Here is a 144179-nt window from a genome sequence, read left to right on the forward strand (position 1 = left end):
TTCATTGCAGCCTTATTTATAATAGCCAGAAGCTGGAAAGAACCCAGATGCCCTTCAACAGAGGAATGGATACAGAAAATGTGGTACATCTACACAATGGAATATTACTCAGCTATCAAAAACAACGACTTTATGAAATTCGTAGGCAAATGGTTGGAACTGGAAAACATCATCCTGAGTGAGCTAACCCAATCACAGAAAGACATACATGGTATGCACTCATTGATAAGTGGCTATTAGCCCAAATGCTTGAATTACCCTAGATGCCTAGAGCAAATGAAACTCAAGACGGATGATCAAAATGTGAATGTTTCACTCCTTCTTTAAAAGGGGAACAAGAATACCCTTGGCAGGGAAGAGAGAGGAAAGATTAAAACAGAGACTGAAGGAACACCCATTCAGAGTCTGCCCCACATGTGGCCCATACATATATAGCCACCCAATTAGACAAGATGGATGAAGCAAAGAAGTGCAGACCGACAGGAACCGGATGTAGATCGCTCCTAAGAGACACAGCCAGAATACAGCAAATACAGAGGCGAATGCCAGCAGCAAACCACTGAACTGAGAATAGGACCCCCGTTGAAGGAATCAGAGAAAGAACTGGAAGAGCTTGAAGGGGCTCGAGACTCCATATGTACAACAATGCCAAGCAACCAGAGCTTCCAGGGACTAAGCCCCTACCCAAAGACTATACATGGACTGACCCTGGACTCTGACCTCATAGGTAGCAATGCATATCCTAGTAAGAGCACCAGTGGAAGGAGAAGCCCTGGGTCCTGCTAAGACTGAACCCCCAGTGAACTAGACTGGTGGGGGGAGGGCGGCAATGAGGGGAGGGTTGGGAGGGGAACACCCATAAGGAAGGGGAGGGGGGAGGGGGATGTTTGCCCGGATACCGGGAAAGGGAATAACACTTGAAATGTATATAAGAAATACTCAAGTTAATAAAAAAAAATTAAAAAAAAATCAAAGGAAAGCTATTGCTAAGGAGTACTGATCAAAAAGACTGCATATTTTTATTTTTTCATTTTAATTTGCTTTCAAACAGTGTGTGTGTGTGTGTGTGTGTGTGTGTGTGTGTGTTTGTGTGTGTCTGTTCCTACATTTTAAACTGATGTGAACAATGAGAAACTGTCCAGAGGGATAAAAAGAAACGATAGAAGAGGTGAGGAAAGGAAGGACAATGGTATTGAGAGGCAGAGATATGCACAATATATGACGTATACATATATGAAAATTAGACACACACACACACACACACACACACACACACACACACACACACACACGTGCAATAGCAGCAAGGTACTCAGCAGTAAAAGGACTTGCTGCCCTAGTATGATTATCTGAGTTCAATACCTGGGACTCCTAGAAGAAACATGAACTGAAAATTGTGGCACATATGTGCCCAGACACACGCACATATCCACAGGCAAAGAAAACTTTGAAAATTCATAAGCATTTGACTTCAGAGGCACAAGGATCAGGAATTGGGAATGAGGTCACCCCAACATTCACTCACCTCAGAAAACCCAAGAACCGAGATTGAGCAAAGCTAATGAGTCCGATTAAAGTGTGGCAAATGCAAGAAAAAAGAATTTTAATGTGCAAGTATGCATGGCATAAACCACAACAAATATTAGGTTAGAAATATCAAATTGCTGGTCCTTTATATTAGTTGAAAGAAAGAAAGAAACAAAGAAGCAAAAACAGAGAGAAAAGAAACTAAATGACAAACTTATGAAGGGAAGTAGAAGCCATCAAAATGAAGGCAGGGAATGAAAGAAAATGGGCTGGAGTGCCATGCTTGAAGGAGGAAAAGACTTTAGACTCTCTGCTCTGATGAAGCTGACTAAGGTGGTGCCTGCAAGTCCTTCACAGGCGCTTTTGCGCTGCCTGCTCAGCTTGGGCACAGTTGTTTGTCCTCTTGTATCCTGTGCGGATTCCAGGTCAGGCGGGCAGTGGGAGAGCCCGGTCTCCAGCTAACTGGCTAAGCTGCTGTGCTTCAGAGCACAGGGTGCCTTGTTGCAGCTTGAGCAGGAGCTCCTGTGTCTGCACAGCCGCTGCCACAATGTTTCCGCCACACTCCTGCTTTCCTCCCCTGTGAAATCCCCTCCGGAGTCAGGTTTGCTGCTTGCTGTTGTCCTGAACCGCTGCCAAAGGAAAACAAGCTCGTTCCTGAAGAACTATTGCTGAACAGGTCCTCTTCCCCCATATCCTAATATTTTTTCTCTTCCATTAACTATGATGTGGGCTACTTATTAAAAGTAGTTTGCAAAAAACTTTGCCTCCATCCTGCTGTAGTAGAAATAAGGAAAAAGCAAGCTGGTGCTTTTGTACAAAATACTTTATCAGAGGTCTTAAGCTCCTCAGGCTTCCTCAAAGAAACTCTGAAGGCAATTTTAGGAAGTATCTAATAATATCGCATGTGATAAAAGAAGAGAGGCACTTGGGTCAACTAAAATCCAACTTTATTAGTCTGGTCTCTTAGTCTTCAGTGCATCTATCCAGGCTCTTCTGGCTTTTAGAGTCTGTAGCGAGAAGTAATGTGTGATTCTCATGGGAGGACTGACTGTGTATGTTACCAGTACTTTTACCCTTGCAGCTTTTATTACACTTATTTGTTCTCCACGTTTACTGTCTTAGGTAATATATGCCCAGGGGAATTTCTTTTCCACTCCAGTCTATTTCATACTGTGTGCTCCTTTTACTTTGATAAGTCTCTTGCTTAAGTTAAGGACATTTTCTTCTATGATTTTGGTTGAGAATGTTTTTTTTTCTTGTTTTTGGTTTTTATTTTTGTTTTTTTTTGTTTTATTTGCCTTTGACCCAAGTTTATTTTCATCCTTCCTATATACTTTATTGTCTTTATCATTTTATTATTATATTTGTTATTTAGCAGAAAAATCCTACTTCTTGGATGTTTTCTCCCAGGATTGACTTCCTTTCTTCCTTCCCTCCTTCCCTCCCTCCTTCCTTCCTTCCTTTCTTCCTTTGCTTTTCCTTTATTCCTTTCCCCCTCCACTCTTTTCCTCCCTTTGGATTTAAGATTTCCTCTATCTACGTATCCATTCCTTCTATCATCTCTTCAATGCCTGAGGTTCTCTATTCCATCTGTTGGAGTCTGTTATTAAGGTCTGCCTCTGAGAGACTATTTGAGTTCCTACATTTTACTCGTCCACATCTCTCTGTTTAGGATTTCTTTATTCATTTCCTTCCACAGTTAGTGTTTTCACACATTTCTTTACTTTCTCTTTAAAGGCCTCTCCCATATGTGCAAATGCTGTTTTACAGTCTTTTTTATTCTTGTCCTTCAGTCATGTTGACATATTCAGGGCCTTCTGTCATAGTGTTGATGGGCTCTAATAGAGATTTGAATGCCCTGGCTGTTACTGGTTGTGTTTCTATGCTGGTCTGTAGTTATCTGGGGTTGGGAAGATTGTAATTCTAGGTGCTGAATCTGGTTTTGTGTGTAGAAAATATTTGATCCCAACCATGGATTTCTGCCCATCCTTTGCCCAGTTAGTTTCTGGATAAAAGATTCACACTAGCTTTATATCTATGATAATCCTTAATTAGCACAAGAGCTGGGCGGGTAGCTATCCTCTATACTATTATGCCTATTTTTCCAATAATTCCGTTATATAATTTGCCATGGTTTTGTCTGGGATGCTTTAAACTCCAATTAGCCCACTCACACGGCCATTATTTAAAGATTTTTACCTCCTGGTGGCTTCTCCTCTATTTATGTTCTTCTTTCTACCCCTGTCTGTCATGGTCTCCTCCCACCCCCAATTGGAACCACCAGGGAACACCTGTCTTAATTCTGCACAGCTTTTGACTATAGGCGTTTTAATTTACAATTCAGAAATAAGTTGGTGGTAAGGTCACATAAGAGTATGCATTGGTGTTTTCTTTCTTTCGTTTGCTGTTGTTATTGTTGCTGCTGCTCCTGTTTTTATTTTGTCTTTTTTTTTTTCAGAGCTGAGAATCATATCCAGGGCCTTACGCTTGTTAGGCAAGTGCTCTACCACTGAGCTAAATCCCCAACCCCATTGCTGCTGTTTTTAATTTGTCTTTGTTGGTTTGGTTGGTTGGTTGGTTTTTGAGACAGTGTTCTCTACTGTATTAGCATTTTCAAAAGCCAGTTGCTTGATTAAGATATCTGGGGTCAGAGAAAGGCCTGAGTGTTAGTATTCTGCTAGCAGCCTTCTGATGGAGATGTAGAACTCACAACTCCTGCTGTGCCATACCTGCTTAGAGGGTGACACGCCCCCACTTTAATGAAAATGGACTAAACATCTGAACCTATAAGCCAGCCCCAATTAAATGTTGTCCTTCATAAGACTCACTTTGGTTTGCTATATGTTCTCAGCAGTAAAACCCTAACTTCATGGTCCTGTGAAGGATAATTTCCCCAATGTAGGGGACTGCCAGCGTGTTGAGGGCACATAATTTAGGGCAAACATAGTCATGAGCCTATTGGGTAGCGCTGACCTTAAATATTAAATTATCATTTTTCAGTTCTGTAATCGCTGCCAACTGTAGGCTGGATACAATGGGGGCTAGAATGCCATATACATCTAATGCAGGGCAAAGGGAAGGAGGGTCATCCAGGCCCACCAGTCTCTAAGGCTAATTTAGTTAAGGTCTAATTTAGAGTGCTATGTATCCTTTCTACCTGCCCTTAACTCTGGGGGATGATATGCATAATGAAGCTTCCAATTAGTCCCCAAGATCTTAGTTAGTCCCTGACATTTCTGAAATATGAAGGCAGGCCCTTATCTGGTCCTATTACCTTAGGTGCTCCAAACCTGGGAAAATCTCTTCTAGTATCTCTATCCGTCTATCCAGGAGGAAATGTCCACAAAAACCAGCAGGTATTTTGAGCCATGTCTTTCTTCCTTAATCTCTATAAAGTCAATTTCCCCAATAGAGGCCTCCAAGCTCTTACCTCTCAGTCAGGAGTTTGGATATTTGGGGTGACTGGGAGTGTTGCTCAGCTGATAAGCTTTAAAGTTTGTCATTCGTTTTACCCCCAAGTGAGTGACTCTGTGGATCTTTCTGAGAAGAGTTCTTGTTAAAGAGATGGATAATATTAGCTTACATTCAGTCGATCATCACCATCCCATTTAATTTCTTTTTCTGCATGTATCAGTTGATCTAGGTGGTTCAGGTAGAACAGTATCCAATCTAGAGATGCTGTTTTCTTTAAGACTATGTCTTTAGCGGCCTTGTTAGCCCATCTGTTATCTCTAGCCATTGGTTTCTTTTCCCATGATGAGGGCCTGTGTTAATGTTATTAGCTTGGCCCTTTGAATTGAAGTGTCTGGAGGAAGAGGCTGAGTCCAGACTACCTCCATTTCCAGTGTCACCACTGCCCCTGCTCTCCTCTGACCCTCATGGGTAAAGCTGCTTTTGTTAATAAACCAGATCTGTTCTGTCTCTGACAGAGGAGAACCACTTTGATGGAGTGGACAGTCCAAGTCAGGGTCAGGCAGCAGAATTGCACGGTTCGGGGAAACAGGTGGCTGGAAAATATGTAAGCCAAGATAGATTAATAAAGTCTGATAATGAAGCCTGTAGGCATTACTGAACAGCAATCAGGATTGTGTGTGTGTGTGTGTGTGTGTGTGTGTGTGTGTGTGTGTGATGAGTCCCAAAGTTAACTTATCCGCATCTTTATCCAACATCCAACAGTGCTGTGGCAACAATAATAAGCAGGCAATCGTGCTGTCGCTTAGTCCAGTTTCTATGATAAATAAGACATTGGCCATTTCTATGGTAGTCTTTTCTCCTGGATCCAGGGCTTTGTTGGCTAGAGGGGCTCTAATTCATTCTTCTTGTCTAATTTGTACTCTTCTATACTCTCTGCAACTTTTATTAGCTTGTATCTGTAACTTTATCTAATATTTGGCACTAACTAATTGAAGAAAGCCCTGTACTAGAGTTCTCTGTTTTCTCTTATTTCATATCATATCTAAACACTGGCCAATTATTGTTTAAACCTGCTTACAGAGCCTGGTGGCAAATCTGGAGGAGATCCCTAACCCTTACACCCATTAAATAACCAATCTGGGTGGGTTCCCTGTGGGCCCAAGGGCCAGTTTCTTGGCCTATGTCTGTGGTGAAGAGAACCTCTAAGAACTTTTCGGGGGAGTTGGTGTCATGTCCTGAATACAGTTTATTCTACATTATGCCATCCGGTGGCTGGTCCCTCAGGGGAAGAGATGCCTCAACATGAGCCTACCAGAGGCATCCCCTTTCTTTATATAAAATAAATCTTTTTCATCTTAAAAACTCAGAGACCACATTTACTCGGACAGGGAGCATGCATTTCTCTTGGCAAGAAGGATATTCATTTACTGAACAAAAGATGTGAGCAGGAGTCAGTTGCAAACTCTGTTAATGGATACATATGACCACTTGGGGCCTCTCCTGTCATGGACCCTGGATGCCAGACTGCACTGTGTCTGCCCTAGGCAGAAGGAGAGGGGAAGAGGGGATAAACCGGTGAGAAATGTAAAACCTGGAGCTGGTCCTGAGGGAAAAAGAAACTCAACAAATGACTGCTGAGAATTGAACTCAGGACATCTGGAAGAGCAGTCAGTGTTCTTAACCACCGAGCCATCTCTCCAGCCCCAAAGCTAACACTGTCAACAAGGATGGAGCTAACTGCTAGGCTGGACTCAGATTTTGTTCCCGTTGACAAAGAAGTGTTAGCAGGGAGGAGGAGGGAAAACTTCTGAAACACTATATCCTCTACTGCTGACACCTTGGGGGGGGGTGTCCTGTGGCCATTTAACATCAAAAGCAGGCCACTCTAAGTTACATTAAGTGGTCATTAGTCCTAACAACCTGTCCCATGTCAAAAAATTTCGTCAGTCCAAGTCCAAGAACACAGAAAAAAGAACAACTAACACAAAGTGCCCTCTTTCACAGCTGAAGTACACAGACCAGCCTGTCCATGCCACGGACAGGATAACTCAGGCTATCTGCTCCAGCCACTGGCCAGATCAAAGTCCTATTACTGAGGCTGTCCGAGCCCTCCTTAAGCTTGCACATATGAATCTAACCAAAAGCAGAACACAAAGAAGCTAGATAGAGGCAACATAGACAACTGTGGGACATTGCTCAAGCTGTCACTTCCCCGATTCACCACTCTCCTGTGGGTCTCCTCCAAGAGGTGAGTTTACTGGCCAATACACAAAATACGAGGTACAAATTGAACCACTACCTGAACTTCCTGAAATGTCACTCACAGAGGAGGAAATCTATGTAAAGGCAAGAGTTTAGTCATTCCAAATATCAGGGTCATCCCATTTCAGAGAGAGAAGTCCCTGAGCAGAGTCTACCAGGGTGTTATATACTTGCAATTAAGGTAGAATTCAAACAATTGGGGCAGAATTTGTACAAAGGTAACTAGATAGGGTACAATCAGGGGGGAGAGGCAACCTCCAAATAGACTGGCAGTCAGTGGGCTGTTCTGGGACTTTCTGAGGGAGTCGGATGGGGAGTCACAGGAGGCTTTTTCAACAGTCTGGTTTGCAGCTGTTGCAGGAACTACACTAGCTCTACTCCTCCTGGAAGGGAGGGGTCCTTCTGTGCTCAGAGGTTGGTGGTGGAATTTTCCCACTGGCCTCAGCTTGGCCCCAACTCTGACTCTTTCATGGGGACTTTGGATCTGGAAAGCTGTGGGAATGCTTTAAATAGGGCTTAATGGGCTATCCTAGAACAAATATGGAAGACTTTGTTACTGAAAGTGGTTTAAATTGTGTGAATCTGTCCCAAGCCTTCTGTGAAGAATTTCAATATTTGCCTAGAGACTCTTTGGGGAGGTTTTATGGTAAAGAATGTGGCTACCTTTTGCACTTGTCTGAAGAATCTGCCTGAGACCAAGGTTATGAGAATCAGATAAATTGAATTGAAAAAGGAAGTCTCAGAAACACCACTATGTGGCCCCCATAGTCTCATAGGTTTGAAGAAGCCTCTGGAAGCCTCAGAGTGGAATGTGCAGGTTTGTATATGCTTGGCCCAGGGAGCGGTACTATTATACGGTACGGCTCCTTTGGAGTAGGTATTTCCTTGTTGGGTCAGGTGTTTCGCTGTGGGTCTGGGCTTTAAGACCCTCATCCTAGCTGCCTGAAACTGAGTATTCTGCTAGCAAACATCAGATGAAGATGTAGAACTCTCAGCTCCTACAGCACCATATCTGCTTAGATGCTGCCAGGCTCCCACCTTGATGATAAGGAACTGAAGATCTGAATCTTTAAGCCAGCTCCAATTAAATGCTGTCCTTTATAACATTTGTCTTAGTCATGGTATCTGTTCTCGGCAGTGAAACCCTAACTTAAAAACTTCACATAGATGCCTGGAAGTTTAGATAATTAGCATGCAGACCCCATAAATGTATCCCTACATATCTCAAGAAACACTTTGTTCAGGTATGATCCATTGCCACAAATAAGGAACACGATGAAGGACAAACGTCCATGGTAGGGGCTGGAGAGATGGCTCATCATTTGAGAATTTGTTTCTCAAAAGACCTGCAGGGCACCTAACAATCCTCTGTCACTTAAGTTCCAGGTGAAACACAGTGACCTCTTCTGGCCTTTGGGGAACAGCACGCACAGACCTACAGAAGTCAAAACACTCATAAATGTAAAATAAATCAACCACAGCAACAAACAAAAACAAAAGCACCCAAAGGAGGGAAAACCAAAGGAGAAAACTCATATGGCACCTTTGCCTGGATATTTTGTCCAAATTTTAAAGAAATCTAGAAACTGAATTATAAACTATGTGGTCTGCTTGAGTTGAAATCCCAAATGGAACATAGTACATTGTCAAGAACAAAAGTCATCATCCTAATCAAGAAGAACAAGAAAACAACCAACCATAAAAACCCTATCCCCTGAAAGGTCTTGCAATTTATTATCTCCTCAGTGCAGTTACAATTGATATCATGTTTGAAGGAAACCAAAGCAAGCAATTCTGTTTCATGACTGCTTCTATACTCCCTATAATAATATTGTTTTATTTCCTGGGAGATACTAGAGAAAGCCTGATGAATATTCCATTAATATGTTCAACACTCTCATCCACAAAAGAGTATATTTTAGTGGTCACTAAATATTTGATAAGGATACAGCATTGATAATTTTTTCATCATGAAGTTGGTATTCAGAGTTGGACACACAATCTACACTGAAAGTACAATTGTCTTTGTATCTCAGTCTGACTGGGAAGTAATTATGATGCCCAATCCCTGTGAGAATGCAGAGATCCATCTCTGCCTGAGAGCTGTGGGATTTCAGATGGTTACATCACACTTCAATAAAGAAGGTTCTTAAGAGTGACGAGTTCGAGATCACTGTTTGATTCACAAGGATACATTCGATTTACTCAAAAGTAACAGGACACAAGGATTCAATATCTGCGGTGTAGATGGTCTTGCTGGCCTCCTCACACAACCTCTTTCCCTCCTCACAGGATGCTTGCAGTTCAGTCTGCTCCACCAGCAGTTTTCTGTTCTCATTCATCAAAATCCTTACATTCTTCTTCAATTCATTGCATTCATTCAGGAGGTGGAAGTTTCTGATGCTGAATCAAAAACAAATAATGGTAAATCCCAGGCAGTTTCTATTTGCCTGCCACTCCTGCAAGTACAATCATCCCTTCAAGGGCCCCATCCCCAGGCATCTCCAGAATAGAGCCACGGTTTGCATGTTAGCACCAATTAGAGGCAGGTCAAATCCCGAGTCCGAACTCCATGGGAATCAAAGTACTTCAGAAAATCTTGACACTAGAGGGTATATATACATCAAAGCAGAGGACATGGTGCATATGGGTGCTTATGTGTTCATGGTATTCTAAAACCATTGGCAGGTGGAGGGCCAATCCCCTCTGAGGGATGATAGAAGACCCAGCAGCTATACAAACTTTCCATGTGTTTCTCATGGACCACAGATCTTTTTTCAAAGTCATAGCTGGACAGAAGTATTTCCCGCCTAGTGCTGGGGTCTCCTTTCTGTCAGTGACTCACCGGTAGGAATTGTTCTCTTGTGTGAGCTCCTTGTACTTCTCCATGGCATCATCCCTTTCTCAAATATAGCCAGACAATTAAATTGGTCATCAGTGAGTAAAGGTCAACCTGGACTGCGTGTTCCTACATTGTAGCCCGACAGCCATCACTTCTCCAATATCTGTCTTCCTTAATTTCCAAGTCCAGGCATGAGGATATTGGGGGTTGCCCCTTGATACTTTACTCCTAGCAAACATAAGAATCAGCAGGATGGGCAGGGAGTCGAAGGGCCTGAGGTCAGGTTAAACCTCAATTTTAGTGGGTCCATAAGTTCAGGGGAAAGTCCATTTGGCATTGTCATCTGTGGCTTCTGTGTTCTTCTCCTAGGTTAGCTCAATCTGTGCTATGACGCCTCCTAAGCTCACAGACGTAAGAGTCAAAAACACGTCTGTCTTCTCTGGGAAGGGCTTTGCCTCTGACTCCCACCTGGAGTTGGACAACATCGCTATACAAAGCTCAAAACAGAGGAGTGGAGATGATGGATGCTTCAGAAGTTTAGGGTCATTTCTTCCAAATAAGGCACATATTTTTCCAATGTAATTTTTCCTTTGTTCTTTCACTCTTGGTGGCTGGCTTCTTTCCTGGCCTGAAGTATACTGGAGTCCAATCTTTTGGATGACTGAAGCATCTTTTTTTGAGATGACAGGTCCACCAAGGGGCCTGCTGCATACAGGCTCCTATCACCAAGGAAGTTGTTGCTACAGAATCATAGCATGGTGGTAGCAGCACATGATCTCTCACAGTCTTCTCTGCTGCACTTGCTAAAAGAATAATCGGGTTTTTTTGTTTTTTAATATTTTATTGGAAATACCTACAATGCTGGTCAGAGTTGATACATGCCTTTAATCCCAGCACCCATAAAGTTTTTTTTCTTTTTTCTCTTCTTTTTTTTGCAATTGTTGTTAGAATTCCTGTTGTTTTCTTTGGTAATTCCCTCTATTTGCTCTGTACCTAGAATGTTAAGTCCACACTCTTCATGGCCCTATTCTTCATGGTAAAGATTTTGCTCATACCACCCACACCACACATGATCACATTATTTACTTTCAAAGAAGGAAAACAGGCATGAAGAAGAGAGTTAACGTGTATGGTCTCAGGTAATCAACACATCATGAGTGCAGGATGGCATCCTAGGGTTTTGGATTACCCAAGCTTCTGGTTTTGAGATTGACAGGCCTCTGCAGAAGTCTCCAGTTGAGTAGCAGAGAGTCTGGAAAGGCTGAAATAATGGCTTCCCACGCATGGAAAAGGCTGCCCTTCAGTGCCTCTGCAGCCTGAGCAGAGGTCTACCAAGAGCACAAGGGCACTTGACCAGAGCTGGTAAGGGACTGCCTTTTGGATGATCTGTGAGACCTGGATGAACAGAGGCCTCCAGAGTCCTGATAAAGGGAAGGAGAGTCACATAGATGTGCTGGAAACAATCGATCTTTGGGCTGCAAGTCGTGCATTTATCTTTGCTGTGTAAATAGTATTTGTAAGTGACAGAGGCATCCTACTTTATCATGTCTAGTCACTCTAGTTGTTAAAGTGTTAGCTAGTGTAAACATAGTAGAGTTACTACAACATTACACTGTGTCCCATTTTGTTAAAGAACTTTATTTTATTTTTTATTTATACATATTTTACTTATTCACATTGCAAGCTGCTCACTGCCCCCTGACACCCGGTTACTCTCTCCCACAATCCTTCCCCAACTCTCCTAGTATATTCTTCTCTGGGTGTATGAGGGCCAGCTATCACAGTAGATCCCTTCTTCCACCAAAGCCAATTTACCCTGTCCTGGGGCAGGTGCTGAGGATGCTGGTAATGGATGCCTTGGGCTTTCTTCATGCTCCAATTTGCTGGCTTTGGGAAGTTCATGCAGATCTGTCTGTGAACTTGGTACTTCATATAGACAGCACACAAGAAGCACTGATTTGGATAATGTTCTTGAGAGTATATTTCAATCAAACTTACTCCCACTAATACCCTAAGAATGACAAAGGTAATGGGACACTATACATCTATTCCAGGAGTTTCCATTTCTGAGAGCAGCAGAATAGAAGCCCACAAATTGGCAAAGTTAAGTGAGGTCACACAGGGGACCTAAGAGCACACTGCTGCTTTCCTAGAGTGTATCCTAGAGGCTTATGGTATCTATACACCCACAGATCCATATGCACTGAACACCAGGCTATTCATTGCTTTTGTCACTCAGTTTGCCACAAATATTAGAAATCCCAAAAGTCAGAGAATTTTGGAGGTATGAATAAGTCCCAGGGGCTGGAGTAAGCTCAAAAAGTCTGTGACAACAAAGAACTGAATGAGAATCAGAGAGACAAGATGCTCACCAAGACCATAGTCGTATCCCATTAAGAAAATATGAATAATAAGCCACCAGGTGAAAATATAAAGTAGGAGGTCAGAGCCCTAGAAGGTCGATCCTTTGCCCTCAGGGAAGCAGCCATTATCTCAGCCATTCCAGGCCCTCGGCCACACAATCAGAGACTTCCCCCAACAACTCACTGACCTTTCTCAAAGACCTATCTGGGCTTCTCCCTGTAGAATAGGACATGCAGAGTCCTTGAGGACCCCGCCAAGAGGTCTCCTCCACACAGGCTCCTTGTGGGCAAAGGAAAATGTTCCTGCGGAATCTGCCATGGCAGCAGGAGTTTCAACCAGGCTGCTCTTAGTTCCAGCTCACTGGATGCAGGCCTGAGGCCATGGGGTGTCTTGGAAAGGAAGAAGCACACACTACCTCACAGCTCCCTCTGCTGGCGACTGCTAGAACTGTGATAGGACGTGTGTGTTTATTAGAAGCATCCACAAAGCTGATCAAAGTCAGCACACGCATTAATCCCAGGATTCAAAATTTATGTTAATCGTTGATGTTCTTGTTTTTTGTTTGGTTTTTGTTTTTAATCCCCCCTCCACAGCTAATTGCTCTATACCTAGAATATTAAGCATATGCTCTGGAGGGACCTATTCATGTTAGGCAATGCTTTTTTTCTTACTAACCACTCCACAGATGATCCCATTATTTACTTTCAAATAAGAAGACAGTCATAGAGAAGTGACAACCAGTATGTTCTCACAGAAGAAACACATCACGACTATGGAATGGCACCCCAATCTTTTGCATTTGTTATGCCTTTTAATTTTTTTCATTCTTTATTTGTTTTTAGTTACATTCAAATGTTATAGCCTTTCTCTGTTTCACACCCATATCCCCCTACCCCATCCCCCTCACCCTGTTTCTCTGAGGGTGTTCTCCCCCCCACCCAACACTTCCTGCCACCCTGCCCTGACATTCTCCTACACTGGGGCATAGAGCCTCGCAGGACCAAGGGCTTCTTCTCTCATTGATGCCCAACAAGCCAATCCTATTCTACACATGCTGCCGGAGCCCTGGATCTGTCCATGTGTACCATTTGAATGGTGGTTTAGTCTCTTGGAGCTGTAGTTGGTTGGTATTATTGTTGTTATGGGGTTGCAAACCCCTTCAGCTCCTTCAATCCTTTCTCTGCCTCCTCCATTGTTCTCAGTTCAATAGTTAACTCCAAACATCCGCCTCTGTATTTGTCATGCTCTGGCAGTGCCTTTCAGAAGACAGCTATATCAGGCTCCTGTCAGCTTGCACTTCTTGGTATCACCAATATTGTCTGAGGTTGGTGGATGTATATAGGCTGGATCCCCAGTTAGGGCAGTCCCTGGGACGGGTAGCCTTTCCTCCAGTCTCTGCTCCAGACTTCATCTCCACACTTCCTCCTGTGAATATTTTTGTTTCCCCTTCTGAGAGGGACTGAAGCTTCCACACTTTGGTCATCCTTCTTGAGCTTCATGTGGTCTGTGGATTGCATCTTGGGTAATCTGAGATTTGTGGCTAATGTCCACTTATCAGTGAGTGCATACGATGTGGGTTTTCTTGTCATTAGGTTACCTCATTCAGGATCATATTTTCTAGTTCCTTCCATTGCTGTAAGATTTCCATGAAGTCATTGTTCCTAATAGCTGAGTACTACTCCACTGTGTAGATGTACCCCATTTTCTGTATCCATTCCTCTGTTGAAGGGCATCTGGGTTTTTCCCAGCTTCTGGCTGTTATGAATACGGCTGCTATGAACATAGTGGAGCATGTGTTTTTGCTGTATGTTGGAGCATCTTTTGGGTATTGCCCAGGAGAGGTATAGCTGGGTGCTCAGGCAGTGCAATGTTCAATTTTTGAAGAAACTCCAGACTGATTTCCAGAGAGGTTGTCCAGTTTGCAATCCTACCAACAGTGGAGGAGTGTTCCTCTTTCTCCGCATTCTCACCAGCATCTGCTAACACCTGAGTTTTTGGTCTCAGCCATTCTGACTGGTGTGAGGTGGAATCTCAGGGTTGTTTTGATTTGCATTTCCCTGATGACTGAGGACTTTGAACATAACAGAAAGCATTTTAAGAAATGATGCTACCCTAACTGGTGGTCTGCATGTAGTTGAGTGCCAATTGATCCATTTCTATCTCTTTCTACAAAGTTCAAATCCAAGTGAATCAAAGAAATCCACATAAAACCAAACATGCAGAAGCTAATAGAAGGGAAAGTGTCACAAAGTTCCTAGAACACATTTGCACAGGAGAAAGTTGTCAGAACAGAATACCAAAGGGTCAGGCTCTAAGATCAACAGTAAATGTATGAAATCTCAACAATCTGAAAACTTTCTTTAAAGCAAAGGACACTGCCAATAGGACAAATCAGCAAGCTACAGATTCGGAGAAGAGTTTTACCAACCCTACATGTGAGAGTGTGCCAAAATTAAAAATAAACAAAATACTCAAAAAGGTAAACTCCCAGACAACCAAATAACCCGACTTTTAAACTGGGATAGAGAGCTAAACCAAGAATTCTCAACTGAGGTATCTCAATGCCTGAGAAACTCATCAAGAAATGTTCAACATCCTTAGTTATCAGAAAAAGGAAAATCAAAACGAACCTGAGATCCTTCATTACACCAATCAGAATGGCTAAGATAGAAAACTGAGGCAGCAGCAGAGTGGGCTGGGATGTAGAGAAAGTGGAACACTCCTCCATTGTTGGTGTGATTACTAGCTGTATAGCCACTCTGGATATCAATGTGGAGGATAATGGGAACAATGCAAATAGCTTTACCTGAAGACCCAGCTTTACCACCCACTTCAGCGCATATACTCAAACCTGATCCACATATGACAAGGACGTGTGGATGAATATGTTCATAGCAGCCTTACTCATATTAGTCAAATGCTGGAAACAACCACGATAGACCTCAACTCAACTGAGGAATGAATATAGAAAGTGCGCTCTATTCAAATAGAGGAACAGTACTCGGGTATCAAAGATGAATACACCAAGAACTTTGTAGGCAAAGGGATGGAACTGGAAAATAGTGAAGTAACAGAGATCGAAAAAGACATAACATGGGATGTATTTAGTGACAAATGGATGTTAGCCCAAAAGTTCAGAAGACCCACTATACAATTCATTGATCACACGAAGTGTAACATGTCAGAAGGCCAAATTGTGGATGCTTGAACCCACTTAGAAGGGGAAGAACATAATCATGGGAGGCAGAAGGATGGAAGGACCTAGGTAGAGGCAGGGAAGGATGGACAAAGGGTGGGGGGAGTAGCAACAATGAAAAGAGACAAGAGAGAAACCCAGAGGAAAAGTGGAATAAATAACAATAAGCATCAGTGGTGGGTGGCGAACTTGGGTAACCCAAATGAAAATGAAGAAGTCAAAATCTTTTCATTTGCAGATGACGTGATACTATTTTTAAAACTAAAAAATGTATCACCATCTCTCTTTTTTTTTTCCTTTTCTTTTTTTTCGGAGCTGGGGACCGAACCCAGGGCCTTGGGCTCGCTAGGCAAGCGCTCTACCGCGGAGCTAAATCCCCAACCCCAATATCACCATCTCTTAAGACTGATAAATACATTCATAAAAGCACAATACAATGGGAACACACAAAATTTCTTAGCCTTCCTTTATGCCAATCCAAATCATACCATGAGAAAATCTGGGAAAAATTCCCCTCATAATCATCTGAAAATATAAAATGAAATAATGTGGATTGAAATACTTAAAATGCAAAGACAAATATGAATTAGTTAGAGGTGATCCTAAATAGAGACAACTTGTCTCTAAAAAATTAAGTTTCTTAAAGCTGAAAATACATTCATTAAAGTAGTAGAATGCAAAATAACACACAAAACTCATTATCTTTCCTGTATACCAAAAACCAACTATGGGAAAGAAATCAGGGAAATATTCTACTCAAAATAGTCTTAAAATATATAACAAAACACCCTGGATAAGCACACTTATAAAGCATACTATTAGTAAGAAGACATATAAAGTACCTTGTCCATATGAAGCCAGACAAGAATTTGTGGATCTAGAAGACAAGGTATGAAGGACTGCGTGTAAATCCCAGTGACTGAGAAAGCAGCCTGGAGCCAGTTGTGTTACTGAGACTTCAGACAGCTTGGCCTTTACACATGTGACACAGCAGACTTCCATGAGCAAATCCTTAGCCTAGAAGATGTAGTTATGGTAGCCAAGAAAAACAAACACAGAACTGTCCCCTTTGCCTGCCTCTTACTACTCTGATGTCCCACATCACAGGAGGGTGAATGGTCTTCCGCATACCCTGAGACACAGCTCACAAGGGACAGCACCTGTCTTCAACAGAGCTTCATCTGAGCCTGCCCTTGGCCTGTGGTGGATGTGCAGGAAGTGAGCTGACAGGTGAAACGTAGCCTGGCTGGGTCTCAAAGTGCAGCTTGAGACTCACCCACTGTGATTGTCAACACTTCCATGTCTCCATTGGGAGGGCAGTGTCACAAGGTCCTCCTACTGTCTTCTCACTCCATTCACATGCTTCGTGTGACACAAGCTCATTCACAGTTCACAGGAGGCAGCATAGCTTCAGAGCCCTCATGTCTGGCCACAGAAGCCAAGAGAAGAATGTTACAGTTCACAGTGACAATGTAAATATGCCAGTGCATTTCCTCCAAGTTTTACTTTCAAGTGTATCCTTTTATTGCAGTTTACGCTACTCTGTCTAGAAGGCCAGGTTGGGGGAGAGCATTTGGATGACGTCACTGGGAACTGCCAGGGCCTCCTGCTAACCAGCTTTCCTTATGGTGACCAGATTCTGAGGTGCCATCTCCAGGAGGCTCTCCAGTGACACAATGGAACCCTTTCCATATCTCCTCCCTCTAAAGCTAGAGATTTCTCTTTGCTCCATTAGTAGTTACATGCTCTGAAAGGGCAGATTGCGTCAGGGGCTTGGCATGGGGAGAAAGATCACGGGACATGGGATGGAAGACATTCTTCTGCATAATAATTTTATTCCCAGATCCATTCCTGTGAAATACATTCCCATTTCCTAGGTTTTCCTGTTTCCCAAAAGTCAGTATTTCCCTCCAGACCTTTAATTTATTGGATATTGGATTTCATTTTCTTATTGTGCATTCCTTCCAAGGTGTCTTTCTTTACATATATTCATGGATGTGTACTCACAAAGTCTCTGTTTTGCATCCCTCTGTTGCAATGATCTTGGTAACATAGTTAATCCAGTTACACAGTGAATATACAACTTTAAATGTTGTGCACCTACTTCAGATGATAAACTTCCAAATCCTTTCTCCAAAAAATAACCAGATATCAGTGAGCAAAGGACAACGTGGACGGAGATTGGTCCTCTGCAGTTCCATTAGACGTCACTTCTCTAGTGTCCACCTTCCTGAGTTCCCAGGGCCAGGCCTGAGGGTGTTAGAGTTTGGACCATGATCCTGTATTCATGCCAAATGTAAGATCCAGGAGGTTGGGCAGGGAGTGGAAGGGCTTGAGGTCAGGTGAAAGCTCAACTTTAATAGGTCCAGAAGTTCTGGAGGGAGTCTATTTGGCCTTGTCATCTGTGGCTTCTACGTTCTTGACCTAGTTGTGAGGAATCCATGTTAAAATTCCACCTAACCTCATAGCTGTAAGAGTGTAAAACATCGCCACGTAAGTTCATTGCAAATTGCTTTCATTGTCCTTTCGTTGCCCACTACCACCAGGTCCAATATAGGGGATATTGTAGATAGATTTAGAGGTTCACTGGGTCTCTCTGATAGTCAAAGTAATAGACTTTACAGAGAACTGGACAGACAGGATTTCAAGAATAAAATAGTTGAAGAATTCTGCCAACCTCTGATCTCTAAGACTTAGAAGCAATGGGGCGTGTATTCTAAACATAATATTATAGGGTTCAATCCCTCCTTGTATGGAGTACAGCAGTCCCAAAATAAGAAAAGAGCCTTTCCACCTTTCCTGGACTCTAATGAGAGTTTTCTTAGTGTCTCCTTTAATGTCTTGTTCATTATTTCCACCTACCCAGAATTCTGCACAACAAAGACTCCAAACTATTCATACATCTTTGACTGTTATTCATAGGCTTTGGCCATGAGAGCTGGGCTATTATAGGACAGCATTCCTAGTCAGTGGCAAAATTAGGAGGAAAGTTCCTAGCAGAGCTTTCTAGTTGCTCTATGATCAGTTTCAGTCCGATGTAGTGAGCTTCTACTCACCCAGAAAGGGTATCAATAAAAACAAGCAGGTACTTTTATCTGACTCTAGGAGGCCATGTGTCAGTTAATTCAGGTTCCCATAATTTATCCTAGCGTTGGCTACCTGTATGCAATCCTTTCTGGGTAAATGATCTCTGTTTTTTATTTACATAGGTGTAAATGTGACATCTGGCTTTGACATCTCCTTCTACACTGTCCAGTGTATGTAGGCGTAACATACCTTGGTGTTGGCAACTCAGAGAGTTCTGTGGACCCAAGACAAGTAGTTTGGTAAAGCTGAGTTACCAGAAACCTGCCAATTCTTTCTGGAAGAATGATCTTTCCCTCTGGTGTTCACCACTAACCTCTGGCCTCAAGCTATCCATTTGATTCTTTTGCATCCTCGCCTCTTAGTTATACTCAAAATACACAAGATCTAAGGCACAAACCACATGAAACTCAAGAAGGATGACGAAAATGTGGATGCTTCACTCCTTCTTTAAGGGGGGAACAAAAATATTCACAGGAGGGGATAGGGAGGAAAATTTTAGGGCAGAGAATGAAGGAACGGCCATTCAGAGCCTGCCCCACATGTGGTCCATATAGATAGATAGATGGATAGATAGATAGATAGATGATAGATAGATAGATATAGATATAGATATAGATATATAGATATATAGATATATAGATATATAGATATATAGATATATAGATATATAGATATATAGATATATAGATATATAGATATATAGATATAGATATAGATATAGATATAGATATGGATATATATCCACCAAAACTAGATAAGATGGATGAAGCTAAGAAGTGCATGCTGACATGAACCGGATATAGCTCTCTCCTGAAAGACACAGCCAGAACATGTCAAATACAGAGTCAAATGCCTGAAGCGAACCACTGAACTGAGAACGGGACACCCATTGGAGGAACTAGGGAAAGGACTGAAGGAGCTGAAGGGGCTTGCAACCCCATAAGAACCAACCAGAGCTTCCAGGGACCAAACCACTGCCCAAAGACTACACATGGACTGACCCTGCGTAGGTAGCAGTAAATAACATTGTTGGGGCAACACTGGAAGGAGAAGCCCTTGGTACTACCAAGGTTGAACCCCCAGCGTAGGGAATGTTGGAGAGGGCAGTAATGGGGGTTGGACAGGGAGGGGACACCCATTTAGAACGGGAAGGGGAGGGGTTAGGGGGCTGATGGACAGGAAACCAGGAAAAGGAATAACATTTGAAATGTAAATAAGAAATGCCCAATTTAATAAAAATGGGAGAAAAAGAATAACAACAAACAAACCAACAGAACAATAAAGAAAATGTTCCAGGGGCAGTGCAGGGGAATAGTGGTGAACAATAAGGGGGATGTATAGGGGATACACATATGGGGAAGGGAGAGGGAAGGGAATGGGGGCTTAAGGATGGAAATAAGGAAGGGGAATAACGTTTGAAATGTAAGTAAAGAAATATACCTAATAAAAAATTTAAAAATATCGTTCCTCCAAAATTGCTGGAATTCAATAAATGTGCAGTTATAACCGATGCTTTATTATAAGGAATGCAGAGGCATACAGCTCTGTGTGTCCTGGTCGCTTTTTATATTCCTATACTGAATGTTTTTATTTCCTCTAATGTATTAGAGAAATACTTGTGTTTCTCCTTTGTTTGTCACTATAAAGGAAGCTAAATTTGTGAGCACAGGGATAAAGCAAGGATAATTTTCATCATGTATGTGGGATCCACAGAGCACGATACACTGTCTACATCAAGAGCACAGTTTCCTGTGCAGCTCTGGCTGCTGTGAACTGATGGTGAAGCCTAAGCTGCATGAGACTTGCAGAAAACCACTGTTGCCTTACACTTGTGCTGTTACAGGAGGAAGAACCACACACGACTCAGGACGGTCTTGTGAGTGAAGGGTTAAAGGTCACATTTTTATTTATTGGCAAAAATTAATTTATTCGAGAACATTTTAAAGTGGGGAGTCAATGAGTTCAATGTATATAGCCTTAAGAATATAGCATATTAATTAAAAAACTAAAGTTAACAAATAAATAACAAAACTTCAAACGTAAACAAATAAAACCAAATGCATAAAACCAAACTTCAAACTAAAAACAAATATAACAAGTAAATTAGTCAGCATTCAATTCCTGCTGATTCTTCAACATATAACTCCAGCCTGTTGCTGGCCTTGCAAACACAGCAGAACGGCAGGTAAGATGGTAAAAATCTCCTCAAGATGAATGTAGACCTGCCTCACTCGGAGTGGTTGGTTGTTGATGGACAAGTCGTCAAAAGGTTAAACGTGAGGCGTGTTCCAGGCCACATCTCAAGGTCTTTCAAATTTAGCCCAAGATTGGTATGGTTACAAGGACTGAGATGCGGGAGGTGGTGTTAATCTTTGCACCCTCAGTGCTCCTGGTGGACAGTTCTGTCTCTGAGAGTTGTAATCCTGCTCTGTGCCCTGGGAAAGCTTCTGCTACAGTGTTCAGACCTAGGGGTGGAAAAGGCCTGGTGAGAACCTGCCATGTCACTTATCCCATACACAGCAGCACAATTCAGCAGGATAATCCAGGATGATCTTTCATCTGAGGTCATTCTCTCATGCCCAAGAGAGAAGGGTAAGAGATCCCACAGGCCTGCATATTTTCCCAGCTTTCAAAACTGCTAAAAATTAAACAGTGAACAGCAGATAATTCCAATCATACGTATACATTATATTTTAATATCATGTAGCAATGTCTCAATGTCAGGTGAGGAGAGATATGAACAAACTAGAAAACAATAGGAAGGCCTTGGAAGTCTGGCCATCACTGAAATGAAGACTATTATTATTCCTCCAGTGCAGGAATATGCCTGGGGTCCACATGACAACCTCAATATCTGCAAAGACCCAGAGAAACAATATCTCAAGAAGTACATGCACACTGAAGTGATATTATACTTGGCAAGAATATGCTGCATGGAAATCTTGCCGAGGGTAGGCATTGAAGTCCAAAGGAGATACTCATGCAGAAAATAAACTATACCACTCCTTTGTTTATGTGTATCATAAAACTATTTGTGGGGAGACCTAAAGGCACTGGGCTCAGATAATACAAGAGAGCACAGACTGGAGGGATCAGTACACACTAGCCAGAATCTCTATGGATCACATACACTTCATGGACGGAATTTCTTTTAAAATGGACAAGAAAAATATTCTGAGCTGCTCCGAGGTGACAGGTGCTGAGAACTATGGAGAAAGTCACACACCCAATAAGACAGTTTATAAGTACAGGGAATCTACTTGGGTCCTCTCATCCTGTGCTTTCAAATCCTCTCAGTGACACCGAAATGATGCTGCATCTTCTCAGACAAGGCCTTTTGCTCAGTGACCAGTTTTTGCTGATTCAGGGGGTCCTGCAGACTTTCCTCCATTCTCTCCTCATCCTGGTCATTAGAAGATTATATTGTCCATGGAGACATACATATATACAGACACAGACAGACAGACACCCAGACATACACACTTTTGAACTCACCCAAATATATTTGTTCACATATACAAGCAGAGTATTTTGCAGAATGTGGTTAGTTTCCCAGTTAATGGTAATAGAAGGGATCACCCAGTCTACTATTGTGGCATAAGAAAAAAAAAAAAAACCTGGAGTGGAGTAAGTACACAGTGAGCATAGCCTAAAGACAGCTCAGCCAATAAAGTGTATTCCCCTGAAAATCAGAAATTAGAAATGTGACATCTAGGCCTGTTAGCCAAGCCTGCTTAGCAAGGTCACAAGGCTGTGCACAGGAGGCTGATTTCAGGAAACAGAGCACTGGGGGGGGGGGGGAGGTGAGCCTCTTCAGTCCTCTGCTCACTGTTTCCCAGTGCATGCAAAGTGAGCTGCATTTTTCAATATGAGGTCCCTTTACCATACAATACCTGACAGGGGAAACAAACTACCAGCACAAACAGCTAGGATTTCTCCATAACCACAATCCAAGGTAAAACTTGTACTGGGATGCTATCAGATATAATTCGAGTAAGAGAAGGCTAATTCAAAGCCAAATGCTGGCAGGTATAATCAAACTCAGCCGCAGTCATTGGAAGGGCTGTACAACATTGTACGTTTTCACTTTCTGACTGATGGATATCTGGGTAATTTTGCTTCATGGCTGCTCTGAGGTGAACCACTACAACACTAATGTGCCACAGTTTCTCTGCTCACACCTACTTCTTGTTCTGGAATCGCTGTGTCAAAAGGTTGAACTTTCACAAGAGTTGTACACAGCTTCTCACAGGGCTACCCATTTGACACCTCCAGCAATGTCTGAGGGTCATCACTGTTCTAAACCCTCCTTACAGATGATTTTCACTCAGATCAAATGATTTTGAATAACAATGGTTAAGATTGCCACAACACAACACAGGGTGAGTGCTTTGGACGATTTTGAGCCTAAGTTTCTGTCTGAGGCAAAGATGTGATTCCACCTCAGCATAACTCCTGGACATCTTCTGCTTGCAGATTCAACTCTAAGCAAATTAATCTTTCAATTAACAAATTCCAGGCCAAACTCCAAAGCCAAGGTATATTCAACCAAGTTTAGGCCAATCTGGAAAGAAAGTGGTGGCAGGTAACGATTAACATAACCAGGATGCTGAGAAGACACAACAAGCCACATGACCTTCCAGTGTTACTATACACTGAGAGCAAAGAAGGCAGAAGAGCTCTGAGTCATCAGTTTCTATACTGAGGTATATAGATTTCACACAGCAGCCTCTCCTCACATCCCTGTACCCTATTCAAGTTTTCTCCAAGTAATATCAATGTTTATGAATAGTTTTCCCAGTGTAAATAGTTTGAATAGTGATCAAGACCCCATTAAGAACAGTTTAAAATGTAATTGGAAAGATTATGTTTTCTCTTCTTCTTTCTCTCTCAGAGTGTTTGTGGTGTGTGTGTGTGTGTGTGTGTGTGTGTGTGTGTGTGTGTGTGTGTATACTTTTACATGTTTCTAAATATGCACATATAGACTTATACAATATATATAAATATATATGTGTCTGTGTTCAGAAACTTGATGACTTCACACACACATGTGAAAAAGCACACATATACACACACTTATATATATAAGACCCCCATATCACAAACAATTAAAACAAACAACTTCCAAAGTACAATATGCACCATAGTCATAAACATGATCACACATATATGTGCCCACAGACAAAAAACACACAAAAAAACACGCCCACAAACACACACACAGAGTCAGAGAGAGATGGAGAGGGGAAGGGAGAGGGAGAGGGAGAGGGAGAGGGAGAGAACAGAAATCATAACTGAGAAGCAGAAAAGAATGGGGAGGCCATCATGCTAGAACAACAGTTGTTGAATACAGATTAGGCAAAGGAAATGTGTCAAGTGAGAGCTTAGACACTGCTCTCCATCCCTTATAGAGTAAACCTGTGTAGGGAATGCACTTCTTGGGCACACTAGGTTGAGAGAGCTGGACAAAAATATCCCTCTAATCCTCACATATCTCACACAAACCCTCACCCTGAGAGAAGTCTTTCCTACATCCCTGTTCATCCAGTCAGCTCCAGGACATAAGCCACAGGAAAGAACACTAAAACACTGACATAGAACAGGACGGACAAACTGCTTCTCAAGCACTGTCACTAGAAACCACGATTTGGACAGGCGGGAGGGACCATTTTCAATGTACGGGGAAAAGGAGAGAAAGTCCACAAGCCCCATTATAATTGACAATGAGAGCCATTCTTTTGGCAATTGAACTGAACTCTAATCAGTTCTGTGCACTACAAAGACGGCTACCTCATGGCATCCCTCTAGCATAATGGCATGTAAGTGTGCAGTGTGTGATCAACAGATCCCCCTTAAGGAAATGCATTTTCTAGTTGAGCAGGAGGATTTGGTTGTCAATCCTCCAGTTTCTTGCATGAAGCTAACATCACAGAAAGTTTTGTAAATGTTCAAAGAGATGAACAACTGGATGAGACCTAGGAGAGTGTCTGGATAAGGTGGAGAAAGGTTAAACTGGTTTGACTTGGTTTATGCTTAGATATCAGGAAAACCTGCCCTTGATGCTTCATTCATCCTACCTGAGGATGCTTGTTACACGGATTTTCATACTGGCTTCCCCACAGAACCTTGTTGTTTCCTTAATAGACTCTTCCAGTGCAATCTGTTCCCATAGAAGCTCCCTGTTCTCATGCCCTGCTCTCTGGGCATTGTTCTTCAGCTCAAACAACTCAGTTAGGAGGGGGCAGAAGCTGTGGCTGAGACACAAAATAAAAATGGTGACTCCCAGCCAGTCTCCAACTTCCTCCCACGTCTCCAAGTCCATTACTCCTTCTAGGGTCCTGATCTGAAGAGAGTCCCAGATTATAGTCCAAGTCCACAGTAGCCGTGGAGCATGACCTAGAGACAGGTCAAATGGAGAAAAGAGCCACATTCCAGAAGACTCAGGGCACTTCTCAAAAACTGACACCATTGATTCAAGTTTTTCCCGGAAGAGGACTTAATCCCCATGTGTGCTTATTTGTCCATTTTATTAGAATGTCGCTTGGAGGCCAATCTTTCTGTGTCCTGTGTGTCCTAGAGCCTTCCTTAGACACAGGCTTCCTGGTCTGCTTCAAACACTAAAAAGCCTGATCCTCACTTTACTTCGAAGATAAGAATGGGCTGACACATGCTGTGCCCTGTGCTGGGGTCACAACCTTGTAAGTTACTCACCAGTACCAGTCATTTTCCAGTGTGAGGTGTGTACATTTGACCAAAGCTCTATTGACCTGCTCGCTCATTTTCTTCATGTCGGTCATCACTTACTGGTGCTGCATCGTGAGCATCTCAGACTCAAAGTTGTTCCTGTGGTAAGGCATGGTCCAAGGATGAAATAACATTATGAATGAAGGATTCAAGAATTACATGAATTCAGACTGAATCCTGAACTACCCCAGCCTAGGACATGCCACGCCCTTGCTTCTTGGTACTGGGTCATTTGATATTTATTAAGTTTATTATTGTGAACACGGAGACAGCAGTGCCAGGAAACAGAAGGAGGGAGCTGATTTGCTTGAGCTCCCTGAGGGGGTTTGAAGGAATAGACTAGCTTGCCAAGAACATTCGAGGACCCTGTGTCACAATCCAGGCTCCAACTTAAGCCCATGAAGACTATTCTCCTGTTCTTAGGTAACAATTCTCAATCATAGAATCTATTGCTACATGAAAACCCAAAGGAACATGAACAGTATTTACAGGGAAAAGAATTTATAACACGCACCAGGAGATTCCCATGTGCGTCCACCTGAGCAGATGTGAAATGTTCTACTGCTCACAGTGAGGCTCTCACCCTCATCATTATCATGCCATGGAAATTGACACAGGATAATTCTCAGGCCAAATCAGTACATAGAATACCCAGATCTTAAGTGATACACACAAACACAATCACACATGCATACACACACACAAACTCACACAAAACACTCTCTCTCTCTCTCTCTCTCTCTCTCTCTCTCTCAAATACAATTAGAATGCCAATTAAATATAAGGATGTGGCATTATCTCCAAATACAATGAATAAAATCAGAGAAAACCAGTGATCCCCTGTTGTCAGTCCAGTCACACACTGTGAGGCAGCAAGTGGGATTGGGTCCCTCCAGCTCTTCACAGGACCTATTGAACCCAAAGCACCTCCACGTCAATTACAACAATGATTGGTCATAATCAGAGCACCTAGAAATTCCCACAAGCCAACACCTGTCCAGTCTCCTTAAACCACACAATGAGAGCTCACACACTACTACCCTCACTCCCAGACTGTGATTCAATCAGGCCACAGGCTATGATTTACGTTTGTAGGAATTAAAATAGCCTGTGCCACCATCCCATTCCCATCTGAACTTCACATTCTGATGCAATCAGGAAAGTGATTTTGACCATGAGGACACCCTGGAGTTGTAGCCTACTGTGATGTGAGGAAATGTGGATTTAACAGAACTTGCATTGTGACTACCTGTCATTTAAATTCTTTCCCGGGTAATCGGCCAGGATACTCCTGAGTTCATCTCTCTCCTTCTGCATCTTCTGGAGAGCAATTTTGAGGTTCTCCAAACGCTTCATTCTCTCCTCTTCAACAGGTGTCGTCGAGGGTTGGGACGATGCCTTCTGATCAAACTCTGTAGGTAGATAAACACCAGTAAACAGGCATATATGTGGACACAGTGTCAAGGAAAACTATGCTTACTCTAAACAGAAGTCTGAGGATGAACAGTTCTACAGATACAGTGAATCCCTGACAGAGCAAGAAAGCTATCTTTAAGCTGAACTCAGCTAGTTCCCTGTTCCCACCATCATAGCCATATGATGACATATGCCATCATAGATATAGACCACACCTCCTAAAGCCATTCCTCTGTCACTGAAATTCTAAAGCTGGCCTAAACAAGAAGAATTGGAGGACCTTCTCAGCTAATGTCTGATGTGAGGCAGGTAAGTCCTTGAGTTCAAACTGCTTAACATCTTGAATCCCTAATCATGTGTGTTCAAGGACAAAGTAACTGAGACCTTGATATATGACCAGGAGAGTATCCCTCTTGGCATCAATTACCCAAGTAATCTACAGGACACTGCTGAGAATGAAGTGTTTCAACAGCCGATCCTGGAAGAGACACTTTGTTATTCTTATAAAGGCTCATCCTGGTATTCTTTGACACTGCCCAGGACACTAAAGAGATCCAAGGAAAGCCCCTTGACATATAACAGTTCTTGGTTTTCTGTCAAACTAATGATCAGAAATTATTGTGTCTGGGTCAGCCATTAGGAAGACTGAGGCTCTAAATCATATGTCCTACTCCTGGAAGGACCAACACAAGCCAACCTGCTCCAGGGAGCTCCCCTTGCCCTGCCCAGTACTCACTTGACCTCCTCAAGGACCTTTCCATTCGTCTTCTTCTCCAACATGATAGAAGGCTGGCCTCCCTCTGCCTTGGTCTGGTGCCTGCATGGATATGATTGTCCCTCCGAAAGAGACTGAGGATCCTGGAGAACATGCCTCCTCGGGAACCCATTAGGAAATGAAGGGAAATCGCTCAGGCAGTTGGTGTCACCACAACACTGCTGACATCACAGAACATTCTAGTGTCTCCTGGATACAAGAGAATTTCCAGGGAAGACACTACCGGTGATGTCAGTGGGAAATGCCATAGCTTACTTGCTAACTACCTCCACCCAGACTGACCAGTTTCTGCAGTGGCTTTTCCAGAGACTCACTTTTGAGCCAGGAACACCCATTCGCTCACTCTCCTTCCAGAGCTTCAGAGTTCTCACTCCTTCATTACAACTCAGTTGCTGAGGAGAGGGAGAGTTGTATCAGACCTTGAAATGGATAGAACATCTTTGTTAACAGCCAAAGGTCTAAAGACCGTGGATGAGGGATATTCTTCTTCCTGAAATGTATAAACCCAGTGTCCATGCATGTGACATATAGTCCAATTTCTACAGTTGTTACTGTTCCCCAGAGGCCAATATTTTTTTCCTTCACCTTTAAATGTATGCAAGTTGGAGTATGTTGTTTCTTGGAGTGTGCCTTGAGAGGGGTCATGGTTTCAATATATTCACCCATGTTTTTTCCTGAAATCTCTGTCTTACCATCCCATTTTGTGCAATGGAAACTCCCTTTTCCTGGCAAAAAAGCTTCTCAGGTATAGAACAAACATCAAATTGTAAACTTTCTGTCCATTCTTAAAGTTAAAATCCCCAAAAGTGAGGGAGGAACTGAGACCCAAGCGAGAGCCATGGAGGGGCAGAATGCAGAGGTGCTGCTGGCCAAGGAAGAGCAGGAGGAAGCAGAGAAGCTGTAGCACATCATGGTGCACTGGGAGCTAGAATTGGAGTTTGACCTGGGCAACCTGCTGGCTTCACTCTGAGGACCTACAGGGTGCTTAACCATCATTTATAACTCAGTATCTGGTGTCTCTCTGGCCACCGTTGGAACTGCATTCAGAGGAACCACAGACAAAAGTCATCCAAAGAACAATTCACCAAAATAAATAAAAATTAGTACATTTTTCTTTCAAAAAGGCATACAAATGTATGGTCAAGTCAAACAAAACCCAAGGAAACACAAGAAATGAAATATTTCACAACAACCCAAGAGTGCAAGAAACAGTATAAAAACAATCTCTTAGGGGTTGGGAATTTAGCTCAGTGGTAGAGCAAGGCCCTGGGTCGGTCCCCAGCACCAAAAAAAAAAAAAAAAAAGAAAAGAAAAGAAAAGGAAAGAAAAAAAAGACCAATCTTTTAAATCTATAATAATTCTATATGTATTTCTTGAAATAGCAGTTGGAGGAAGCAGGCTGTCATGCTCTTATAAGTTCCATAGCCTCATCAACCCTTGTGACAATCTCCACCTGTTTGATTTTTTCTTAAGCACAGATATGTGTGAGTTAGAATCCCGAGTCTGTCTGGGATCAGACTGTAAACTGTAGTCAATGTAACACTGGCAATCATTAGCCACAATTTTTTTTTTTTTTATTAACTTGAGTATTTCTTATATACATTTCGAGTGTTATTCCCTTTCCCGGTTTCCGGGCAAACATCCCCCTCCCCCCTCCCCTTCCTTATGGGTGTTCCCCTCCCAACCCTCCCCCCATTGCCGCCCTCCCCCATAGACTAGTTCACTGTGGGTTCAGTCTTAGCAGGACCCAGGGCTTCCCCTTCCACTGGTGCTCTTACTAGGATATTCATTGCTACCTATGGGGTCAGAGTCCAGGGTCAGTCCATGTATAGTCTTTAGGTAGTGGCTTAGTCCCTGGAAGCTCTGGTTGCTTGGCATTGTTGTACTTTTGGGGTCTCGAGCCCCTTCAAGCTCTTCCAGTTCTTTCTCTGATTCCTTCAATAGGGGACCTATTCTCAGTTCAGTGGTTTGCTGCTGGCATTCGCCTCTATATTTGCTGTATTCTGGCTGTGTCTCTCAGGAGCGATCTACATCCGGCTCCTGTCGGTCTGCACTTCTTTGCTTCATCCATCTTGTCTAATTGGGTGGCTGTATATGTATGGGCCACATGTGGGGCAGGCTCTGAATGGGTGTTCCTTCAGTCTCTGTTTTAATCTTTGCCTCTCCCTTCCCTGCCAAGGGTATTCTTTTTCCTCATTTAAAGAAGGAGTGAAGCATTCACATTTTGATCATCCGTCTTGAGTTTCGTTTGTTCTAGGGATCTAGGGTAATTCAAGCATTTGGGCTAATAGCCACTTATCAATGAGTGCATACCATGTATGTCTTTCTGTGATTGGGTTAGCTCACTCAGGATGATATTTTCCAGTTCCAACCATTTGCCTACGAATTTCATAAACTCGTTGTTTTTGATAGCTGAGTAATATTCCATTGTGTAGATGTACCACATTTTCTGTATCCATTCCTCTGTTGAAGGGCATCTGGGTTCTTTCCAGCTTCTGGCTATTATAAATAAGGCTGCGATGAACATAGTGGAGCACGTGTCTCTTTTATATGTTGAGGCATCTTTTGGGTATATGCCCAAGAGAGGTATAGCTGGATCCTCAGGCAGTTCAATGTCCAATTTTCTGAGGAACCTCCAGACTGATTTCCAGAATGGTTTTACCAGTCTGCAATCCCACCAACAATGGAGGAGTGTTCCTCTTTCTCCACATCCTCGCCAGCATCTGCTGTCACCTGAGTTTTTGATCTTAGCCAATCGCACTGGTGTGAGGTGAAATCTCAGGGTTGTTTTGATTTGCATTTCCCTTATGACTAAAGATGTTGAACATTTCTTTAGGTGTTTCTCAGCCATTCGGCATTCCTCAGCTGTGAATTCTTTGTTTAGCTCTGAACCCCATTTTTTAATAGGGTTATTTGTTTCCCTGCGGTCTAACTTCTTGAGTTCTTTGTATATTTTGGAAATAAGGCCTCTATCTGTTGTAGGATTGGTAAAGATCTTTTCCCAATCTGTTGGTTGCCGTTTTGTCCTAACCACAGTGTCCTTTGCCTTACAGAAGCTTTGCAGTTTTATGAGATCCCATTTGTCGATTCTTGATCTTAGAGCATAAGCCATTGGTGTTTTGTTCAGGAAATTTTTTACAGTGCCCATGTGTTCCAGATGCTTCCCTAGTTTTTCTTCTATTAGTTTGAGTGTGTCTGGTTTGATGTGGAGGTCCTTGATCCACTTGGACTTAAGCTTTGTACAGGGTGATAAGGATGGATCGATCTGCATTCTTCTACATGTTGCCCTCCAGTTGAACCAGCACCATTTGCTGAAAATACTATCTTTTTTCCATTGGATGGTTTTGGCTCCTTTGTCAAAAATCAAGTGACCATAGGTGTGTGGGTTCATTTCTGGGTCTTCAATTCTATTCCATTGGTCTATCTGTCTGTCTCTGTACCAATACCATGCAGTTTTTATCACTATTGCTCTGTAATACTGCTTGAGTTCAGGGATAGTGATTCCCCCTGAAGTCCTTTTATTGTTGAGGATAGCTTTAGCTATCCTGGGTTTTTTGTTATTCCAGATGAATTTGCAAATTGTTCTGTCTAACTCTTTGAAGAATTGGATTGGTATTTTGATGGGGATTGCATTGAATCTGTAGATTGCTTTTGGTAAAATGGCCATTTTTACCATATTAATCCTGCCAATCCATGAGCATGGGAGATCTTTCCATCTTCTGAGGTCTTCTTCAATTTCTTTCCTCAGTGTCTTGAAGTTCTTATTGTACAGATCTTTTACTTGCTTGGTTAAAGTCACACCGAGGTATTTTATATTATTTGGGTCTATTATGAAGGGTGTCGTTTCCCTAATTTCTTTCTCGGCTTGTTTCTCTTTTGTATAGAGGAAGGCAACTGATTTATTTGAGTTAATTTTATACCCAGCCACTTTGCTGAAGTTGTTTATCAGCTTTAGTAGTTCTCTGGTGGAACTTTTGGGATCACTTAAATATACTATCATGTCATCTGCAAATAGTGATATTTTGACCTCTTCTTTTCCGATCTGTATCCCTTTGATCTCCTTTTGTTGTCTATTGCTCTGGCTAGAACTTCAAGAACTATATTGAATAAGTAGGGAGAGAGTGGGCAGCCTTGTCTAGTCCCTGATTTTAGTGGGATTGCTTCAAGTTTCTCTCCATTTAGTTTAATGTTAGCAACTGGTTTGCTGTATATGGCTTTTACTATGTTTAGGTATGGGCCTTGAATTCCTATTCTTTCCAGGACTTTTATCATGAAGGGGTGTTGAATTTTGTCAAATGCTTTCTCAGCATCTAATGAAATGATCATGTGGTTCTGTTCTTTCAGTTTGTTTATATAATGGATCACGTTGATGGTTTTCCGTATATTAAACCATCCCTGCATGCCTGGGATGAAGCCTACTTGATCATGGTGGATGATTGTTTTGATGTGCTCTTGAATTCGGTTTGCCAGAATTTTATTGAGTATTTTTGCGTCGATATTCATAAGGGAAATTGGTCTGAAGTTCTCTTTCTTTGTTGTGTCTTTGTGTGGTTTAGGTATAAGAGTAATTGTGGCTTCGTAGAAGGAATTCGGTAGGGCTCCATCTGTTTCAATTTTGTGGAATAGTTTGGATAATATTGGTATGAGGTCTTCTATGAAGGTTTGATAGAATTCTGCACTAAACCCGTCTGGACCTGGGCTCTTTTTGGTTGGGAGACCTTTAATGACTGCTTCTATTTCCTTAGGAGTTATGGGGTTGTTTAACTGGTTTATCTGTTCCTGATTTAACTTCGATACCTGGTATCTGTCTAGGAAATTGTCCATTTCCTGAAGATTTTCAAATTTTGTTGAATATAGGTTTTTATAGTAAGATCTGAAGATTTTTTGAATTTCCTCCGAATCTGTAGTTATGTCTCCCTTTTCATTTCTGATTTTGTTAATTTGGACACACTCTCTGTGTCCTCTCGTTAGTCTGGCTAAGGGTTTATCTATCTTGTTGATTTTCTCAAAGAACCAACTTTTGGTTCTGTTGATTCTTTCTATGGTCCTTTTTGTTTCTACTTGGTTGATTTCAGCTCTGAGTTTGATTATTTCCTGCCTTCTACTCCTCCTGGGTGTATTTGCTTCTTTTTGTTCTAGAGCTTTTAGGTGTGCTGTCAAGCTGCTGACATATGCTCTTTCCTGTTTCTTTCTGCAGGCACTCAGCGCTATGAGTTTTCCTCTTAGCACAGCTTTCATTGTGTCCCATAAGTTTGAGTATGTTGTATCTTCATTTTCATTAAATTCTAAAAAGTTTTTAATTTCTTTCTTTATTTCTTCCTTGACCAGGTTATCATTGAGTAGAGCATTGTTCAATTTCCACGTATATGTGGGCATTCTTCCCTTATTGTTATTGAAGACCAGTTTTAGGCCGTGGTGGTCCGATAGCACGCATGGGATTATTTCTATCTTTCTGTACCTGTTGAGGCCCGTTTTTTGACCAATTATATGGTCAATTTTGGAGAAAGTACCATGAGGAGCTGAGAAGAAGGTATATCCTTTTGCTTTAGGATAGAATGTTCTATAAATATCCGTTAAGTCCATTTGGCTCATGACTTCTCTTAGTCTGTCTACATCACTGTTTAATTTCTGTTTCCATGATCTGTCCATTGATGAGAGTGGGGTGTTGAAATCTCCCACTATTATTGTGTGAGGTGCAATGTGTGTTTTGAGCTTTAGTAAGGTTTCTTTTACATATGTAGGTGCCCTTGTATTTGGGGCATAGATATTTAGGATTGAGAGTTCATCTTGGTTGATTTTTCCTTTGATGAATATGAAGTGTCCTTCCTTATCTTTTTTGATGACTTTTAGTTGGAAATTGATTTTATTTGATATTAGAATGGCTACTCCAGCTTGCTTCTTCTGACCATTTGCTTGGAAAGTTGTTTTCCAGCCTTTCACTCTGAGGTAGTGTCTGTCTTTGTCTCTGAGGTGTGTTTCCTGTAGGCAGCAGAATGCAGGGTCCTCGTTGCGTATCCAGTTTGTTAATCTATGTCTTTTTATTGGGGAGTTGAGGCCATTGATATTGAGAGATATTAAGGAATAGTGATTATTGCTTCCCGTTATATTCATATTTGATGTGAGGTTATGTTTGTGTGCTTTCGTTCTCTTTGTTTTGTTGCCAAGACGATTAGTTTCTTGCTTCTTCTAGGGTATAGCTTGCCTCCTTATGTTGGGCTTTACCATTTATTATCCTTTGTAGTGCTGGATTTGTAGAAAGATATTGTGTAAATTTGGTTTTGTCATGGAATATCTTGGTTTCTCCATCAATGTTAATTGAGAGTTTTGCTGGATACAGTAATCTGGGCTGGCATTTGTGTTCTCTTAGGGTCTGTATAACATCAGTCCAGGATCTTCTGGCCTTCATAGTTTCTGGCGAGAAGTCTGGTGTGATTCTGATAGGTCTGCCTTTATATGTTACTTGACCTTTTTCCCTTACTGCTTTTAATATTCTTTCTTTATTTTGTGCGTTTGGTGTTTTGACAATTATGTGACGGGAGGTGTTTCTTTTCTGGTCCAATCTATTTGGAGTTCTGTAGGCTTCCTGTATGTCTATGGGTATCTCTTTTTTTAGGTTAGGGAAGTTTTCTTCTATGATTTTGTTGAAGATATTTACTGGTCCTTTGAGCTGGGAGTCTTCACTCTCTTCTATACCTATTATCCTTAGGTTTGATCTTCTCATTGAGTCCTGGATTTCCTGTATGTTTTGGACCAGTAGCTTTTTCCGCTTTACATTATCTTTGACAGTTGAGTCAATGATTTCTATGGAATCTTCTGCTCCTGAGATTCTCTCTTCCATCTCTTGTATTCTGTTGGTGAAGCTTGTATCTACAGCTCCTTGTCTCTTCTTTTGGTTTTCTATATCCAGGGTTGTTTCCATGTGTTCTTTCTTGATTGCTTCTATTTCCATTTTTAATTCCTTCAACTGTTTGATTGTGTTTTCCTGGAATTCTTTCAGGGATTTTTGCGATTCCTCTCTGTAGGCTTTTACTTGTTTATTAATGTTTTCCTGTGCTTCCCTAAGTGTGTTCAGGTCTTTCCTGAAGTCCTCCAGCATCATGATCAAATATGATTTTGAAACTAGATCTTGCTTTTCTGGTGTGTTTGGATATTCCATGTTTGTTTTGGTGGGAGAATTGGGCTCCGATGATGGCATGTAGTCTTGGTTTCTGTTGCTTGGGTTCCTGCGCTTGCCTCTCGCCATCAGATTATCTCTAGTGTTACTTTGTTCTGCTATTTCTGACAGTGGCTAGACTGTCCTATAAGCCTGTGTGTCAGGAGTGCTGTATACCTGTTTTCCTCTCTTTCAGTCAGTTATGGGGACAGAGTGTTCTGCTTTCGGGCGTGTAGTTTTTCCTCTCTACAGGTCTTCAGCTGTTCCTGTGGGCCTGTGTCTTGAGTTCACCAGGCAGCTTTCTTGCAGCAGAAAATTTGGTCTTACCTGTGGTCCCGAGGCTCAGGTTTGCTCGTGGGGTGCTGTTCAGGGGCTCTCTGCAGCGGCAGCAACCAGGAAGACCTGTGCCGCCCCTTCCGGGAGCTTCAGTGCACCAGGGTTCCAGATGGTCTTTGGCTTTTTCCTCTGGCGTCCGAGATGTGTGTGCAGGGAGCAGTCTCTTCTGGTTTCCCAGGCCTGTCTGCCTCTCTGAAGGTTTAGCTCTCCCTCCCACGGGATTTGGGTGCAGAGAACTGTTTATCCGGTCTGTTTCCTTCAGGGTCCGGCGGTGTCTCCGGCAGGGGTCCTGCCGCTCCTGGGCCCTCCCCCACGGGAGCCCAGAGGCCTTATACAGTTTCCTCTTGGGCCAGGGATGTGGGCAGGGGTGAGCAGTGTTGGTGGTCTCTTCCGCTCTGCAGCCTCAGGAGTGCCCACCTGACCAGGCGGTTGGGTCTCTCTCTCACCGGGTCTGGGAGCAGAGAGCTGCTGCGGGCCCCATTAGCCACAATCTTTAAGTTTCCCTTGTAACATCAGAGCACAGCCATATCTTTGGAAAGCAAAACTCACCCTCCACCAAACTATCCTCCAAAATCCAGTCTCTCCAAAACACCAAGTCCATTCCTCATGCTATAAAGTATGACGGCCAAGCCTTGCATATGAAGGATCGATATTGCAGGCTCTAATACCTCACCAAAGAGACATTGCCCTAAATTCTTTTACAAGTCCAGTTTCCATGATAAGAGTTATATTAAAATATTATCCCAATCTAGACCTGTTTCCCTGGGTTGGCACATGCCACGTGTTTTCTCGAATGACTCCTTTTTTAAGCCAACATTCTATTACAAATATTACAAATTTTCAACCATACCCAATAACTTAAAAGCCAGTCACCTATAGCCAAGACATGTAAAGCTTATTATACATTTAAAACCAAACAGAAAAAAATGAAGTGACTACACATATCTTTAGTACTTAGATCAAACACCATTTTTACTTCTTTAGCTGTCATTTTAAAAGAAGCACCTTGTTACCTGTTGATTCCAAATATCACAGTCAAAGATTTCTCTAAGAGAAACAGCTAACAGCTCCATTACCATAGAAGCTTTGAAGCTGCTGGCACCTTTAAGGCCAGCTAGTGTAGACATTGAGCCAGCCCCCTGGGGAGCTTCCCCAGTGGACAGACCTAGGTTCCTAGCTACATTCCTCCATTGAGGCAGGATTCAGTCAGAGACACACATGACAGTTAACACCAGAGATAACCAGTTATCTAGGATGCTGGGCTCCAAAGGTCAATTGAAACTGTTTTATTTATTTGTTCCTTTCTTGAAAGGACTTAAAACTAAATCAAGGGGGAATCAACCAGCATTTAAAGTTTTCACCATTTTTTCTTTTAAACATGAAACACAAAACATTCAAGCAACAAGAAGCACAACCCAGACATACATTGACATCCATGGACAGCTTGGTGCAACAAGGACAGACAATAGACATAGAGGGAGGAGCTAGATGGTGTCCCACCAAAAGGACTCAGATACCCTACCTAAAGGACATAGAACCAGAAATAAGCACATCTCCAATAGGAGCCAGCAAGGAGGCAGGATGTGCCTAGGAGAGCTATTAAAAAGCTTAATCTCACTTTCCTTCTTTTGCCAAAGCATCTGTGGAGAGTCTGGGAGGAATGTTTTTCTCAAACCATTTTCTCTCTTGTCTAGGGTGTAAAATGTCTCTAATCAGGGTCCAAAGACTAAAAGCATCTATGAAAATTAACTTTGCTTCTCTAGATTTTAGCATAACTCTAAAAGAACACGTACACAAAAACATTTGACCATTATTACCTTGTCCCTTTTTACAAGGTTTACTCACCAGTACCCCAAATCTTTATTTTTCTTTGCACGTGCTTTCAATGCCCACGGTGCTTCTGTATCCTGCTTACTGGGACCTTTCCTGGCCCATTTTCCCCAATACGTCCCTCCTTCACTGGCCGGCTTCCTGGGACCATCTCGTCAGGTTGTCCTCTCTTTTCCAATCTTGGTGGGACCTCCATTTGATGATGCCTGTGTCATCAGGACACTCAGAACCGGGCATAGGCCTATAAGAGTTAAGAAGAAACACACACTCGGGTCATTCGTGTTAAAAGAAGGCTGTCCACGCTTTACTGAGATCTCCTTATATACCAGAGGCAAAAGCCGTGGAAAAGCAATAAAGCAGGTGAAAACCCCAACCAGGAAAATAGGAAAACAGGAAAAATTTGCATCGTGGCAAGTCCCGACCCCAACACAGGGGTGTAAACAACTTCTTAACAATAAGAAGCTGAAAGGCTCAGCAAGAGGAATGGGTGCCATGGAAGGTCCTGGCCCCAAATCAGGGACCGAGAGAAGCTGCCAAGGGTGTAAACAACTTCTGGCCATAGTAGGCTGAAAGGCACAGCGAGGGGGAAGGGAAACACTCCAAGGTAGGGCCCAACAGGCTAATATAAATATATATTGGAAAAACTAAAACACTGTATATGAAGAAAAATAATTAAAAAGTGCTACATATCTAAGCATAACATTCATAATAAAAGAAACTCAAATGACAGAAATTCATAAGAAATATTCATCATCCTTCTACATCACGCAAATGCAAATCAAAATTACTCTGAGATCACTTTTCACACTTGTCAGTATGACTAAGGTTAATAACACATGTGACAACTCAAGCTGACTGGGTTATGGAGCAAGGGGAACATTCATACTCTCCTGGTGGAAAGGCAAACTTCTACAGCAACTTCGGAGATCAGTATGATGGTTCTTCAGGAAGGTGAAAATTGTTGTACCTTAAGATACAACTCCAGGTCTCATGTCCAGATGTTGATTCATCCTAGAATACAGACCCTTGCTCAACCATGTTCAGTGAAGCTCATTTATAATGCTTAGAATTTGGAAATATTTAAGTTGTCCCTTAACGGATGAATGCATAAAGAAAACGTGGTGCATTTACAGACTGCATTGCTGCTTAACAATTACAAAAGGCAAAAAGGAAGCATGCACTATGCAGGACAATGAATGGATCTAGTAAAAGTCATTCTGGATGAGGCAATCCAGACTGAAAGAGACAAATGGGATACATATTCACTGAAATGTGGGTGTGGGTGTTAGCTGTTGATTCTTCAATCTGTGTGACTGTATGATCAGTTTAGTGTGAGGGTCTAGGGACGTGGGCCAGACTGTCCTCATTTAGGGAAGTACAAGTTCACTCATGGATTGCTGAGGGACACTGTCAGGGATAGGAATGTGAAATGTGAAGAGACAGGGAGAGGGCAGCAATGGAGGGAACATAGAGAGGGACAGTAAAATGAGGCGCTGTATCGAAGCCTAAGAGAGTAGAAACCCTAATTGCTTTTTAAATTGTTTTATAAAGGTAACTAATGATTTATTATGGGTGCAAGGAGAGAAGTTAAAATGTTGATTGTGTTCATCTATGTGAAATTTCAATAATAAGTAAGTCACAAAAGTTATGGATTTTGACTTTCAATGAACCTGTTACAGATAATGAATATCTAGTCCTTATGGAGACATCTGTCACCATCTATTATACACTAGTCATTTTATTTGTTTCCATTTCAAATGTCATCCCCATCATTGGTCTCTCCACTTTGAACCCCCATACCCTCCCAATCCTCTTTGTTTCTAAGAGGGCACTCCTCCACCTACCTACCCACTTCCACTTCACCCCTCTAGCATCCCCCTTCTCTGGGACATCAAGTTTCTACAGGGCCAGTTGCCTCCCATCCCAGAGATGTCAGATGAGCCAGTTGTTGCTACACATGCTCTACACTATATGTATCAGGAGCCATGGCCGGGACCACATATCCTCTTTAGTTGGTAGTTTAGTCCCGAGGAACTCTGAAGGCTCCAGTTAATTGATATTGTTGTTCTTCATATTGGGTTCCAATCCCCTTCATCTCCTTCAGGCTTTTCCCTAACTCTTTCATTGTGGTCCCCAGGCTTAGTCCAATGGTTGGCTGTGAATATCTGCATCTATGTCTTGAACAGAGGCACATGGGAGGCTAGAAGGAAGCCTCAGACTCCAAAGTAAGGTAATAGGATGTAATTCTGTATTTGCCCAGAAGATGGCGACATAGGATCCTTTTCACAAACTTGTTTCTCACTAACCTCTTAGTTCTGTCCAGCATGTCAGGAAAGTTCCGCAATGTGCTCTGTGACTGAAGATCCTTCTGCTTGCTGGAACTCGATCCGCTGCGTGGAATACTCTCGATCGGCGATGGGCGTCTGGGTCGGTGGACGCAATGACTCCAGGAACTGTGAATGAATGGACTGAGTTGAGCAGACATTGAATTCATCTGAGTGGTTGGCATCTCCAGAACCTGCAGCTTAGCATCCATGGATCCAGGAGAGCACAGTGTGCAGGGCTGAAATCAGATTCTGTAATGGAGAGGCAGAAGAAACTATGGTTTTGAAGTATTTGTTCTTTTTGAAAGCACAAAGGGGGAGATCAGTCAGTTATCCTCTTTTTGCAACATCTTACTCTGAGCTGCAGGACATATCCTGGGGGATATTGCTTTCCATATTCAATGGGCTTTTCAGAAATTCCAGTTTCCTGAAACGGCATGGCCCTACTTTGGTGGACTGACTGGTAGGAAGTGGAAAGGTTCTCTGAGGGGCAGATGAGGAAAGGCCAAAAGAAGAGGAAAGAGACAGCTATGAAAGGGCTGCTGGTGGGTACAAGGAAACAACAAGCACATTTCTCAAAGCCCTATTTTACTATAGCACTGTGGGAAGCATAACCACAAGCTGACAGAAACAAATTGTTAAAATAAACAATGCATTCGTTCCCATCCCCCAAACTACTCCGTTTTTATCCACCAATGTCAATAGAAATTTAAGCCTCAAGTACACCTTCTCTTAAGGTTCCATACCTCAGCAGGCTGAAAAATCTGCCAACAGGCCTTGACCTACCTTGACTATGCCTAGCAGGCAGACCTTCTCTCTCTTTCTTTTCCTCTGTTTGAGAGCAGGAGCAAATGACTTTATACTGTGGGAGGATTTCCATTATCAACAAACATAAATTTTTCGAAGTCATTAAAGCTAGAAGGCCAATCATTGATGGACAGGTGTGGTCAGGTCATTCTACCTAAACTATCCCATGGAGAAAAGTAAAAGTGACAGCCATACCTGTGTTTAGGAAACAAGATGTCACAGGTGATTTGAGTATGGGTGCTGTGTGGGAGAGAGGAGGTCATGAATCTAGCTGGAAAAGCCCACTCCACTTTTAGATGTGTTTTGAAAGACATATAATAGAAATTTAACTGCAACAAAATTTTGTCAGCAAATGTGCTCTAATGATAGGTGGTTAGGTTTGGGGGTCATATTGACACAGAAACTGGATTAGTGGTAATATCTTGGGAAGTAGCTTGTGTTACAAGGAGAACTTCAGTTATCCCTTGCCTAGGCCATCTACTGTCTTCTCTTCTCTTTTTTCCTCGTTCACTCTTCTATCTGGGCTGATGTAGCAAAAGGCTCTTCCCAGAGACAAGTCAAAGGAGAATTAAGGTGACATCTTTAGCCTGTTTTCTTATAGACACATTGGACTGCGAAGGCTGTGAGGGAACCAGGCGGGAGGAGTGTGCAAAAGGCAGAAGGAAGCAGTGACTGCACTGGTCGTGTTTCCCATTCTGTCACAGAAGCATTTTAAGAAAGGAGGGTTCCATTGGCTCAGAGTCGGAAAGCACAGACTCCATCCTAGAAGGGGTGAGTGTAGCCGTGAGAGGTGCAGTTGGTAGAAGTGGACTGGCTGGCAGGATGTGAATGAGACTCTTTCCATGTGGGTGGAGCAGGGAGCAGAAATAGGGAAATTCTAGCTCTTAGCTTCCTCTCTGTGCCATTCAGTGCAGGCACCTGGCCTGAGAGTTATGGTGTTACCACCATTCAGAGTGAGCTTTACGTCGATTCTCTCCCCAAAACCCCTCAGAGCGACATTCAAAGGCCTGCTTCACTAACACACTAGGCAATTTTTACCTTCCTCAAGTTGTCAGTGACCAGCAGCAGAGCAAGGCAAGAAGGTTGCACGGCCATTTAGAGGGAGGAATCAAGGAGTGGTATCCGTGCAAGCCAGAAGAGACCTACAGGAAAGCTGGACATCAAAGAGCCACACACATTCTCTCATGGATTCTCATGGTTTTCCCAGAGTGAGATTCAGATGCATGTGGTAGCTAGAGGCATTTCTGGCTGAAGCCGGTTTTCCTATGTGACATTAGGAAACAGTTGTAATAAAAGAAAGTTTCAAACAGCAAACTGTTCTGATTCTGATGGACACAAGTCTGATACTAGGCTGGAATTCTCTTCATAACTTTCGATACTTTTGAAAATAAAGGATAGATAGTATAATGTACTCGAATCCTAAAATACTGTGAAGTATGCATTTCATAAATATGCATTACATGATATTCAGTTGAAATTGCTGGGAATTGTACTTTCTTCTATCCCTATAACCACTTGGCTCTGGACAGAATTACTAAAGAATATGATGACTTGGGCTGTGTGTGTCTCTGTGTGTCTTTGTGTGTTCTGTGCGTGTGTTTATGTGTGTCTCTGTGTTTCTTTAGGTATTTATGTGTTTATATATTTATGTGAAAATGGAGGCTCTGTCAACTTATGGTATTTTTCACAGTAGCTATTGTCCACAGTGTTTTATGAGATGAAGTCTTCATTATGGCAGATGGAGTCAGAGAGACTACAGAAAGATCAAAGTATGGGGTTGGGGATTTAGCTCAGTTGTAGACGCTTGCCTAGAAACCGCAAGGCCCTGGATTCGGGTCCCCAGCTCCGGAAAAGAAAAAAAAAAAGAAAGAAAGATCAAAGTATAGAGGAAGGGGCAGGGAAGATATCACAGCAGTTGAAATCACTTACTGTTCTTCCAGAGGATCTGGAATTGGTCCCTGGTAACCATACAAAGACTAACACCAACCTCGATAGGCAAAGCTGTCTCCCAGATTCTGCCCACACTTGACAACCTCGTGATCCACCCATACAAAAGGCAAAACGCAGATCCGGGTCTAGCGGCTAAGAGTGACATTGACTATCTAATCCGGAGGGGAGGAGGGTGGCGGCCAGCAGCAGGGCAGCGACAGGGGCGTCCAGAACACTCCAGGCCACCTCCCTCCCCACCCACCACTTGTTTGGGCGGCCTTAAAGAGTTGAGTAAAATCAAGCTGGTAACCAACCATGACTGAAGGAGGATTTGATCCCTGTGAATGTATTTACTCTCATGAACGCGCTATGAGAAGACTCATCAATCTGCTCCGGCAGTCCCAGTCCTATTGTACCAACACAGAATGCCTTCGGGAATTGCCAGGGCCCTCCGGTGACAGTGGCATCAGCATCACTGTGATCTTGATGGCCTGGATGGTGATCGCTGTGCTCCTCTTTCTACTGAGGCCTCCTAACCTGAGAGGCTTCAGCCTTCCTGGAAAGCCCTCCAGTCCTCACAGTGGACAGGTCCCGCCAGCCCCTCCTGTGGGCTAACATCCTGGTGTGGGAAGCAGCGATTGTTTGACACCCTGCACGACCGAACGACTGCAGAGAACCTGGCACTACCTGTCTCTCCTTTTCCATCTGCAGTTTCATGAGCTTCTAGAAGTTTCACTTGCCAACTGCCTTTGTTTCCTGTGTTGCCACAGTCCTTATTTACAGTATACCTGAGTAAACGATTTCTTTGAAAAGTCGAGGGCTATGTTGGTTGGCCTAAGCTTAAACTTTCCACTCCTTCTCCCTGGAACCCTGACCATAGCGTCTGTGGTGGTTTCTGGCCCAACTGAAGGAAACTTAAGGTTTCTGCATTTAAGTATTTTAAGTGGTTTGGATAGATTTTAATTCTTTTCATAAGGTATTTATTTTGGGTTCTCTGGTATGAGTGACAGAGCCGTGCTGTAGTCACTTTACTGTGGCAGTTTACCTGTGGGTGGCAGTTTTCTGTAGTTCTTGACACTGATGCTTTAGATCATTTTTCTTACAAAGTCCAGCTGGCTTATATGGCTAGAATAGGAAAATCGATTCGGTTGTTTACTGATTTTTAAAAATAATTCCCATTAAAATTTTCTGATGTTAATACTTTAAATAAACATGATTGATTAATATTTTTAAAAGAGCTAAAACCCTCAGAGACCTAGAAAACCATGGATGGCTTCCTCTTTAGTCAACTGGAGCCACAAAAATGTCAGAATCACACAGCCAATCAGAATTCACCTGAAACCAGACACTACAGAAATGGTCTCATTTACATAGAAAGAATTGGCTGATGGGAAAGGATAAGCAAAGTTGCTCACCACAACCATGAAAGGACTCTTCACAACTGGGCATAGGGACTCAAAGTGCTAATTTCAGTGCTTGGGTACATTCCTACAGGATCAAGCCCACCCTGCTCCGTCTAGCAAGTCCATGACATTTAGGTCTGCCAGATTAAACTGAGAAGTCCTATTTTTCCTTTTTTTTAGTATATATTTTCTACTTGTGAGTACATTGTAGCTATCTTCAGACACACCAGAAGAGTGTATCAAATCCCATTGCAGAGTTCTGTAAGTAGCCATGTGGTTGTTGGGATTTGAACTCAGGATCTCTGGGAGAGCAATTGGTAGTCTTAATCCGTGAACCATCTCTCCAACCCCTAACAGATCCTGTAGCAACATACTGACTAAAATTCTTTGTACATTCCTTCAAAGAGTTAATATTTCCAGGCTTGAATGACAATGATACATTTATAACTTAAATGAAGTATTTCATAAGTGACACTGGTCTCAGATATTGAAGTGGTGGGTGAACTATCAGACATAGAAGGATGCTGCAGGCCCCTGTAAATCTATGCAGGATAGCAGTAGATGTAATTGCACTTTTTATATATAATACACATAGCTTTCCAAACCTATTTATTTTTATTTTAGTTTGTTTAAGATTCATGACGTATAGAGCATTCTGCCTGCATGCATGCTTGCAGACCAGAAGAGGGCGCCAGATCTCACTGTAGATGGTTGTGAGCCACTATGTGGTTGCTGGGAATTGAACTCCGACCTCTGGAAGAGTAGCCAGTATTAACTGTGGAACCACCTCTCCGGCACCATTACTTCTATTCTAATCTGCCTGGTGTCTCCAGCAATTTTCTCATGAATGTTCTCTTGGCATGATAAAGTTTGATTTTAACCTGTGCGCTCAGAAGGGACACACATCTGCAATGACATGTTCATTTGGGGTTTTGTATTTGTAATCCAAGATCTTTTTATTTGTATTTAGCATGGAACTATCTATGTAAACAAGGATGTTCTACTCCCTGCCTCTGCCCTCCTGCTTGAACTCTTGAAGTAACAGTGGACCACCACCATGAAAAATCACAAAAAATCCACAAAAAAGCAATTAAGTACCTACTAGGGCGTTATGAAATATACTATCACCTTAGATGATTCACGGCATGGCGTATAGATTAACAACTTGTAGCTGGGTACTTCGAGGCATTGTTCCATTGGACTAGACAGAAGACTCTGGCATGAATTTTCTAATGGCGCTAAGTGCCCTTTCATTTTTCTGAAAGTCTTTTGGACTTATGCCAGAGTGAGGGATGTGCACGAATCTCACTGGATATTAAGTGTCCATTTCCTTTAAAGCTGAGGTTGGGTTTCTTTCGAGAGAGGAGTGCTTGTGACTGGGATGATTCAGGTCTCCTCCAGCCAAGGCAACTGTGGGAGAAGACATCACTCAGGTGCACTAAATTCTCACTTCCACAAGCTGGCACCCCATACCTAGCAAAACATATCCTCATTTCTTCAGGACAAACATGTAACACCATTTGGGTAGAAGGGGTCAGAACAAGACCACTCTTCTGTTTCCCTTTTATTTATTAAGTGGTGATCACCCTTATAGACAGCAGACTGCTGTGGTCAGAATGGAGGAAGGTGATAATTTAAGGCCCGTCACTAGTAGGAATTAAAAGTTGACATTTTTATCCACAGATAGTATACTAACATTTATGAAAATTCCAAGGATATAATCATTAAGGAAAATTTGCAAGCTGATTGCCCATTAATTATTATATATCAATTGTATAAAAAAATCAAAGAAAAGCTATTGCTAAGGAGTACTGATCAAAAAGACTGCATATTTTTATTTTTTCATTTTAACTTGGTTTCAAATGGCGTGTGTGTGTTCCTACATTTTATATTGATGTCAACAACGAGAAACTGTCCAGAGGGATAAAAAGAAATGATAGAAGAGGTGAGGAAAGGAAGGACAATGGTATTGAGAGGCAGAGATTGGCGCAATATATGGTGTATACATATATGAAAATTAGACACACACACAAACACACAGACACACACACACACACTTGTGCAATAGCAGCAAGGTCCTTAGCAGGTAAAAGAACTTGCTACACTAGTATGATTATCTGAGTTCAATACCTGGGACCCATGGTACAAACATGGACTGAATATTGTGGCATATATATGCACAGACACACACATATCCACTGGCAAAGAAAACTTTGAAAATTCATAAGCATTTGACTTTAGAGGCACAGGGATCAGGAGTTGGGAATGAGGTCACCCCAACATTCACTCACCTCAGAAAACCCAAGAACTGAAATTGAGCTAAGCTAATGAGTCCGATTAAAGTGTGGCAAATGCAAGAAAAAAGAGTTTTAATGTGCAAATATGCACGGCATAAACCACAACAAATATTAGGTTAGAAATATCAAATTGCTGGTCCTTTATATTAGTTGATAGAAAGAAAGTAACAAAGAAAGAAAAAAGAGAGAAAAGAAACTAAACGACAAACTTATGAAGGGAAGTAGAAGCCATCAAAATAAAGGCAGGGAATGAAAGAAAATGGGCTGGGGTGCCATGCTTGAAGGAAGAAAAGACTTTAGACTCTCTGCTCTGATGAAGCTGACTAAGGTGGTGTCTGCGGGTCCTTCACAGGTGCTTTTGCGCTGCCTGCTCAGCTTGGGCACAGTTGTTTGTCCTCTTGTATTCTGTGCAGATTCCAGGTAAGGCAGGCAGTGGGAGAGCCAGGTCTCCAGCTAACTGGCTAAGCTGCTGTGCTTCAGAGCACAGGGTGCTTTGTTGCAGCTTGAGCAGGAGCTCCTGAGTCTGCACAGCCGCTGCCACAATGTTTCCACCACACTCCTGCTTTCCTCCCCTGTGAAATCCCCTCCGGAGTCAGGTTTGCTGCTTGCTGTTGTCCTGAACTGCTGCCAAAGGAAAACAAGCTCGTTCCTGAAGAACTATTGCTGAACAGGTCCTCTTCCCCCACATCCTAATAACTTTTCTCTTCCATTACCTATGATGTGGGCTACTTATTAAAAGTAGTTTGCAAAAAACTTTGCCTCCATCCTGCTGTAGTAGAAATAAGGAAAAAGGAAGCAGGTCCTTTTGTACAAAATACTTTATCAGAGGTCTTAAGCTCCTCAGGCTTCCTCAAAGAAGCTCTGAAGGCAATTTTAGGAAGTATCTAATAATATTGTATGTGATAAAAGAAGGGAGGCCCTTGGGTCAACAAAAATCCAACTTTATTAGTCTGGTCTCTTAGTCTTCGGTGAATCTATCCAGGCTCTTCTGGCTTTTAGAGTCTCTGGGAGAAGTAATGTGTGATTCTCATAGGAGGACTGACTTTGTATGTTACCAGTACTTTTTCCCTTGCAGCTTTTATTACACTTATTTGTTCTCCATGTTTACTGTCTTAGGTAATATATGCCCAGGGGAATTTCTTTTCCACTCCAGTCTATTTCATACTGTGTGCTCCTTTTACTTTGATGAGTCTCTTGTTTAAGTTAAGGACATTTTCTTCTATGATTTTGTTGAGAATTTTTGTTTGTTTGTTTGTTTTTGTTTTTGTTTTTTGTTTTATTTGCCTTTGACCCAAGTTTATTTTCATCCTTCCTATATACTTTATTGTCTTTATCATTATTATATTTGTTATTTTGCAGAAAAATCCTGTCTATTTCTTGGATGTTTTCTTCCAGGATTGACTTCCTTCCTTCCTTCCTTCCTTTGCTTTTCCTTTATTCCTTTCCCCCTCCACTCTTTTCCTCCCTTTGGATTTAAGATTTCCTCTATCTACGTATCCATTCCTTCTATCATCTCTTCAATGCCTGAGGTTCTCTATTCCATCTGTTGGAGTCTGTTATTAAGGTCTGCCTCTGAGAGACTATTTGAGTTCCTACATTTTACTCATCCACATCTCTCTGTTTAGGATTTCTTTATTCATTTCCTTCCACAGTTATTGTTTTCACACATTTCTTTACTTTCTCTTTAAAGGCCTCTCCCATATGTGCAAATGCTGTTTTACAGTCTATTTTATTCTTGTTCTTCAATCATGTTGACATATTCAGGGCCTTCTGTCATAGTGTTGATGGGCTCTAATAGAGATTTGAATGTCATGGCTGTTACTGGTTGTGTTTCTATGCTGGTCTGTAGTTATCTGGGGTTGGGAAGATTGTAATTCTAGGTGCTGAATCTGGTTTTGTGTGTAGAAAGTATTAGATCCCAACCATGGATTTCTGCCCATCCTTTGCTCAGTTAGTTTCTGGATAAAAGATTCACACTAGCTTTATATCTATGATAATCCTTAATTAGCACAAGAACTGGGCAGATAGCTATCCTCTATACTATTATGCATATTTTTCCAATAATTCTGTTGTATAATTTGCCATGGTTTTGTCTGGGATGCTTTTCACTCCAATTAGCCCACTCACATGGCCATTATTTAAAGATTCTTACCTCATGGTGGCTTCTCCTCTATTCATGTTCTTCTTTCTACCCCGTCTGTCATGGTCTCCCACTCCCAATTGGAACCACCAGGGAACACCTATCTTAATTCTGCACAGCTTTTGACTATAGGCATTTTAATTTACAATTCAGAAATAACTTGGAGGTAAGGTCACATAAGAGTATGCATTGGTGTTTTCTTTCTTTCGTTTGTTGTTGTTATTGTTGCTGCTGCTCCTGTTTTTATTTTGTCTTTTTTTTTTTTTCAGAGCTGAGAACCATATCCAGGGCCTTATGCTTGTTAGGCAAGTGCTCTACCACTGAGCTAAATCCCCAACTCCGTTGCTGCTGTTTTTAATTTGTCTTTGTTGGTTTGGTTGGTTGGTTGGTTTTTGAGACAGTGTTTTTCTACTGTACTAGCATTTTCAAAAGCCAGTTGCTTGATTAAGATATCTGGGGTCAGAGAAAGGCCTGAGTGTTAGTATTCTGCTAGCAGCCTTCTGATGGAGAACTCACAACTCCTACAGCACCACACCTGCTTAGAGGGTGACACGTCCCCACCTTAAAGATATTGAACTAAACATCTGAACCTATAAGCCAGCCCCAATTAAATGTTGTCCTTTATAAAACTTACTTTGGTCATGCTATATGTTCTCAGCAGTAAAACCCTAACTTCATGGTCCTGTGAAGGATAATTTCCCCAATGTAGGGGACTGCCAGGGTGTTGAGGGCACATAATTTAGGGCAAACATAGTCATGAGCCTATTGAGTAGCGCTGACCTTAAGTATTAAATTATCATTTTCAGTTCTGTAATAGCTGCCAACTGTAGGCTGGATACAACGGGGGCTAGAATGCCATATACATCTAGTATAGGGCAAAGGGAAGGAGCATCATCCAGTCCCACCAGTCTCTAAGGCTAATTTAGTTAAGGTCTAATTTAGAGTTCTATTTATCCTTTCTACCTGCCCTTAACTGTGGGGATGATATGCATAATGAAGCTTCCAATTTGTCCCCAAGATCTTAGTTAGTCACTGACATTTCTGAAATATGAAGGCAGGCCCATTATCTGGTCCTATTACTTTGGGTGCTTCAAATCTGGGAAAATCTCTTCTAGTATCTCTATCCGTCTATCCAGGAGGAAATGTCCACAAAAACCAGCAGGTATTTTGAGCCATGTCTTTCTTCCTTAATCTCTATAAAATCAATTTTCCCAGTAGAGGCCTCCAGGCTCTTACCTCTCAGTCAGGAGTTTGGATATTTGGGGTGACTGGGAGTGTTGCTCAGCTGATAAGCTTTAAAGTTTGTCATTCGTTTTACTCCCAAGTGAGTGACCCTGTGGATCTTTCTGAGAAGAGTTCTTGTTAAAGAGATGGATAATATTAGCTTACATTCAGTCAATCATCACCATCCCATTTAATTTCTTTTTCTCCATATCAGTTGATCTAGGTGGTTCAGATAGAACAGTATCCAATCTAGAGATGCTGTTTTCTTTAAGACTATGTCCTTAGCGGCCTTGTTAGCCCATGTGTTATCTCTAGCCATTGGTTTCTTTTTCCATGATGAGGGCTTGTGTTAATGTTATTAGCTTGGCCCTTTGAATTGAAGTGTCTGGAGGAACAGACTGAGTCCAGACTAACTCCATTTCCAGTGTCACCACTGCCCCTGCTCTCCTCTGACCCTCATGGGTAAAGCTGCTTTTGTTAATAAACCAGATCTGTTCTGTCTCTGGCAGAGGAGAATCACTTTGATGGAGTGGACAGTCCAAGTCAGGGTCGGGCAGCAGAAATGCACGGTTCGGGGAAACAGGTGGCTGGAAAATATGTAAGCCATGGTAAATTGAGAAAGTCTGAAAATGAAGCCTGTAGGCATTACTTAACAACAATCAGAATTTTGTGTGTGTGTGTGTGTGTGTGTGTGTGTGTGTGTGTGTGTGTGTGTGTGATGAGTCGCAAAGTTAACTTATCTGTATCTTTATCCAACAGTGCTGTGGCAACAATAATAAGCAGGCAATCCTGCTGTCACTGAGTCCAGTTTCTATGATAAATAAGCCATTGGCCATTTCTATGGTAGTCTTTTCTCCTGGATCCAGGGCTTTGTTGGCTAGAGGGGCTCTAATTCATTCTTCTTGTCTAATCTGCACTCTTCTATAATCTTTGCAACTTTTATTAGCTTGTATCTGTAACTTTTATCTAATATTTGGCACTAACTAATTGAAGAACGCCCTGTACTAGAGTTCTCTGTTTTCTCTTATTTAATATCATATCTAAACACTGGCCAATTATTGTTTAAACCTGCTTGCAGAGCCTGGTGGCAAATCTGGAGGAGATCCCTAACCCTTACACCCATTAAATAACCAATCTGGGTGGGTTCCCTGTGGGCCCAAGGGCCAGTTTCTTGGCCTATGTCTGTGGTGAAGAGAACCTGTAAGAACTTTGCGGGGGAGTTGGTGTCATGTCCTGAATACAGTTTACTCTACATTATGCCATCCGGTGGCTGGTCCCTCAGGGGAAGAGATGCCTCAACATGAGCCTACCAGAGGCATCCCCTTTCTTTATATAAAATAAATCTTTTTCATCTTAAAAACTCAGAGACCACATTTACTCGGACAGGGAGCATGCATTTCTCTTGGCAAGAAGGATATTCATTTACTGAACAAAAGATGTGAGCAGGAGTCAATTGCAAACTCTGTTAATGGATACATATGACCACTTGGGGCCTCTCCTGTCATGGACCCTGGATGCCAGACTGCACTGTGTCTGCCCTAGGCAGAAGGAGAGGGGAAGAGGGGATAAATCGGTGTGAAAGGTAAAACCTGGAGCTGGTCCTGAGGGAAAAAGAAACTCAACAAATGACTGCTGAGAATTGAACTCAGGACATCTGGAAGAGCAGTCAGTGTTCTTAACCACCGAGCCATCTCTCCAGCCCCAAAGCTAACACTGTCATCAAGGATGGAGCTAACTGCTAGGCTGGACTCAGATTTTGTTCCCGTTGACAAAGAAGTGTTAGCAGGGAGGAGGAGGGAAAACTTCTGAAACACTATATCCTCTACTGCTGACACCTTGGGGGGGGGTCCTGTGGCCATTTAACATCAAAAGCAGGCCACTCTAAGTTACATTAAGTGGTCATTAGTCCTAACAACCTGTCCCATGTCAAAAAATTTCATCAGTCCAAGTCCAAGAACACAGAAAACAAAAGAACAACTAACACAAAGTGCCTTCCTTGGCAGCTGAAGTACACAGACCAGCCTGTCCATGCCACGGACAGGATAACTCAGGCCTTCTGCTCCAGCCACTGGCCAGATCAAAGTCCTGTTACTGAGGCTGTCCGAGCCCTCCTTAAGCTTGCACATATGAATCTAACCAAAAGCAGAACACAGAGAAGCTAGATAGAGGAGACATAGACAACTGTGGTACATCGCTCAAGCTGTCACTTCCCCGATTCACCACTCTCCTGTGGGTCTCCTCCAAGAGGTGAGTTTACTGGCCAATACACAAAATATGAGGTGCAAATTGAACCACTACCTGAACCTCCTGAAATGTCACTCACAGAGGAGGAAATCTATGTAAAGGCAAGAGGTTAGTCATTCCAAAATATCGGGGTCATCCCATTTCAAAGAGAGAAGTCCCTGAGCAGAGTCTAGAAGGGAGTTATATACTTGCAATTAAGGTAGAATTCAAACAATTGGGGCAGAATTTGGACAAAGGTAACTATATAGGGTACAATCAGGGGGGAGAGGCAACCTCCAAATAGACTGGCAGTCAGTGGGCTGTTCTGGGACTTTCTGAGGGAGTCGGATGGGGAGTCACAGGAGGCTTTTTCAACAGTCTGGTTTGCAGCTGTTGCAGGAACTACACTAGCTCTACTCCTCCTGGAAGGGAGGGGTCCTTCTGTGCTCAGAGGTTGGTGGTGGAATTTTCCCGCTGGCCTCAGATTTGTTCCAACTCGGGCTCTTTCATGGGGACTTTGGATTTGGAAAGCTGTGGGAATGCTTTAAATAGGGCTTAATGGGCTATCCTAGAACAAATATGGAAGACTTTGTTACTGAAAGTGGTTTAAATTGTGTGACTCTGTCCCAAGCCTTCTGTGAAGAATTTCAATATTTGCTTAGAGACTCTTTGGGGAGATTTTATGGTAAAGAATGTGGCTACCTTTTGCACTTGTCTGAAGAATCTGCGTGAGACCTAGATTAAGAGAATCAGATAAATTGGATTGAAAAAGGAAGTCTCAGAAACACCACTATGTGGCCCCCATCGTCTCATATGTTTGAAGAAGCCTCTGGAAGCCTCAGAGTGGAATGTGCAGGTTTGTATATGCTTGGCCCAGGGAGTGGTACTATTATACGGTACGGCTCTTTGGAGTAGGTATTTCCTTGTTGGGTCAGGTGTTTCGCTGTGGGTCTGGGCTTTAAGACCCTCATCCTAGCTGCCTGAAACTGAGTATTCTGCTAGCAAACACCAGATGAAGATGTAGAACTCTCAGCTCCTCCAGCACCATATCTGCTTAGATGCTGCCAGGCTCCCACCTTGATGATAAAGAACTGAAGATCTGAACCTTTAAGTAGCTCCAATTAAATGCTGCCCTTTATAACATTTGTCTTAGTCATGGTATCTGTTCAGAGCAGTGAAACCCTAACTAAAAACTTCACATAGATGCCTGGAAGTCTAGATAATTAGCATGCAGACCCCATAAATGTGTCCCTACATATCTGAAGAAACACTTTGTTCAGGTATGATCCATTGCAACTAGTAAGGAACACGATGAAGGACAAACGTCCACGGTAGGGGCTGGAGAGATGGCTCATCATTTGAGAATTTGTTTCTCAAAAGACATGCAGGGCACCTAACAATCCTCTGTCACTTAAGTTCCAGGTGAAACACAGTGACCTCTTCTGGCCTTTGGGGAACAGCATGCACAGACCTACAGAAGGCAAAACACTCATAAATATAAAATAAATCAACGACAACAACAAACAAAAACAAAAGCACCCAAAGGAGGGAAAACCAAAGGAGAAAACTCATAGGGCACCTTTGCCTGGATATTTTGTCCAGCTTTTAAAGAAATCTAGTAACTGAATTGTAAACTATGTGGTCGGCTTGAGTTGAAATCCCAAATGTAACACAGTACATTGTCAAGAACAAAAGTCATCATCCTAAACAAGAAGAACAAGAAAACAACCAACCATAAAAACCCTATCCCCTGAAAGCTCTTGCAATTTATTATCTCCTCTGTGCAGTTACAATTGATATCATGTTTGAAGGAAACCAAAAGCAAGCAATTCTGTTTCATGACTGCTTCTATACTCCCTATAATATTGTTTTATTTCCTGTGAGGTACTATAGAACACCTGATGAATATTCCATTAATATGTTCAACACTCTCATCCACAAAAGAGTATATTTTAGGGGTCACTAAATATTTGATAAGGATACAGCATTGATTTTTTTTCATCATGAAGTTGGTATTCAGAGTTGGAATCTACACTGAAAGTCCAATTGTCTTTGTATCTCAGTCTGACTGGGAAGTAATTATGATGCCCAATCCCTGTGAGAATGCAGAGATCCATCTCTGCCTGAGAGCTGTGGGATTTCAGATGGTTACATCACACTTCAATAAAGAAGGTTCTTAAGAGTGACGAGTTCGAGATCACTGTTTGATTCACAAGGATACATTCGATTTACTCAAAAGTAACAGGACACAAGGATTCAATATCTGCAGTGTAGATGGTCTTGCTGGCCTCCTCACAGAACCTCTTTCCCTCCTCACAGGATGCTTGCAGTTCAGTCTGCTCCACCAGCAGTTTTCTGTTCTCATTCATCAAAATCCTTACATTCTTCTTCAATTCATTGCATTCATTCAGGAGGTGGAAGTTTCTGATGCTGAATCAAAAACAAATAATGGTAAATCCCAGGCAGTTTCTGTTTGCCTGCCACTCCTGCAAGTACAATCATCCCTTCAAGGGCCCCATCCCCAGGCATCTCCAGACTAGAGCCACAGTTTACATGTTAGCACGAATTAGAGGCAGGTCAAATCCCTAGTCCGCACTCCACGGGAATCAAAGTACATCAGAAAATCCTGACACTAGAGTGTATATATACATCAAAGCAGAGGAAATGGTGCATATGGGTGCTTATGTGTTCATGGTATTCTAAAGCCATTGGCAGGTGGAGGGCCAATCCCCTCTGAGGGCTGATAGAAGACCCAGCAGCTATACAATCTTCCCATGTGTTTCTCATGGATCCCAGATCTTTTTTCAAAGTCATAGCTGGACAGAAGTATTCCCCACCTAGTGCTGGGGTCTCCTTTCTGTCAGTGACTCACCGGTAGGAATTGTTCTCTTGTGTGAGCTCCTTGTACTTCTCCATGGCATCACTTATCCAGTTGGTCATCTTATGCATATCCATCGTTCTCATCTCATGTTGGGATTTAAGCATTGGCAATTCAATGTTTAGCCTGTGTTAGAACATGGCCCAAGGAACAAATAACTGTCTGAACTCATTATTTCAGAATTAGATGAAGTGTAAATAAAAAATAGCCAATAAAAATTCAAATTCAAGGAATGGGGGCTAGGGAAGAAAGTGGAAAACTCAAAGACCACAGCAAAAACACAACAGGGAGACTCAAACCATCACTCTCCCATAGAAAATATTTCTCTGCAAATCAGCACACATTTGTTTTGAAATAAGTAATCCTTAAAAGGCTGGTGAGATATGGTCCTATAAAGACCCTCTGTATAGGAGGGGGAAAGTCTGAGAGCTGCATGTTTGGGAATAACAAGTGCCAAGAATTTATTCCCACAGACCTTTTCTAGGTCACAGTAAACCATCCTTGGATAATTAAAAAAAGAAAATAAAGTTCAAAGCAGGAAAATAAATAAATAAATAAATAAATAAGTGAAATCAGACTGTTTTCTGGACTACCTAAGCCCAGTATATAACACAAACTTGCTCCTTCCTATTGGTTCTGGTTAAATTCATTATCCTGGGCATTGGACGACAGAGCTAGGGGACCAAATGGAGGGAGCAGACCTTCAAGATCTGGCCAGGTCAGCATGAAGGAATTGAACAGTTGTGTACGAAGTATAAGATGTTTCCTCCAGTCTGTGCCATAGCCTTGGGTCCAACAGAAAGATGTGATGACATTTCTCTTGTTTTGAAAGCAGAGATTCTCAATCCTTGTTACATGACTCCCAGAGGCCATAACTACTTTTTACAGGGAAGAGGATTCATAACACCTCCTCCCCTCAGGAGAGCCCTATATGACAGCAAGGTAAACAGAAGGAGCAAAGTGCTCTGTTGATCAATGATGGCCTCCATGGACTCATCACTATCATGACCTGCAAACTGTTCATCAAACAAATCCTCAGACCCAATCAAAGGTCCCAGACTCCCTGATCCTGAGCAAAACACACACAAATACTTTCGCATCAATACGTACATGCCAACCCATATACAAACATAATTAGAATGCCAACTTTATCGTGGAGGTGCCATAGAATCAGTGTATAACGACCTAAATCAGAGTAAGAGTGAGGACATTCAGGCATTTCATTCCCACACTTAGATGCAGCAAGTGTGACCAGGTCCATCCAGCTGTTGAAAAAGACCAATCCAACTCCAAGGAGCTCAGGGTCAAGTACAAGAGAGGTTGACCCTAAACACACAGCACCTAGCTTCTCTCACAGGCCAGCACCTGCCAAGGCTCCTTAAAGTCCAGGATGAGAGGTGAAACACTTTCTTGATGTCTCTTGGCTTAGCAGAAAGAGCACAAGACAGTCAGTAGGTTACAGGGCATAATGACTACCTGTAGTTCAAACCATCATTGACATAAAGGTCCAGGATTTGAGAAAGTTCATCCCGCTCAGATTTACACTTCTGGATTTCAAGTTTTAGTTCCTCCAATTTCTTTATACGCTTTTCATGGTTACTGATGAAATTTTCTGATGATGCCTTCCTAATAAACCCTGTAGATAGATAAACACAAGTGAATGTACATATTGGATAGCCCGTGGGTAGAAAAGACCATTCTGAGTCTCAAAAGGGAGGTTGAGGAAGCGGAAAGGCTGGAGATTTGTTGAATCCCTGAAAGAGAAGAAACGCTATCCTTAATGTGGACTCTTAAGCTATTTCCCTCTTCCCAACCTCCATTGCCATACATAAGCCTCACTCACTATTACATGATCCCTCATCGTGAAAGATAGAATCTACCTCAGACATAAAGATTTGGGACATTGTCAGCAGATATCAGACGTGGAGCAGGTAAATCCTGGAGTTCACAGCACCATCAAACCCTAATCGTGTGTTCAAGCTTAAAGTGTCTGAGACCTCAATTCATGACTAGGGGATGCATCCTTCCTTGTTCTTGTCATCACAGACTTAGTAACCTACAGTAATCTAGAGGATGAAGTGCTTCAACTCCCAACCATGAATGGGCACATTTTATCCTCATAGGGCTTCCTCCTGGCATTCCTTGGCAGTAGAAATTAAAAAGCTCATAGAAAAGAAACTGCAGGCCTGCCAATTCCTGGCTCTCTGTCAAATTAATCATCAGGACTCTTGACTCTTGGTCTGCCATTGACAAATTCCAAGGCTCCTGCTTGTAAGGCCGCCTCCTGAAAGGCTCAGCTCAAACCTACCTCCTGGAGGAAGTTCCCCGACTCTACCCAGTACTCACTGTGCCTTCCCCAGAATGATTTCATTCTTCCGTACTTACAATACAGAAGGCCAGCTTTCTTCTGCCTCGGTCTGGTCTCTCCTTGGTCTCCCCCCTCCTTCTGAACGAGCTTGAGCAGCTGGTGAAACATGCCTATTTGTGAACCCAAAAGGCACTGATGGAACCCCAAAGGCAGTTGGTGTCACCACAACACTGGTGACATCACAGAAGATTCTAGTGCTCTCTTAGATACAAGAGATTGTCCAAGGAAGAGATTACTGATGACGTCACTCGGAAGTTCTATGGCTCCCTGCTACCCAGCTCTCCCAAAAGCAACCAATGTCTATGGGGCCCTTTTCTGCAGCCTCTCCTGTGACCCAGGGAATATCCTTTGGCAACTTCTCCTCTAGAGTTAGATATTTCTCTCTGCTTCATCGGATGTCATCAATGCTTTTGATGGGGAGAGTTGGTTACAACCCTGAATTGGATAAGAGATTTTTGTTAGCACCCAAATCCCTAGGGACCATAAATGAGGGAGATTTCTCTTAATAATAAATCTACACCTGAGACAATGCACATACATACAGTCCAATTCCCAAAGTGTCCCTGTTTCCTAGAGGCCAATATATTTCTCTTATACTTTTAATTTTATAAAACCTGAATAATATTTGCTTACTGGGCATTCCTTGATAGCCAGGACTATTTCCACATAAACGTCTATGTACTTCACAAAGTCAATGGTTTATAATCCTACTTTTTGCAATAAAAACTTCCTTTTCTTGGGAATATAGGGGGATTAACTACAGGGCAAATATAAAATCATAAATTTCTGTCCCTTCTTTTACATATTAAGTTGGACATCATCCCTTTCTCAAATATAGCCAGACAATTAAATTGGTCATCAGTGAGCAAAGGTCAACCTGGACTGTGTGTTCCTACATTGTAGCCCGACAGCCATCACTTCTCCAATATTTGTCTTCCTTCATTTCCAAGTCCAGGCACGAGGATATCGGGGGTTGCCCCTTGATACTTTACTCCTAGCAAACATAAGAATCAGCAGGATGGGGAGGGAGTCGAATGGCCTGTGGTCAGGTTAAACCTCAATTTTAGTGGGTCCCTAAGTTCAGGGGAAAGTCCATTTGGCATTGTCATCTGTGGCTTCTGTGTTCTTATCCTAGGTGCGCTCAATCTGTGCTATGACGCCTCCTAACCTCACAGATGTAAGAGTGAAAATCACGTTTGTCTTTTCTGGGAAGGGCTCTGCCTCTGACTCCCACCTGGAGTTGGACAACATCGCTATGCAAAACTCAAAAAGGAGGGGTGGAGATGGTGGACGCCTCAAAAGTTTAGGGTCATTTCTTCCAAATAAGGCACACATTTTTCCAATGTAATTTTTCCTTTGTTCTTTCACTCATGGTGGCTGGCTTCTTTCCTGGCCTGAAGTATACTGGAGTCCAATCTTTTAGACGACTGAAGCATCTGTTTGTGAGATGACAGGCCCACCAATGGGCCTGCTGCATACAGGCTCCTATCACCAAGGCAGTTGTTGTTACAGGATCATGGCATGGCGGCAGCAGCACACGATCTCTCAGTCTTCTCTGCTGCAATTGCTAAAATAATAATAGGGTTGTTTGTATTTTTAAATATTTTATTGGAAATACCTACAATGCTGGTCAGAGTTGATACATGCCTTTAATCCCAGCACCCATAAGGGTTTTTTTCTCTTTTTTTTTTCTCTTCTTTTTTTGCAATTGTTGTTAGAATTCCCATTGTTTTCTTTGGTAATTCCCTCTATTTGCTCTGTACCTAGAATGTTACCCACACTCTTCATGGCCCTATTCTTCATGTTAAAGATTTTACTCTCACCATCCACACCACACATGATCACATTATTTACTTTCAAATAAGAAAAAAAGGCATGAAGAAGAGAGTTAACTCATATGGCCTCAGGTAATCAACACAACAGGACTTTCAACTAGGCTGCTCTACGTTCCAGCTCACTGGATGCAGGCCTGAGGCCATGGGGTATCTTGGAAAGGAAGAAGCACACACTACCTCACAGCTCTCTCTGCTGGCGACTGCTAGAATTGTGACAGGACCTGTGTTTGTTGGCACACGCCTTAATCCCAGCATTCAAAATTTATTTTAATCGTTGATGTTGTTTTTCTGTTTGTTTTTTGTTTTTAATCCCCCCAGCTAATTGCTCTATACCTAGAATATTAAGCTCACGCTCTGGAGGGACCTATTCATGTTAGGCGATGCTTTTATTCTTACTAACCACTCCACAGATGATCCCATTATTTCCTTTCAAATAAGAAGACAGTCATAGAGAAGTGAGTTAACCAGTATGCTCTCACAGAAGAAACACATCACGAGTATGGAATGGCACCCCAATCTTTTGCATTTGTTATGCCTTTTAAATTTTTTTATTCTTTATTTGTTTTTAGTTACATTCAAATGTTAAAGCCTTTCTCTGTTTCACACCCATATCCCCCTACCTCATCCCCCTCAACCTGTTTCTCTGAGGGTGTTTTTCTACCCACCCAACCCTTCCTGCCACCCTGCCCTGACATTCTCCTACACTGGGGCATAGAGCCTTCGCAGGAACAAGGGCTTCTTCTCTCATTGAAGCCCAACAAGCCACTCCTTTTCTACACATGCTGCTGGAGCCCTGGGTCTGTCCATGTGTACCATTTGAATGGTGGTTTAGTCTCTTGGAGCTGTAGTTGGTTGGTATTATTGTTGTTATGGGATTGCAAACCCTTTCAGCTCCTTCAATCCTTTCTCTGCCTCCTCCATTGTTCTCAGTTCAAAGGTTGACTTCAAACATCCGCCTCTGTATTTGTCATGCTCTGGCAGTGTCTTTCAGAAGACAGCTATATCAGGCTCCTGTCAGCTCGCACTTCTTGGCATCACCAATATTGTCTGAGGTTGGTGGATGTATATAGACTGGATCCCCAGTTAGGGCAGTCCCTGGGTAGCCTTTCCTCAGTCTCTGCTCCAGACTTCATCTCCACACTTCCTCATGTGAATATTTTTGTTTCCCCTTCTGAGAAGGACTGAAGCTTCCACACTTTGGTCATCCTTCTTGAGCTTCATGTGGTCTGTGGATTGCATCTTGGGTAGATTTGTGCTAATGTCCACTTATCAGTGAGTGCATACGATGTGTGTTTTCTTGTGATTGGGTTTCCTCACTCAGGATGATATTTTCTAGTTCCTTCCATTGACGTAAAATTTCCATGAAGTCATTGTTCTTAATAGCTGAGTAGTACTCCACTGTGTAGATGTGCCCCATTTTCTATATCCATTCCTCTGTTGAAGGGCATCTGCGTTTTTCCCAGCTTCTGGCTGTTATGATTACGGCTGCTATGAACTTAGTGGACCATGTGCCTTCATTGTATGTTGGAGCATCTTTTGGTTATATGCCCAGGAGGGGTATACTGGGTGCTCAGGCAGTGCAATGTTCAATTTTTGAAGAAACTCCAGACTGATTTCCAGAGAGGTAATCCAGTTTGCAATCCTACCAACAGTGGAGGAGTGTTCCTCTTTCTCCGCATTCTCGCCAGCATCTGCTAACACCTGAGTTTTTGGTGTTAGCCATTCTGATTGGTATGATGTGGAATCTCAGGGTTGTTTTGATTTGCATTTCCCTGATGACTGAGGACTTTGAACATAACAGAAGACATTTTAAGAAATGATGCTACCCTAACTGGTGGTCTGCATGTAGTTGAGTGCCAATGGATCCATTTCTATCTCTTTCTACACATTTCAAATCCAAGTGAATCAAGGAAATCCACATAAAACCAAACATGCAGAAGCTAATAGAAGGGAAAGTGTCACAAATTGCCTAGAACACATTTGCACAGGAGAAAGTTGTCAGAACAGAATACCAAAGGGTCAGGCTCTAAGATCAACAGTAAATGTATGAAATCTCAACAATCTGAAAACTTTCTTTGGAGCAAAGGACACTACCAATAGGACAAATCAGCAAGCTACAGATTCAGAAAAGAGTTTTACCAACCCTACATCTGAGAGAGTGCCAACATTCCAAATATACAAAGTACTCAAATAGGTAAACTCCCAGACAACCAAATAACCCGACTTTTAAACTGGGATAGAGAGCTAAACTAAGAATTCTCACCTGAGGTATCTCAATGCCTGAGAAACTCATCAAGAAACGTTCGACATCCTTAGTTATCAGAAAAAGGCAAATCAAAACGAACCTGAGATCCTTCATTACACCAATCAGAATGGCTAAGATAGAAAACTGAGGCAGTAGCAGATTGGGCTAGGATGTAGAGAAAGTGGAACACTCCTCCATTGTTGGTGCGATTACTAGCTGTATAGCCACTCTGGATATCAATGTGGAGGATCAGGAAACATTGCAAATAGCTTTACCTGAAGACCCAGCTTTACCACTCACTTCAGCGCATATACTCAAACCTGATCCACATATGACAAGGACGTGTGGTTGAATATGTTCATAGCAGCCTTACTTATATTAGTCAAATGCTGGAAACAACCGCGATAGACCTCAACTCAACTGAGGAATGAATGTAGAAAGTGCGCTCTATTCAAAGAGAGGAACAGTACTCGGGTATCAAAAATGAATACCAGCACCTTTGTAGGCAAAGGGATGGAACTGGAAAATAGTGAAGTAGCAGAGATCGAAAAGGACATAACATGGGATGTATTTAGTGACAAATGGATGTTACCCAAAAGTTCAGAAGACCCACTATACAAATCATTGATCACATGAAGGGTAACATGTCAGAAGGCCAAATTGTGGATGCTTGAAACCCACTTAGAAGGGGGGACAACATAATCATGGGAGGCAGAGGGATGGAGGGACCTAGGTAGAGGCATGGAAGGATGGACAAGGGGCGGGGGGAGTAGCAACAATGAAAAGAGACAAGAGAGAAACCCAGAGGAAAAGTGGAATAAATGACAATAAGCATCAGTGGTGGGTGGTGAACTTGGGTAACCCAAATGAAAAATGAAGAAGTCAAAATGTCCTCGTTTACAGATGACCTGATTCTATTTTAAAAACTCTAAAAATGTATCACCGTCTTTTAAGACTGATAAATACATTCATAAAAACACAATACAATGTGAACACACAAAATTTCTTAGCCTTCCTTTATGCCAATCCAATTCATACCATGAGAAAATCTGGGAAAAATTCCCCTCATAATAATTTGAAAATATAAAATAAAATGATGTGGATTAAAATATTTAATGCAAAGACAACTATGAACTAGCTAGAGGTGATGCTAAACAGACAAGTTGTCTCTAAAAAATTAAGTTTCTTAAAGCTGAAAATACATTCATTAAAGTAGTAGAATGCAAAATAACACACAAAACTCATTATCTTTCCTGTATACCAAAAACAAACCATGGGAAAGAAATCAGGGAAATATTCTACTCAAAATACTCTTAAAATATATAACAAAACACCCTGGATAAGCACACTTATAAAGCATACTATTAGTAAGAAGACATAGGAAGTACCCACGATCCATCCTGAACACATATAAGAACTTTCCAGCTGATGTTCTGAAAGACCTTAAAGACTTGAATAAATCAAAGCTTTTATATCTTTATGGATAAGTAGATAATATAATAAGGTCAGTTTTTGATGAATTAATAAAATTAATACAATAAATAGTGATTAGAAAATTTTACTACAATAAATCACCCACTTTTATGAAACGCATGAATTTGAATATAAATATTCTACTATGGGAAAAAGGACAACTTTTAAAGTACAAAGAGCTAACATGTTTAGAAATATAATTTTAAAGAGAAAAAAAGAGGAAGAAAATTGTCATGAGAAAAAAATGTGATAGTTACTTAAGCAGTGTCATGCGGTTGGCAGAGCGAATATTTCAACAGATTAGAGTGTCCAGGAACTGTGTTTATTGATTTAAAAACCTTCAGGAGGAGGGATTATCAGAGCAGATCTCAAGAAAATTCCGAATGTTCAAATTAGTTTCCTATTGTTATAGGAAACATAAAAATGCCACTGTGGGAAAGTGAAGGTTTTATTCACCCCATAAGTTACAGTTCATCATCAATGGAATACGAGATAAGAACAGAAGGCAGCAGCTTGACAACAGAGAGGAACTCTGCTTACTCATCTGCTCAGCTACCTTTCTCTATGACCTCTCCTCCCCTTACTAGGGCTGGTACCACCCACAGTGGGCTAAGTCCCCATACATCAATTGCCATCAAGAAAATGCCAAAGACACAGCCTGCCAGCCATTCTGATGGCGTCAATTGCTCAAGAGTGCACCATTTAGACAGCTACAATTAGCCATCACAGCAAGGTATAAAAGGAAAATACAAACCTTAGCCTACTCCAGAGAAAAGTAACACTTCATGAATAGAATTTGAGGTCACAAGTGAAGTTTCGTGTGAGGAAGAAATTAGAAGGAATTATGACAGAAATCGAACTTTATTTAAAATAAAAAGTGACAACAAGTCAAAGCCACAAATAAAATGTTGGTAACTTTGACCTCTTCAAACCTCTTCTGGAGGCTGCAGGGTGGACGCAGGGCATGGTTGTTGGCTGGCACCACCATGGCCCATTCACTGTTTTGGTGAAGGATTTTCCATCAGAAGCCTTAGCCTTACTACAGAGGGTAGGTCCCAAGTACTAATCATAGTCAGTCAATTGGATGACAGATCTTGTGCTCCAAAGAAATGGAAGAGTCCATTTAGTCATGATTTCAGGATGGCTGTAACTCATTTCAGAGTCATAGATATTGCAAGCATCTAGGACACCAAAAGACCCATTGTCTCACACCAGTATTCTCTGCTGTGCCGTCAGTCACCACGGTAATATCAGTGGTGAGCTCTATAGTATTATTTGTTCCAGTTTCCTGGTGGTGCTGCTTCCAAATACTGTTTCTTTGACCCAGACAGAAGCTTCAAGTAAAATAATAAATAATTTTTGCATTGAAAGCCATTGGTAGCTTGTAGTTGTAGTTAACAATGAAGACCTCAAGCAATCTTCCCTCAGTCCTCCTGTTTTAAGTTTTTTGTTTTTTGTTTTGTTTTGTTTTTTGCTTTTGCTTTTGCTTTTTTTCCATTTTGGTGATTTTTTATTTTATTTTGTTTTGTTTTGTTTTTCTATTTTTTCTATTCTTCTCAGGATGCATGGAGTGATCAAGAAGTTGTCTGAAGAAGTTCAAGTCCAAATTCAGATGTGCAGAAAGCCCCCAGCATTTCTGGCAGGTCCACTGTGTTTGCTGCATTAGGGCTTTTTCCCTTTTGCCTTAAATGTTACCCATCTCCACTCTCTAGGAGCCTTTTATCAAGGCATAATTAGTAACATAAATATCATTATTATTTGAATTTCAATTATCCAATTCTAACTACTCTATCTCCCACTTTAAACCAGAGACAGGCGTTGAGTCCTGTAGGGTGTGGTTTTGATGCTTAGATCAGGAATCTTCCTGTGAACACTGATTCTTGAGAGTTCAATAAAGATGCTGTTGGCCAACCAGCTGGGTGGCATAGGCAGGTCTTCTAGTTTTCCTCCAGGCAGGCTAGGAGACACAGGAGAGGAGAAGGGATTTAATACTTCAGAGGGAGTAAGAGCTACCAGCCATTTGAGATCTAGGGCTGAGTGGCAATTGGTGGCCTCCCAGACTGGGCTTGGTGTAGCAGGCAGGAGGTTAGAAACACAATAAGCTGATTTGGGGAGCTGAGCTATGACTAAAGGCACCTGAGTGAGCTGAGGGCAGATTTAGAGGTGCTGAGCTGGGAGTAAAAAGGAGGGCATCCTATTTGGAGGAGACTTAGAAGAACCTGGCCACTGAGCCATCTCATCAAAAGTATCTTAATGTGTGTGTCTTTTATGTGCAATCCAAAGAAACCTGATAGCTTGGTCTGCCTAGAGCTTAAAGTGAGGCAGTAGAAACAACACTCTACAGAGTCCTATGTGAGCAATCCATGGGCATTAAGGAGCGAATCCAAAGTCACCTTGACTAAAGTCATATTTGACTTTGCTGGTACTCTGACTAGGACCAACATAAAACTTCTTGGGATTTTCTTAATCTCCTTTACGAATAGAGATGAATGTACCATCTGCTCTGTCGTCTATGTTACTATGGCTACAGTGAGGATCTAGTATGCTAAAGCTCTTCATCTGATTTTCCAAACAGCATCTTCATACGAGTGTGGACTTCTGTGGGTTGTGGGAGGGCAAGGTTGAGAACACTGGCTGAGAGCTGTGAATGGAGAAGTGGGATGGTGCATGCAGGAGGGAGGGAAAGGCCTGTGTGTGGCTCATAAACAAATTCACAATATCCATTGATTTAATAACCATTCAGGAAGTGGACTTCTGCAAAATGACTTCAGCTGACCAGCATGGCAGGAAACCAGAGACAGATTCAATGGGGATTTAGATCAAATGGATGGGAAACATGGGCTTAGAGGCAGAGACGTGTCAGCACATGAAGAGTGGAAAAGACAGTGTTGTCTGTTAAGCTGCTCACCCCCATGGTTAAAGGCAAACGGCAACAGGTTTTAGCACTGAGGAAAAGAAGAAATAAAAGCCAATTTGTTGAAAATCCCCATCACCAAAAAGTAGTGACATCCTCTGTGATGCACATCATCTCTCAGGGGCACTGGCCGTCGGAATGCCTGGATGATGGCTCTTGGCATGGGCTCTGCCTGCACCCCTTTCCTAACTGCAGAGCTCAAATCTGCTTCAGCTGGGTCATCAGCTCTCCATTCTGTTGCATGGAGATCAGATCGCTGCGTCTGCCTATGCAGTCTTTCTTTACCTATGAAGACCCGAGGAACTGTTCTCCATCCAGTGAGCTGTAGTAAGTAATCTTGAATGTCATTGGTGTTGTTAGTGGCTGTGATGTTCACGAATCCAGAAGACTAGGTTTGAAAGGCAGTTGACTGAGGATTTCTTGGGTCTTTCTGCAATAGGGGCAGGTGGGCTGGATGAACACGACCACCTTCCCAGACGGACACTTGCAGTTCATAAACCACTGAGCCACGCTGACAGGCTGCAGCTTTCCAGGAAGGAACATTCGGTTGAAGGTACTGGTCCCGTGTCAAATGGAATTGGAAAACCTGATGTCTTTGCTTCTGTGGACTAAGACTGGAAAAACCCAACTACATAAAAATCTGAGGACAAGTTGTGAGGGGTTTGTTCTTTCCTCCAATCATGTAGGTCCTAGGGAAGGAGCTCAGGTGTAGGGAGTTGGCAACAATTACCTTTATCTGCTGAGCCATCTCATCTGCTGAATCCCTCATTCATGGAACTGAAGAAACTCTGTATCCATCCTGGTATTCTGTGTATATATCTGTGTATCATTCGTAGAGTGGATACTTTTGTCTGTTGGTTGGAAAGACCAGTCTGGAGGGCTCATGGTTGGTCTCAGTCGTCCAGTCCAGGAGCTGCTTTACAAGAATCACTCACATGATCTGGAAGAAACTCTTTTTATAGGCAGTGAGATGTACTGGAACAATATCAACCATCCTTCTCCCTTCCCAGTTTTGAACTGAATCATTCTTCACCAAAGGCCTGTGGTCTCTGCTGCAGGCTGCACCCCCCAGGCTGTCTGAAGCTTGCTCATAGCTGTGCATTTATGGGACGGCAACATCATTTCCTCAACACTTCACCCCCAGGAGAGTTTTTCAATTCTTTATTTAATCTGATGGGTCTAATCTACATCGTCACCCAGGATGAGATGGGGGAGTTCTGCTCCAACCCTTACAGTAAGAGATGCTGATAGATGATGTTGTATCCACTAATGTCCTACATGGACGCCTGACAGTTTAGACAATAAGCATGGCTGTCCAATATATGTGTTCCTCCTGGTCCCTAGAAAGAGACAGTGAGAAAATATGCCTTGTCCATATGAAGGCAGAAAAGAATTTTTGGATCTAGAAGACAAGGTACGAAGGACTGCGTGTAAATCCCAGTGACTGAGAAAGCAGCCTGGAGCCAGTTGTGTTATTGAGACTTCAGACAGCTTGGCCTTTACACATGTGACACAGCAGACTTCCATGAGCAAATCCTTAGCCTGGAAGATGTAGTTATGGTAGCCAAGAACTACTAACACAGAACTGTCCCCTTTGCCTGCCTCTTACTACTCTGATCTCCCACATCACAGGAGGCTGAATGGTCTTCTGCATACCCTGAGACGCAGCTCACAAGGGACAGCGCCTGTCTTCATCTGAGCTTCATCTGAGCCTGCCCTTGGCCTGTGGTGGATGTGCAGGAAGTGAGCTGACAGGTGAAACGTAGCCTTGCTGGGTCTCAAAGTGCAGCTTGAGACTCACCCACTGTGATTGTCAACACTTCCATGTCTCCATTGGGAGGGCAGTGTCACAAGGTCCTCCTACTGTCTTCTCACTCCATTCACATGCTTCGTGTGACACAAGCTCATTCACAGTTCACAGGAGGCAGCACAGCTTCAGAGCCCTCATGTCTGGCCACAGAAGCCAAGAGAGCAATGTCACAGTTCACAGTGGTAATGTAGATATGCCAGGGCATTTCCTCCAAGTTTTACTTTCAAGTGCATCCTTTTATTGCAGTTTACGATACTCTTTCTAGAAGGCCACGTTTCGGGAGAGCATTTGGATTTTGCCCCATCCACAGTTTACAGATTACTTACATAGACTCCTAGAGGATTTCAGTGGCAAGGTTTCCCTAAAGTTGTATGCCAACTAACCACACACACACACACACACACACACACACACACACACACACACACACACGGTGCAAGGATAATAGAGATGTGCATGTTGAAGTAAAGTTAGGACAGTGGATCTAGAAGGTAAGATGTGAAGTGTTGTGCTAAAATCTAAGACCCTAGGACGGAGGATAGGAAACAATTGTGAGTGGTGCTTTCCCACAACTTGGCCACATGAACAATGAAGTATGAGACAACAGACCTGCATGGTCAAAGCCAAACCCCAGGAATATACACAGTCTATTGAATTTGATTGCAGCTCATCTCTCTGATCTGTAATAGAAGAGTTCAGGTGTTTCCCACACACACACTGTAGCAGCTGAGGGCCAGCACCTCTCCTGCATACTACTTCATTACAGTCCACCCCTAGCACCCTGTAGGATATATAAGAATGGACCTGATAGGTGATCTTTTGACCCAGTTTAATATGTAGCTGAAGCTGAGAATGTCAACATTCCCAGAGCTCTGTTGAGCAGCAGGTGCTGATTTCCTCTGGCTCCCTTAGCAATGCTTCAGAAAACCAAGGAGACAGCCTCCTCAGGCATATTCACAGCTGCACAGGATGGAACTTGGCTTCAGGAGACTTTTTTTTTCCTTCGGAGATGGGGACCGAACCCAGGGCCTTGCGCTTCCTAGGTAAGCGCTCTACCACTGAGCTAAATCCCCAGCCCCGGAACTTGGCTTCAGAACACCCTAGTCTGAGGTATAGAAGCCAGGATGAAAACTCCATCAGCATTCAGTTGCTATGGAGATGCCCAGAATCATGGATAGATCTCTCTAGATCCCAGGACTGTAGTAATAGATGCCTTGTATTGGTAGAACATGGTCGTTTAGTTCCCCTACTTACTGCTCAGGACACCTAGAGAAGTCAGGAAGGAGCCAGTCCTGGTTCTGGTTCACTGACTAACAGTTCTTCACTGCACTAGAAAACTGCATGACACTCACACGTGTTGACTCAGAAATCTAAGGGGACCACTATCAGGGAATGGCAGTCAGAATAACTCTAGTGGAAAGCCTGAGATGATGAGGTCTCATCTAGAAGTTCTTCTCTCTCCCAGATATTAGTGTCAGACACAAACTGAACCAATCCAAAGGGGAAACAGTCAGCCCTGAGGATACCACACTAGTCTCTCCCTTCTTCCTAAGGACCTTTGTCTTCTAAGTAAAAGGAGTAAAAGCCATGAGCTCTCAGGAAAACAGTGGTGCCCTTCCCAACAACTGGCTTCTGAAACAGAGAAATTAATGATGTAAAGTCTCTGACTTCCAGGAACCATAACAAGCAGGGAAGTCCAGCTGCTTCTTATAGGCTCCCAGCTCTGGGTTTCCAGAAGGCTCAGCTCAAGGCCATCTCCTCAAGGAACCTTCTCACCCTTCGCCCAGAGCTCACTGAGCTTTCCCAAGGACCATTAATTTCTTCCTTTTTTACAACAAGACAGAAGGCCAGCTTCCTTCTCCCCAACTCTCACCGATTCATGCTCTTTGCTCTTTCTCCCAAACGGCCTGCTTAGCCTGGACAACAGGTCAATCAGTGAACCATAGAGACACTGAAGGAACATCCCACAGGCATTTGGTGGCACCACAACACTTGTGACACCACAGAAGATGCCAGGGCTCTCCTGGATACAAGAGATTGTTCAGGGAAGGGTCTACTGACGACGTCACTGGGAACTGCCAGGGCCTCCTGCTAACCAGCTTTCCTTATGGTGACCAGATTCTGAGGTGCCATCTCCAGGAGGCTCTCCAGTGACACAATGGAACCCTTTCCATATCTCCTCCCTCTAAAGCTAGAGATTTCTCTTTGCTTCATTAGTAGTTACCTGCTCTGAAAGGGCAGATTGCGTCAGGGCTTGGCATGGGGAGAAAAGATCAAGGGACATGGGGTGGAAGATTCTTCTGGATAATAATTTTATTCCCAGATCCAGTCCTTTGACATACATTCCAATTTCCTAGGTTTTCCTGTTTCCCAAAAGTCAGTATTTCCCTCCAGACCTTTAATTTATTGGATATTGGATTTCATTTTCTTATTGTGCATTCCTTCAAAGGGGGCTTTCTTTTTATATATTCATGGATGTGTACTCACGAAGTCTCTGTTTCGCATCCCTCTGTTGCAATGATCTTGGTAACATAGTGAACCCAGTTACACAGTGAATATACAACTTTAAATGTTGTGCACCTACTTCAAATGATAAACTTCCGAATCCTTTCTCAAAAAAATAACCAGATATCAGTGAGCAAAGGACAACGTGGACGGAGATTGGTCCTCTGCAGTTCCATTAGACGTCACTTCTCTAGTGTCCACCTTCCTGAGTTCCCAGGGACAGGCCTGAGGGTGTTAGAGTTTGGACCATGATCCTGTATTCATGCCAAATGTAAGATCCAGGAGGTTGGGCAGGGAGTGGAAGGGCTTGAGGTCAGGTGAAAGCTAAACTTTAATAGGTCCAGAAGTTCTGGAGGGAGTCTATTTGGCATTGTCATCTGTGGCTTCTACGTTCTTGACCTAGTTGTGAGGAATCCATGTTAAAATTCCACCTAACCTCATAGCTGTAAGAGTGTAAAACATCGCCACGTAGGTCCTTTGCAAATTGCTTTGTCCTTTTCGATGCCCAGTTGGCTCATGCAGGTTCGCTACCACTAGGTCCAAATTAGGGGATATTGTTGGTAGATTTAGAGGTTCACTGGGTCTCTCTGATAGTCAAGGTAATAGACTTTACGGAGAACTGGACGGATAGGATTTCAAGAATAAAATAGCTGAAGAATTCTGCCAACTGCTGATCTCTAAGATTTAGAAGCAATGGGGGGGGTATATTCTAAACATAATATTCTATGGTTCACTCCCTCCTTGTATGGAGTACAGCAGGCCCAAAGTAAGAAAAGTGCCTATCCACCCTTCCTGGACTCTAATGAGAGTTTTCATAGTGTTTCCTTTAATGTCTTGTTCATTATTTCCACCTGCCCAGAATTCTGCACAACAAAGACTCCAAACTATGCATACATCTTTGACTGTTATTCAGAGGCTTTGGCAGTGAGAGCTGGGCTATTATATGACAGCATTCCTAGTGAGTGGCAAAATTAGGGTGAAAGTTCCTAGCAGAGCTTTCTAGTTGCTCTATGATCAGTTTCAGTCCGATGTAGTGAGCTTCTACTCACCCAGAAAAGGAATCAATAAAAACAAGCAGGCACTTTTACCTTACTCTAGGAGACCATGTGTCAGTTAACTCAGGATCCCATAATTTATTATAGCATTGGCTACCTGTATGCAATCCTCTCTGGGTAAATGATCTCTGTTTTTTATTTACATAGGTGTAAATGTGACATCTGGCTTTGACATCTTCTACACTGTCCAGTGTATGTGGGCATAACATACCTTGTTCTTGGCAACTCAGAGAGTTCTGTGGACCCAAGACAAGTAGTCTGGCAAAGCTGACTTACCAGAAACCTGCCAATTGTCGCTGGAAGAATGATCTTTCCCTCTGGTGTTCACCAGCAACCTCTGGCGTCAAGCTATCCATTTGATTCTTTTGCATCCTCGCCTCTTGGTTATACTCAAAATACACAAGATCTAAGGCACAGACCACATAAAACTCAAGAAGGATGACGAAAATGTGGATGCTTCACTCCTTTTTTTTTTATTAACTTGAGTATTTCTTATATACATTTCGAGTGTTATTCCCTTTCCCAGTTTCCGGGCAAACATCCCCCTAATCCCTCCCCCTCCCTTTCTTTATGGGTGTTCCCCTCCCTATCCTCCCCCCATTGCCGCCCTCCCCCCAACAATCTAGTTCACTGGGGGTTCAGTCTTAGCAGGACCCAGGGCTTCCCCTTCCACTGGTGCTCTTACTAGAATATTCATTGCTACCTATGAGGTCAGAGTCCAGGGTCAGTCCATGTATAGTCTTTAGGTAGTGGCTTAGTCCCTGGAAGCTCTGGTTGCTTGGCATTGTTGTACATATGGGGTCTCGAGCCCCTTCAAGCTCTTCCAGTTCTTTCTCTGATTCCTTCAACAGGGCTCCTATTCTCAGTTCAGCGGTTTGCTGCTGGCATTTGCCTCTGTATTTGCTGTATTCTGGCTGTGTCTCTCAGGAGCGATCTACATCCGGCTCCTGTCGGTCTGCACTTCTTTGCTTCATCCATCTTGTCTAATTGGGTGGCTGTATATATATGGGCCACATGTGGGGCAGGCTCTGAATGGGTGTTCCTTCAGTCTCTGTTTTAATCTTTGCCTCTCTCTTCCCTGCCAAGGGTATTCTTGTTCCCCTTTTAAAGGAGGAGGCTTCACTCCTTCTTTAAAGGGGGAACAAAAATATCCACAGGAGGGGATAGGGAGGCAAATTTTAGAGCAGAGAATGAAGGAATGCCATTCAGAGCCTGCCCCACATGTGGTCCACACCTATCTTTCTTTCTATCTATCTATCTATCTATCTATCTATCTATCTATCTATCTATCTATGTCCACCAAAACTAGATAAGAGGGATGAAGCTAAGAAGTGCAGGCTGACATGAACCGGTTATAGATCTCTCCTGAAAGACACAGCCAGAACATGTCAAATACAGAGTCAAATGCCAGAAGCAAACCACTGAACTGAGAACGGGACACCTATTGGAGGAACTAGGGAAAGGACTGAAGGAGCTGAAGGGGTTTGCAACCCCATAAGAACCAACCAGAGCTTCCAGGGACCAAACCACTACCCAAAGACTACACATGGACTGACCCTGCGTAGGTAGCAGTAAATAGCATTGTTGGGGCAACACTGGAAGGGGAAGCCTTTGGTACTACCAAGGTTGAACCCCCAGTGAAGGGAATTTTGGAGAGGGCAGTAACAGGGGTTGGATGGGGAGGGTACACCCATTTAGAACGGGAAGAGGAGGGGTTAGGGGGCTGATGGACAGGAAACCGGGAAAAGGAATAACATTTGAAATGTAAATAAGAAATGCCCAATTTAATAAAAATGGGAGAAAAAGAATAACAACAAACAGACCAACAAAAACAATAAAGAAAATGTTCCAGGGGTAGTGCAAAGGAATATGGTTGAACAATAAGGGGGATGTACAGGGGGATACACATATGGGGAAGGGAGAGGGAAGGGAATGGGGGCTTAAGGAAGGAAACAAGGATGGGGAATAACGTTTGAAATGTAAGTAAAGAAATATATATAATAAAAAATTTTAAAAATATTGTTCCTCCAAAATTGCTGGAATTCAATAAATTTGCAGTTATAACCGATGCTTTATTACAAGGAATGCAGAGGCATACAGCTCCGTGTGTCCTGATTGCTTTTTATATTCCCATACTGAATGGTTTTATTTCCTCTAATGTATTAGAGAAATACTTCTGTATTCCTCCTTTGTTTGTCATTGTAAAGGAAGCTAAATTTGTGAGCACAAGGATACAGCAAGGATAATTTTCGTCATGAATGTGGGATCCACAGAGCATGACAAACTGTCTACATCAAGAGCACAGTTTCCTGTGCAGCTCTGGCTGGCTGTGAACTGATGGTGAAGCCTAAGCTGCATGAGACTTGCAGAAAACCACTGTTGCCTTACACTTGTGCTGTTACAGGAGGAAGAACCGCACACGACTCAGGACGGCCTTGTGAGTGAAGGGTTAAAGGTCACATTTTTATTTATAGACAAACATTAATTTATTCAAGAAAATTTTAAAGTGGGGAGTCAATGAGTTCAATGTATATAGCCTTAAGAATATAGCATATTAATTAAAAAACTAAAGTTAACAAATAAATACCAAAACTTCAAACGTAAACAAATAAAACCAAATGCATAAAACCAAACTTCAAACTAAAAACAAATATAACAAGTAAATTAGTCAGCATTCAATTCCTGCTGATTCTTCAACATATAACTCCAGCCTGTTGCTGGCCTTGCAAACACAGCAGAACGGCAGGTAAGATGGTAAAAATCTCCTCAAGATGAATGTAGACCTGCCTCACTGGGAGTGGTTGGTTGTTGATGGACAAGTCGTCAAAAGGTTAAACGTGAGGCGTGTTCCAGGCCACATCTCAAGGTCTTTCAAATTTAGCCCAAGATTGGTATGGTTACAAGGACTGAGATGTGGGAGGTGGTGTCAATCTTTGCACCCTCAGTGCTCCTGGTGGACAGTTCTGTCTCTGAGAGCTGTAGTCCTGGTCTGTGCCCTGGGAAAGCTTCTGCTGCAGTGTTCAGACCTAGGGGTGGAAAAGACCTGGTGAGGACCTGCCATGTCACTTATCCCATACACAGCAGCACAATTCAGCAGGATAATCTAGGATGATCTTTCATCTGAGGTCATTCTCTCATGCCCAAGAGAGAAGGGTAAGAGATCCCACAGGCCTGCATATTTTCCCAGCTTTTAAAACTGCTAAAAATTAAACAGTGAACAGCAGATAATTCCAATCATACGTATACATTATATTTTAATATCATGTAGCAATGTCTCAATGTCAGATGAGGAGAGATATGAACAAACTAGAAAACAATAGGAAGGCCTTGGAAGCCTGGTCATCACTGAAATGAAGACTATTATTATTCCTCCAGTGCAGGAGTTTGCCTGGGGTCCACATGACAACCTCAATATCTGCAAAGACCCAGAGAAACAATATCTCAAGAAGTACATGCACACTGAAGTGATATTATACTTGGCAAGAATATGCTGCATGGAAATCTTGCCGAGGGTAGGCATTGAAGTCCAAAGGAGATACTCATGCAGAAAATAAACTATACCACTCCTTTGTTTATGGGTATCGTAAAACTATTTGTGGGGAGACTTAAAGGCACTGGGCTCAGATAACACAAGAGAGCACAGACTGGAGGGATCAGTACACAATAGCCAGAATCTCTATGGATCAAATACACTTCATGGACGGAATTTCTTTTAAAATGGACAAGAAAAATATTCTGAGCTGCTCCTAGCTGACAGGTGCTGAGAACTATGGAGAAAGTCACACACCCAATAAGACAGTTTATAAGTACAGGGAATCTACTTGGGTCCTCTCATCCTGTGCTTTCAAATCCTCTCAGTGACACTGAAATGATGCTGCATCTTCTCAGGCAAGGCCTTTTGCTCAGTGACCAGTTTTTGCTGATTCAGGGGGTCCTGCAGACTTTCCTCCATTCTCTCCTCATCCTGGTCATTAGAAGATTATATTGTCCATGGAGACATACATGTATACAGACACAGACAGACAGACACCCAGACATACACACTTTTGAACTCACCCAAATATATTTGTTCACATATACAAGCAGAGTATTTTGCAGAATGTGGTTAGTTTCCCAGTTAATGGTAATAGAAGGGTTCACCCAGTCTACTATTGTGGCATAAAAAAAAAAAAAAACCTGGAGTGGGGTAAGTACACAGTGAGCATAGCCTAAAGACAGCTCAGCCAATAAAGTGTATTCCCATGAAAATCAGAAATTAGAAATGTGACATCTAGGCCTGTTAGGCAAGCCTGCTTAGCAAGGTCACAAGGCTGTGCACAGGAGGCTGATTTCAGGGAACAGAGCACTGGGGGGGGGGGCAGCTGAGCCTCTTCAGTCCTCTGGCCCACTGTTTCCCAGTGCATGCAAAGTGAGCTGCATTTTCCAATATGAGGTCCCTTTACCATACAGTACCTGACAGGGGAAACAAACTACCAGCACAAACAGCTAGGAAATCTCCATAACCACAATCCAAGGTAAAACTTGGACTGGGATGCTATCAGATATAATTCCAGTAAGATAAGGCTGACTAATTCAAAGCCAAATGCTGGCAGGTATAATCAAACTCAGCCACAGTCCATGGAAGGGCTGGACAACATTGTACCTTTTCACTTTCTGACTGATGGACTTCTGGATAATTTTGCTTCTTGGCTGCTCTGAGGTGAACCACTAAACACTAATGTGCCACAGTTTCTCTGCTCACACCTACTTCTTGTTCTGGAATCGCTGTGTCAAAAGGTTGAACTTTCACAAGAGTTGTACATGGCTTCTCACAGGGCTACCCATTTGACACCTCCAGCAATGTCTGAGGGTCATCACTGTTCTAAACCCTCCTTACAGATGATTTTCACTCAGATCAAATGATTTTGAATAACAATGGTTAAGAGTGCCACAACACAGCACAGGGTGAGTGCTTTGGACGATTTTGAGCCTAAGTTTCTGTCTGAGGCAAAGATGTGATTCCACCTCAGCATAACTCCTGGACATCTTCTGCTTGCAGATTCAACTCTAAGCAAATTAATCTTTCAATTAACAAATTCCAGGCCAAACTCCAAAGCCAAGGTATATTCAACCAATTAGGCCAATCTGGAGAGAAAGTGGTGGCAGGTAACGATTAACATAACCAGGATGTTGAGAAGACACAACAAGCCACATGACCTTCCAGTGTTACTATACACCGAGAGCAAAGAAGGCAGAAGAGCTCTGAGTCATCAGTTTCTACACTCAGGTACATGGATATCACACAGCAGCCTCTCCTCACATCCCTGTACCCTATTCCTGAATTTTCTCCAAGTAATATCAATGTTTATGAATAGTTTTCCCAGTGTAAATAGTTTGAATAGTGATCAAGACCCCATTAAGAACAGTTTAAAATGTAATTGGAAAGATTATGTTTTCTCTTCTTCTTTCTCTCTCGGAGTGTTTGTTTGTTTGTTTGTGTGTGTGTGTGTGTGTGTGTGTGTGTGTGTGTATACTTTTACATGTTTCTAAATATGCACATATAGACTTATACAATATATATATATATATAAATATATATATGTGTCTGTGTTCAGAAACTTGATGACTTCACACACACATGTGAAAAAGCACACATATACACACACTTACATATATAAGACCCCCATATCACAAACAATTAAAACAAACAACTTCCAAAGTACAATATGCACCATAGTCATAAACATGATCACACATATATGTACCCACAAACACACAAAAAAACACCCCCACACACAGAGTCAGAGAGAGATGGAGAGAGGGAGAGAGGGAGAGAGAGAGAGAGAGAGAGAGAGAGAGAGAGAGAGAGAGAGAGAGAACAGAAATCATAAGTGAGAAGCAGAAAAGAATGGGGAGGCCATCAGGCTGGAAGAACAGTTGTTGAATACAGATTAGGCAAAGGAAATGTGTCAAGTGAGAGCTTAGACACTGCTATCCATCCCTTATAGAGTAAACCTGTGTAGGGAATGCACTTCTTGGGCACACTAGGTTGAGAGAGCTGGAGAAAAATTTCCCTCTAATCCTCACATATCTCACACAAACCCTCACCCTGAGAGAAGCCTTTCTTACATCCCTGTTCATCCAGTCAGCTCCAGGACATAAGCCACAGGAAAGACCACTAAAACACTGACATAAAACAGGACGGACAAACTGCTTCTCAAGCTCTGTCACTGTAAACCACGATTTGGACAGGCAGAAGGGACCATTTTCAATGTACAGGGAAAAGGAGAGAAAGTCCACAAGCCCCATCATGACTGACAATGGGAGCCATTCTTTTGGCAATTGAACTGAACTCTAATCAGTTCTGTGCACTACAAAGACGGCTACCATATGGCATCCCGCTAGCATAATGGCATGTAAGTGTGCAGTGTGTGATCAACAGATCCCCCTTAAGGAAATGCATTTTCTAGTTGAGCAGGAGGATTTGGTTGTCAATCCTCCAGTTTCTTGCATGAAGCTAACATCACAGAAAGTTTTGTAAATGTTCAAAGAGATGAACAACTGGATGAGACCTAGGAGAGTGTCTGGATAAGTTGGAAAAGGTTAAACTGGTTTGACTTGGTTTATGCTTAGATATCAGGAAAACCTGCCCTTGATGCTTCATTCATCCTACCTGAGGCTGCTTGATACACGGATTTTCATACTGGCTTCCCCACAGATCCTTGTTGTTTCCTTAATGGACTCTTCCAGTGCAATCTGTTCCCATAGAAGCTCCCTGTTCTCATGCCGTGCTCTCTGGGCATTGTTCTTCAGCTCAAACAACTCAGTTAGGAGGGGGCAGAAGCTGCGGCTGAGACACAAAGAAAAAATGGTGACTCCTAGCCAGTCTCCAACTTCCTCCCACGTCTCCAAGTCCATTACTCCTTCTTGGGTCCTGATCCAAAGAGCCCCAGATTATAGTCCAAGTCCACAGTAGCCATGGAGCATGACCTAGAGACAGGTCAAATGGAGAAAAGAGCCACATTCCAGAAGACTCAGGGCACTTCTCAAAAACCTGACACCATTGATTCAAGTTTTTCCCAGAAGAGGACTTAATCCCCATGTGTCCATAGGGATTTATTTGTCCATTTTATTAGAATGTCGCTTGGAGGCCAATCTTTCTGTGTCCTGTGTGTCCTAGAGCCTTCCTTAGACACAGGCTTCCTGGTCTGCTTCAAACACTATAAAGCCTGATCCTCACTTTACTTCAAAGATAAGAATGGGCTGACACATGCTGTGCCCTGTGCTGGGGTCACAACCTTGTAAGTTACTCACCAGTACCAGTCATTTTCCAGTGTGAGGTGTGTACATTTGACCAAAGCTCTATTGACCTGCTCGCTCATTTTCTTCATGTCGGTCATCACTTCCTGGTGCTGCTTCATGAGCATCTCGGACTCAAAGTTGTTCCTGTGGTAAGGCATGGTCCAAGGATGAAATAACATTATGAATGAAGGATTCAAGAATTACATGAATTCAGACTGAATCCTGAACTACCCCAGCCTAGGACATGCCAAGCCCTTGCTTCTTGGTACTGGGTCCATTTGGTATTTATTAAGTTTATTATTATGAACACGGAGACAGCAGTCCAGGCAAACAAAAGGAGGGAGCTGATTTGCTTGAGCTCCCTGAGGGGGTTTGAAGGAATAGACTAGCTTGCCAAGAACATTTGAGGACCCTGTGTCACAATCCAGGCTCCAACTTAAGCCCATGAAGACTATTCTCCTGTTCTTAGGTAACAATTCTCAATCATAGAATCTATTGCTACATGAAAACCCAAAGGAACATGAACAGTATTTACAGGGAAAAGAATTTATAACACGCACCAGGAGATTCCCATGTGCGTCCACCTGAGCAGATGTGAAATGTTCTACTGCTCACAGTGAGGCTCTCACCCTCATCATCATGCCATGGAAATTGACACAGGATAATTCTCAGGCCAAATCAGTACATAGAATACCCAGATCTTAAGTGATACACACAGACACACTCACACATGCATACACACACACACACAAACTCACACAAAACACTCTCTCTCTCTCTCTCTCTCTCTCAAATACAATTAGAATGCCAATTAAATATAAGGATGTGGCATTATCTCCAAATACAATGAATAAAATCAGAGAAAACCAATGATACCCTGTTGTCAGTCCAGTCACACACTGTGAGGCACCAAGTGGGATTGGGCCCCTCCAGCTCTTCACAGGACCTATTGAACCCAAAGCACCTCCACGTCAATTGCAACAATGATTGGTCATAATCAGAGCACCTAGAAATTCCCACAAGCCAACACCTGTCTAGGCTACTTAAATCACACAATGAGAGCTCACACACTACTACCCTCACTCCCAGACTGTGATTCAATCAGGCCACAGGCTATGATTTACGTTTGTAGGAATTAAAATAGCCTGTGCCACCATCCCATTCCCATCTGAACTTCACATTCTCATCCAATCAGGAAAGTGCTTTTGACCATGAGGACACCCTGGAGTTGTAGCCTACTGCGATGTGAGGACATGTGGATTTAACAGAACTTGCATTGTGACTACCTGTCATTTAAATTCTTTCCCGGGTAATCCGCCAGGATTCTCCTGAGTTCATCTCTCTCCTTCTGCATCTTGTGGAGAGCAATTTTGAGGTTCTCCAAACGCTTCATTCTCTCCTCTTCAACAGGTGTTGTGGAGGGTTGGGATGATGCCTTCTGATCAAACTCTTTAGGTAGATAAACAACAGTGAACAGGCATATATGTGGACACAGTGTCAAGAAAAACTATGCTTACTCTAAACAGAAGTCTGAGGATGAACAGTTCTACAGATACAGTGAATCCCTGACAGAGCAAGAAAGCTATCTTTAAGCTGAACTCAGCTAGTTCCCTGTGTCCACCATCAGAGCCATATGATGACATATGCCATCATAGATATAGACCACACCTCCTAAAGCCATTCCTCTGTCACTGAAATTCTAAAGCTGGCCTAAACAAGAAGAATTGGAGGACCTTCTCAGCTAATGTCTGATGTGAGGCAGGTAAGTCCTTGAGTCCAAGCTGCTTAACATCTTGAATCCCTAGTCTGTGTGTTCAAGGACAAAGTGACTGAGACCTTGATATATGACCAGGAGAGTATCCCTCTTGGCATCGATTACCCACGTAATCTACAGGACACTGCTGAGAATGAAGTGCTTCAACAGCCGATCCTGAGAGAGACACTTTGTTATTCTTACAGAGGCTCATCCTGGTATTCTTTGACACTGCCCATGATGTTAAAGAGATCCAAGGAAAGCCCCTTGACATATAACAGTTCTTGGTTTTCTGTCAAACTAACGATCAGAAATTGTTGTGTCTGCGTCAGCCCTTAGGAAGACTGGGGCTCTAAATCATACGTCCTACTCCTGGAAGGACCAGCTCAAGCCAACCTCCTCCAGGAATCCCCCTTGCCCTGCCCAGTACTCACTTGACCTCCTCCAGGACCTTTCCATTCGTCTTCTTCTCCAACGTGATGGAGGGCTGGCCTCCCTCTGCCTTGGTCTGGTCTCTGCATGGATATGATTGTCTCTCCAAAAGAGACTGAGGATCCTGGAGAACATGCCTCCTCGGGAACCCATTAGAAACTGAAGGGAAATCGTGAGGAAGTTGGTGTCACCACAACACTGGTAACATCACAGAAGATTCTAGTGTCTCCTGGATACAAGAGAATTTCCAGGGAAGACACTACTGGTGATGTCACTGGGAAATGCCATAGCTTACTTGCTAACTACCTCTACCAGACTGGCCAGTTTCTGCAGTGGCTTTTCCAGAGACTCACTTTTGAGCCAGGAACACCCATTCGCACACTCTCCTTCTAGAGCTTCAGAGTTCTCACTCCTTCATTACAACTCAGTTGCTGAGGAGAGGGAGAGTTGTATCCGGTCTTGAAATGGAGAGAACATCTTTGTTAACAGTCAAAGATCTAAAGACCGTGGATGATGGATATTCTTCTCCCTGAAATGTATAAACCCAGGGTCCACGCATGTGACATATAATCCAATATCCACAATTTTTACTGTTCCCTAGAGTCCAATATTTTTTTTCCTACACCTTTAAATGTATGCAAGTTGGAGTACGTTGTTTCATGGATTGTGCCTTGAGAGGGGTCATGGTTTCAATATATTCACCCATGTTTTTTCCTGAAATCTTGGCCTTACCATCCCATTTTATGCAATGGAAACTCCCTTTTCCTGGCAAAAAAGCTTCTCAGGTATAGGTCAAACATCAAATTGTAATCTTTCTGTACATTCTGAAAATTTAAAATCCCCAAAAGTGAGGGAACTGAGACCCAAGTGAGAGCCATGGAGGGGCAGAACGCAAAGTGCTGCTGGCCAAGGAAGAGCAGGAGGAAGCAGAGAAGCTGTAGGACATCATGGTGCACACCTGGGCAACCTGCTGTCTTCACTCAGAGGACCTACAGGGTGCTTAACCATCATTTAGAACTCGGTATCTGGTGCCTCCTCTGGCCACCGAGGGAATTGCATTCAGAGGAACCACAGACAAAAGTCAGCCAAGAACAATTCACCAAAATAAATAAAAATGAATACATTTTTCTTTCAAAAAGGCATACAAATGTATGGTCAAGTCAAACAAAACCCAAGGAAACACAAGAAATGAAATATTTCACAACAACCCAAGAGTGCAAGAAACAGCATAAAAACAATCTCTTAAACCTATAATAATTCTATATGTATTTCTTGAAATAGCAGTTGCAGTAAGCAACCGGGCTGTAATGCTCTTATGAGTTCCATAGCCTCATCAACCCTTGTCACAATCTCCACCTGTTTGATTTTTTCTTAATTACAAATATGTATGAGTTAGAATCGCGAGTCTGTCTGTGATCAGACTGTAAACTGTAGTCAATGTATCACTGGCAATCATTAGCCACAATCTTTAAGTTTCCCTCCTAACCCCAGAGCACAGCCATAACTTTGGAAAGCAAAACTCACCCTCCAGCAAACTATCTATCCTCCAAAATCCAGTCTCTTCATAACACCAAGTCCATTCCTCATGCTATAAAGTATGACGGCCAAGCCTTGCATATGAAGGAACGATGGTGCAGGCTCTAATACCTCAGCAAAGAGACATTTCCCTAAATTCTTTTATAAGTCCGGTTTCCATGATAAGAGTTATAGTAAAGTATTACCCAACCTAGACCTGTTTCCCTGGGTTGCCTCATGCCACGTGTTGTCTAGAATGACTCCTTTTTAAGGCAACTTTCTGTTACCAATGTTACAAATTTTTAACCATACCCAATAACTTAAAAGCCAGTAACCTATAGCCAAGACACGTAAAGCGTATTATACATTTAAAACCAAACAGAAAAAAAATAAAGTGACTACACATATCTTTACTATTTAGATCAAACACAATTTTTACTTTTTTAGCTGTCATTTTAAAAGAAGAACCTTGTTACCTGTTGAATCCAATAATCACAGTCACAGATTTCTCTAAGAGAAACAGACACCAGCTCCCTTACCATAGAAGTTTTGAAGCTGCTGGCACCTTTAAGACCAGCTAGTGTATTTAGTCTATTTAATCTATTTAGCCAGCCCCCTGGGGAGCTTCCCCAGTGGACAGACCTAGGCTCCTAGCTACATTCCTCCATTGAGGCCTGATCCAGTCAGGGACATGCATAATAGTTAACACCAGAGATAACCAGTTATCTAGGATGCAGGGCTCCAAAGGTCAATTGAAACGGTTTTTATTTATTTGTTATTTCTTGAAAGGACTTAAAACTTAATCAAGGGGAGAATCAACCAGCATTTAAAGTTTTCACCATTTTTTCTTTTAAACATGAAACACAAAACATTCAAGCAACGAGAAGCAAAACCCAGACATAAACTGACACCCGTGGACAGCTTGGTGCACCAAGGACAGACAATAGACATAGAGGGAAGGAGCTAGATGGTGTCCCACCAAAGGGACCCAGATATCCTACCTAAAGGACCCAGAACCAGAAATGAGCACTTCTCCAATAGGAGCCAGCAAGGAGGCAGGATGTCCCTAGGAGAGCTCTTAAAAAGCTTAATCTCATTTTCCTTCTTTTGCCAAAGCATCTGTGGAGAGTCTGGGAGGACTGGTTTTCTCAAACCATTTTCTCTCTTGTCTGGGGTGTAAACTGTCTCTAATCAGATTCCAAAGCCTAAAAGCATCAATGAGAATTGACTTTGCTTCTCTAGATTTTAGCATAACTCTAAAAGAACACATACACAAAAACATTTTACCATTATTACCTTGTCCCTTTTTACAAGGTTTACTCACCACTAACCCAAATCTTTATTTTTCTTTGCATGTGTTTTCAATGCCCACAGTGCTTCTGTATCCTGCTTACTGGGACCTTTCCTGGCCCATTTTCCCCAATGCATCCCTCCTTCACTGGCTGGTTTCCTGGGACCATCTCGTCAGGTTGTCCTCTCTTTCCCGATCTTGGTGGGACCTCCATTTGATGATGCCTGTGTCATCCAGACACTGAGATTCGGGCATAGGACTCGAAGGAACACACACTCGGGTCATTCGTGTTAAAAGAATGCTATCCGGGCTTTACTGAGATCTCCTTATATACCAGAGGCAAAAGCCGTGGAAAAACAATAAAGCAGGCGAAAATCCCCAACCAGGAAAATAGGAAAAGGGGAAAAATCTGCATCGTGGCAAGTTCTGGCCCCAACACAGGGGCGTAAACAACTTCTTAACATCAATAAGCTGAAAGGCTCAGCAAGAGGACTGGGTGCCATGGAAGGTACTGGCCCCAAATTAGGGGCCTAGAGCAGCTGCCAAAGGTGTAAACAACTTCTTGCCATAGCAGGCTGAAAGGCACAGCGAGGGGGAAGGGAAACACTCCAAGGTATGGCCCAACAGGCTAATATAAAAATGTAATTGAAAAACTAAAACACTATATTTCAAGAAAAATAATTAAAATGTGCTACTTATCTAAGCATAACATTCATAATAGAAGAAACTTAAATGACTGAGAAATTCATAAGAAATATTCAACATCCTAGTACATCACACAAATGCAAATTAAAATTACTCTGAGATCACTTTTCATATTTGTCAGTATGACTAAGGTTAATAACACGTGTGACAACTCAAGCTGACTGGGTTATGGAGCAAGGGGAACATTCATAGTCTCCTGGTGGAAAGGCAAACTTCTACAGCAACTTCGGAGATCAGTATGATGGTTCTTCAGGAAGGTGAAAATTGTTGTACCTTAAGATACAACTCCAGGTCTCATGTCCAGATGTTGATTCATCATAGAATACAGACCTTTGCTCAACCATGTTCAGTGAAGCTCGTTTGTAATACTTAGAATTTGGAAATATTTAAGTTGTCCCTTAACGGATGAATGCATAAAGAAAACGTGGTGCATTTACAGACTGCATTGCTGCTTAACAATTACAAAAGGCAAAGGGAATCATGCACTATGCAGGACAATGAATGGATCTAGTAAAAGTCATTCTGGATGCGGTAATCCAGGCTGAAAAAGACAAATGGGATACATATTCACTTAAATGTGGATGTTAGCTGTTGATTCTTCAATCTGTGTGACTGTATGATCAGTTTAGTGTGAGGGTCTAGGGACGTGGGCCAGACTGTCCTCATTTAGGGAAGTACAAGTTTACTCATGGATTGCTGAGGGACACTGTCAGGATCAGGAATGTGAAATGTGAAGAGACAGGGCGAGGCAGCAATGGAGGGAACATAGAGAGGGACAGCTAAAATGAGGCACTGTATCGAAGCCTAAGAGAGTAGAAACCCTAATTGCTTTCTAAATTGTTTTATAAAGGTAACTAATGATTTATTATAGGTTCAAGGAGAAAAGTTAAAATGTTGCTTGGGTTCATCTATGTGAAATTTCAATAATAAGTAAGTCACAACAATTATGGATTTTGACTTTCAATGAACCTGCTACAGATAATGAATATCTAGTCCTTATGGAGACGTCTGTTACCATCTATTATACACTAGTCATTTTATTTGTTTACATTTCAAATGTCATCCCCATCATTGATCTCTCCACTTTGAACCCCCATACCCTCCCAGTCCTCTTTGTTTCTAAGAGGGCACTCCTCCATCTACCCACCCACTTCCACTTCACCCCTCTAGCATCCCCCTTCTCTGGGACATCAAGTTTCTACAGGGCCAGTTGTCTCCCTTCCCATAGATGTCAGATGAGCCAGTTGTTGCTACACATGCTCTACACTTTATGTATCAGGAGCCGTGGCCAGGACCATATATCCTCTTTAGTTGGTAGTTTAGTCCCGAGGAACTCTGAAGGCTCCAGTTAATTGATATTGTTGTTCTTCATATTGAGTTCCAATCCCCTTCATCTCCTTCAGGCTTTTCCCTAACTCTTTCATTGTGGTCCCCAGGCTTAGTCCAGTGGTTGGCTGTGAATATCTGCATCTGTGACTTGAACTTGAGAGGGTAGAAGGAAGCCTCGGACTCCCAAGTAAGGTAATAGGATGTAATTCTGTATGTGCCCAGAAGATGGCGACATAGGATGGTATTCACACACACTTGTTTCTCACTAACCTCTTAGTTCTGTTCAGCGTGTCAGGTAAGGTCGGCAATGTGTTCTGTGAGTGAAGATTCCTTCTGCTTGCTGGAACTCGATCTGCTGCGTGGAATACTCTCGATCGGCGATGGGCGTCTGGGTCGGTGGACGCAATCACTCCAGGAACTGAGAATGAATGGACTGAGTTGAGCAGACATTGAGGGGTTGGCATCTCCAGAACCTGCAGCTTAGCATCCATGGATCCAGGAGAGCACAGTGTGCAGGGCTGAAATCAGATTCTGTAATGGGGAGGAGGGAGAAACTAAGTTTTTGAAGTATTTGTTCTTTTTGAAAGCACAAAGTGGGAGATCAGTCAGTTTTCCTCTTTTTGCAACATCTTACTCTGACCTATAGGACATATCCTGGGGTATATTGCTTTCCAGATTCAATGGGCTTTTCAGAAATTCCAGTTTCCTGAAACGGCATGGCCCTACTTTGGTGGACTGAGTGGTAGGAAGTGGAAAGGTCCTCTGAGGGGCAGATGAGGATCAGAATATGAAAGGCCAAAAGAAGACGAAAGACACAGTTATGAAAGGAATGCTGGTGGGTACAAGGCAACAACAAGCATATTTCTCAAAGCCCTGTTTTACTGTAGTACTGTGGGAAGCATAACCACAAGCTAACAGAAACAAATTGTTAAAATAAACAATGCATTCGTTCCCGTTCCCCAAACTTCTCCGTTTTTTTCCACCAAGGTCAATAGAAATTTAAACCTCAAGTACACCTTCTCTTATGGTTCCATACCTCAGCAGGCTGAAAAATCTGCCAACAGGCCTTGACCTACCTTGAGTATGCCCGCAGGCAGACCTTTTCTCTCTTTCTTTTCCTCTGTTTGAGAGCAGGAGCAAATGACTTTATACAGTGGGCGATTTCCATTATCAACAAACAGAAATTTTCCTAAGTCATTAAAGCTAGAAAGCCAGTCATTGATGGGCTGGTGCGGTAAGATCATTCTAACTAAACTATCCCATGGGGAAAAGTAAAAGAGACAGCCACACCTGTGTTTAGGAAACGAGATGTCCGCAGGTGATTTGAGTATGGGTGCTGAGTGGGAGAGAAGAGGTCATGAATCTAGCTGGAAAAGCCCACCCCACTTTTAGATGTGTTTTCTTTCTTTTCTTTCTTTTTTTTTTTACTTTTCTTTTTTTCAGAGCTGGGGACTGAACTCAGGGCCTTGCGCTTCCTAGGCAAGCGCTCTACCACTGAGCCAAATCCCCAGCCCCTAGATGTGTTTTCAAAAGGCATGCAATAGAAATTGAACTGCAATAAAAGTGTGTCAGCAAATGTGCTCTAATGATAGGTGATTAGGTTTTGGGGGCCATATTGACACAGAAACTGGATTAGTGGTAATATCTTGGTAAGTAGCTTGTGTTACAAGGAGAACTTCAGTTATCCCTTGCCTAGACCATCTACTGTCTTCTCTTCTCTTTTTCCTCTTTCACTCTTCTACCTGGGCTGATATAGCAAAAGGCTCTTACCAGAGACAAGTCAAAGGAGAATTAAGGTGAAATCTTTAGCCTGTTTTCTTGGAGACACATTGGACTGGAAAGGCTGTGAGGGAACCAGGCGGGAGGAGACTGCAAAGGGCAGAACGAAGCAGTGACTGCACTGGTCGTGTTTCCCATTCTGTCGCAGAAGCCTTTTAAGAAAGGAGGGTTCCATTGGCTCAGAGTCGGGAAGCACAGACTCCATCCTAGAAGGGGTGAGTGTAGCCGTGAGAGGTGCAGTTGGTAGAAGTGGACTGGCTGGCAGGATGTGAATGAGACTCTTTCCATGTGGGTGGAGCAGGGAGCAGAAATAGGGAAATTCTAGCTCTTAGCTTCCTCTCTGTGCCATTTAGTGCAGGCACCTGGCCTGAGAGTTATGGTGTTACCACCATTTAGAGTGAGCTTTACGTCGATTCTCTCCCCAAAACCCCTCAGTGCGACATTCAAAGGCCTGCTTCACTAACACACTAGGCAATTTTTACCTTCCTCAAATTGTCAATGACCAGCGGCAGAGCAAGGCAAGAAGGTTGCACGGCCATTTAGAGGGAGGAATCAAGGAGTGGTATCCGTGCAAGCCAGAAGAGACCTACAGGAAAGCTGGACATCAAAGAGCCACACACATTCTCTCATGGATTCTCATGGTTTTCCCAGGGTGAGATTCAGATGCATGTGGTAGTTACAGGCATTTCTGGCTGAAGCCGGTTTTCCTATGTGACATTAGGAAACAGTTGTAATAAAAGAAAGTTTCAAACAGCAACCTGTTCTGACTCTGATGGACACAAGTCTGATACTAGGCTGGAATTCTCTTCATAACTTTCGATACTGTTGAAAATAAAGGATAGATAGTATAATGTACTCTAATCCTAAAATACTGTGAAATATGTATTTCATAAATATGCATTACATGATATTCAGTTGAAATTGCTGGGAATTGTACTTTCTTCTATCTATAACTGCTCTGCTCTGGACAGAATTACTAAAGAATATGATGACTTGGGCTGTGTGTGTCTGTGTGTGTCTTTGTGTGTTCTGTGCGTGTGTTTATGTGTGTCTCTGTGTTTCTTTAGGTAGGTATGTGTATTTATGTGTTTATATATTTATGTGAAAATGGAGGCTCTGTCAACTTATGGTATTTTTCACAGTAGCTAATGTCCACCGTGCTTTATGAGATGAAGTGTTCGTTATGGCAGATGGAGTCAGAGAGACTACAGAAAGATCAAAGTATGGGGCTGGGGATTTAGCTCAGTGGAAGAGCGGTTGCCTGGCAACCGCAAAGCCCTGGGTTCGGTCCCCAGCTCCGGGGGTGGGGGGGGGGAGAAAAAGAAAGATCAAGGTATAGAGGAAGGGGCAGGGAAGATATCACAGCAGTTGAAATCACTTATTGTTCTTCCAGAGGATCTGGAATTGGTCCCTGGTAACCATACAAAGACTAACACCAACCTCGATAGGCAAAGCTGTCTCCCAGATTCTGCCCACACTTGACAACCTCGTGATGCATCCACCCATACAAAAGGCAAAACACAGATCTGGGTCTAGTGGCTAATAGTGACATGGTCTATCTAATCTGGAGGGGAGGAGGGTGGCGGCCAGCAGCAGCAGTGGCAGCGACAGGGGCATCCAGAACACTCCAGGCCACCACCGTCCCCACCACCACTTGTATGGGTGGCTTTAAAGAGTTGAGTAAAAACAAGCTGGTAACCAACCATGGTTGAAGGGGGATTTGATCCCTGTGAATGTATTTGCTCTCATGAACGCGCTATGAGAAAATTCATCAATCTGCTCCAGCAGTCCCAGTCCTATTGCACCAACACAGAATGCCTTCGGGAATTGCCAGGGCCCTCAGGCGACAGTGGCATCAGCATCACTGTGATCTTGATGGCCTGGATGGTGATCGCTGTGCTCCTCTTTCTACTGAGGCCTCCTAACCTGAGAGGCTTCAGCCTTCCTGGAAAGCCCTCCAGTCCTCACAGTGGACAGGTCCCGCCAGCCCCTCCTGTGGGCTAACATCCTGGTGTGGGAAAGAGCGATTGTTTGATGCCCTGCACGACCGAACGACTGAAGAGAACATGGCATTACCTGTCTCTCCTTTTCCATCTGCAGTGTGGATGGTATTGTTTTCATGAGCTTCTAGAAGTTGCACTTGCCAACTGCCTTTGTTTCCTGTGTTGCCACAGTCCTTGTTTACAGTATACCCCAGTAAATGATTTCTTTGAAAAGTCGAGGGCTGTGTTGGTTGGCCTAAGCTTAAACTTTCCACTCGTTCTCCCTGGAAACCTGACCATAGCGTCTGTGGTGGTTTCTGGCCCAACTGAAGGAAAATTAAGGTTTCTGCATTTAAGTATTTTAAGTGGTTTGGATAGATTTTAATTCTTTTCATAAGGTATATTCTGGTTGTCTGGTATGAGTGACAGAGCCATGCTGTAGTCACTTTACTGTGGCAGATTACCTATGGGTGGCAGTTTTCTGTAGTCCTTGACACTGATACTTTAGATCATTTTCCTTACAAAGTCCAGCTGGCCTATATGGCTAGAATAGGAAAATTGATTTGGTTGTTTACTGATTTTTTTTAATTACCATTAAAAATTTCTGATGGTAATACTTTAAATAAACATGATTGATTAATATTTTTAAAAGAGGTAAAACACTCAGAGACCTAGAAAACCATGGATGGGTTCCTCTTTAGTCAACTGGAGCCACAAAAATGTCAGAATCACACAGCCAATCAGAATTCACCTGAAACCAGACACTACAGAAATGGTCTCATTTACATAGAAAGAAGTGGCTGATGGGAAAGGATAAGCAAAGTTGCTCAGCACGACCATGAAAGGACTCTTCACAACTGGGCATAGTGACTCCAAGTGCCAATTTCAGTGCTTGGGATAAAGAAGTAGGTAGATTCCTGTAGGATCAAGGCCACCCTGTTTCACCCAGCAAGTCCATGATGTTTAGTTCTGCCAGATTATTCTGAGAGGTCCCGTTTTTTTCCTTTTTTTTTTTCATACTTTTTACTTGTGTGAGTATATTGTAGCTATCTTCAAACACACCAGAAGAGGGCGTCAGGTCCCATTGCAGATGGCTGTAGGTAGCCATGTGGTTGTTGAGATTTGAACTCAGGATCTCTGGGAGAGCAGTTGGTACTCTTAATCCCTGAACCATCTCTCCAACCCCTGACAGATCCTGTGACAACATACTGACTAAAACTCTTTATACATTCCTTCAAAGGGTTAATATTTCCAGGCTTGAGTGACAATGGTACATGTATAACTTAGATGAAGTATATCATAAGTGACACTGGTCTCAGATATTGAAGTGGTGAGTAAACGATCAGAAATAGAAAGACGCCGCAGGCCACTGGATATCTATGCAGGATAGCAGTAGATGTAGTTGCACTTTTTACATAAAACACACAGAGCTTTCCAAACCTATTTACTTTTTTTTAGTTTGTTTAAGATTTATGACGTATACAGCATTCTGCCTGCATGCATGCTTACAGGCCAGAAGAGGGCGCCAGATCTCACTATAGATGGTTGTGAGGCACTGTGTGGTTACTGGGAATTGAACCCCGGACCTCTGGAACAGTAGCCAGTATTAACTGTGGAACCACCTCTCCGGCACCATTACGTCTATTCTAATCTGCCTGATGTCTCCAGTAATTTTCTTATGAATGTTCTCTTGGCATGATAAAGTCTGGTCTTACCCTGTGCGCTCAGAAGGGACACACATCTGCAATGACATGTTTATTTGGGGTTTTGTATTTGTAATCCAAGATCTTTTTGTTTGTATTTAGCATGGAACTATCTATGTAAACAAGGATGTTCTACTCCCTGCCTCTGCCCTCCTGCTTGAACTCTTGAAGTAACAGTGGACCACCACCATGAAAGGCACTTTCTTCTTTGTGTCCTAAATCCACAAACAAGCAATTATGTTTGTTACTAGGGCATACTAGGGCATTATGAAATATGCTATCACCTCAGATGGTTCACTGCATGGCTGGGTATTTCGAGGCATTGTTCCATTGGACTAGACAGAAGACTCTGGCATGAATTTTCTAATGGCGCTAAGTGCCCTTTCATTTTTCTGAAAGTCCTTTGGACTTATGCCAGAGTGAGGGATGTGCACGAATCTCACTGGAAATTAAGTGTCCGTTTCCTTTAAGGCTGAGGTTGGGTTTCTTTTGAGAGTGGAGTGCTTGTGACTGGGATGATTCAGGTCTCCTCCAGCCAAGGCAACTGTGGGAGGAGACATCCCTCAGGTGCACTGAATTCTCACTTCCACAAGGTGGCAGCCCATACCTAGCAATCCATATCCACATTTCTTCAGGACAAACACATAAGGGCCATTTGGCTAGAAGGGGTCAGAACAACACCACTCTTCTGTTCCCCTTTTATTGAGCAGTAAGTGGTGATCGCCCTTAGAGACAGCAGACTGCTGTGGTCAGAATGGAGGAAGGTGATAATTTAAGGCCTGTCACTGTAGGAATGAAAAGTTGACATTTTTATCTGCAGATAGTATAATAACATTTATGAAACATTTATGAAAATCCAAGGATATAATCATTAAGGAAAAATTTCAAGCTGATTGCCCATTAATTATTATATATCAATTGTATAAAAAATCAAAGAAAAGCTATTGCTAAGGAGTACTGATCAAAAAGACTGCATATTTTTATTTTTTCATTTTAATTTGGTTTCAAACAGTGTGTGTGTGTTCCTACATTTTAAACTGATGTGAACAAAGAGAAACTGTCCAGAGGGATAAAAAGAAATGATAGAAGAGGTAAGGAAAGGAAGGACAATGGTATTGAGAGGCAGAGATAGGCACAATATATGGTATATACATATATGAAAATTAGACACACACACACACACACGTGCAATAGCAGCAAGGTACTCAGCAGGTAAAGAACTTGCTGCACTAGTGTGATTATCTGAGTTCAATACCTGGGACCCATGGTAGAAACATGAACTGAAAATTGTAGCACGTATGTGCACAGACACACACACATATCCACTGACAAAGAAAACTTTGAAAATTATAAGCATTTGACTTTAGAGGCAGAAGGATCAGGAGTTGGAAATGAGGTCACCCCAACATTCACTCACCTCAGAAAACCCAAGAACCGAGATTGAGCTAAGCTAATGAGTCCGATTAAAGTGAGGCAAATGTAAGAAAAAAGAATTTTAATGTGCAAGTATGCATGGCATAAACCACAACAAATATTAGGTTAGAAATATCAAATTGCGGGCTGGAGAGATGGCTTAGTGGTTAAGAGCACTGACTGCTCTTCCAGAGGTCCTGAGTTCAAATCCCAGCAACTACATGGTGGCTCACAACCACCTGTAATGAGATCTGATGCCCTTTCTGGTGTGTCTGCAGACAGCTACAGTGCACTTATAATAAATAAATCTTAAAAAAAATGGCTGGAGAGATGGCTCAGAGGTTAAGAGCACTGTCTGCTCTTCCAGAGGTCCTGAGTTCAATTCCCAGCAACCACATGGTGGCTTTCAACCATCTATAATCAGGTCTGGTGCCCTCTTCTGGCCTGCAGGTGCATACATGCAGGCAGAAAGCTGTATGATATATACATAATAAATAAATAAATAAATAAATAAATAAATAAATAAATAAATAAATAAATGTTAAAAAATATCAAATTGCTGGTCCTTTATATTAGTTGAAAGAAAGAAAGTGGGGGCTGGGGATTTAGCTCAGTGGTAGAGCGCTTACCTAGGAAGCGCAAGGCCCTGGGTTCGGTCCCCAGCTCCGAAAAAAAAAAAAAAAAAAAAAAAAAAAAAACCAAAAAAAAAAAAAAAAAAGGGGGCTGGGGATTTAGCTCAGTGGTAGAGCGCTTACCTAGGAAGCGCAAGGCCCTGGGTTCGGTCCCCAGCTCCGAAAAAAAAGAACCAAAAAAAAAAAAAAAAACGAAAGAAAGAAAGTAACAAAGAAGCAAAAAAAAGAGAGAAAAAAGAAACTAAACGACAAACTTATGAAGGGAAGTAGAAGCCATCAAAATGAGGGCAGGGAGTGAAAGAAAATGGGCGGGGTGCCATGCTTGAAGGAGGAAAAGACTCTCTGCTCCAATGAAGCTGACTAAGGCGGTGCCTGCAGGTCCTTCACAGGCGCTTTTACCCTGCCGGCTCAGCTTAGGCACAGTTGTTTGTCCTCTTGGATCCTGTGCGGATTCCAGGTAAGGCGGGCAGTGGGAGAGCCAGGTCTCCAGCTAACTGGCTAAGCTGCTGTGCTTCAGAGCACAGGGTGCTTTGTTGCAGCTTGAGCAGGAGCTCCTGAGTCTGCACAGCCGCTGCCACAATGTTTCCACCACACTCCTGCTTTCCTCCCCTGTGAAATCCCCTCCTGAGTCATGTTTGCTGCTTGCCCTGTACTGAACTGCTGCCAAAGGAAAACAAGCTCGTTCCTGAAGAACTATTGCTGAACAGGTCCTCTTCCCCATATCCTAATAACTTATCTCTTCCATTACCTATGATGTGGGCTACTTATTAAAAGTAGTTTGCAAAAAACTTTGCCTCCATCCTGCTGTAGTAGAAATAAGAAAAAAGCAAGCAGGTCCTTTTGTAGAAAATACTTTATCAGAGGTCTTAAGCTCCTCAGGCTTCCTCAAAGAAGCTCGGAAGGCAATTTTAGGAAGTATCTAATAATATTGTATGTGATAAAAGAAGAGAGGCACTTGGGTCAACTAAAATCCAACTTTATCAGTCTGCTCTCTTAGTCTTCAGTGCATCTATCCAGGCTCTTCTGGCTTTTAGAGTCTCTAGCGAGAAGTAATGTGTGATTCTCATGGGAGGACTGACTGTGTATGTGAACAGTCCTTTTTCCCTTACAGCTTTTATTACACTTTATTTGTTCTCCATGTTTCCTGTCTTAGGTAATATACGCACAGGGGAATTTCTTCTCGACTCCAGTCTGTTTCATACTGTGTGCTCCTTTTACTTTGATAAGTCTCTTGCTTAAGTTAAGGACATTTTCTTCTATGATTTCGGTTGAGAATGGTTTTTTTTTCTTGTTTTTGGTTTTTATTTTTGTTTTTTTTTGTCTTATTTGCCTTTGACCCAAGTTTATTTTCATCCTTCCTATATACTTTATTGTCTTTATCATTTTATTATTATATTTGTTATTTAGCAGAAAAATCCTACTTCTTGCATGTTTTCTCCCAGGATTCTCTTACTTACTTACTTCCTTCCTTCCTTTCTTCCTTTACTTTTCCTTTATTCCTTTCCCCCTCCACTCTTTTCTTCCCTTTGAATTTAACATTTTCCCTCTATCTACGTATCCATTCCTTCTATCATCTCTTCAATGCCTGAGGTTCTCTATTCCATCTGTTGTAGTCTGTTATTAAGGTCTGCCTCTGAGTGACTATTTGAGTTCCTACATTTTACTCATCCACATCTCTCTGTTTATGTTTCCTTCATTCATTTCCTTCCACAGTTAGTGTTTTCACAGATTTCTTTATTTTTCTCTTTAAAGACCTCTATGATATGTGCAAATGCTGTTTTACAATCTTTTTTTTTATTCTTGTTCTTCAGTCATGTTGACATATTCAGGGCCTTCTGTGATAGTGTTGATGGGTTCTAATAAAGATTTGAATGTCATGGCTGTTACTGGTTGTGTTTCTATGCTGGTCTGTAGGTATCTGGGCTTGGGAAGATTGTAATTCTAGGGGCTGGATCTGGTTTTGTGTGGTAGAAAGTATTTGATCTCAACCATAGATTTCTGCCCATACTTTGTCCATTTACTTTCTGGATAAAAGGTGCACACAAGCTTTATGTTTATGATAATCCTTAATCAGCACAAGAACTGAGCAGATAGCTATCCTCTGTACTATTATGCATATTTCTCCAAAAGTTCCATTGTGTAATTTGCCATGGTTTTGTCTGGGCTGCTTTTCACTCCAATTAGCCCACTCACAAGGTTAATTATTTACAGACTCTTACCTCATGGTGGCTTCTCCTCTATTTACGTTCTTCTTTCTACCCCTGTCTGTCATGGTCTCCTCCCACCCCCAAGCTGGAACCACCAGGGAACACCTGTCTTAATTCTGCACAGCTTTTGACTATAGGCATTTTTATTTACAATTCAGAAATAACTTGGTGGCAAGGCCACATAAGAGTATGCATTGGTGTTTTCTTTCTTTCGTTTGTTGTTGTTGCTATTTTTAATTGGTCTTTGCCTGTTTGGTTGGTTGGTTGGTTTTTGAGACAGTGTTTCACTACTGTATTAGCATTTTCAAAAGCCAGTTGCTTGATTAAGATATCTGGGGTCAGAGAAAGGCCTGAATGTTAGTATTCTGCTAGCAGCCTTCTGATGAAGATGTAGAACTCACAACACCCACTGCACCACACCTGCTTAGAGGGTGACACGCCCCCACCTTAAAGATATTGGACTAAACATCTTAACCTGTAAGCCACTGCAATTAAATGCTGTCCTTTATAAGACTTTCAATGGTCATGCTATATGTTCACAGCAGTAAAACCCTAATTTCACCGTCCTCTGAAGGATCATTTACCCAATGTAGGGGACTGCCAGGACGTTGAGACAGGCATGAAGATCTGAGTTCAAGGTCAATCTACACAGGAAGATCCAGGACAGGCAAGCTGAGGCAGGGAAGGAGTGGAAAACAGGAAGCTAGTGATAATGGAATAGAATGAGGTGAGCAATTCCAGCACCTCCGAGCAGCAGAAGTCAGCAGCTTTGCCCACAGAGCCCTGACTTTAGTGTATCAATCTCAGATGAAACGTTCAACTTTACACTGAACATTTTTAAGACTGCTATGAACTATGGGAATTCTGGAAGTTGACCTAATGGATTTTGCATTGTGCTATGTCTAGATGTGGCCCCCATAGTCTCATAGGTTTGAAGAAGCCTCTGGAAGCCTCAGAGTGGAATGTGAAGGTTTGTATATGCTTGGCCCAGGGAGTGGTACTATTATACGGTATGGCTCCTTTGGAGTAGGTATTTCCTTGTTGGGTCAGGTGTTTCACTGTGGGTCTGGCCTTTAAGACCCTCATCCTAGCTGCCTCAAACTGAGTATTCTGCTAGCAAACATCACATGAAGATGTAGAACTCTCAGCTCCTACAGCACCATATCTGCTTAGATGCTGCCAGGCTCCCACCTTGATGATAAAGAACTGAAGATCTGAACCTATAAGTAGCTCCAATTAAATGCTGCCCTTTATAACATTTGTCTTAGTCATGGTATCTGTTCAGAGCAGTGAAACCCTAACTAAAAACTTCACATAGATGCCTGGAAGTCTAGATAATTAGCATGCAGACCCCATAAATGTGTCCCTACATATCTGAAGAAACACTTTGTTCAGGTATGATCCATTGCAACTAGTAAGGAACACGATGAAGGACAAACGTCCACGGTAGGGGCTGGAGAGATGGCTCATCATTTGAGAATTTGTTTCTCAAAAGACATGCAGGGCACCTAACAATCCTCTGTCACTTAAGTTCCAGGTGAAACACAGTGACCTCTTTTGGCCTTTGGGGAATAGCATGCACAGACCTACAGAAGGCAAAACACTCATAAATATAAAATAAATCAACAACAAAAATAAACAAAAACAAAAGCACCCAAAGGAGGGAAAAACAAAGGAGAAAACTCATAGGGCACCTTTGCCTGGATATTTTGTCCAGCTTTTAAAGAAATCTAGAAACTGAATTGTAAACTATGTGGTCTGCTTGAGTTGAAATCCCAAGTGGAACATAGTACATTGTCAAGAACAAAAGTCATCATCCTAATCAAGAACAAGAAAACAACCAACCATAAAAACCCTATCCCCTGAAAGGTCTTTATTGTCTCTTCTGTGCAGTTACAATTGATATCATGTTTGAAGGAAACCAAAAGCAAGCAATTCTGTTTCATGACTGCTTCTATACTCCCTATAATATTGTTTTATTTCCTGGGAGATACTACAGAAAGCCTGATGGATATTCCATTAATATGTTCAACACTCTCATCTACAAAAGAGTATATTTTAGCGGTCGCTAAATATTTGATAAGGATACAGCATTGATAAATTTTTTCATCATGAAGTTGGTATTCAGAGTTGGACACACAATCTACACTGAAAGTACAATTGTCTTTGTATCTCAGTCTGACTGGGAAGTAATTATGATGCCCAATCCCTGTGAGAATGCAGAGATCCATCTCTGCCTGAGAGCTGTGGGATTTCAGATGGTTACATCACACTTCAATAAAGAAGGTTCTTAAGAGTGACGAGTTCGAGATCACTGTTTGATTCACAAGGATACATTCGATTTACTCAAAAGTAACAGGACACAAGGATCCAATATCTGCGGTGTAGATGGTCTTGCTGGCCTCCTCACAGAACCTCTTTCCCTCCTCAAAGGATGCTTGCAGTTCAGTCTGCTCCACCAGCAGTTTTCTGTTCTCATTCATCAGAATCCTTACATTCTTCTTCAATTCATTGCGTTCATTCAGGAGGTGGAAGTTTCTGATGCTGAATCAAAAACAAATAATGGTAAATCCCAGGCAGTTTCTATTTGCCTGCCACTCCTGCAAGTACAATCATCCCTTCAAGGGCCCCATCCCCAGGCATCTCCAGACTAGAGCCACAGTTTGCATGTTAGCACCAATTAGAGGCAGGTCAAATCCCGAGTCCGCACTCCATGGGAATCAAAGTACTTCAGAAAATCCTGACACTAAGAGGGTATGTGCACATCAAAGAAGAGGAAATGGTGCATATGGGTGCTTATGTGTTCATGGTATTCTAAAACCATTGGCAGGTAGAGGGCCAATCCCCTCTGAGGGATGATAGAAGACCCAGCAGCTATAGAATCTTCCCATGTGTTTCTCATGGACCACAGATCTTTTTTCAAAGTCATAGCTGGACAGAAGTATTCCCCACCTAGTGCTGTGGTCTCCTTTCTGTCAGTGACTCACCGGTAGGAATTGTTCTCTTGCGTGAGCTCCTTGTACTTCTCCATGGCATCACTTATCCAGTTGGTCATCTTATGCATATCCATCATTCTCATCTCATGTTGGGATTTAAGCATTGGCAATTCAACACTCAGCCTGTGTTAGAACATGACCCAAGGAACAAATAACTGTCTGAACCCATGATTTCACAATTAGATGAAGTGTAAATAAAAAATACCCAATAAAAAATTCAAATTCAAGGAATGGGGGCTAGGGAAGAAAGTGGAAAACTCAAAGACCACAGCAAAAACACAACAGTGAGACTCAAACCATCACTCTCCTATAGAAAATATTTCTCTGCAAATCAGCATGCATTTGTTTTGAAATAAGGGCTCCTTAAAAGGCTGGTGAGATAAGGTCCTATAAAGACCCTCTGTATAGGAGGGGGAAAGCCTAAGAGCTGCATGTTTGGGAATAACAAGTGCCAAGAATTTATTCCCACAGTGACCTTTTCTAGGTCACAATAAAACATCCTTGGATAGTTAAAAAAAGAAAAGAAAGTTCAAAGCAGGAAAATAAATAAATAAATAAATAAATAAATAAATAAATAAATAAATAAGTGAAATCGGAGTGCTCTCTGGACTACCTAAGCCCATTTATATAACACAAACTTGCTCCTTCCTATTGGTGCTGGTTAAACTAATTATCCTGGGCATTGGACGGCAGAGCCAGGGGACCAAATGGAGGGAGCTGACCTTCAAGATCTGGCCAGGTCAGCATGAAGGAATTGAACAGTTGTGTAAGAAGTATAAGATGTTTCCTCCAGTCTGTGCCATAGCCTTGGGTCCAACAGAAAGATGTGATGACATTTCTCTTGTTTTGAAAGCAGGGATTCTCAATCCTTGTTACATGACTCCCAGAGGCCATAATTACTTTTTACAGGGAAGAGGATTCATAACACCTCCTCCCCTCAGGAGAGTCCTATGTGCCAGCAAGGTAAACAGAAGGAGCAAAGTGCTCTGTTGATCAATGACGGCCTCACGGACTCATCACTATCATGACCTGCAAACTGTTCATCAAACAAATCCTCAGACCCAATCAAAGGTCCCAGACTTCCTGATCCTGAGCAAAACACACACAAATACTTTCACATCCATCCATACATCCCAACCCATATACAAACATAATTAGAATGCCAACTTTATCGTGGAGGTGCCATAGAATCAGTGTATAACGACCAAAATCAGAGTAAGAGTGAGGACATTCAGGCATTTCATTCACACACTTAGATGCAGCAAGTGTGACCAGGTCCTTCCAGCTGTTGAAAAAATCCAATTCAACTCCAAGGAGATCAGGGTCAAGTACAAGAGAGGTTGACCCTAAATACACAGCACCTAGCTTATCTCACAGGCCAGCACCCGCCAAGGCTCCTTAAAATCCAGAATGAGAGGTGACACACTTTCTTGATGTCTCTTGGCTTAGCAGAGAGAGCACAAGACAGTCAGTAGGTTACAGGGCATAATGACTACCTGTAGTTCAAACCATCATTGACATAAAGGTCCAGGATTCGAGAAAGTTCATCCCGCTCGATTTTACACTTCTGGATTTCAAGTTTTAGTTCGTCCAATTTCTTTATATGCTTTTCATGGTTACTGATGAAATTTTCTGATGATGCCTTCCGAATAAACCCTGTAGATAGATAAACACAAGTGAATGTACATATTTGATAGCCAATGGGTAGAAAAGACCATTCTGAGTCTCAAAAAGGAGGTTGAGGAAGAGGAAAGGCTGGAGACTTGTTGAATCCCTGAAAGGGAAGAAAAGCTATCTTTAATGTGGACTCAAACTATTTCCCTCTTCCCAACCTCCATTGCCATACATAAGCCTCACTCACTATTACATGATCCCTCATCGTGAAAGATAGAATCTACCTCAGACATAAAGATTTGGGACATTGTCAGCAGATAACAGACGTGGAGCAGGTCAATCCTGGAGTTCACAGCACCATCAAACCCTAATCGTGTGTTCAAGCTTAAAGAGACTGCGACCTCAATTCATTACTAGGGGGTGCATCCTTCCTTGTTGTTGTCACCACAGACTTAGTAACCTACAGTAATCTAGAGGATGAAGTGCTTCAGCACCCAACCATGAATGGGCACATTGTTATCCTCATAGGGCTTCCTCCTGGCATTCCTTGGCAGTAGAAATTAAAAAGCTCATAGAAAAGAAGCTGCAGACCAGCCAATTCCTGGCTCTCTGTCAAATGAATCATCAGGACTCTTGACTCTTGGTCTGCAATTGACAAATTCCAAGGCTCCTGCTTGTAAGGCCAACTCCTGAAAGGCACAGCTCAAACCTCCCTCCTGGAGGAAGTTCCCCGACTCTACCCAGTACTCACTGTGCCTTCCCCAGAATGATTTCATTCTTCCGTACTTACAAGACAGAAGGCCAGTTTTCTTCTGCCTCAGTCTGGTCTCTCCTTGGTCTCCCCTCTCCTTCTGAACTAGCTTGAGCAGCTGGTGAAACATGCCTGTTTGTGAACCCAAAAGGCACTGAGGGAATCCCACAGGCAGTTGGTGTCACCACAACACTGGTGACATCACAGAAGATTCTAGTGCTCTCTTAGATACAAGAGATTGTCCAAGGAAGAGATTACTGATGACGTCACTGGGAAGTTCAATGGCCTACCTGCTACCCAGCTCTCCCAAAAGCAACCAATTTCTATGGGGCCCTTTTCTGCAGCCTCTCCTGTGACCCAGGGAATATCCTTTGACAACTTCTCCTCCAAAGTTAGATATTTCTGTCTGCTTCATCGGATGTCATCAATGCTTTTGATGGGGAGAGTTGGTTACAACCCTGAATTGGATAAGAGACTTTTGTTAGCACCCAAATCCCTAGGGACCATAAATGAGGGAGATTTCTCTCAATAATAAATCTGCACCTGAGACGATGCACATACATACAGTCCAATTCCCAAAGTGTCCCTGTTTCCTAGAGGCCAATATATTTCTCCTATACTTTTAATTTTATAAAACCTGAATAATATTTGCTTATTGTGCATTCCTTGATAGCCAGGACTATTTCCACATACACATCCATATATTTCACAAAGTCAATTTTAATAATCCTACTTCTTGCAATAAAAACTCCCTTTTCTTGGGAATATAGAGGATCAACTACAGGGCAAATATAAAATCATAAATTTCTGTCCCTTCTTTTACATATTAAGTAGGACATCATTCCTTCTCAAATATAGCCAATTAAATTGGTCATCAGTGAGTAAAGGTCAACCTGGACTGCGTGTTCCTACATTGTGGCCCGACAGCCATCACTTCTCCAATATCTGTCTTCCTTCATTTCCAAGTCCAGGCATGAGGATATTGGGGGTTGCCCCTTGATACTTTATTCCTAACAAACATAAGAATCAGTAGGATGGGCAGGGAGTCGAATGGCCTGAGGTCAGGTTAAACCTCAATTTTAGTGGGTCCATAAGTTCAGGGGAAAGTCCATTTGGCATTGTCATCTGTGGCTTCTGTGTTCTTCTCCTAGGTGTGCTCAATCTGTGCTATGATGCCTCCTAACCTCACAGACGTAAGAGTCTAAAACACGTATGTCTTTTCTGGGAAGGGCTCTGCCTCTGACTCCCACCTGGAGTTGGACAACATCGCTATACAAAGCTCAAAACAGAGGAGTGGAGATGATGGATGCTTCAGAAGTTTAGGGTCATTTCTTCCAAATAAGGCACATATTTTTCCAATGTAATTTTTCCTTTGTTCTTTCACTCATGGTGGCTGGCTTCTTTCCTGGCCTGAAGTATACTGGAGTCCAATCTTTTAGATGACTGAAGCATCTTTTTTTGAGATGACAGGCCCACCAAGGGGCCTGCTGCATACAGGCTCCTATCACCAAGGAAGTTGTTGCTACAGAATCATAGCATGGTGGTAGCAGCACATGATCTCTCACAGTCTTCTCTGCTGCAATTGCTAAAAGAATAATAGGGTTGTTTGTTTTTTAATATTTTATTGGAAATACCTACAATGCTGGTCAGAGTTGATACATGGCTTTAATCCCAGCACCCATAAAGTTTTTTTTTTCTTTTTTCTCTTCTTTTTTTTGCAATTGTTGTTAGAATTCCTGTTGTTTTCTTTGGTAATTCCCTCTATTTGCTCTGTACCTAGAATGTTAAGTCCACACTCTTCATGGCCCTATTCTTCATGGTAAAGATTTTGCTCATACCACCCACACCACACATGATCACATTATTTACTTTCAAAGAAGGAAAACAGGCATGAAGAAGAGAGTTAACGTGTATGGTCTCAGGTAATCAACACATCATGAGTGCAGGATGGCATCCTAAGGTTTTGGATTGACAAGCTTCTGGTTTTGAGATTGACAGGCCTCTGCAGAAGTCTCCAGTTGAGTAGCAGAGAGTCTGGAAATGCTGAAATAATGGCTTCCCCCGCATGGAAAAGGCTGCCCTTCAGTGCCTCTGCAGCCTGAGCAGAGGTCTGCCAAGAGCACAAGGGCACTTGACCAGAGCTGGTAAGGGACTGCCTTTTGGATGATCCGTGAGACCTGGATGAACAGAGGCCTCCAGAGTCCTGATAAAGGGAAGGAGAGTCACATAGATGTGCTGGAAACAATCGATCTTTGGGCTGCAAGTCGTGCATTTATCTTTGCTGTGTAAATAGTATTTGTAAGTGACAGAGGCATCCTACTTTATCGTGTCTAGTCACTCTAGTTGTTAAAGTGTTTGCTAGTGTAAACATAGTAGAGTTAGTACAACAATACACTGTGTCCCGTTTTGTTAAAGAACTTTATTTTATTTTTTTATTTATACATATTTTACTTATTCACATTGCATGCTGCTCACTGCCCCCTGACACCCGGTTTCTCTCTCCCACAATCCTTCCCCAAGTCTCCTAGTATATTCTTCTCTGGGTGTATGAGGGCCAGCTATCACAGTAGATCCCTTCTTCCACCAAATCCAATTTACCCATCCTGGGGCAGGTGCTGAGGATGCTGGTAATGGACGCCTTGGGCTTTCTTCATGCTCCAATTTGCTGGCTTTGGGAAGTTCATGCAGATCTGTCTGTGAACTTGGTACTTCATATAGACAGCACACAAGAAGCACTGATTTGGATAATGTTCTTGAGAGTATATTTCAACAAACTTACCCCCACTAATATTCTAACAATGACAAAGGTAATGGGACACTATACATCTATTCCAGGAGTTTCCATTTCTGAGAGCAGCAGAATAGAAGCCCACAAATTGGCAAAGTTAAGTGAGGTCACACAGGGGACCTAAGAGCACACTGCTGCTTTCCTAGAGTGTATCCTAGAGGCTTATGATATCTATACACCCTCAGATCCATATGCACTGGGCACCAGGCTAATTCATTGCTTTTGTCACTCAGTTTGCCACTAATATTAGGAATCCCAAAAGTCAGAGAAATTTGGAGGTATGAATAAGTCCCAGGGGCTGGAGTAAGCTCAAAAAGTTGTGACAACAAAGCACTGATTAAGAATCAGAGAAACAAGATGCTCACCAAGACCATAGTTGTATCCCATTAAGAAAATATGAATAATAAGCCACCAGGTGAAAATATAAAGTAGGAGGTGAGAGCCCTAGAAGGTCTATCCTTTGCCCTCAGGGAAGCAACCATTCTTTCAGCCATTCCCGGCCCTCTGCCACACAATCAGAGACTTCCCCCAATAACTCACTGACCTTTCTCAAAGACCTATCTGGGCTTCTCCCTGTAGAATAGGACATGCAGAGTCCTTGAGGACCCGCCAAGAGGTCTCCTCCACACAGGCTCCTTGTGGGCAAAGGAAAATGTTCCTGCAGAATCTGCCATGGCAGCAGGAGTTTCAACCAGACTGCTCTTCCTTCCAGCACACTGGATGCAGGCCTGAGGCCTTGGATATCTTGGAAAAGAAGAAGCACACACTACCTCACAGCTCCCTCTGCTGGCGACTGCTAGAGCTGTGATAGGACGTGTGTGTGTGTTTATTAGAAGCATCTACAAAGCTGATGAAAGTTGGCACACGCCTTAATCCCAGCATACAAAATTTATTTTAATCGTTGATGTTCTTTTTTTGTTTGGTTATTGTTTTAATCCCCCCAGCTAATTGCTCTATACCTAGAATATTAAGCTCACGCTCTGGAGGGACCTATTCATGTTAGGCGATGCTTTTATTCTTACTAACCACTCCACAGATGATCCCATTATTTACTTTCAAATAAGAAGACAGTCATAGAGAAGTGACAACCAGTATGCTCTCACAGAAGAAACACATCACAACTATGGAATGGCAACCCAATCTTTTGCATTTGTTATGCCTTTTTAAATTTTTTTATTCTTTATTTGTTTTTAGTTACATTCAAATGTTATAGCCTTTCTCTGTTTCACACCCATATCCCCCTACCCCATCCCGCTCACCCTGTTTCTCTGAGGGTGTTCTCCCCCCCACCCAACCCTTCCTGCCACCCTGCCCTGACATTCTCCTACACTGGGGCATAGAGCCTTCGCAGGACCAAGGGCGTCTTCTCTCATTGATGCCCAACAAGCCAATCCTATTCTACACATGCTGCTGGAGCCCTGGGTCTGTCCATGTGTACCATTTGAATGGTGGTTTAGTCTCTTGGAGCTGTAGTTGGTTGGTATTATTGTTGTTATGGGGTTGCAAACCCCTTCAGCTCCTTCAATCCTTCCTCTGCGTCCTCCATTGTTCTCAGTTCAATGGTTGACTCCAAACATCCGCCTCTGTATTTGTCATGCTCTGGCAGTGCCTTTCAGAAGACAGCTATATCAGGCTCCTGTCAGCTCACACTTCTTGGCATCACCAATATTGTCTGAGGTTGGTGGATGTATATAGACTGGATCCCCAGTTAGGGCAGTCCCTGGGTAGCCTTTCCTCCAGTCTCTGCTCCAGACTTCATCTCCACACTTCCTCCTGTGAGTATTTTTGTTCCCCCTTCTGAGAGGGACTGAAGCTTCCACACTTTGGTCATCCTTCTTGAGCTTCATGTGGTCTGTGGATTGCATCTTGGGTAATCTGAGATTTGTGGCTAATGTCCACTTATCAGTGAGTGCATACAATGTGGGTTTTCTTGTCATTAGGTTTCCTCATTCAGGATCATATTTTCTAGTTCCTTCCATTGCCGTAAGATTTTCATGAAGTCATTGTTCCTAAGAGCTGAGTAGTATTCACTGTGTAGATGTACCCCATTTTCTGTATCCATTCCTCTGTTGAAGGGCATCTGGGTTTACCCAGCTTCTGGCTGTTATGAATACGGCTGCTATGAACATAGTGGAGCATGTGTTTTTGCTGTATGTTGGAGCATCTTTTGGGTATATGCCCAGGAGAGGTATAGCTGGGTCCTCAGGCCGTGCAATGTTCAATTTTTGAGGAAACTCCAGACTGATTTCCAGAGAGGTTGCCCGGTTTGCAATCCTACCAACAGTGGAGGAGTGTTCCTCTTTCTCCGCATTCTCGCCAGCATCTGCTGACACCTGAGTTTTTGATCTTAGCCTTTCTGACTGGTGTGAAGCGGAATCTCAGGGTTGTTTTGATTTGCATTTCCCTGATGACTGAGGATTTTGAACATAACAGAAGGCATTTTAAGAAATGATGCTACCCTAACTGGTGGTCTGCATGTAGTTGAGTGCCAATGGATCCATTTCTATCTCTTTCTACAAAGTTCAAGTCCAAGTGAATCAAGGAAATCCACATAAAACCAAACATGCAGAAGCTAATAGAAGGGAAAGTGTCGCAAAGTTCCTAGAACACATTTGCACAGGAGAAAGTTGTCAGAACAGAATACCAAAGAGTCAGGCTCTAAGATCAACAGTAAATGTATGAAATCTCAACAATCTGAAAACTTTCTTTAAAGCAAAGGACACTGCCAATAGGTAAAACAGCAAGCTACAGATTCGGAGAAGAGTTTTACCAACCCTACATCTGAGAGAGTGCCAAAATTCAAAATAAACAAAATACTCAAAAAGGTAAACTCCCAGACAAACAAATAACCCGACTTTTAAACTGGGATAGAGAGCTAAACCAAGAATTCTCAACTGAGGTATCTCAATGCCTGAGAAACTCATCAAGAAATGTTCAACATCCTTAGTTATCAGAAAAAGGTAAATCAAACGAACCTGAGATTCTTCATTACACCAATCAGAATGGCTAAGATAGAAAACTGAGGCAGCAGCAGAGTGGGCTAGGATGTAGAGAAACTGGAACACTCCTCCATAGCTGGTGCGATTACTGGCTGTATATCAATATCAACTCTGGATATCAATGTGGAGGATCAGGAAACATTGCAAATAGCTTTACCTGAAGACCCAGCTTTACCACCCACTTCAGCGCATATACTCAAACATGATCCACAAATGACAAGGATGTGTGGATGAATATGTTCATAGCAGCCTTACTCATATTAGTCAAATGCTGGAAACAACCACGATAGACCTCAACTCAACTGAGGAATGAATATAGAAAGTGCGCTCTATTCAAACAGAGGAACAGTACTCGGGTATCAAAGATGAATACACCAGGAACTTTATAGGCAAAAGGATGGAACTGGAAAATAGTGAAGTAACAGAGATCGAAAAAGACATAACATGGGATGTATTTAGTGACAAATGGATGTTAGCCCAAAAGTACAGAAGACCCACTATACAATTCATTGATCACACGAAGGGTAACATGTCAGAAGGCCAAATTGTGGATGCTTGAACCCACTTAGAAGGGGAAGAACATAATCATGGGAGGCAGAAGGATGGAGGGACCTAGGTAGAGGCAGGGAAGGATGGACAAGGAGGGTGGGGGAGTAGCAACAATGAAAAGAGACAAGAGAGAAACCCAGAGGAAAAGTGGGATAAATAACAATAAGCATCAGTGGTGGGTGGTGAACTTGGGTAACCCAAATGAAAAATGAAGAAGTCAAAATCTTTTCATTTGCAGATGACGTGATACTATTTTTAAAACTAAAAATGTATCACCATCTCTCTTTTTTTTTTCCTTTTCTTTTTTTTCGGAGCTGGGGACCGAACCCAGGGCCTTGGGCTCGCTAGGCAAGCGCTCTACCGCGGAGCTAAATCCCCAACCCCAATATCACCATCTCTTAAGACTGATAAATACATTCATAAAAGCACAATACAATGGGAACACACAAAATTTCTTAGCCTTCCTTTATGCCAATCCAAATCATACCATGAGAAAATCTGGGAAAAATTCCCCTCATAATCATCTGAAAATATAAAATGAAATAATGTGGATTGAAATACTTAAAATGCAAAGACAAATATGAATTAGTTAGAGGTGATCCTAAATAGAGACAACTTGTCTCTAAAAAATTAAGTTTCTTAAAGCTGAAAATACATTCATTAAAGTAGTAGAATGCAAAATAACACACAAAACTCATTACCTTTCCTGTATACCAAAAACCAACTATGGGAAAGAAATCAGGGAAATATTCTACTCAAAATAGTCTTAAAATATATAACAAAACACCCTGGATAAGCACACTTATAAAGCATACTATTAGTAAGAAGACATATAAAGTGCCTTGTCCATATGAAGCCAGACAAGAATTTGTGGATCTAGAAGACAAGGTATGAAGGACTGCGTGTAAATCCCAGTGACTGAGAAAGCAGCCTGGAGCCAGTTGTGTTACTGAGACTTCAGACAGCTTGGCCTTTACACATGTGACACAGCAGACTTCCATGAGCAAATCCTTAGCCTGGAAGATGTAGTTATGGTAGCCCAGAAAAACAAACACAGAACTGTCCCCTTTGTCTGCCTCTTACTACTCTGCTCTCCCACATCACAGGAGGCTGAATGGTCTTCCGCATACCCTGGGATGCAGCTCACAAGGGACAGCACCTGTCTTCAACAGAGCTTCATCTGAGCCTGCCCTTGGCCTGTGGTGGATGTGCAGGAAGTGAGCTGACAGGTGAAACGTAGCCTGGCTGGGTCTCAAAGTGCAGCTTGAGACTCACCCACTGTGATTGTCAACACTTCCATGTCTCCATTGGGGGGCAGTGTCACAATGTCCTCCTACTGTCTTCTCACTCCATTCACATGCTTCGTGTGACACAAGCTCATTCACAGTTCCACAGGAGGCAGCATAGCTTCAGAGCCCTCATGTCTGGGCACAGAAGCCAAGAGAGCCATGTCACAGTTCACAGTGATAATGTAGATAAGCCAGGGCATTTCCTCCAAGTTTTACTTTCAAGTGTATCCTTTTATTGCAGTTTATGCTACTCTTTCTAGAAGGCCATGTTTCGGGAGAGCATTTGGATTTTGCCCCATCCACAGTTTACAGATTACTTACATAGACTCCTAGAGGATTTCAGTGGCAAGGTTTCCCTAAAGTTGTATGCAAACTAACTGTATACACACACACACACACACACACACACACACACACACACACACACACACACACACGGTGCAAGGATAATAGAGACGCGCATGTTGAAGTAAAGTTAGGACAGTGGATCTAGAAGGTAAGATGTGAAGTGTTGTGCTAAAATCTAAGACCCTAGGACGGAGGATAGGAAACAATTGTGAGTGGTGCTTTCCCACAACTTGGCCACATGAACAATGAAGTATGAGACAACAGACCTGCATGGTCAAAGCCAAACCCCAGGAATGCACACAGTCTATTGAATGAGATTGCAGCTCATCTCTCTGATCTGTAATAGAAGTGTTCAGGTGTTTCCCACACTCACTGATATGTAGCAGCTGAGGGCAAGCACCTCTCCTGCATACTACTTCATTACAGTCCACCCCTAGCACCCTGAAGGGTATTTAAGAACGGACCTGATAGGTGATCTTTTGACCTAGCTGAATATGTAGCTGAAGCTGAGGATGTCAACATCCCCAGAGCTCTGTTGAGCAGTGGGTGCTGATTTACTCTGGCTCCCTTAGTAATACTTCAGAAAACCAAGGAGACAGCCTCCTCAGGCATATTCACAGCTGCACAGGATGGAACTTGGCTTCAGAACACCCTAGTCTGAGGTATAGAAGCCAGGATGAAAACTCCATCAGCACTCAGTTGCTATGGAGATGCCCAGAATCATGGATAGATCTCTCTAGATCCCAGGACTGTAGATATAGATGCCTTGTATTGGTAGAACATGATCGTTTAGTTCCCCCACTTACTGCTCAGGACACCTAGAGAAGTCAGGAAGGAGCCAGTCCCGGTTCTGGTTCACTGACTAACAGTTCTTCACTGCACTAGAAAACTGCATGACACTCACACATGTTGACTCAGAAATCTAAGGGGACCACTATCAGGGAATGGTAGTCAGAATAACTCTAGTGGAAAGCCTGAGATGATGAGGTCTCATCTAGAAGTTCTTCTCTCTCCCAGATATTAGTGTCAGACACAAACTGAACCAATCCAAAGGGGGAAGAGTCAGCTCTGAGCCGAGGATACCACACTAGTCTCGCCCTTCTTCCTAAGGACCTTTGTCTTCTAGATAAAAGGAGTAAAAGCCATGAGCTCTCAGGAAAACAGTGGTGCCCTTCCCAACAACTGGCTTCTGAAATAGAGAAATTAATGATGTAAAGGCTCTGAGTTCCAGGAACCATAACAAGCAGGAAGTCCAGCTGCTTCTTATAAGCTCCCGGCTCCAGATTTCCATACCTGGAAGCCTCAGCTCAAGGCTCTCTCCTCAAGGAACCTCCTCACCCATTGCCCAGAGCTCACTGAGCTTTCCCAAGGACCATTTATTTCTTCCTTTTTTACAACAAGACAGGAGGGCAGCTTCCTTCTCCCCAACTCTCATCTCTTCATGCTCTTTGTTCTTTCTCACAAACGGCTGCTTAGCCTGGACAACAGGTCAATTAGTGAACCATAGAGGCACTGAAGGAACATCCCACAGGCAGTTGGTGCCACCACAACACTTGTGGCATCACAGAAGATGCTAGGGCTCTCCTGGATACAAGAGATTGTTTAGGGAAGGGTCTACTGACGACGTCACTGGGAACTGCCAGGGCCTCCTGCTAACCAGCTTTCCTTATGGTGACCAGATTCTGAGGTGCCATCTCCAGGAGGCTCTCCAGTGACACAATGGAACCCTTTCCATATCTCCTCCCTCTAAAGCTAGAGATTTCTCTTTGCTCCATTAGTAGTTACATGCTCTGAAAGGGCAGATTGCGTCAGGGGCCTGGCATGGGGAGAAAGATCAAGGGACATGGGGTGGAAGATTCTTCTGGATAATAATTTTATTCCCAGATCCATTCCTGTGACATACATTCCAATTTCCTAGGTTTTCCTGTTTCCCAAAAGTCAGTATTTCCCTCCAGACCTTTAATTTATTGGATATTGGATTTCATTTTCTTATTGTGCATTCCTTCCAAGGTGTCTTTCTTTACACATATTCATGGATGTGTACTCACAAAGTCTCTGTTTTGCATCCCTCTGTTGCAATGATCTTGGTAACATAGTGAACCCAGTTACACAGTGAATATACAACTTTAAATGTTGTGCACCTACTTCAAATGATAAACTTCCAAATCCTTTCTCCAAAAAATAACCAGATATCAGTGAGCAAAGGACAACGTGGACGGAGATTGGTCCTCTGCAGTTCCATTAGACGTCACTTCTCTAGTGTCCACCTTCCTGAGTTCCCAGGGACAGGCCTGAGGGTGTTAGAGTTTGGACCATGATCCTGTATTCATGCCAAATGTAAGATCCAGGAGGTTGGGCAGGGAGTGGAAGGGCTTGAGGTCAGGTGAAAGCTCAACGTTAATAGGTCCAGAAGTTCTGGAGGGAGTCTATTTGGCATTGTCATCTGTGGCTTCTACGTTCTTGACCTAGTTGTGAGGAATCCATGTTAAAATTCCACCTAACCTCATAGCTGTAAGAGTGTAAAACATCGCCACGTAGGTCCTTTGCAAATTGCTTTGTCCTTTTCGATGCCCAGTTGGCTCATGCAGTTTCACTACCACTAGGTCCAAATTAGGGGATATTGTTGATGGATTTGGAGGTTCACTGGGTCTCTCTGATAGTCAAAGTCATAGACTTTATGGAGAACTGGAAGGACAGGATTTCAAGAATAAAATAGTTGAAGAATTCTGCCAAGTGCTGACCTCTAAGACTTAGAAGCAATGGGGGGGGGTGTATTCTAAACATATTATTATATGGCTCAATCCCTCCTTGTATGGAGTACAGCAGGCCCAAAATAAGAAAAGAGCCTTTCCACCCTTCATGGACTCTAATGAGAGTTTTCATAGTCTTTCCTTTAATGTCTTGTTCATTATTTCCACCTGCCCAGAATTCTGCACAACAGAGACTCCAAACTGTGCATACATCTTTGACGGTTATTCAGAGGCTTTGGCTGTGAGAGCTGGGCTATTATATGGCAGCATTTCTAGTAAGTGGCAAAATTAGGGGGAAAGTTCCTAGCAGAGCTTTCTAGTTGCTCTATGATCAGTTTCAGTCCGATGTAGTGAGCTTCTACTCACCCAGAAAAGGTATCAATAAAAACAAGCAGGTACTTTTATCTTACTCTAGGAGGCCATGTGTCAGTTAATTCAGGTTCTCATAATTTATCATAGCATTGGATACCTGTATGCAATCCTCTCTGGGTAAATGAGCTCTGTTTTTTATTTACATAGGTGTAAATGTGAAATCTGGCTTTGATATCTCCTTCTACACTGTCCAGTGTATGTGGGTATAACATACCTTTGTGTTGGCAACTCAGAGAGTTCTGTGGACCCAAGACAAGTAGTCTGGTAAAGCTGAGTTACCAGAACCTGCCAATTGTTTCTGGAAGAATGATCTTTCCCTCTGGTGTTCACCACCAACCTCTGGCGTCAAGCTATATATTTGATTCTTTTGCATCCTTACCTCTTGGTTATACTCGAAATACACAAGATCTAAGGCACAGACCACATGAAAATCAGGAAGGATGAGCAAAAGGGGATGCTTCACTCCTTCTTTAAAGGGGGAACAAAAATATCCATAGGAGGGGATAGGGAGGCAAATTTTAGAGCAGAGAATGAACGAACAGCCATTCAGAACCTACCCCACATGTGGTCTACACACACACACACACACACACACATATATATATATATATATATATAGATATAGATATAGATATATATAGATATAGAGATATAGAGAGAGATTGATATAGATATAGATAGATAGATATAGATAGATAGGTATAGATATATAGATATACATAGATATATAGGTAGATATAGATATAGATATAGATATAGATATAGATATAGATATAGATATCCACCAAAACTAGATAAGAGGGATGAAGCTAAGAAATGCAGGCTGACATGAACCGGATATAGATCTCTCCTGAAAGACACAGCCAGAACATGTCAAATACAGAGTCAAATGCCAGAAGCGAACCACTGAACTGAGAACGGGACACCCATTGGAGGAATTAGGGAAAGGACTGAAGGAGCTGAAGGGGCTTGCAACCCCATAAAAACCAACCAGAGCTTCCAGGGACCAAACCACTGCCCAAAGACTACACATGGACTGACCCTGCGTAGGTAACAGTAAATAGCATTGTTGGGGCAACAGTGGAAGGGGAAGCCCTTGGTACTTTCAAGGTTGAACCCCCAGTGTTGGGAATGTTGAAGAGGACAGTAATGGGGGTTGGACGGGGAGGGGACACCCATTTAGAACGGGAAGGGGAAGGGTTAGGGGGCTGATGGACAGGAAACCGGGAAAAGGAATAACATGTAAAATGTAAATAAGAAATGCCCAATTTAATAAAAATGGGAGAAAAAGAATAACAACAAAAAAACCAACAAAAACAATAAAGAAAATGTTCCAGGGGCAGTGCAGGGGAATAGTGGTGAACAATAAGGGGGATGTATAGGGGATACACATATGGGGAAGGGAGAGGGAAGGGAATGGGGGCTTAAGGAAGGAAACAAGGAAGGGGAATAAAGTTTGAAATGTAAGTAAAGAAATATATCTAATAAAAATTTTAAAAATACCGTTCCTCCAAAATTGCTGGATTTCAATAAATCTGCAGACATAAACGATGCTATATTACAAGGAATGCAGAGGCATACAGCTCCATGTGTCCTGATCGCTTTTTATATTCCCCTACTGAATGGTTTTATTTCCTCTAATGTATTAGAGAAATACTTCTGTGTTTCTCCTTTGTCTGTCATTATAAAGGAAGCTAAATTTGTGAGCACAAGATGAAGCAAGGATAATTTTCGCCATGAATGTGGGATCCACAGAGCACGACAAACTGTCTACATAAAGAGCACAGTTTCCTGTGCAGCTCTGGCTGGCTGTGAACTGATGGTGAAGCCTAAGCTGCAGGAGACTTGCAGAAAACCACTGTTGCCTTACACTTGTGCTGTTACAGGAGGAAGAACCACACACGACTCAGGACGGTCTTGTGAGTGAAGGGTTAAAGGTCACATTGTTATTTTTAGGCAAACATTAATTTATTCAAGAACATTTTAAAGTGGGGAGTCAATGAGCTCAATGTATATAGCATTAGGAATATAGCATATTAATTAAAAAACTAAAGTTAACAAATAAATAACAAAACTTCAAACTTAAACAAATAAAACCAAATGCATAAAACCAAACTTCAAACTAAAAACAAATATAACAAGTAAATTAGTCAGCATTCAATAACTGCTGTTTCTTCAACATATAACTCCAGCCTGTTGCTGGCCTTGCAAACACAGCAGAACGGCAGGTAAGATGGTAAAAATCTCCTCAAGAGGAATGTAGACCTGCCTCACTCGGAGTGGTTGGTTGTTGATGGACAAGTCGTCAAAAGGTTAAACATGAGGCGTGTTCCAGGCCACATCACAAGGTCTTTCAAATTTAGCCCAAGATTGGTATGGTTACAAGGACTGAGATGTGGGAGGTGGTGTCAATCTTTGCACCCTCAGTGCTCCTGGTGGACAGTTCTGTCTCTGAGAGCTGTAGTCCTGCTCTGTGCCCTGGGAAAGCTTCTGCTGCAGTGTTCAGACCTAGGGGTGGAAAAGGCCTGGTGAGAACCTGCCATGTCACTTATCCCATACACAGCAGCACAATTCAGCAGGATAATCCAGGATGATCTTTCATCTGAGGTCATTCTCTCATGCCCAAGAGAGAAGGGTAAGAGATCCCACAGGCCTGCATATTTTCCCAGCTTTTAAAACTGCTAAAAATTAAACAGTGAACAGCAGATAATTCCAATCATACATATACATTATATTTTAATATCATGTAGCAATGTCTCAATGTCAGATGAGGAGAGATATGAACAAACTAGAAAACAATAGGAAGGCCTTGGAAGTCTGGCCATCACTGAAATGAAGACTATTATTATTCCTCCAGTGCAGGAATATGCCTGGGGTCCACATGACAACCTCAAGATCTGCAAAGATCCAGAGAAACAATATCTCAAGAAGTATATGCACACTGAAGTGATATTATACTTGGCAAGAATATGCTGCATGGAAATCTTGCCGAGGGTAGGCATTGAAGTCTAAAGGAGATACTCATGCAGAAAATAAACTATACCACTCCTTTGTTTATGTGTATCGTAAAACTATTTGTGGGGAGACCTAAAGGCACTGGGCTCAGATAATACAAGAGAGCACAGACTGGAGGGATCAGTACACAATAGCCAGAATCTCTATGGATCACATACACTTCATGGACGGAATTTCTTTTAAAATGGACAAGAAAAATATTCTGAGCTGCTCCTAGGTGACAGGTGCTGAGAACTATGGAGAAAGTCACACACCCAATAAGACAGTTTATAAGTACAGGGAATCTACTTGGGTCCTCTCATCCTGTGCTTTCAAATCCTCTCAGTGACACCGAAATGATGCTGCATCTTCTCAGACAAGGCCTTTTGCTCAGTGACCAGTTTTTGCTGATTCAGGGGGTCCTGCAGACTTTCCTCCATTCTCTCCTCATCCTGGTCATTAGAAGATTATATTGTCCATGGAGACATACATGTATACAGACACAGACAGACAGACACCCAGACATACACACTTTTGAAATCACCCAAATATATTTGTTCACATATACAAGCAGAGTATTTTGCAGAATGTGGTTAGTTTCCCAGTTAATGGTAATAGAAGGGTTCACCCAGTCTACTATTGTGGCATAAGAAAAAAAAAAACCTGGAGTGGGGTAAGTACACAGTGAGCATAGCCTAAAGACAGCTCAGCCAATAAAGTGTATTCCCCTGAAAATCAGAAATTAGAAATGTGACATCTAGGCCTGTTAGCCAAGCCTGCTTAGCAAGGTCACAAGGCCGTGCACAGGAGGCTGATTTCAGGAAACAGAGCACTGGGGGGGGGGGGCAGGTGAGCCTCTTCAGTCCTCTGCTCACTGTTTCCCAGTGCATGCAAAGTGAGCTGCATTTTTCAATATGAGGTCCCTTTACCATACAGTACCTGACAGGGGAAACAAACTACCAGCACAAACAGCTAGGAAATCTCCATAATCACAATCCAAGGTAAAACTTGTACTGGGATGCTATCAGATATAATTCGAGTAAGAGAAGGCTAATTCAAAGCCAAATGCTGGCAGGTATAATCAAACTCAGCCGCAGTCCATGGAAGGGCTGGACAACATTGTACCTTTTCACTTTCTGACTGATGGACATCTGGGTAATTTTGCTTCATGGCTGCTCTGAGGTGAACCACTAAACACTAATGTGCCACAGTTTCTCTGCTCACACCTACTTCTTGTTCTGGAATCGCTGTGTCAAAAGGTTGAACTTTCACAAGAGTTGTACACAGCTTCTCACAGGGCTACCCATTTGACACCTCCAGCAATGTCTGAGGGTCATCACTGTTCTAAACCCTCCTTACAGATGATTTTCACTCAGATCAAATGATTTTGAATAACAATGGTTAAGAGTGCCACAACACAACACAGGGTGAGTGCTTTGGACGATTTTGAGCCTAAGTTTCTGTCTGAGGCAAAGATGTGATTCCACCTCAGCATAACTCCTGGACATCTTCTGCTTGCAGATTCAACTCTAAGCAAATTAATCTTTCAATTAACAAATTCCAGGCCAGACTCCAAAGCCAAGGTATATTCAACCAAGTTTAGGCCAATCTGGAAAGAAAGTGGTGGCAGGTAACGATTAACATAACCAGGATGTTGAGAAGACACAACAAGCCACATGACCTTCCAGTGTTACTATACACTGAGAGCAAAGAAGGCAGAAGAGCCCTGAGTCATCAGTTTCGACACTGAGGTATATAGATTTCACACAGCAGCCTCTCCTCACATCCCTGTACCCTATTCAAGTTTTCTCCAAGTAATATCAATGTTTATGAATAGTTTTCCCAGTGTAAATAGTTTGAATAGTGATCAAGACCCCATTAAGAACAGTTTAAAATGTAATTGGAAAGATTATGTTTTCTCTTCTTCTTTCTCTCTCAGAGTGTTTGTGGTGTGTGTGTGTGTGTGTGTGTGTGTGTGTATACTTTTACATGTTTCTAAATATGCACATATAGACTTATACAATATATATAAATATATATATATGTGTCTGTGTCTGTGTTCAGAAACTTGATGACTTCACACACACATGTGAAAAAGCACACATATACACACACTTATATATATAAGACACCCATATCACAAACAATTAAAACAACTTCCAAAGTACAATATGCACCATAGTCATAAACATGATCACACATATATGTACCCACAAACACACAAAAAACACCCCCCACACACAGAGTCAGAGAGAGATGGAGAGAGGGAGAGGGAGAGAGAGAGAGAGAGAGAGAGAGAGAGAGAGAGAGAGAGAGAGAGAGAGAGAAAACAGAAATCATAAGTGAGAAGCAGAAAAGAATGGGGAGGCCATCAGGCTGGAAGAACAGTTGCTGAATACAGATTAGGCAAAGGAAATGTGTCAAGTGAGAGCGTAGACACTGCTCTCCATCCCTTATAGAGTAAACCTGTGTAGGGAATGCACTTCTTGGGCACACGAGGTTGAGAGAGCTGGACAAAAATATCCCTCTAATCCTCACATATCTCACACAAACCCTCACCCTGAGAGAAGTCTTTCCTACATCCCTGTTCATCCAGTCAGCTCCAGGACATAAGCCACAGGAAAGAACACTAAAACACTGACATAAAACAGGACGGACAAACTGCTTCTCAAGCTCTGTCACTAGAAACCACGTATTGGACAGGCAGGAGGGACCATTTTCAATGTACGGGGAAAAGGAGAGAAAGTCCACAAGCCCCATCATGATTGACAATGAGAGCCATTCTTTTGGCAATTGAACTGAACTCTAATCAGTTCTGTGCACTACAAAGACGGCTACCACATGGCATCCCACTAGCATAATGGCATGTAAGTGTGCAGTGTGTGATCAACAGATCCCCCTTAAGGAAATGCATTTTCTAGTTGAGCAGGAGGATTTGGTTGTCAATCCTCCAGTTTCTTGCATGAAGCTAACATCACAGAAAGTTTTGTAAATGTTCAAAGAGATGAACAACTGGATGAGACCTAGGAGAGTGTCTGGATAAGGTGGAGAAAGGTTAAACTGGTTTGACTTGGTTTATGCTTAGATATCAGGAAAACCTGCCCTTGATGCTTCATTCATCCTACCTGAGGCTGCTTGTTACACGGATTTTCATACTGGCTTCCCCACAGAACCTTGTTGTTTCCTTAATAGACTCTTCCAGTGCAATCTGTTCCCATAGAAGCTCCCTGTTCTCATGCCGTGCTCTCTGGGCATTGTTCTTCAGCTCAAACAACTCAGTTAGGAGGGGGCAGAAGCTGCGGCTGAGACACAAAGAAAAAATGGTGACTCCCAGCTAGTCTCCAACTTCCTCCCACGTCTCCAAGTCCATTACTCCTTCTAGGGTCCTGATCTGAAGAGAGTCCCAGATTATAGTCCAAGTCCACAGTAGCCATGGAGCATGACCTAGATACAGGTCAAATGGAGAAAAGAGCCACATTCCAGAAGACTCAGGGCACTTCTCAAAAACCTGACACCATTGATTCAAGTTTTTCCCAGAAGAGGACTTAATCCCCATGTGTGCTTATTTGTCCATTTTATTAGAATGTCGCTTGGAGGCCAATCTTTCTGTGTCCTGTGTGTCCTAGAGCCTTCCTTAGACACAGGCTTCCTGGTCTGCTTCAAACACTAAAAAGCCTGATCCTCACTTTACTTCAAAGATAAGAATGGGCTGACACATGCTGTGTCCTGTGCTGGGGTCACAACCTTGTAAGTTACTCACCAGTACCAGTCATTTTCCAGTGTGAGGTGTGTACATTTGACCAAAGCTCTATTGACCTGCTCGCTCATTTTCTTCATGTCGGTCATCACTTCCTGGTGCTGCATCGTGAGCATTTCAGACTCAAAGTTGTTCCTGTGGTAAGGCATGGTCCAAGGATGAAATAACATTATGAATGAAGGATTCAAGAATTACATGAATTCAGACTGAATCCTGAACTACCCCAGCCTAGGACATGCCACGCCCTTGCTTCTTGGTACTGGGTCATTTGATATTTATTAAGTTTATTATTGTGAACACGGAGACAGCAGTGCCAGGAAACAGAAGGAGGGAGCTGATTTGCTTGAGCTCCCTGAGGGGGTTTGAAGGAATAGACTAGCTTGCCAAGAACATTCGAGGACCCTGTGTCACAATCCAGGCTCCAACTTAAGCCCATGAAGAGTATTCTCCTGTTCTTAGGTAACAATTCTCAATCATAGAATCTATTGCTACATGAAAACCCAAAGGAACATGAACAGTATTTACAGGGAAAAGAATTTATAACACGCACCAGGAGAGTCCCATGTGCGTCCACCTGAGCAGATGTGAAATGTTCTACTGCTCACAGTGAGGCTCTCACCCTCATCATTATCATGCCATGGAAATTGACACAGGATAATTCTCAGGCCAAATCAGAACATAGAATACCCAGATCTTAAGTGATACACACAAAACACACTCACACATGCATACACACACACAAACTCACACAAAACACTCTCTCTCTCTCTCTCTCTCTCTCTCTCTCTCTCTCTCTCAAATACAATTAGAATGCCAATTAAATATAAGGATGTGGCATTATCTCCAAATACAATGAATAAAATCAGAGAAAACCAGTGATCCCCTGTTGTCAGTCCAGTCACACACTGTGAGGCAGCAAGTGGGATTGGGTCCCTCCAGCTCTTCACAGGACCTATTGAACCCAAAGCACCTCCATGTCAATTGCAACAATGATTGGTCATAATCAGAGCACCTAGAAATTCCCACAAGCCAACACCTGTCCAGTCTCCTTAAACCACACAATGAGAGCTCACACACTACTACCCTCACTCCCAGCCTGTGATTCAATCAGGCCACAGGCTATGATTTACGTTTGTAGGAATTAAAATAGCCTGTGCCACCATCCCATTCCCATCTGAACTTCACATTCTGATACAATCAGGAAAGTGCTTTTGACCATGAGGACACCCTGGAGTTGTAGCCTACTGTGATGTGAGGAAATGTGGATTTAACAGAACTTGCATTGTGACTACCTGTCATTTAAATTCTTTCCCGGGTAATCGGCCAGGATTCTCCCGAGTTCATCTCTCTCCTTCTGCATCTTCTGGAGAGCAATTTTGATGTTCTCCAAACGCTTCATTCTCTCCTCTTCAACAGGTGTCGTGGAGGGTTGGGACGATGCCTTCTGATCAAACTCTGTAGGTAGATAAATACCAGTAAACAGGCATATATGTGGACACAGTGTCAAGAAAAACTATGCTTACTCTAAACAGAAGTCTGAGGATGAACAGTTCTACAGATACCTTGAATCCCTGACAGAGCAAGAAAGCTATCTTTAAGCTGAACTCAGCTAGTTCCCTGTTCCCACCATCAGAGCCATATGATGACATATGCCATCATAGATATAGACCACACCTCCTAAAGCCATTCCTCTGTCACTGAAATTCTAAAGCTGGCCTAAACAAGAAGAATTGGAGGACCTTCTCAGCTAATGTCTGATGTGAGGCAGGTAAGTCCTTGAGTTCAAACTGCTTAACATCTTGAATCCCTAATCATGTGTGTTCAAGGACAAAGTAACTGAGACCTTGATATATGACCAGGAGAGTATCCCTCTTGGCATCAATTACCCAAGTAATCTACAGGACACTGCTGAGAATGAAGTGTTTCAACAGCCGATCCTGGAAGAGACACTTTGTTATTCTTATAAAGGCTCATCCTGGTATTCTTTGACACTGCCCAGGACACTAAAGAGATCCAAGGAAAGCCCCTTGACATATAACAGTTCTTGGTTTTCTGTCAAACTAATGATCAGAAATTATTGTGTCTGGGTCAGCCATTAGGAAGACTGAGGCTCTAAATCATACGTCCTACTCCTGGAAGGACCAACACAAGCCAACCTGCTCCAGGGAGCTCCCCTTGCCCTGCCCAGTACTCACTTGACCTCCTCAAGGACCTTTCCATTCGTCTTCTTCTCCAACATGATAGAAGGCTGGCCTCCCTCTGCCTTGGTCTGGTGCCTGCATGGATATGATTGTCCCTCCGAAAGAGACTGAGGATCCTGGAGAACATGCCTCCTCGGGAACCCATTAGGAAATGAAGGGAAATCGCTCAGGCAGTTGGTGTCACCACAACACTGCTGACATCACAGAACATTCTAGTGTCTCCTGGATACAAGAGAATTTCCAGGGAAGACACTACCGGTGATGTCAGTGGGAAATGCCATAGCTTACTTGCGAACTACCTCCACCCAGACTGACCAGTTTCTGCAGTGGCTTTTCCAGAGACTCACTTTTGAGCCAGGAACACCCATTCGCTCACTCTCCTTCCAGAGCTTCAGAGTTCTCACTCCTTCATTACAACTCAGTTGCTGAGGAGAGGGAGAGTTGTATCAGACCTTGAAATGGATAGAACATCTTTGTTAACAGCCAAAGGTCTAAAGACCGTGGATGAGGGATATTCTTCTTCCTGAAATGTATAAACCCAGTGTCCATGCATGTGACATATAGTCCAATTTCTACAGTTGTTACTGTTCCCCAGAGGCGAATATTTTTTTCCTTCACCTTTAAATGTATGCAAGTTGGAGTATGTTGTTTCATGGAGTGTGCCTTGAGAGGGGTCATGGTTTCAATATATTCACCCATGTTTTTTCCTGAAATCTCTGTCTTACCATCCCATTTTGTGCAATGGAAACTCCCTTTTCCTGGCAAAAAAGCTTCTCAGGTATAGAACAAACATCAAATTGTAAACTTTCTGTCCATTCTTAAAGTTAAAATCCCCAAAAGTGAGGGAGGAACTGAGACCCAAGCGAGAGCCATGGAGGGGCAGAATGCAGAGGTGCTGCTGGCCAAGGAAGAGCAGGAGGAAGCAGAGAAGCTGTAGCACATCATGGTGCACTGGGAGCTAGAATTGGAGTTCGACCTGGGCAACCTGCTGGCTTCACTCTGAGGACCTACAGGGTGCTTAACCATCATTTATAACTCAGTATCTGGTGTCTCTCTGGCCACCGTTGGAACTGCATTCAGAGGAACCACAGACAAAAGTCATCCAAAGAACAATTCACCAAAATAAATAAAAATTAGTACATTTTTCTTTCAAAAAGGCATACAAATGTATGGTCAAGTCAAACAAAACCCAAGGAAACACAAGAAATGAAATATTTCACAACAACCCAAGAGTGCAAGAAACAGTATAAAAACAATCTCTTAGGGGTTGGGAATTTAGCTCAGTGGTAGAGCAAGGCCCCGGGTCGGTCCCCAGCACCAAAAAAAAAAAAAAAAAAAAAAAGAAAAAAAAAAAAAGAAAAGAAAAGGAAAGAAAAAAAGACCAATCTTTTAAATCTATAATAATTCTATATGTATTTCTTGAAATAGCAGTTGGAGGAAGCAGGCTGTCATGCTCTTATAAGTTCCATAGCCTCATCAACCCTTGTGACAATCTCCACCTGTTTGATTTTTTCTTAAGCACAGATATGTGTGAGTTAGAATCCCGAGTCTGTCTGGGATCAGACTGTAAACTGTAGTCAATGTAACACTGGCAATCATTAGCCACAATCTTTAAGTTTCCCTTGTAACATCAGAGCACAGCCATATCTTTGGAAAGCAAAACTCACCCTCCACCAAACTATCCTCCAAAATCCAGTCTCTCCAAAACACCAAGTCCATTCCTCATGCTATAAAGTATGACGGCCAAGCCTTGCATATGAAGGATCGATATTGCAGGCTCTAATACCTCACCAAAGAGACATTGCCCTAAATTCTTTTACAAGTCCGGTTTCCATGATAAGAGTTATATTAAAATATTATCCCAATCTAGACCTGTTTCCCTGGGTTGGCACATGCCACGTGTTTTCTCGAATGACTCCTTTTTTAAGCCAACATTCTATTACAAATATTACAAATTTTCAACCATACCCAATAACTTAAAAGCCAGTCACCTATAGCCAAGACATGTAAAGCTTATTATACATTTAAAACCAAACAGAAAAAAATGAAGTGACTACACATATCTTTAGTACTTAGATCAAACACCATTTTTACTTCTTTAGCTGTCATTTTAAAAGAAGCACCTTGTTACCTGTTGATTCCAAATATCACAGTCAAAGATTTCTCTAAGAGAAACAGCTAACAGCTCCATTACCATAGAAGCTTTGAAGCTGCTGGCACCTTTAAGGCCAGCTAGTGTAGACATTGAGCCAGCCCCCTGGGGAGCTTCCCCAGTGGACAGACCTAGGCTCCTAGCTACATTCCTCCATTGAGGCAGGATTCAGTCAGAGACACACATGACAGTTAACACCAGAGATAACCAGTTATCTAGGATGCTGGGCTCCAAAGGTCAATTGAAACTGTTTTATTTATTTGTTCCTTTCTTGAAAGGACTTAAAACTAAATCAAGGGGGAATCAACCAGCATTTAAAGTTTTCACCATTTTTTCTTTTAAACATGAAACACAAAACATTCAAGCAACAAGAAGCACAACCCAGACATACATTGACATCCATGGACAGCTTGGTGCAACAAGGACAGACAATAGACATAGAGGGAAGGAGCTAGATGGTGTCCCACCAAAAGGACTCAGATACCCTACCTAAAGGACACAGAACCAGAAATAAGCACTTCTCCAATAGGAGCCAGCAAGGAGGCAGGATGTCCCTAGGAGAGCTCTTAAAAAGCTTAATCTCACTTTCCTTCTTTTGCCAAAGCATCTGTGGAGAGTCTGGGAGGAATGTTTTTCTCAAACCATTTTCTCTCTTGTCTAGGGTGTAAACTGTCTCTAATCAGGGTCCAAAGACTAAAAGCATCTATGAGAATTAACTTTGCTTCTCTAGATTTTAGCATAACTCTAAAAGAACACGTACACAAAAACATTTGATCATTATTACCTTGTCCCTTTTTACAAGGTTTACTCACCAGTACCCCAAATCTTTATTTTTCTTTGCACGTGCTTTCAATGCCCACGGTGCTTCTGTATCCTGCTTACTGGGACCTTTCCTGGCCCATTTTCCCCAATACGTCCCTCCTTCACTGGCCGGCTTCCTGGGACCATCTCGTCAGGTTGTCCTCTCTTTTCCAATCTTGGTGGGACCTCCATTTGATGATGCCTGTGTCATCAGGACACTCAGAACCGGGCATAGGCCTATAAGAGTTAAGAAGAAACACACACTCGGGTCATTCGTGTTAAAAGAAGGCTGTCCACGCTTTACTGAGATCTCCTTATATACCAGAGGCAAAAGCCGTGGAAAAACAATAAAGCAGGTGTAAACCCCAACCAGGAAAATAGGAAAACAGGAAAAATCTGCATCGTGGCAAGTCCCGACCCCAATACAGGGGCGTAAACAACTTCTTAACAAGAAGAAGCTGAAAGGCTCAGCAAGAGGAATGGGTGCCATGGAAGGTCCTGGCCCCAAATCAGGGACCGAGAGAAGCTGCCAAGGGTGTAAACAACTTCTGGCCATAGTAGGCTGAAAGGCACAGCGAGGGTGAAGGGAAACACTCCAAGGTAGGGCCCAACAGGCTAATATAAATATATATTGGAAAAACTAAAACACTGTATATGAAGAAAAATAATTAAAATGTGCTACATATCTAAGCATAACATTCATAATAAAAGAAACTCAAATGACAGAAATTCATAAGAAATATTCATCATCCTTCTACATCACACAAATGCAAATCAAAATTACTCTGAGATCACTTTTCACACTTGTCAGTATGACTAAGGTTAATAACACATGTGACAACTCAAGCTGACTGGGTTATGGAGCAAGGGGAACATTCATACTCTCCTGGTGGAAAGGCAAACTTCTACAGCAACTTCGGAGATCAGTATGATGGTTCTTCAGGAAGGTGAAAATTGTTGTACCTTAAGATACAACTCCAGGTCTCATGTCCAGATGTTGATTCATCCTAGAATACAGACTCTTGCTCAACCATGTTCAGTGAAGCTCATTTATAATGCTTAGAATTTGGAAATATTTAAGTTGTCCCTTAACGGATGAATGCATAAAGAAAACGTGGTGCATTTACACACTGCATTGCTGCTTAACAATTACAAAAGGCAAAAAGGAAGCATGCACTATGCAGGACAATGAATGGATCTAGTAAAAGTCATTCTGGATGAGACAATCCAGACTGAAAGAGACAAATGGGATACATATTCACTGAAATGTGGGTGTGGGTGTTAGCTGTTGATTCTTCAATCTGTGTGACTGTATGATCAGTTTAGTGTGAGGGTCTAGGGACGTGGGCCAGACTGTCCTCATTTAGGGAAGTACAAGTTCACTCATGGATTGCTGAGGGACAGTGTCAGGGATAGGAATGTGAAATGTGAAGAGACAGGGCGAGGCAGCAATGGAGGGAACATAGAGAGGGACAGCTAAAATGAGGCACTGTATCGAAGCCTAAGAGAGTAGAAACCCTAATTGCTTTTTAAATTGTTTTATAAAGGTAACTAATGATTTATTATAGGTTCAAGGAGAAAAGTTAAAATGTTGCTTGGGTTCATCTATGTGAAATTTCAATAATAAGTAAGTCACAACAATTATGGATTTTGACTTTCAATGAACCTGCTACAGATAATGAATATCTAGTCCTTATGGAGACGCCTGTTACTATCTATTATACACTAGTCATTTTATTTGTTTACATTTCAAATGTCATCCCCATCATTGGTCTCTCCACTTTGAACCCCCATACCCTCCCAATCCTCTTTGTTTCTAAGAGGGCACTCCTCCATCTACCCACCCACTTCCACTTCACCCCTCTAGCATCCCCCTTCTCTGGGACATCAAGTTTCTACAGGGCCAGTTGCCTCCCTTCCCATAGATGTCAGATGAGCCAGTTGTTGCTACACATGCTCTACACTATATGTATCAGGAGCCATGGCCGGGACCATATATCCTCTTTAGTTGGTACTTTAGTCCCGAGGAACTCTGAAGGCTCCAGTTAATTGATATTGTTGTTCTTCATATTGGGTTCCAATCCCCTTCATCTCCTTCAGACTTTTCCCTAACTCTTTCATTGTGGTCCCCAGGCTTAGTCCAATGGTTGGCTGTGAATATCTGCATCTATGTCTTGAACAGAGGCCCATGCAAGGCTAGAAGGAAGCCTCAGACTCCAAAGTAAGGTAATAGGATGTAATTCTGTATTTGCCCAGAAGATGGCGACATAGGATCGTTTTCACAAACTTGTTTCTCACTAACCTCTTAGTTCTGTCCAGCATGTCAGGAAAGTTCCACAATGTGCTCTGTGACTGAAGATCCTTCTCTTGCTGGAACTCGATCCCTGCGTGGAATACTCTCGATCGGCGATGGGCGTCTGGGTCGGTGGACGCAATGACTCCAGGAACTGTGAATGAATGGACTGAGTTGAGCAGACATTGAATTCATCTGAGTGGTTGGCATCTCCAGAACCTGCAGCTTAGCATCCATGGATCCAGGAGAGCACAGTGTGCAGGGCTGAAATCAGATTCTGTAAAGGAGAGGCGGAAGAAACTATGGTTTTGAAGTATTTGTTCTTTTTGAAAGCACAAAGTGGGAGATCAGTCAGTTTTCCTCTTTTTGCAACATCTTACTCTGAGCTGCAGGACATATCCTGGGGTATATTGCTTTCCATATTCAATGGGCTTTTCAGAAATTCCAGTTTCCTGAAACGGCATGGCCATACTTTGGTGGACTGACTGGTAGGAAGTGGAAAGGTTCTCTGAGGGGCAGATGAGGAAAGGCCAAAAGAAGAGGAAAGAGACAGCTATGAAAGGGCTGCTGGTGGGTACAAGGAAACAACAAGCACATTTCTCAAAGCCCTATTTTACTATAGCACTGTGGGAAGCATAACCACAAGCTGACAGAAACAAATTGTTAAAATAAACAATGCATTCGTTCCCATCCCCCAAACTACTCCTTTTTTAACCACCAAGGTCAATAGAAATTTAAGCCTCAAGTACACCTTCTCTTAAGGTTCCATACCTCAGCAGGCTGAAAAATCTGCCAACAGGCCTTGACCTACCTTGACTATGCCTAGCAGGCAGACCTTCTCTCTCTTTCTTTTCCTCTGTTTGAGAGCAGGAGCAAATGACTTTATTCTGTGGGAGGATTTCCATTATCAACAAACATAAATTTTCCGAAGTCATTAAAACTAGAAGGCCAATCATTGATGGGCAGGTGTGGTCAGGTCACTCTACCTAAACTATCCCATGGAGAAAAGTAAAAGTGACAGCCATACCTGTGTTTAGGAAACAAGATGTCACAGGTGATTTGAGTATGGGTGCTGAGTGGGAGAGAGGAGGTCATGAATCTAGCTGGAAAAGCCCACTCCACTTTTAGATGTGTTTTGAAAGACATATAATAGAAATTTAACTGCAACAAAATTTTGTCAGCAAATGTGCTCTAATGATAGGTGGTTAGGTTTTGGGGGTCATATTGACACAGAAACTGGATTAGTGGTAATATCTTGGGAAGTAGCTTGTGTTACAAGGAGAACTTCAGGTATCCCTTGCCTAGGCCATCTACTGTCTTTTCTTCTCTTTTTCCTCTTTCACTCTTCTATCTGGGCTGATGTAGCAAAAGGCTCTTCCCAGAGACAAGTCAAAGGAGAATTAAGGTGAAATCTTTAGCCTGTTTTCTTGGAGACACATTGGACTGCGAAGGCTGTGAGGGAACCAGGCGGGAGGAGACTGCAAAAGGCAGAAGGAAGCAGTGACTGCACTGGTCGTGTTTCCCATTCTGTCACAGAAGCATTTGAAGAAAGGAGGGTTCCATTGGCTCAGAGTCGGGAAGCACAGACTCCATCCTAGAAGGGGTAAGTGTAGCCGTGAGAGGTGCAGTTGGTAGAAGTGGACTGGCTGGCAGGATGTGAATGAGACTCTTACCATGTGGGTGGAGCAGGGAGCAGAAATAGGGAAATTCTAGCTCTTAGCTTCCTCTCTGTGCCATTCAGTGCAGGCACCTGGCCTGAGAGTTATGGTGTTACCACCATTCAGAGTGAGCTTTACGTCGATTCTCTCCCCAAAACCCCTCAGAGTGACATTCAAAGGCCTGCTTCACTAACACACTAGGCAATTTTTACCTTCCTCAAGTTGTCAGTGACCAGCAGCAGAGCAAGGCAAGAAGGTTGCACGGCCATTTAGAGGGAGGAATCAAGGAGTGGTATCCGTGCAAGCCAGAAGAGACCTACAGGAAAACTGGACATCAAAGAGCCACACACATTCTCTCATGGATTCTCATGGTTTTCCCAGGGTGAGATTCAGATGCATGTGGTAGCTAAAGGCATTTCTGGCTGAAGCCGGTTTTCCTATGTGACATTAGGAAACAGTTGTAATAAAAGAAAGTTTCAAACAGCAAACTGTTCTGATTCTGATGGACACAAGTCTGATACTAGGCTGGAATTCTCTTCATAACTTTCGATACTTTTGAAAATAAAGGATAGATAGTATAATGTACTCGAATCCTAAAATACTGTGAAGTATGCATTTCATAAATATGCATTACATGATATTCAGTTGAAATTGCTGGGAATTGTACTTTCTTCTATCCCTATAACCACTTGGCTCTGGACAGAATTACTAAAGAATATGATGACTTGGGCTGTGTGTGTCTCTGTGTGTCTTGTGTGTTCTGTGCATGTGTTTATGTGTGTCTCTGTGTTTCTTTAGGTATTTATGTGTTTATATATTTATGTGAAAATGGAGGCTCTGTCAACTTATGGTATTTTTCACAGTAGCTATTGTCCACAGTGTTTTATGAGATGAAGTCTTCATTATGGCAGATGGAGTCAGAGAGACTACAGAAAGATCAAAGTATGGGGTTGGGGATTTAGCTTAGTTGTAGACGCTTGCCTAGAAACCGCAAGGCCCTGGATTCGGGTCCCCAGCTCCGGAAAAGAAAAAAAAAAAAGAAAGATCAAAGTATAGAGGAAGGGGCAGGGAAGATATCACAGCAGTTGAAATCACTTACTGTTCTTCCAGAGGATCTGGAATTGGTTCCTGGTAACCATACAAAGACTAACACCAACCTCGATAGGCAAAGCTGTCTCCCAGATTCTGCCCACACTTGACAACCTCGTGATGCATCCACCCATACAAAAGGCAAAACACAGATCTGGGTCTAGTGGCTAATAGTGACATGGTCTATCTAATCTGGAGGGGAGGAGGGTGGCGGCCAGCAGCAGCAGTGGCAGCGACAGGGGCATCCAGAACACTCCAGGCCACCACCGTCCCCACCACCACTTGTATGGGTGGCTTTAAAGAGTTGAGTAAAAACAAGCTGGTAACCAACCATGGTTGAAGGGGGATTTGATCCCTGTGAATGTATTTGCTCTCATGAACGCACTATGAGAAGACTCATCAATCTGCTCCGGCAGTCCCGGGCCTAATGTACCAACACAGAATGCCTTCGGGAATTGCCAGGGCCCTCCAGCTGGCTTATATGGCTAGAATAGGAAAATTGATTTGGTTGTTTACTGATTTTTTTAATTACCATTAAAAATTTCTGATGGTAATACTTTAAATAAACATGATTGATTAATATTTTTAAAAGAGGTAAAACACTCAGAGACCTAGAAAACCATGGATGGGTTCCTCTTTAGTCAACTGGAGCCACAAAAATGTCAGAATCACACAGCCAATCAGAATTCACCTGAAACCAGACACTACAGAAATGGTCTCATTTACATAGAAAGAAGTGGCTGATGGGAAAGGATAAGCAAAGTTGCTCAGCACGACCATGAAAGGACTCTTCACAACTGGGCATAGTGACTCCAAGTGCCAATTTCAGTGCTTGGGATAAAGAAGTAGGTAGATTCCTGTAGGATCAAGGCCACCCTGTTTCACCCAGCAAGTCCATGATGTTTAGTTCTGCCAGATTATACTGAGAGGTCCCGTTTTTTCCCTTTTTTTTTTTTTTTCATACTTTTTACTTGTGTGAGTATATTGTAGCTATCTTCAAACACACCAGAAGAGGGCGTCAGGTCCCATTGCAGATGGCTGTAGGTAGCCATGTGGTTGTTGAGATTTGAACTCAGGATCTCTGGGAGAGCAGTTGGTACTCTTAATCCCTGAACCATCTCTCCAACCCCTGACAGATCCTGTGACAACATACTGACTAAAACGCTTTATACATTCCTTCAAAGGGTTAATATTTCCAGGCTTGAATGACAATGGTGCATTATAACTTAGATGAAGTATTTCATAAGTGACACTGGTCTCAGATATTGAAGTGGTGAGTAAACGATCAGAAATAGAGGACGCCGCAGGCCACTGGATATCTATGCAGGATAGCAGTAGATGTAGTTGCACTTTTTACATAAAACACACAGAGCTTTCCAAACCTATTTATTTTTATTTTAGTTTGTTTAAGATTTATGACGTATACAGCATTCTGCCTGCATGCATGCTTACAGGCCAGAAGAGGGCGCCAGATCTCACTCTAGATGGTTGTGAGCCACTGTGTGGTTAATGGGAATTGAACTCCAGACCTCTGGAACAGTAGCCAGTATTAACTGTGGAACCACCTCTCTGGCACCATTACTTCTATTCTAATCTGCCTGATGTCTCCAGTAATTTCCTTATGAATGTTCTCTTGGTATGATAAAGTTTGATTTTAACCTGTGCACTCAGAAGGGACACACATCTGCAATGACATGTTCATTTGGGGTTTTGCATTTTGTAATCCAAGATCTTTTTGTTTGTATTTAGCATGGAACTATCTATGTAAACAAGGATGTTCTCCTCCCTGCCTCTGCCCTCCTGCTTGAACTCTTGAAGTAACAGTGGACCACCACCATGAAAGGCACTTTCTTCTTTGTGTCCTAAATCCACAAACAAGCAATTATGTTTGTTACTAGGGCATACTAGGGCATTATGAAATATGCTATCACCTTAGATGGTTCATGACATGGCGTATAGATTAACAACTTGTAGCTGGGTATTTCGAGGCATTGTTCCATTGGACTAGACAGAAGACTCTGGCATGAATTTTCTACACTTGATCTTAGCCAAAAGGCTGAGAAGCGATGAATTTTCTAATGGTGTTATGTGCCCTATCATTTTTCTGAAAGTCCTTTGGACTTATGCCAGAGTGAGGGATGTGCACGAATCTCACTGGAAATTAAGTGTCCGTTTCCTTTAAGGCTGAGGTTGGGTTTCTTTTGAGAGTGGAGTGCTTGTGACTGGGATGATTCAGGTCTCCTCCAGCCAAGGCAACTGTGGGAGGAGACATCCCTCAGGTGCACTGAATTCTCACTTCCACAAGGTGGCAGCCCATACCTAGCAATCCATATCCACATTTCTTCAGGACAAACACATAAGGGCCATTTGGCTAGAAGGGGTCAGAACAACACCACTCTTCTGTTCCCCTTTTATTGAGCAGTAAGTGGTGATCGCCCTTAGAGACAGCAGACTGCTGTGGTCAGAATGGAGGAAGGTGATAATTTAAGGCCTGTCACTGTAGGAATGAAAAGTTGACATTTTTATCTGCAGATAGTATAATAACATTTATGAAACATTTATGAAAATTCCAAGGATATAATCATTAAGGAAAAATTTCAAGCTGATTGCCCATTAATTATTATATATCAATTGTATAAAAAAATCAAAGAAAAGCTATTGCTAAGGAGTACTGATCAAAAAGACTGCATATTTTTATTTTTTCATTTTAATTTGGTTTCAAACAGTGTGTGTGTGTTCCTACATTTTAAACTGATGTGAACAAAGAGAAACTGTCCAGAGGGATAAAAAGAAATGATAGAAGAGGTAAGGAAAGGAAGGACAATGGTATTGAGAGGCAGAGATAGGCACAATATATGGTATATACATATATGAAAATTAGACACACACACACACACACACACACACACACACACACGTGCAATAGCAGCAAGGTACTCAGCAGGTAAAGAACTTGCTGCACTAGTGTGATTATCTGAGTTCAATACCTGGGACCCATGGTAGAAACATGAACTGAAAATTGTAGCACGTATGTGCACAGACACACACACATATCCACTGACAAAGAAAACTTTGAAAATTATAAGCATTTGACTTTAGAGGCAGAAGGATCAGGAGTTGGAAATGAGGTCACCCCAACATTCACTCACCTCAGAAAACCCAAGAACCGAGATTGAGCTAAGCTAATGAGTCCGATTAAAGTGAGGCAAATGTAAGAAAAAAGAATTTTAATGTGCAAGTATGCATGGCATAAACCACAACAAATATTAGGTTAGAAATATCAAATTGCGGGCTGGAGAGATGGCTTAGTGGTTAAGAGCACTGACTGCTCTTCCAGAGGTCCTGAGTTCAAATCCCAGCAACTACATGGTGGCTCACAACCACCTGTAATGAGTTCTGATGCCCTTTCTGGTGTGTCTGCAGACAGCTACAGTGCACTTATAATAAATAAATGTTAAAAAAAATGGCTGGAGAGATGGCTCAGAGGTTAAGAGCACTGTCTGCTCTTCCAGAGGTCCTGAGTTCAATTCCCAGCAACCACATGGTGGCTTTCAACCATCTATAATCAGGTCTGGTGCCCTCTTCTGGCCTGCAGGTGCATACATGCAGGCAGAAAGCTGTATGATATATACATAATAAATAAATAAATAAATAAATAAATAAATAAATAAATAAATAAATGTTAAAAAATATCAAATTGCTGGTCCTTTATATTAGTTGAAAGAAAGAAAGTAACAAAGAAGCAAAAAAAAAGAGGGAAAAAAGAAACTAAACGACAAACTTATGAAGGGAGGTAGAAGCCATCAAAATGAGGGCAGGGAGTGAAAGAAAATGGGCGGGGTGCCATGCTTGAAGGAGGAAAAGACTCTCTGCTCTGATGAAGCTGACAAAGGTGGTGCCTGCAGGTCCTTCACAGGCGCTTTGACCCTGCCGGCTCAGCTTAGGCACAGTTGTTTGTCCTCTTGGATCCTGTGCGGATTCCAGGTAAGGCGGGCAGTGGGAGAGCCAGGTCTCCAGCTAACTGGCTAAGCTGCTGTGCTTCAGAGCACAGGGTGCTTTGTTGCAGCTTTGCAGGAGCTCCTGAGTCTGCACAGCCGCTGCACAATGTTTCCACCACACTCCTGCTTTCCTCCCCTGTGAAATCCCCTCTGGAGTCATGTTTGCTGCTTGCTGTGTACTGAACTGCTGCCAAAGAAAAACAAGCTCGTTCCTGAAGAACTATTGCTGAACAGGTCCTCTTCCCCCATATCCTAATAACTTTTCTCTTCCATTACCTATGATGTGGGCTACTTATTAAAAGTAGTTTGCAAAAAACTTTGCCTCCATCCTGCTGTAGTAGAAATAAGAAAAAAGCAAGCAGGTCCTTTTGTACAAAATACTTTATCAGAGGTCTTAAGCTCCTCAGGCTTCCTCAAAGAAGCTCTGAAGGCAATTTTAGGAAGTATCTAATAATATTGCATGTGATAAAAGAAGAGAGGCACTTGGGTCAACTAAAATCCAACTTTATTAGTCTGGTCTCTTAGTCTTCAGTGCATCTATCCAGGCTCTTCTGGCTTTTAGAGTCTCTAGCAAGAAGTGATGTGTAATTCTCATGGGAGGACTGACTGTGTATGTTACCAGTACTTTTACCCTTGCAGCTTTTATTACACTTTATTTGTTCTCCATGTTTCCTGTCTTAGGTAATATATGCCCAGGGGAATTTCTTCGCGACTCCAGTCTGTTTCATACTGTGTGCTCCTTTTACTTTGATAAGACTCTTGCTTAAGTTAAGGACATTTTCTTCTATGATTTCGGTTGAGAATGGTTTTTTTTCTTGTTTTTGGTTTTTATTTTTGTTTTTTTTTTGTCTTATTTGCCTTTGACCCAAGTTTATTTTCATCCTTCCTTCAGACACACCAGAAGAGGGCATCAAATCTCTTTACAGATGGTTGTGAGCCACCATGTGGTTGCTGGGAATTGAACTCAGGACCTCCGGAAGTGTAGTCGGGTGCTCTTAACCGCTGAGCCATCTCTCCAGCCCATATTTTCATCCTTCCTATATACTTTATTGTCTTTATCATTTTATGATTATATTTGTTATTTAGCAGAAAAATCCTACTTCTTGCATGTTTTCTCCCAGGATTCTCTTCCTTCCTTCCTTCCTTCTTCCCTCCTTCCTTCCTTCCTTTCTTCCTTTGCTTTTCCTTTATTCCTTTCCCCCCTCCACTCTTTTCCTCCCTTTGGATTTAAGATTTCCTCTATCTACGTATCCATTCCTTCTATCATCTCTTCAATGCCTGAGGTTCTCTATTCCATCTGTTGGAGTCTGTTATTAAGGTCTGCCTCTGAGAGACTATTTGAGTTCCTACATTTTACTCATCCACACCTCTCTGTTTAGGATTTCTTTATTCATTTCCTTCCACAGTTATTGTTTTCACACATTTCTTTACTTTCTCTTTAAAGGCCTCTCCCATATGTGCAAATGCTGTTTTGCAGTCTTTTTTTTATTCTTGTTCTTCAGTCATGTTGACATATTCAGGGCCTTCTGTCATAGTGTTGATGGGCTCTAATAGAGATTTGAATGCCCTGGCTGTTACTGGTTGTGATTCTATGCTGGTCTGTAGTTATTTGGGCTTGGGAAGATTGTAATTCTAGGTGCTGAATCTGCTTTTGTGTGTAGAAAGTATTTGATCCCAACCATGGATTTCTGCCTATCCTTTGCCCAGTTAGTTTCTGGATAAAAGATTCACACTAGCTTTATATCTATGATAATCCTTAATCAGCACAAGAGCTGGGCAGATAGCTATCCTCTATACTATTATGCATATTTTTCCAATAATTCCGTTATATAATTTGCCATGGTTTTGTCTGGGATGCTTTAAACTCCAATTAGACCACTCACATGGCCATTATTTAAAGATTCTTACCTCATGGTGGCTTCTCCTCTATTTATGTTCTTCTTTCTACCCCTGTCTGTCATGGTCTCCTCCCATCCCCAAGCTGGGAACACCAGGGAACACCTGTCTTAATTCTGTACAGCTTTTGACTATAGGCATTTTAATTTACAATTCAGAAATAACTTGGTGGTAAGGTCACATAAGAGTATGCATTGGTGTTTTCTTTCTTTCATTTGCTGTTGTTATTGTTGCTGCTGCTCCTGTTTTTATTTTGTCTTTTTTTTTTTTTTTTTTGAGAGCTGAGAACCATATCCAGGGCCTTACGCTTGTTAGGCAAGTGCTCTACCACTGAGCTAAATCCCCAACCCCGTTGCTGCTGTTTTTAATTTGTCTTTGTTGGTTTGGTTGGTTGGTTGGTTTTTGAGACAGTGTTTTTCTACTGTACTAGCATTTTCAAAAGCCAGTTGCTTGATTAAGATATCTGGGGTCAGAGAAAGGCCTGAGTGTTAGTATTCTGCTAGCAGCCTTCTGATGGAGAACTCACAACTCCTACAGCACCACACCTGCTTAGAGGGTGACACGTCCCCACCTAAAGATATTGAACTAAACATCTGAACCTATAAGCCAGCCCCAATTAAATGTTGTCCTTTATAAAACTTACTTTGGTCATGCTATATGTTCTCAGCAGTAAAACCCTAACTTCACGGTCCTCTGAAGGATCATTTCCCCAATGTAGGGGACTGCCAGGGTGTTGAGGGCACATAATTTAGGGCAAACATAGTCATGAGCCTATTGAGTAGCGCTGACCTTAAGTATTAAATTATCATTTTCAGTTCTGTAATAGCTGCCAACTGTAGGCTGGATACAACGGGGGCTAGAATGCCATATACATCTAGTATAGGGCAAAGGGAAGGAGCATCATCCAGTCCCACCAGTCTCTAAGGCTAATTTAGTTAAGGTCTAATTTAGAGTTCTATTTATCCTTTCTACCTGCCCTTAGCTGTGGGGATGATATGCATAATGAAGCTTCCAATTTGTCCCCAAGATCTTAGTCAGTCACTGACATTTCTGAAATATGAAGGCAGGCCCATTATCTTGTCCTATTACTTTAGGTGCTTCAAATCTGGGAAAATCTCTTCTAGTATCTCTATCCGTCTATCCAGGAGGAAATGTCCACAAAAACCAGCAGGTATTTTGAGCCATGTCTTTCTTCCTTAATCTCTATAAAATCAATTTTCCCAGTAGAGGCCTCCAGGCTCTTACCTCTCAGTCAGGAGTTTGGATATTTGGGGTGGCTGGGAGTGTTGCTCAGCTGATAAGCTTTAAAGTTTGTCATTCGTTTTACTCCCAAGTGAGTGACTCTGTGGATCTTTCTGAGAAGAGTTCTTGTTAAAGAGATGGATAATATTAGCTTACATTCAGTCGATCATCACCATCCCATTTAATTACTTTTTCTCCATATATCAGTTGATCTAGGTGGTTCAGATAGAACAGTATCCAATCTAGAGATGCTGTTTTCTTTAAGACTATGTCCTTAGCGGCCTTGTTAGCCCATGTGTTATCTCTAGCCATTGGTTTCTTTTTCCATGATGAGGGCTTGTGTTAATGTTATTAGCTTGGCCCTTTGAATTGAAGTGTCTGGAGGAACAGACTGAGTCCAGACTACCTCCATTTCCAGTGTCACCACTGCCCCTGCACTCCTCTGACCCTCATGGGTAAAGCTGCTTTTGTTAATAAACCAGATCTGTTCTGTCTCTGGCAGAGGAGAATCACTTTGATGGAGTGGACAGTCCAAGTCAGGGTCGGGCAGCAGAAATGCACGGTTCGGGGAAACAGGTGGCTGGAAAATATGTAAGCCATGGTAAATTGAGAAAGTCAGAAAATGAAGCCTGTAGGCATTACTGAACAACAATCAGAATTTTGTGTGTGTGTGTGTGTGTGTGTGTGTGTGTGTGTGATGAGTCGCAAAGTTAACTTATCTGCATCTTTATCCAACAGTGCTGTGGCAACAATAATAAGCAGGCAATCCTGCTGTCACTGAGTCCAGTTTCTATGATAAATAAGCCATTGGCCATTTCTATGGTAGTCTTTTCTCCTGGATCCAGGGCTTTGTTGGCTAGAGGGGCTCTAATTCATTCTTCTTGTCTAATCTGCACTCTTCTATAATCTTTGCAACTTTTATTACCTTGTATCTGTAACTTTTATCTAATATTTGGCACTAACTAATTGAAGAACGCCCTGTACTAGAGTTCTCTGTTTTCTCTTATTTCATATCATATCTAAACACTGTCCAATTATTGTTTAAACCTGCTTGTAGAGCCTGGTGGCAAATCTGGAGGAGATCCCTAACCCTTACACCCATTAAATAACCAACCTTGGTGGGTTCCCTGTGGGCCCAAGGGCCAGTTTCTTGGCCTATGTCTGTGGTGAAGAGAATGTAAGAACTTTTCGGGGGAGTTGGTGTCATGTCCTGAATACAGTTTACTCTACATTATGCCATCTTGTGGCTGGTCCCTCAGGGGAAGAGATGCCTCAACATGAGCCTACCAGAGGCATCCCCTTTCTTTATATAAAATAAATCTTTTTCATCTTAAAAACTCAGAGACCACATTTACTCGGACAGGGAGCATGCATTTCTCTTGGCAAGAAGGATATTCATTTACTGAACAAAAGATGTGAGCAGGAGTCAGTTGCAAACTCTGTTAATGGATACATATGACCACTTGGGGCCTCTCCTGTCATGGACCCTGGATGCCAGACTGCACTGTGTCTGCCCTAGGCAGAAGGAGAGGGGAAGAGGGGATAAACCGGTGAGAAATGTAAAACCTGGAGCTGGTCCTGAGGGAAAAAGAAACTCAACAAATGACTGCTGAGAATTGAACTCAGGACATCTGGAAGAGCAGTCAGTGTTCTTAACCACCGAGCCATCTCTCTAGCCCCAAAGCTAACACTGTCAACAAGGATGGAGCTAACCACTAGGCTGGACTCAGATTTTGTTCCCGTTGACAAAGAAGTGTTAGCAGGAAGGAGGAGGGAAAACTTCTGAAACACTATATCCTCTACTGCTGACACCTTGGGGGGGGGGGTCCTGTGGCCATTTAACATCAAAAGCAGGCCACTCTAAGTTACATTAAGTGGTCATTAGTCCTAACAACCTGTCCCATGTCAAAAAATTTCATCAGTCCAAGTCCAAGAACACAGAAAACAAAAGAACAACTAACACAAAGCGCCCTCTTTCGCAGCTGAAGTACACAGACCAGCCTGTCCATGCCACGGACAGGATAACTCAGGCCTTCTGCTCGAGCCACTGGCCAGATCAAAGTCCTGTTACTGAGGCTGTCCGAGCCCTCCTTAAGCTTGCACATATGAATCTAACCAAAAGCAGAACACATGGAAGCTAGATAGAGGAGACGTAGACAACTGTGGTACATTGCTCAAGTTGTCACTTCCCCGATTCACCACTCTCCTGTGGGTCTCCTCCAAGAGGTGAGTTTACTGGCCAATACACAAAATATGAGGTACAAATTGAACCACTACCTGAACCTCCTGAAATGTCACTCACAGAGGAGGAAATCTATGTAAAGGCAAGAGTTTAGTCATTCCAAAATATCGGGGTCATCCCATTCAGAGAGAGAAGTCCCTGAGCAGAGTCTACCAGGGAGTTATATACTTACAATTAGGGTAGAATTCAAACAATTGGGGCAGAATTTGGACAAAGGTAACTATATAGGGTACAATCAGGGGGGAGAGGCAACCTCCAAATAGACTGGCAGTCAGTGGGCTGTTCTGGGACTTTCTGAGGGAGTCGGATGGGGAGTCACAGGAGGCTTTTTCAACAGTCTGGTTTGCAGCTGTTGCAGGAACTACACTAGCTCTACTCCTCCTGGAAGGGAGGGGTCCTTCTGTGCTCAGAGGTTGGTGGTGGAATTTTCCCACTGGCCTCAGATTTGTTCCAACTCGGGCTCTTTCATGGGGACTTTGGATTTGGAAAGCTGTGGAAATGCTTTAAATAGGGCTTAATGGGCTATCCTAGAACAAATATGGAAGACTTTGTTACTGAAAGTGGTTTAAATTGTGTGACTCTGTCCCAAGCGTTTTGTGAAGAATTTCAATATTTGCTTAGAGACTCTTTGGGGAGATTTTATGGTAAAGAATGTGGCTACCTTTTGCACTTCTCTGAAGATTCTGCGTAAGACCTAGATTAAGAAAATCAGATAAATTGAATTGAAAAAGGAAGTCTCAGAAACACCACTATGTGGCCCCCATAGTCTCATATGTTTGAAGAAGCCCCTGGAAGCCTCAGAGTGGAATGTGAAGGTTTGTATATGCTTGGCCCAGGGAGCGGTACTATTATACGGTACGGCTCCTTTGGAGTAGGTATTTCCTTGTTGGGTCAGGTGTTTCGCTGTGGGTCTGGGCTTTAAGACCCTCATCCTAGCTGCCTGAAACTGAGGATTCTGCTAGCAAACATCAGATGAAGATGTAGAACTCTCAGCTCCTACAGGACCATATCTGCTTAGATGCTGCCAGGCTCCCACCTTGATGATAAGGAACTGAAGATCTGAATCTTTAAGCCAGCTCCAATTAAATGCTGTCCTTTATAACATTTGTCTTAGTCATGGTTTCTGTTCTCGGCAGTGAAACCCTAACTAAAAACTTCACATAGATGCCTGGAAGTTTAGATAATTAGCATGCAGACCCCATAAATGTGTCCCTACATATCTCAAGAAACACTTTATTCAGGTATGATCCATTGCCACAAATAAGGAACACGATGAAGGACAAACGTCCATGGTAGGGGCTGGAGAGATGGCTCATCATTTGAGAATTTGTTTCTCAAAAGGCACCTAGCAATCCTCTGTCATTTAAGTTCCAGGTGAAACCCAATGACCTCTTCTGGCCTTTGGGGAACAGCATGCACAGACCTACAGAAGGCAAAACACTCATAAATGTAAAATAAATCAACAACAACAACAAACAAAAACAAAAGCACCCAAAGGAGGGAAAACCAAAGGAGAAAACTCATAGGGCACCTTTGCCTGGATATTTTGTCCAGCTTTTAAAGAAATCTAGAAACTGAATTGTAAACTATGTGGTCTGCTTGAGTTGAAATCCCAAATGGAACATAGTACATTGTCAAGAACAAAAGTCATCATCCTAATCAAGAACAAGAAAACAACCAACCATAAAAACCCTATCCCCTGAAAGGTCTTGCAATTTATTATCTCTTCTGTGCAGTTATAATTGATATCATGTTTGAAGGAAACCAAAACCAAGCAATTCTGTTTCATGACTGCTTCTATACTCGCTATAATATTGTTTTATTTCCTGGGATATACTACAGAAAGCCTGATGAATATTCCATTAATATGTTCAACACTCTCATCCACAAAAGAGTATATTTTAGCGGTCGCTAAATATTTGATAAGGATACAGCATTGATAATTTTTTCATCATGAAGCTGGTATTCAGAGTTGGACACACAGTCTACACTGAAAGTCCAATTGTCTTTGTATCTCAGTCTGACTGGGAAGTAATTATGATGCCCAATCCCTGTGAGAATGCAGAGGTCCATCCCTGCCTGAGAGCTGTGGGATTTCAGATGGTTACATCACACTTCAATAAAGAAGGTTCTTAAGAGTGACGAGTTCGAGATCACTGTTTGATTCACAAGGATACATTCGATTTACTCAAAAGTAACAGGACACAAGGATTCAATATCTGCGGTGTAGATGGTCTTGCTGGCCTCCTCACAGAACCTCTTTCCCTCCTCACAGGATGCTTGCAGTTCAGTCTGCTCCACCAGCAGTTTTCTGTTCTCATTCATCAAAATCCTTACATTCTTCTTCAATTCATTGCGTTCATTCAGGAGGTGGAAGTTTCTGATGCTGAATCAAAAACAAATAATGGTAAATCCCAGGCAGTTTCTGTTTGCCTGCCACTCCTGCAAGTACAATCATCCCTTCAAGGGCCCCATCCCCAGGCATAGCCAGACTAGAGCCACAGTTTGCATGTTAGCACCAATTAGAGGAAGGTCAAATCCCGAGTCCGCATTCCACGGGAATCAAAGTACTTCAGAAAATCCTGACACTAGAGGGTATATATACATCAAAGAAGAGGAAATGGTGCATACGGGTGCTTATGTGTTCATGGTATTCTAAAGTCATTGGCAGGTAGAGGGCCAATCCCCTCTGAGGGGTGATAGAAGACCCAGCAGCTATAGAATCTTCCCATGTGTTTCTCATGGATCCCAGATCTTTTTTCAAAGTCATAGCTGGACAGAAATATTCCCCGCCTAGTGCTGGGGTCTCCTTTCTGTCAGTGACTCACCGGTAGGAATTGTTCTCTTGTGTGAGCTCCTTGTACTTCTCCATGGCATCACTTATCCAGTTGGTCATCTTATGCATATCCATCGTTCTCATCTCATGTTGGGATTTAAGCATTGGCAATTCAATGTTCAGCCTGTGTTAGAACATGGCCCAAGGAACAAATAACTGTCTGAACTCATGATTTCACAATTAGGTGAAGTGTAAATAAAAAATTTTCAATAAAAATTCAAATTCAAGGAATGGGGGCTAGGGAAGAAAGTGGAAAACTCAAAGACCACAGCAAAAACACAACAGTGAGACTCAAACCATCACTCTTCCATAGAAAATATTTCTCTGCAAGTCAGCACACATTTGTTTTGAAATAAGTAATCCTTAAAAGGCTGGTGAAGTATGGTCCTATAAAGACCCTCTGTATAGGAGGGGGGAAATTCTGAGAGCTGCATGTTTGGAAATAACAAGTGCCAAGAATTTATTCCCACAGTGACCTTTTCTAGGTCACAGTAAACCATCCTTGGATAATTAAAAAAAGAAAATAAAGTTCAAAGCAGGAAAATAAATAAATAAATAAATAAATAAATAAATAAATAAATAAATGAAATCAGACTGTTCTCTGGCCTACCTAAGCCCAGTATATAACACAAACTTGCTCCTTCCTATTGGTGCTGGTTAAACTCATTATCCTGGGCATTGGACGGCAGAGCCAGGGGACCAAATGGAGGGAACAGACCTTCAAGATCTGGCCAGGTAAGCATGAAGGAATTGAACAGTTGTGTAAGAAGTATAAGATGTTTCCTCCAGTCTGTGTCATAGCCTTGGGTCCAACAGAAAGATGTGATGACATTTCTCTTGTTTTGAATGCAGGGATTCTCAATCCTAGTTACAAGACTCCCAGAGGCCGAAACTACTTTTTACAGGGAAGAGGATTCATAACACCTCCTCCCCTCAGGAGAGTCCTATTTGCCAGCAAGGTAAACAGAAGGAGCAAAGTGCTCTGTTGATCAATGACGGCCTCCATGGACTCATCACTATCATGACCTGCAAACTGTTCATCAAACAAATCCTCAGACCCAATCAAAGGTCCCAGACTCCCTGATCCTGAGCAAAACACACACAAATACTTTCACATCCATCCATACATCCCAACCCATATACAAACATAATTAGAATGCCAACTTTATCATAGTGGTGCCATAGAATCAGTGTATAACGACCAAAATCAGAGTAAGAGTGATGACATTCAGGCATTTCATTCACACACTTAGATGCAGCAAGTGTGACCAGGTCCTTCCAGCTGTTGAAAAAATCCAATCCAACTCCAAGGAGCTCAGGGTCAAGTACAAGAGAGGTTGACCCTAAACACACAGCACCGAGCTTCTCTCACAGGCCAGCACCTGCCAAGGCTCCTTAAAGTCCAGGATGAGAGGTGAAACACTTTCTGGATGTGAGGAAATCTTGGCTTAGCAGAGAGAGCACAGACAGTCAGTAGGTTACAGGGCATAATGACTACCTGTAGTTCAAACCATCATTGACATAAAGGTCCAGGATTCGAGAAAGTTCATCCCCCTCGATTTTACACTTCTGGATTTCAGATTTTACTTCCTCCAATTTCTTTATACGCTTTTCATGGTTACTGATGAAATTTTCTGATGATGCCTTCCGAATAAACCCTGTAGATAGATAAACACAAGTGAATGTACATATTGGATAGCCCATGGGCAGAAAAGACCATTCTGAGTCTCAAAAAGGAGGTTGAGGAAGAGGAAAGACTGGAGACTTGTTGAATCCCTGAAAGAGAAGAAAAGCTATCTCTAATGTGGACTCTTAAGCTATTTCCCTCTTCCCAACCTCCTTTGCCATACATAAGCCTCACTCACTATTACATGATCCCTCATACTGAAAGATAGAATCTACCTCAGACATAAAGATTTGGGACATTGTCAGCAGATATCAGACGTGGAGCAGGTAAATCCTGGAGTTCACAGCACCATCAAACCCTAATCGTGTGTTCAAGCTTAAAGTGTCTGCGACCTCAATTCATGACTAGGGGGTTCATCCTTCCTTGTTGTTGTCACAACAGACTTAGTAACCTACAGGAATCTAGAGGATGAAGTGCTTCAGCACCCAACCATGAATGGGCACATTGTTATCCTCATAGGGCTTCCTCCTGGCACTCCTTGGCAGTAGAAATTAAAAAGCTCATAGAAAAGAAGCTGCAGGCCTGCCAATTCCTGGCTCTCTGTCAAATTACTCATCAGGACTCTTGACTCTTGGTCTGCAATTGACAAATTCCAAGGCTCCTGCTTGTAAGGCCGACTCCTGAAAGGCACAGCTCAAACCTACATCCTGGAGGAAGTTCCCCGACTCTACTCAGTACTCACTGTGCCTTCCCCAGAATGATTTCATTCTTCTGTACTTACAAGACAGGAGGCCAGCTTTCTTCTGCCTCGTTCTGGTCTCTCCTTGGTCTCCCCTCTCCTTCTGAACTAGCTTGAGCAGCTGGTGAAACATGCCTGTTTGTGAACCCAAAAGGCACTGAGGGAATCCCACAGGCAGTTGGTGTCACCACAACACTGGTGACATCACAGAAGATTCTAGTGCTCTCTTAGATACAAGAGATTGTCCAAGGAAGACATTACTGATGATGTCACTGGGAAGTTCTATGGCCTACCTGCTACCCAGCTCTCCCAAAAGCAACCAATTTCTATGGGGCCCTTTTCTGCAGCCTCTCCTGTGACCCAGGGAATATCCTTTGGCAACTTCTCCTCCAGAGTTAGATATTTCTCTCTGCTTCATCGGATGTCATCAATGCTCTTGATGGGGAGAGTTGATTACAACCCTGAATTGGAGAAGAGATTTTTGTTAGTATCTAAATCTCTAGGGACCACAAATGAGGACGATTTCTATCAATAATAAATCTACACCTGAGACGATGCACATACATACAGTCCAATTCCCAAAGTTTTCCTGTTTCCTAGAGGCCAATATATTTCTCCTATAATTTTAATTTTATAAAACCTGAATAATATTAGCTTATTGTGCATTCCTTGATAGCCAGTACTATTTCCACATACACGTCCATGTATTTCACAAAGTCAATGTTAATAATCCTACTTTTTGCAATAAAAACTCCCTTCTCTTTGGAATATAGGGGATCAACTACAGGGCAAATATAAAATCATAAATTTCTATACCTTCTTTTACATATTAAGTAGGACATCATCCCTTTCTCAAATATAGCCAGACAATTAAATTGGTCATCAGTGAGTAAAGGTCAACCTGGAGTGCGTGTTCCTACATTGTAGCCCGACAGCCATCACTTCTCCAATATCTGTCTTCCTTAATTTCCAAGTCCAGGCATGAGGATATTGGGGGTTGCCCCTTGATACTTTACTCCTAGCAAACATAAGAATCAGCAGGATGGGCAGGGAGTCGAAGGGCCTGAGGTCAGGTTAAACCTCAATTTTAGTGGGTCCATAAGTTCAGGGGAAAGTCCATTTGGCATTGTCATCTGTGGCTTCTGTGTTCTTCTCCTAGGTTAGCTCATCTGTGCTATGACGCCTCCTAACCTCACAGACATAAGAGTCAAAAACACGTCTGTCTTCTCTGGGAAGGGCTTTGTCTCTGACTCCCACCTGGAGTTGGACAACATCGCTATACAAAGCTCAAAACAGAGGTGTGGAGATGATGGATGCTTCAGAAGTTTAGGGTCATTTCTTCCAAATAAGGCACATATTTTTCCAATGTAATTTTTCCTTTGTTCTTTCACTCTTGGTGGCTGGCTTCTTTCCTGGCTTGAAGTATACTGGAGTCCAATCTTTTGGATGACTGAAGCATCTTTTTTTGAGATGACAGGCCCACCAAGGGGCCTGCTGCATACAGGCTCCTATCACCAAGGAAGTTGTTGCTACAGAATCATAGCATGGTGGTAGCAGCACATGATCTCTCACAGTCTTCTCTGCTGCACTTGCTAAAAGAATAATCGGGTTTTTTTGTTTTTTAATATTTTATCGGAAATACCTACAATGCTGGTCAGAGTTGATACATGCGTTTAATCCCAGCACCCATAAAGTTTTTTTTCTTTTTTCTCTTCTTTTTTTGCAATTGTTGTTAGAATTCCTGTTGTTTTCTTTGGTAATTCCCTCTATTTGCTCTGTACCTAGAATGTTAAGTCCACA

The 144179-nt window shown here is 42.5% G+C and overlaps 5 protein-coding genes and 2 pseudogenes across 7 annotated transcripts; 2 read left to right on the forward strand and 5 right to left on the reverse strand.

Annotated features, from left to right (window-relative positions):
- Positions 1-9023: 9023 nt before the first annotated feature.
- On the reverse strand, positions 9024-99964 carry LOC148000733 (disks large homolog 5-like). 2 transcript variants are annotated; one of them, XM_087587001.1, is made up of 4 exons: positions 99799-99955; positions 98891-99050; positions 97386-97517; positions 9024-9606 (listed from the first exon to the last, which is right to left on the reverse strand). In XM_087587001.1, the coding sequence occupies exons 1-4, from the start codon at positions 99887-99889 to the stop codon at positions 9405-9407; spliced, it is 585 nt and encodes a 194-aa protein (XP_087443127.1). In that variant the 5' UTR covers positions 99890-99955; the 3' UTR covers positions 9024-9404. The 2 variants fall into 2 exon arrangements, with proteins under 2 accessions (XP_087443127.1, XP_087443126.1); XM_087587000.1 differs by lacking the exon at positions 9024-9606 and adding an exon at positions 96246-96942 and having other exon boundaries at positions 99799-99964.
- Positions 20564-27790, reverse strand: LOC134481933 (uncharacterized). 2 transcript variants are annotated; one of them, XM_087587011.1, is made up of 5 exons: positions 27589-27790; positions 26686-26848; positions 25404-25535; positions 24770-24946; positions 20568-21157 (listed from the first exon to the last, which is right to left on the reverse strand). In XM_087587011.1, the coding sequence occupies exons 1-3, from the start codon at positions 27737-27739 to the stop codon at positions 25493-25495; spliced, it is 357 nt and encodes a 118-aa protein (XP_087443137.1). In that variant the 5' UTR covers positions 27740-27790; the 3' UTR covers positions 20568-21157; positions 24770-24946; positions 25404-25492. The 2 variants fall into 2 exon arrangements, with proteins under 2 accessions (XP_087443136.1, XP_087443137.1); XM_087587010.1 differs by lacking the exon at positions 24770-24946 and having other exon boundaries at positions 20564-21157; positions 27589-27732.
- LOC120096908 (small integral membrane protein 14-like) lies at positions 42322-42621 on the forward strand (annotated as a pseudogene).
- Positions 53497-56730, reverse strand: LOC148000734 (disks large homolog 5-like). The gene is made up of 4 exons (XM_087587002.1): positions 56557-56730; positions 55648-55807; positions 54166-54297; positions 53497-53723 (listed from the first exon to the last, which is right to left on the reverse strand). Exons 1-4 carry the CDS (start codon positions 56645-56647, stop codon positions 53522-53524), a joined length of 585 nt encoding a protein of 194 aa, XP_087443128.1. The 5' UTR covers positions 56648-56730; the 3' UTR covers positions 53497-53521.
- On the forward strand, positions 88166-88465 carry LOC134482246 (small integral membrane protein 14-like; annotated as a pseudogene).
- Positions 99965-112800: 12836 nt separating the features above from the next.
- LOC134481934 (uncharacterized) lies at positions 112801-119942 on the reverse strand. Its single transcript, XM_087586998.1, has 5 exons — positions 119801-119942; positions 118898-119060; positions 117609-117740; positions 116974-117150; positions 112801-113362 (listed from the first exon to the last, which is right to left on the reverse strand). Exons 1-5 carry the CDS (start codon positions 119931-119933, stop codon positions 113278-113280), a joined length of 690 nt encoding a protein of 229 aa, XP_087443124.1. The 5' UTR covers positions 119934-119942; the 3' UTR covers positions 112801-113277.
- Positions 119943-139336: 19394 nt separating this feature from the next.
- On the reverse strand, positions 139337-142548 carry Spetex2a (Spetex-2A protein). The gene is given in 4 exon segments (NM_001009976.1): positions 139337-139563; positions 140006-140137; positions 141512-141671; positions 142422-142548. Coding segments are annotated over 4 exon segments (585 nt in total). The 5' UTR covers positions 142513-142548; the 3' UTR covers positions 139337-139361.
- Positions 142549-144179: the final 1631 nt, after the last annotated feature.

The sequence above is a fragment of the Rattus norvegicus genome, chromosome 15 (genome assembly GCF_021556685.1).
Source record: "Rattus norvegicus strain SHRSP/BbbUtx chromosome 15, alternate assembly SHRSP_T2T, whole genome shotgun sequence".
Classification (NCBI taxonomy): Eukaryota; Metazoa; Chordata; class Mammalia; order Rodentia; family Muridae; genus Rattus; species Rattus norvegicus.

Bases quoted from the DNA above. Each gene is read 5' to 3' on its own strand.
- LOC134481933 (XM_087587011.1), bottom strand. From the start codon at position 27,739: ATGGGTTCCCGAGGAGGCATGTTCTCCAGGATCCTCAGTCTCTTTCGG. The intron at 26,849-27,588 runs GTGAGTACTGGG...ATCTACCTACAG, and splicing joins AAGGTCCTTGAGGAGGTCAA to AGTTTGATCAGAAGGCATCG. The intron at 25,536-26,685 runs GTAGTCACAATG...GCCTTACCACAG, and splicing joins GGAAAGAATTTAAATGACAG to GAACAACTTTGAGTCTGAGA.
- LOC148000734 (XM_087587002.1), bottom strand. From the start codon at position 56,647: ATGTTTCACCAGCTGCTCAAGCTCGTTCAGAAGGAGGGGGGAGACCAA. The intron at 55,808-56,556 runs GTAAGTACGGAA...ATCTATCTACAG, and splicing joins GAAAGCTGGCCTTCTGTATT to GGTTTATTAGGAAGGCATCA. The intron at 54,298-55,647 runs GTAGTCATTATG...GTTCTAACACAG, and splicing joins AATGATGGTTTGAACTACAG to GCTAAACATTGAATTGCCAA.
- LOC148000733 (XM_087587001.1), bottom strand. From the start codon at position 99,889: ATGTTTCACCAGCTGCTCAAGCTAGTTCAGAAGGAGAGGGGAGACCAA. The intron at 97,518-98,890 runs GTAGTCATTATG...GTTCTAACACAG, and splicing joins AATGATGGTTTGAACTACAG to GCTGAGTGTTGAATTGCCAA. The intron at 9,607-97,385 runs GTGAGTCACTGA...TTTTTGATTCAG, and splicing joins CAAGAGAACAATTCCTACCG to CATCAGAAACTTCCACCTCC.
- LOC134481934 (XM_087586998.1), bottom strand. From the start codon at position 119,933: ATGTTCTCCAGGATCCTCAGTCTCTTTCGGAGGGACAATCATATCCAT. The intron at 119,061-119,800 runs GTGAGTACTGGG...ATCTACCTACAG, and splicing joins AAGGTCCTTGAGGAGGTCAA to AGTTTGATCAGAAGGCATCG. The intron at 117,151-117,608 runs GTGAGTAACTTA...TTTGTGTCTCAG, and splicing joins CTGGAAAATGACTGGTACTG to CCGCAGCTTCTGCCCCCTCC.